Raw genomic sequence first — 121,896 nt, 5'->3', positions numbered from 1 at the left:
TCAACTGATGTGACATTTGTCCGGGTATGATTGGGATGGAAGTTCTATGATTTTAAAATAACACATTCTCTCTATTAACAGGTATCAGGTCAACAGATAACCAGTTGATACGTTTTCAACAAAGAGTGACATACATTTAACTGCCAGTAGACTATAAGTGGTGTTTCTACCCTAACCCTATATAAAAGTACCTGTTGATTATAATAATTCAAAGTAGTATTTTTGCACTGTTATTTACCATCATTTAACTAGTTCTCGGCAGATTGTGTCAGCATATTATTAGTTGACTATCTACTTCTGATTTGTCATTAAATGATCATAAGTATGAGCAATTCTTGATCATCTGTTGACAGATGTTTATTGTCAAGTAAACGTCAAGTCATAGATCAGTTGGCAAACAGTTGCTTATCTGTAGAAAGTCAACAATCCTATTCTGACTGATTGTCTATTGACATGATACTGAATAGCTGTTGATTACTTTTAGAGAGTCAAAGAGGGATTATCAAAATACCACAATAGGGAACAGCTGATTATATTTATCTTGGATATGGTATTTTTCACTGCCTTGTACCAGTTTGTATTATCTGCCTTGCCTGGGAGCACAGGTTAAATCAAAACTTTCAAATATGTAAATGCCAAAAAATACCACCATCCACCCCCAAATGCATCATCAGCCATTTTTAAAGCACCTTTTCCTTTTATTCACTTTCAAAAATTATATATCTGACGCTTCTCTTGACAACCTGGTGCTCATAGAGCTATAAACCTTCACTGATGCTTCAGTTCAACAACACACATCTATTATTTTTTTCGTTATTGTTGTTGTTCTATCTGTCCCTTTGTTATTATTATATTATTATTATCATGTGTCACCCAATTACTTTTTCTAGCACACTGATCTCTAAGAAAACTCTCCACCTGCTTGATAAAAAAAAATTATACCAACAGCAGCCATAGCCAAAGAAAGCTGACCACTGATGGATATACATACATTACATTTTCATGTAGGCACAAAGTCAGAAAAATATACCTTCACATAACACCAGTATGACCATCCACTCTGAAACAAGAGTTTAAGTCATTAAGGTGTACCTAATGGTGTTTAAGTCCTTATTAACTATCTAAGAGCTACAGATTAAATAGCTCAGTAGAAGAAGAATAATAACCATTGTCACATTAAGCAAAAGCTGCAGGTAGTATTTTTGCCTTGTCATATCATGGTTGTTGGTTTCCTAAACATTACAACTAAACTTTTTGACCACGCAAACTTTTCTTTCTGCCCTATTTCACATTTTTTAAACAGTTGCATTATTAATAAGTTACATTTTAATACATACACACATACAGAGGGCACCATGGAAGTTGCTTGGCACATTCTCATGCTTGACCAACCGCCTACAATCTAATTTACGATACAAGCCACAGTAAAACAGGTCTCCTCATACCAACATCTCCTAGTTCAGTCAAGAGGCTTCAGCATTTACAGATGAGAGGAAACAGGAGCCTGCATTGGCCACCATTAACACTTCTTTTCTGCATAATTATCCTGCAAAAGGAGGACACACACACAACCTGGTGCACAAACATGAAACAGTTCAGTTTTACCTACAGTATCTTCATATACTGAGTTTAGATTCATAATTTAATTTGTATATACTGTATCTTAATATGCTGGTACCAGGTATTCACAGTGACTCTAAAATAAAATTACAAGAGTTATTTTGTACAAGAAATAAGAAAGTCTGAGCGAGTGGAAAAAGTTTGGAATCCTTTTTATCTAAGCTCAGAGTCTGTAGTTGGAGTTGAGTTTGTGATTGAGTCAGTTCTGTTCCATATCAGTGGGATTCAGGAGAGCTGCCTGAGTTTTTTGTTGGCACTGAGGAGACGCAGTCCAACTCCTCTGAATGCATGTTTGATCACGGCACGGTCAACAGTGGACACAAAAAGGTGAGGTTTGAGAGGGGTCTTACCCACCTTCTTATGTTGAACAGGATATGACTGAACCAAATACAGGATGTGCCCTGTGCTGATTTCACAAAAATAAAAGTGCAAGAAAGACGGACAAACAAAAGATTTCACCGACTGCATTGACTGTTGCCACGCATGGGCCATACTGAACAATTACCCCAAAATAGTCCCACAAATCATATTTAAATACAATATTCTGCTTTCCACTATTAGTTCAATGTGTTTTATCCAGACATGTAAAGCTATTTTGTGAGTTAAAAGAAAAGCTGCCGTTTGGCCTTTTGTGGTTGAAACTAGCAGGAGATCCTCTACAGTATGGCTGCTACAATAGTGAGGTTAGAGGAAAACAGCTATTTCCTGCCATGAGCTGTGTTTTTCAGGAGAGAGGTATAAACCTTGTCAGTATTACTTTAATACTGTTCACATACACACTTTCAGAGGGAACAAGCATGCTCAGTTCATTGTTTTAGACATTTCCATTCCTATTTATGTATACATATACATATATATGTATATATATATATATATATATATACATACATATATATCTGTATATACTTTTTTATTGTCTCTCCTTTCCTTTCTTAAATACAGTACTACTGAGAAGAGGATGAGAATAATGACCTCACATAACTGATCCTATGTCAGTTAACATTGTTACTTCTGGCTGTCCGCAGGATTGACTGTCACGTTCCCTCACACAGAACCACACAACTACACATCTGGCAGAGAGGATAGCAATACTACGGTTCACATACATTATTGGTGGTATATTAATATATACATAAATATATACACTTTTGGTATATTCAGGTAAGACACTAACAAACATGCTATTCAGTGTCCCTCAGTCTTAATTGCCACTTTTTTTATGCAAGTGCTCTTCAGCTCAGCTTGTCAAGTATTTGTAAGTACCGGAAGAGATGCACACATACAGACACACACACACACACACACACACACGTGTGGCACACATCCACACACTATTATACACACTCCAGCAACAAAGCAGCCTGAGAGCTGCACACCTGTCAGTCTGTGAAGGTCATCGGATCTTAAAATGTAATTTATTTATTTATTTATTTTTTATCAGTTGATTTGCATACTCCATCACCAACAGGCAGGATTCAGGACAGAGGCTGTGGTAATACACAGACTGAAGAATACAGGTGTGTGTATGAACACATCGAGTGTACCGAGCATACACAGACACTGTTCGGTTTGCATCTTTCTTCTGATTTGCCTGCTTGTGCAGTGATGAAGCTAACAGGGCTTGTTGACATTGCACAGCAGCTCGGTAACTTTGATGAGGCGGGCTACTGTGCTCTGCGACTCCTCCTGCAGCCGTTGATTGTTCTGTCTGAGGCTCTGCACCTCGGCCTGCAGCACCGCCTTGTCCTCCTTCTCCTGAAAGACATCATCACACAACAAAACAAAAGCCGTCGCTCAGATCGCTGTGGCAGGAACGGGGGGGAGCAGCGGTGGCGTTAAGGAAACTAGTGGACACACATAAACACAGAGCTTGGAATAAAACAAGTATAGAGAAGCACATCACATGGCAGTGAGGCAGAACACGCTCACAATCCAAAACTGTACAGAAACAATAAGCTGCTGAACTGATTACGCGTATGACATTATATTTTTCTTTCTTGTTTTAGTTTCTACCTGGTAAAAAAAACAATTTGTTGGCTTTTCACACTTTATATAATGTAGTAAAAAAAACATGTCCTTTAAGGGCTGATAGAAAAAGGAACTTATCCCAACAGTTATAATTTTCACGTCTCAATTATCAGAAGATTATTTTTCAGGTAACTCAAGAGCGCAGGGTGATTTCTTAGCTCAATTCTGTCCATTCTGCTTCGTAGTTCAATGTTAAAATAATTAAACAGAGACATATTTATTGGGAAAATAAACATATAGGCAGTAGTTAACTGAACTAATCATTAATTATAGGACTGACAAATGCCCTTTGTCAATATTTTCTGTGGGCTCTAAGTGAATAATATAGATATAAATAAATGTATACATTTCAAAAATCTAAAGTAAAAATAGGTTTAGATTCAGTCATAATCAATGAATTAAACATATAGGAAAAAAAACCATTATTCTTTGCAAATAAAGACATATAAAATCTGTAGTTGACTGAGTTGCTTTTGTGGATTTTATGTTGAGAATTAGTGAAATTAGAAAATTGAATAATTTTTTTTGCATTTCCAAAATTACTGGTTGAGTGGACAAGATAAATGGACACATTTTGTCCAAGTAAACAAAAAAGTGCTCAGAAAATATACTGTACATCTTCTCACTCTGGTAACAGAAACGGATCAGTTTAAATACTTGTTTTCTTACCTGCTGACTTTCCTTTGTGGCTCACTGAAAACAGATTTAGAGAGAAAAACAATGATACAAGTCAAAGCACCTTTTGCAAGTCATCCTGCAGCCTCTTCAGCATGGCCTCCAGCTGTGATACCTTCTCCTCTAGATGGCCTGGAGAGTCACTGCAAAAAAGAGGAGCAGTGACACATTGTCAAAAAACAATGACACGATGTTAAAGTGAGGGGCAACAGTAGCTGTTGTCTTTCAACTTGAAGGTTGTAGGTTTGATTCCCAGCTCCCCTAGTCTACATATCGTTATGTCCTTGGGCACTTCACCCACGTTGCTCCTGATGGGTGTGCCTGGAGTGTATGAATGGCTATGAGTGTGAATGGCAAAACTGTAGTGTAAAGCAGTTTTGAGTGGTCATGAAGACTACAAAAGCACTATATAAATACAGACCATTTACCATAAAGTCTGCAATTAGACATCAATCAAATAGAAATGTGTCAAAATTAGTGCTGTCAGTTTAACGCATTATTAATGGCGTCATTTTTTTTATCGCAAGATTAACATTCTTTATGGCTTAGCAAACCTTGTAGTTTTTTTCACATGCTGTTGCAACATCTAGTCATGTTAGAAAAACTACAACACCACACCAGATCTAGCTAGACTGGAAACAAAACAGGCACATTGCACACACTTGTTTGAGAATGTAACGGCCTGTGGGAAGGCGGGACATCCAGTCCCGCCTTGAAGGTCCAGCCCCGCCCACAATACAATTTTAGGATCCTTGTGTCCGCCTGTGGCGGTTGCGGTTGAGAAGAAGGAAGATTGAAAGTCCATCATGAGTGTAAAATGTCAAAACCTCATTCACATGTAATGAGGAGTAAAATAAGATTTATTGCAGAGAATTGTTGTTGTTATGAAGCTAAACTGTAGGTTAACGTTAGTGGTTAAAACTTTAACATGTACTACCTACTCAACATTTGCGAACTAGATAACCATGTTACATTTCAAGAAACGATGGGTTATCTTTAATTAATGTTACTGTTAACCGAGCTGTAACGTCAAAGCTGTGTTCACACCAAACGCAAGTTAAAATATGTCTGTTACTTGATTATAGCTATCTGATGTGCTTGACTATGAACCAAGGGAGCACAATCACAGCCAAATTGCCCCGCATACTGGTTTAGTTGACTTGCTTTGGTGCGAACGCACAGTAACGGTCACGAAGCAAACTCTGTTAAGAAAGATTAACGCTAATTGTGTTGATTTTATAAGCTGAATCTGCCACCGTGGATTCACATCCATTTTATGTCAGGAGAAAAGTTCATTTCATGTGGCTTGACGGTAAGATTACAAAATGTTTTTAGCTATATAGTTATGGTTATATAATGCATGTTTTACATTATAAATATATTTGAGAAATTGTCTTATTCTCACAATTGTCTCCAACAGGTGTTGCAAACTGGACCAAGTTCTCAGCAGCATACAGGGCAGATTTTTACCAAATGTACACTCGGGATACGTGTAGAGAGTGCAGGGTGACTTTGGTTTTTTGATACTCGTCTGTGGATTATTTGCATGTCTGTGCTTCAGTGAACCCATTAACTTTGCTTTCCGCTTCCAGTCTGTTTCCTCTCCACCGTGGAGCTCGCGCCGGCAACTTTTTGACGCTCATTTGAGGATCCTCGGTTTGTGTACACCTGTTCGTTTTTGTGCTTTATTTCAATAAAGCTTACCACCAACTTTATGGACCCAGTGGACGGTGGTAAGATGGAAGCCGTTGTTTTACGGCAGGAGGAGTGCATGGACCAGAACACCTGTCATCTGGAGGGCCTGGGGCGTAGTTTGGAGCAGATGGCTATCCACCATGTCGCCATGTTTCACTCGCCATGTTTCGCTCACCATGTTACGCTCACCGTGTTTCGCTGTTCACCATCGGCATGCAGCGTGCCGCCATGAGCTCTCCACCCTGCGCTCCACCACCTGTTCTTGCTCCACCGCCTCCTGTCGTCGCCACTCCTTTCACGTCCATGCTTCAGTTTGCGCACCCGGGACACTTTTCAGACGATTGTCGCCCATTTTTGACTAAGTGTTGCCTTCAATTTGAGATGAACTCTGTGGCGTTTCCCACTGAACGGGCTAAGGTGGCGTACTCCCTCTCTCACCTCAAGTTGCCAAGAGTCTCTCCCTTCCAGAGTTCAAGGTATCCATCTCGACTCCCCAGGTTCAGCGAGAGGTCCTCGTCCTCATCGATTCAGTTGCCGATGCCACCTTTGTCTCCAAGTCACTAGCCCAGGATCAACTACAACCGCTGTCGTCACACCCTAGACGACAGCACCATCAGAATGGTCAGCCATCAAACTGCTCCGGTCCTCCTGTAGTTCCCAGATGGTCACCTGGAGGAGATACAGTTTCACGTCCTCACTAACTCCATCCATCACCTGGATCACCTGAGGCATCCCTGGCTCCAACACCATAACCCCATCATGAACTGGTCTACACACAATGTCATTAACTGGGGGAAGGGCTGCAACCAGGGGTATTTCTCATCGGTTTCTCTGCCTTCTCTCCCCAGATGTCCTGTGGTTGCTCGCTCCGATTCCCTCCTGTTACCACTACCTTGGTGAAGTCTTCAGTAAAACCAAAGCCGCTGCTTTCTCAACCTGAAACCGCCGCAATGAAACAATATATCCAAGAATCTGTCAAATCCGGTATTATTCGTCCTTTTTCCTCACCGGCCGGTGACGGGTTCTTTTTTGTGGGGAAGAAGGACAGCTCCTTACGTCCATTCATTGACTACTGCACCCTCAATAACCTCACCATCAAGAACCGTTACCCCTTTCAGTTAATGTCATCTGCATTTGAACTCCTTAAAGGAGCCACCATATTCACCAAGTTCGACCTCCTACCATTTGGTATGAATCAGGGCGGGGGATGAATGGAAGACAGTCTTTAACACTCCGTCGGGGCATTACGAATATCTGGTGATGCCGTTCGGGCACACCAATGCCCCAGCTGACTTCCAGTCATTTGTCAACGATGTCCTCCGCAATTTTCTGAATGTCTTCGTCTTTGTATACCTTGACGATATTCTCATTTACTCCAACGATCAGACCACCCACATGGGATTCATCATTTCACCCGGAGAGATCCAGATGGATCCTGAGAAGGTCTGGGCGGTGCATGAATGACTCCAGGAAAGCACTTCAGCATTTCCTGGGGTTCGCGAACCTCTACCGTAAATTCATACGCAATTTCAGTTCTGTCTCTGCTCCTCTACATTTACTCACCTCTAACACAGAGGTGAGTAAATGCAGCCCTTTTGATGGAACCCAGACGCGGACCGTGCCTTCATGGAGCCTGTTTTAGAGAGTGGGTCTGGACCAGAAGCTCCACCCCTGTGCCTTCTTTTCCAGGAAGCTGTCTCAGGCTGAGAAGAACTACAGTGTGGGGGACAGAGCTGGCAGCTGCTGGCCATAAAGTCTGCGCTTGAGGAATTGAGGCACTGGCTGGAGGGGGCAGAGCAACGGTTTCTGGTCTGGATGGATCACCGTAATCTCGAGTACCTCCGAGCGGTGAAGCGCCTCAACCCCAGGCAGTCCAGGTGGTCACTTTTCTTTACCCGTTTTCACTTTGTTGTGTCATATTATCCCAGTTCACGTAATGTCAAAGCCGATACGCCAGAGTGTTTCATACTTTATTGAGCTCTCCCCATGGTTTTTTGATTCTTGTCTGTGGATTATTTGCACGTCCATGCTTCAGCGAACCCACTAACTTTGCTTGTTTCCTCTCCACTGTGGATCTCGCACCGGTGGATTTTTGTCACTCATTTGAGGATCCTCGGTTTGTGTACACCTGTTAGTTTTTGTGCTTTATTTCAATAAAGCTTTTTACTTACCACCCTACTGCCACAACACGGCACGGTTAGGCTGCATCTCCACTACAATAAAAAGTACCCACTCAACGTGGGCAGAGTTATCGCTGCATGGCTGCGTGAAACTGCGGTGACTTATATACGACGCACACACACAAATGTGTGACCAGTGACCAGTGACTTTACACCAGACTCCTGGAGATCAACCCACGTTTTTAAGATTGTTAAGAAGTTTTCACTGAGCTAAAATTCGACACTGTTCGGCGTGATTTCTGTCCACATGTCTCTGGAGTACAGCCTCCTACTCCACAGACTGCAGTGGTAATCGACGGTGCTGTCCATAAATACACCAGACTCCTCTGTTAAATATAGAGATTTCGCTGGCAGTTGTTGGAGATTAACCTACGTTTTAGGATTGTTAAATTTTAGGATTGTTTCCCCCATTAAAATAGTTCCCTGGTGTCCTAATGAACATGTCAGTGACATGTGACATGTGTCACTAATGAACATGTCAGTGACATGCCTTGGTAAAAATACCATAAGGATGAAGCATCATAGCAGTTCAATAACCCTGCTAAACCCGCCCCTTTCAGAACGCTCGGTTTTCGTGCATGGTCCCTTTATATGCAAATGAGACACAGGCAAACACACACCCACTTCTTCCAGGGGGTTTCTGATTTGTCCTCTTTACAGCGCTTTACAGCTCTATTCATCTCCCCCTCCATCCACTAGTTCTCTGACAATATCAACATGGCAGCGTGCGCAGAAAACAGCCAGAGTGCCGTCACAGGAACAGACGTCCTACATAAGGATCGAGCCGAACACTGCCGAACTGTAAATCAGTTAAAAACACTTAGGGACAGCTCCGCTGATCGCCAGCGTCGCGCGGCGAGCTGAATAAACTGCCGCTGTATGTTACTGTATCAGACCGGTGACTGTGCTCCGCCGCTCGCCGTTGGCGATCAGCGGTGGCGAGGTCTCCGGAGCACAGTCACCGGTCAGTCACCGGTCTGATACAGTAACATAGAGTGCAGCACCGCTGATCGCCACCGCTGATCGCCAGCTGCTGCACGTGACTGTATCAGACTGAGTCTGTGCTCCGGTCATGGAGGACGTACTGAACAAATATTTTTAATTAGGACGTGTCAGAATGGTTTTCTTAACAATGTGTGTGTTTGTACGTCGGTGAAATACGGTCGCTGACTAAATACGGCGACCGCTGGCCGCAGTCTGATGTGAAGTGGTACGAACACACGTTTGCTGACTTTATCCGGCACATTAGCTTCATATATAAAATCCTCTGAGGCTGGAAGTTTGTGTAAAACACTGTGCACCACTGTGCAGCCACCAACAGCACACTTGTCCCTCGGCGTTGACATAATACCGCTCTTCCTCCCTCGCCTGCACTCTCGCAGGGACAAGTTGGAGCTAAGGTGGAGCTCTCGAAGTAAACTTACTGGTGAAATGCGCATGCTGCCGTCATAAGCGCAGGGAATTCAACATCGAGTGTTTTATCGCCTATACTTACACTAAGGGGGACCACGAAAACATGACTGAGTATTCTTTTTCCACACTTTGGCGACTGGTAGGGCCTCCAGAGTCCCAAATATAAGTATTGAAATGGTTAAAAAGTTGATTTTGCATAATATGTCCCCTTTAAGTGATCTACAGTTCGGCTTGATTTGAATCATCACATAGTATCTACTCAGCACGCTTTTGGAACCTCGCTGGAGCAGGTACTAAAAATAGTACCTGCTACCAGGTACTATGCTAGTGGAAACGCTACTTAAACCATGCTGTGGCGTGGCGAGGTGAGGAGAGTAGAGCCGGTGGAAATACACCATTATAGCTCAAGGCACCAGCTCTACTGCCTTCATCAATATTAGACCTGTAAAACTCAAAGATCAATTCCAACTGAGAGGCAGACCTATTTTGAGCAAATCTCAAGATGCAAACTCCACACAGAAAACCAGAAAGATAAAGCCAGTGCAACAGTGCAAGCCACTACACCACTGTGTGGTCCACTAGTCCTTCACTAAATGCAATAAAAAAAATTCTCTTTAACATAAAGGGATAGTTCAAGTCTTTTGACATGTGGTTGTATTAAGTATTAACACATAGCACTGTATTTACCCAAATAATAAATGTCTTACTTAATTGTCTACTATAAGAATATATTCAGTCCTTCATCTCACCGGGACACTTTTTTGACTGGTAACTGTTACAGAGTGAATACTGTGTCACTAATTATTAAGAGGTTTTCCCTCCCTGAAACCTTAGTTGTATAGGTCCTGTTTTCTTGGGCTAACTAGTGTGTGACACAGCGTGTTGTTCGGGCTCCATTGTGGCTGCTAGTCATGTATAACTGCTGTTATTCAGTAAAGAGAATCAACTGTCCGCAACATCTGCGTGCCTTACAAACTACACCACTCACCCGAGTGGTGAGGGGTGTTTCAATTCCCTTGTAAGTCGCTTTGGATAAAAGCGTCTGCTAAATGACATGTAATGTATGCTTTATTCGTATCTGTGTGTTTGCCCTGTGATGGACTGAAAACCAGGTCAAACAAGTCAACCTATGTCAGCTGGGATTGGCTCCAGCCCCACAACCCTCATGTAGAGGTTAAAATATTAGACAATAAATGGACTGACTGTTTGTACGTGTAGCAACCCACCTTTCTTTTGAGTCTTTAATCTTGCCATCAGCCTGGTCAGCTCCTGCTTGAGATGGATCTCCTACTTTGCGGTCTGTGATGTTATTAGGAACATTATGGACATTAGTGTCATTTAAAACAAGTGTATAAAACACTCAAAGTAAATGTGAGAGAGGAAAAGAGGTACAGTAAGCAGGGTTTTATTGATTGATCAATAATTGCATAATGACCCGATTTGATTTCAAAAACGCCCCGACAGCACCATTAATAAAGTAAAGTAATAGGCCTTCTGTGTAAGAAAGATTTTGCTTACCACTGAAGCAGTTCAAGTTAATGTAAAAGCACCCAGTCGCTAGTGCAGCCACAGCTAACATTAGCAGTGAAGACGTTAGCAATTTAGCGAGCCATAGCAAAGCTCTTCGCCAAACTAAACTGGAGGAGACTGACAAGCTACTTTAGATGGACCTGATGTTTTATTGTGTTTGTATTTTCTAATTATTTGGAGTTTGACAAAATAACACAGCAGAATGTAAATGGCTGCATCCATTGCATCTTAAAGATAGATTGAGTAGGGCAGTGGATAGCGCAGATTTAGCATGTCATATTGATTTGATGAGGTTCAATATTGAGTGTCAATAATCCCCATGTAATATTTAATTCTTTGTTTTAACATTTTTAGGCACTTTGTTGTTCTGGTCCTGAGAGGAAAGTTCAGCCAGGTAGTGTCCAAGAAAACGGGGAAACTGATCCAGAAAAAGAATGTCGTTTTAAGGTAATACGTCTTGTCATTGTGTTCTCTATATCTGTGTATAGTCAGTATTAAGTTGCTGTGAGTGTGATTGGTAGTTTGTCTGTATGTGGGCCTGTGATGGACTGACAAAGTGTACAGGGTGTACCCTGCCTTTTTGAGAATGAATGCATGTAGCCACTGAGTGCAGGATATCCCTTGCCAATGTTAAGAAAAATATGCTGAATTTGGCGTACATAGGACAGGAACATGTTTTATGTTTTACAAAACTTTGCATTTGTCAGTTGCTGAAAGTGTAATACATTGACTTTAATAAAAACATTATTTTGTAAAGCCATCTTTTGCCAAGCCTCTTCATTGCTAGCAATTTTAATTTTGGAATATATATAATTTTTTTTTTTAAATACTTAGCAGTGTGATACTGAAGACCATATTCTACCGTACCGTAATAACTTTTACAGCAATAAATTGTTTATGGAGATTACAGTAGGAACATTTAAATAACAGTATAATGGCAGCTAATTGCTCACAGTATTATACTGTAAAGTTTATATACTGTACAGCACAGTACCGTTATATTATTTACAGTAATAACCTGTTTGTGATCACAGTAGAAAAACAGTAAAATGCTGGCAACTGTAGCTGCCAGTATGTTACTGTTATTAAACAGGGACAATTTATAGGGTGTAGAAAAGTGCTATAGAAATACAGACCATTTACCTTTGCACCTCCTCTAAGCTCTGTTTAACCCTTGCAAATAAATATGTAGTGTCACTGGAGAATTTGATCAATCACTGGGCAGTATCATAGAAAGAGGGTGCTCTAATTGGCTGTTTCACAACACCTATTCTGCTTACAGGTCCTTCCCACTGACAACAACTTCTTATATTGCAAAGAAAACCTAAAAAAGGAGAGAGATTGTGTAAAGGTCACAAGTCACAGTGCTGATCTAATGAGAAGGGGCTCAGGACAGAGAGCTATGATCCCAAAACAACTATAATAACTATAGGTGGTGTAGCAGGTGCAGCCACACCAGGGCCCGCAGGGAGAAGAGGGCCTGGGATTTATAATTTATGCTGTGCTATGGAGATGGTGTTGCACCACTCTATAGTAATGCATGGATGAAGGGAATGAGAGATTGGGGCACATGTTGGAGCCTGTGCGGTGTATGAACAATGGAAATTCCGCAGCTGGAGAACGACATGCATAAAGCTGTGCTCTTTTGGAGACAAATGCTGGAGCACATTTGTGAGAGAATTTGACACTGACACTGGCAATTTGCAACCTATCCTTTCAGGGACACAGTGGAAAATTTCTTGCAATAATCGAGCAACTGGCAAGTTGTGACCCTGTGCTGTAAGAGCTGATTAAACGGCCCAAGGGGTCAGTTAAATACCTCAGCCCCGCTGTCCAGAATGAGCTCATGGATGGCAAAAATAAGGCTGTTCTCTGTAGTATCATCATTTGATGTGGTTTAGGCAGATTGTATCAGTTTATGTATGGTGCTGTTTTTTGTAATTATCACAGCTCACTTCAGTCTCATTGGCCACAATGGCCAGTCATAAAAGCTTGCACTAGGGCTCGTTGTTACTGCACAATGGTCAACTGTTTAGCCTGCAATCCTACCTACTGCAGCTTGAAACACATATTCAACAATTACTCATATAGAGTGTAAAATAAATCATCAAAAAAATCATTATTATTATTATTATTAGAATTATTAGTCAATCTGTCTATGCATTTAGGATTACAGATCAAAATTCAAGATGAGTAAAAAACACTCCTTACCCTCTCGTGACAAAGCTTCCAGGATGTTGCGGCATGCTGTGGCCAGGTCAGCGATTGATTGCCACTCCTCCTCTGTTGAATCTGTTGTTTCTGAGAGAACTAAGAAAAATAATTCAAACTTATCACACTTTCATTTAAAAACACACCTCAGTGTAGCAAATATAGTTTGGTAATTACAGCAGAACATCCGGCAGATTTACTTTGGTTATGGACAGAAGCAAACCACTGGGGGGTGCTGCTACACTAATGCTGGTAAGATCCAGGGTTTGGTAAAACCCTTTGGTAAATTCATGGATGCAAATTTAATACTGATCTGCTAAAAGATTTGAAACAAATCAGGCTTCCTTCAAGTGAACATAAAGAGCCCCGCCCCCATATAAATCAGAAGAATGTGATGAGAGGCTGAGCACATCTGCTCTTATGGCTGTTCAATTATGAGTTTCATAGTCTCAGCAGTGGCAAAGCAGATGGTGTAAGAGGGGTTCCTTGATTCAGGGCTGCCCAAAACTCCACCCCTCCCTCCCTTCCACTATCCATCTGTCCCCCTTTTATTCCAGGCCTAGCAGGGGGTGGCAGCGGTGCAGGGTTGATATTGGATTAGTGTACTGAATAGGGGGCAGTGTGGATGAAAGAAGAGGGACAAAGGGTAATGCAGTGGGGGGACAAGGGAGGAAAATGACAAGAGAGGTAGAGAAGAGAGACAAAAGCAATAATATAAGGCTCAAGTCAGACAGAGATCATCTGCAAAATGTGTAATTGTTCAATTTTGGCATAATTGAAGTAGTTGTGCTCTGCAAAAACAGATTTTCAAGAAAGCAAAAGTCTTTTTTCTGTTCTTATTTTTTGCATAAAAAGAAAAATAATCCTGACAAGAAAAATTTGAAGTAGCAAAATAATACAATTTTAAGAAAACAATATCTAACTTTGTCTTATTAAGATTCAATTCAATTTATTTAAATAGCACCAATTACAGCAAATTTTAAGCTTTGGTTACTGATAAGCTAAAACAGCAGTTTTCATGACAGGGTTGGTGCATGTGCAATTATAAGAAATTTGTTGTTAAGGAACACAATACACTGAAGAGATGCATCAATATGACTATTTGAGGTGCAATGCTGATACCAGTATCACAAACTTCAGTATTAACCAATAGCAATATCTGTATGATACAATCATCTAATATCTTTATTAACCTCTAAGCAACATGTTTGTGCTGATGCATTTCCATCTAGCTATAACCAGCCAAATCCAAAACATATACTGCCAGTTGGGTAAGCAAATTTTTCTTGGCTAGAATTTGTAAAACTGGTTTGTAAATCTAGCCACTTTCAGACTATGATGTTCCTTAAAGCTTGGAAAACATTTGAAAATGTAAATGTTTCATAAACAAACTAGGGTTGAGTGGTATGCTGAGATTTGAAATTACAACATCTTTCAAACACAGAATATAATTCCAAAATACTGATCTTCCACACATTCCCAAATTTGTCCCAAATTTCTTCAGAGAGGAGAGCAGACTCCAAAAGAATATGTGCAGTTATTCTCACTCTCAAAATTCTCAATTTGGATTTCCTGCACTATTGTTTTAGAACTGGTAATTAAAACTTAAAGGAAACTGGAATATTTTATAAAGACAAATTTAGGTGGAGTGCAAAACTCATTTTTTTCTTTTCAAACAAAACACTTTTACTGAAGAACACACTTACTACACTTAGACTTATTTTACTTTCTTGAAAATATATTTTTGCAGTATAATGCTACAACTATGCAACCATGATTGTGCGAGACGTCAGCCACCCTGCACACAATCTCTTCTGCCTCCTGCCTTCTGGGAGGGGATACAGAAGCACTCGTGCCCGCTCCACCAGACTTGCAAACAGCTTCATCCTCCAGGCCATCAGGAAGCTGAACTTTCTCCCCTCTCTCCCATCCACCCCTCCCTGCCCCTACAGAAACTCTGGTCTCTGAAGTTGCTGCTACTGTGTCCTACAGTTTTTCTTTCTTGCACTACTACATCACATCTCTTGCACACTTCTTTTTGCACTCCTACTGACATATATTCTTGAAAACTATAGCCTCTAAAGTTGCTGCTATTTTATTTTATTATATAACACATCCCCCAATGACAAATCCTGTGATTTTGAACAGTACTGATACTGAGTATCATATCAGCTAATCTCTTGTGTTCACTGTAATATATTGTATGTTGTGTTCAAGTTGAAAATCAGGAATAAGGCAACTTACTCTTAGTGATGGTGTTATGAAGACTTAGAGCTCGTGAATTTCGCTCAGCGCGGTCTACACATGACAACCGGGACAAGGAAAAAGCAGAGTCACTCACTGAAGCTCTGTCATCGGCAAACTCAGCTCCCATGAACTGAAGACAAAAGACAGACACAGAGATACAGAGGAAGCAACACTGTCAGTTGGGAGGGGAAGGGGAGTGTTGGGGAGAAAGCAATCAGATGTCCTCTCCTTTCATCTCAGTCTGTCACCTGTTCGTCTTCCAGGGAAACCTTGGGTTTTACAGCAAGGATCAGATCAGGTGTGGTTCCTCTCAGCTCCCGGACATTTTCATAGATGTGGTGTTCAACCTTCAGCCCCACATTGTCATACAGATGTCTAAAGAGATATGATGGGGGTAAAAAAAAACAAATATGCTGTTGATCCTTCAAAGCCTGAAACTTTGAAGGATCTTGACTAAGATTTTAACCTAGTTGACATTTGCTATCAAGCGCTCAAGGTGTCTTTCAAAAATATCATATATGATGCAATTCAGTCCAGTCATTAAGTTTTACTTTACTTCTAATATATAATATTAATGTTGGTGAACAGCTGCCCTCCAACATTAATAAACTCTAAACTCTCTCCCACATGACATCCACAACATTGACTCCCTTTACATCTTTAAATCCAGACTCAAGACACACCTTTATTTTTTTTTAGCTTTGAATATTGTATTTTTATTGCCTGTATTTTATTTATTTTTATTGTATTTCTCTGCTCTTTTAATCATGTACTATAAGGTGACCTTGAGTGCTTTAAAAGGCACACTTAGATTAAATGCATTGTTATTATTATTATTATTATTATTATTGTTATTATTATTGTTATTATCCGCACTAGACACCTCAAAAGCTGCTATACATCTTCTTAAGGACTCAGCACCAAACTCAGTCTAAAGAGAAGAGCAGTGTCAACTATCTACGATGACAGAGATAAGTATTTCAAACGTTAATTAATTAGACACATGTGTGCATGTTTGTTCTCCTGTAGCATGAGCTAACGCCAACTAACAGCTAACTGCTACAGGACTAAAAGGGAAGTATGTGTGTGTGTGTGTGTGTGTGTGTGTGCTCCCTGTCAGCACAATGTTAGCAGGCTAACAGCTTCAGTACGAGGGAAGTATGTTCATTATCAAAAGTGAGTCTAGTATAGTTTCTTAAGTAATTATCATTGCCTTTATGCTTTTTCATGTAAACATTGTCATAAGCAAAACAATGGAGTTATTGAAAATACAGTAAACTATTAATTATTAAAATTATCATATTCTTCATGTGTGTTGCTGGGATACATTTATCATAACTTTTCATGTCTTTGAAATTACTGTAGAATTTTTTTTGAAGTTTACATGGTCCATAATAATGTTGTTTTTCTTACTTTAGGATAAACCTCACCTGGTTAATAACAAACTAACGTCTAGAGCTGAAACAATCAATCGATTATTAATTTATTCGACATTTTTGTTAATCGATTAATCGGTTTGAAGCTCTTTTCATGTTTAAAACAAGATTGTTTAAGCTTCTTAAATGTGAGTATTTTCTTTATTTCTTTGCTCTGGATAACAAAGAATTCATTAAAAGTTAATCATTTTGGTTTGTGGACAAAACAAGACGTTTGAGAACATCATCATTTCCAGGTTTGACGAACACCGCTCAACATTTTTTTTAGGTTTTCTCATATTTTATGGACCAAATGATTAATTAATTATAAATACAGCAGCAGTTATATTACATGATCACACATTTTATTGTGCAAAACAATACCATTATAAGTATACATATACAATACAAGAGCTAATATATAGCAAGAAAAAGATACATGTATATGTGTGTGTGTGTACTAATACAATACAATATATAAAGTGCACATTGAATGCACAAATAGACAGTAATCACTGTAACAGTCTTCTTCTTTTCCTTTCGGCTGCTCACTTCAGGGGTCGCCACAGCGAATCAACCTCCTCCATCTAACCCTGTTCTCTGTATCCCCCTCTCTCACACAAACTAACTTCATGTCCTCTTTCACTACATCCATAAACCTCCTCTTTGGTCTTCCTCTGGACCTCCTGCCTGGCAGTTCCAACCCCAGCATCCTTCTACCAATATACTCACTATCCCTCCTCTGTACATGACCAAACCATCTCATTCTGGGCTCTCTGACCTTATCTCCAAAACATCTAACATGTGCTGTTCTTCTGATTGACTCATTCCTGATCCTATCCATTTTCGTTACTCCCAAAGAGAACCTCAACATCTTCATCTCTGCTACCTCCAGCTCTGCTTCCTGTCTTTTCCTCAGTGCCACTGTCTGTAGACCATACATCATCGCTGGTCTCACCACTGTCTTGTATATCTTTCCATTTCTTCTGGCTGATACTCTTTTATCACACATTACCCCTGACACTTTTCTCCACCCATTCCAACCAGCTTGAACACGTTTCTTCACCTCTTTTCCACAATCTCCACTGCTCTGGACTGTTGACCCTAAATACTTAAAATCCTCCACCTTCTTTATCTCCACTCCCTGTAGCCTCATGGTTCCACTTGGGTTCCTCTCATTCACACACATATATTCTGTCTTGCTGTGACTAACCTTCATTCCTCTCCTTTCTAGAGCATATCTGCACCTCTTGAGCTTTTCCTCCACCTGGTCTCTGCTCTCACCACAGATCACAATGTCATCTGCAAACATCATAGTCCATGGAGATTCCTGTATAACCTCATCTGTCAGTCTGTCCATCACCACCGCAAACAAGAAGGGAATCAGAGCCGAACCCTGATGTAGTCCCACCTCCACCTTGAACTTCTCTGTCACACCTACAGCACACCTCACCGCTGCCTCACAGTTGGCATACATGTCCTGCACCAGTCTAACATACTTCTCTGTATTTCTCTACCAGCATTCTTAAAGCAAATACTGCATCTGTAGTACTCTTTCTAGACATGAAACCATACTGTTGCTCACAAATGCTGACTTCTGCTCTCAGTCTAGTTTCCACAACTCTTTCCCATAACTTCATTGTATGGCTCATCCACTTTATTCCTCTATAGTTACTGCAATTCTGAACATCTCCCTTATTCTTAAAAATGGGCACCATCACACTTCTTCTCCATTCCTCAGGCATCCACTCACTCTCTAAGATCCTGTTGAATAGTCTAACCAGAAACTCTACTGCCTCCTCTCCTAGACACTTCCATACCTCCACAGGTATATCATCAGGACCAACTGCCTTTCCATTCTTCATCCTCTTCAATGCCCCCCTCACTTTATCTTTACTAATCTCTGCTACTTCATGGTTCATAGTAGTTACCTCTTCTACCCTTTGCTCTCTTTCATTTTCTTTATTCATTAGCTCTTCAAAGTACTCTTTCCATCTTCCTATTACTTCTGTGGCACCTGTCAACACATGTCCCTCTCTATCCTTAATCACCCGAACCTGCTGGACGTCTTTCCCATCTCGATCTCTCTGTTTTCCCAACCTGTATAAATCATTCTCTCCCTCCTTACTTTCCAACCTAGTATACAAGTCATCATATGCCCTTTGTTTGACCTTTGCCACCTCTACCTTTACCTTGTGCTGCATCTCCCTGTACTCCTGTCTGCTCTCTTCAGTGTCCTACTTTTTCTTTGCTAACCTCTTTCTCTTTATATACTCCTGCACTTCCCCATTCCACCACCAAGTCTCCTTATCTACTTTCCTTCCAGACGACACACCAAGTACTCTCCTACCTATCTCCCTGATTACATTAGCTGTAGTTGTCCAGTCATCTGGGAGCTCTCCCTGACCACCCAGATTCCTTCTCAACTCCTCCCTGAAAACCATAGAACAGTCTTCTCTTTTCAGCTTCCACCACTTTGTCCTTTGTTCTGCCTTTGTCCTCTTCGTCTTCCTTGTCACCAGATTCATCCTACAAACCACCATCCTATGCTGACTTACTACACTCTCACCCACCACTTCTTGGCAGTCACTGATCTCCTTCAGATTACATCGTCTATACAAGATGTAGTCTACCTATGTGCTCCTACCTCCACTCTTATAAGTTACCCTATGCTCATGCCTCTTCTGGAAAAAAGTAATCACTACAGCCATTTCCATCCTTTTTGCAAAGTCTACCACCATCTGTCCCTCTGTGTTCCTGTCCTTGATACCAAACCTGCCCATCACTTCTTCATCACCTCTATTTCCTGCACCAACATGTCCATTGTAGTCTGCACCAATTACCACTCTCTCACCTCTGGGGATATTCTGCATCACTTCATCTAACTCACTCCAGAATGTTTCCTTCTCCTCTAATTCACATCCCACCTGTGGGGCATAGCCACTAATAACATTTAACATCACACCTTCAATTTCAAGCTTCAGACTCATCTGGTTTGTTACAGTATTGTTACAGTACTGTACAGTATTGTTACAGTACTGTTACAGTAATCACTGTAACAGTATTTGACATAATAACTTATGTGGCATCATAACCTTTAGAACCAAAAGAAGAACTGGCTCATTGATCTGCATCTTCATGTTTACAGAGGTTGTAACTTGTGACCATGTGTCAAAATTACAAGCTAATACAAGCTGCAAGCAGACAGCTGCAGTCCAACCAGTTTCATATCAAATAAAAGTAATTGTTTTAACACAAAATAATGAAATGTGTACAAATGATGAGAAATATTTATTGACAAAGAATGTGATTTTGAAATCTTTGTAAAAAAAAAGATAATAAAGTGACTGAATTTTTTGTGACTGAATATTTGTTTTAAATGTAATATTTTATAGGACAACGTGGCTGATATGATGAGGCTGGTGTTTGAGGTTTGAGGTCATAAAGGAGCCAGAACATTTTGCAGAAGAGCCCCATCCCAGAGAGCCTATCATCCCAGGAGGAAGTGGTCGCCGTGTCAATATATTAAACAGTTGGATCAGGAAACCTCCTGGAGTATCCGGAAAACACAGGACGTGATGACGACTTGTATACTTCCACCCAAATCCTCCAGCAGCAGCAGACAAAGCTGTGATAACACCTGAGAGGAGAATCAGACAGTGTTGTAAAACAGTTAAATGCTGTTGTTGCTGTGTATGTTTTTGTAAATATTTTGAAATGAAAATATTCTGGTGAAAATGTTTGTCTTTCTTTCATTCATTATTTGGTCCATATGGTATGATTTTAATAGGCCTCTCATTTTTACATTACACTTCTGTACTTCATTAGATGTGATTAAGAATGTACTCATGTAATGTTCTGCCTCTCAAAGGCCCATCATCTGCACAGTTGTAAATATTTTTATGGTCTTATTACTGTAAAATTCTAGTTACAGCTAGGAGTTGACAAAATGGAGCTATATTTGAGTAGACTGATTTACTATCATTCAATACTATTTTGTATGAAATAATCAATCTTTCCAAACAGAACTGTTGAAATTTAGGGATTATTTTTTTTCTCTGCATACTTTACTTACTACTAAACATCTCATAGATTCAAAATTTGTATTTGTTATTCCTCATAAAGGCAAATTAAATGACTTTTCAGTTTTACTTTACAGTCTCACCAAGTCCAAAGCTCACTCTCACACACACACACTCTCCCTCTCTCTCTCACACACACACAGACACACACACACACACACACACTCTCTCTCTCTCTCTCTCACATACACACACACACACACACACACACACACACACACACACACACACACTCTCTCTCTCTCTCTCTCTCCTCTCTCTCACACACACAGTCTCTCACAGTTTAAACAGATGTAGGTCCCCACAACATTAGTAATGCATGTACACACAGACACACACGGAGCAGCTACTCACAGCATTGATGTATTTAAGAACTGGATAGAGCACCGCTCCTTTGGCTCCGTTCATTCCTATACTCCATAGGAATGAACGGAGCCAAAGGAGCGCATATGCCAAAAAAAGTTTCTGACAACACGTTTATTTCCGGGTTAGGGTCAGTCTTTAAACCATGGATTGTCAAAACCAACAATAGTGAATACAGTAAACTGAAAAGTATAATGACGTCATTACAGGTTAAAATGATAAATTTAATGGTTAATTTAATTGACCAAATTCCTGTGTTGTTACAGGAATTATGTTGTTTTCTTGGACGCTTTTTGCTTGATTTTCCATTCACTGATATACTGTATGCTAATCATCAAAAATGTTGTAAAATACAAAATGTTGTCGTCAAAGAACTCAGGGATTTTATATATTATTGTCCAAGAAAATAATGACAACATGAAATACTTTTATGATGATTAAAAAAAATAGATATATTAAAAAATTATTAACCATGAATTTGATTTTGGTCTCATTGCTATGCTTTGTATCTTGGTTTAAATTTCAGAGTTCAAATTTCTAACTGTTTTTGTATAGGTGGCTTACAAATTATGCTAACTTATCGTTATAATTAGTAATATGGTAATATAGTAATCATACAATATTAAAATAAAGTCAGGCCAGAAAAACTCTAACGTGATTCAATTATTAGGAACAATTACAACGTATTAAATTCATTGTGTTCATCACATTTATCAGTAACTTCATGAACCGATAGTGAGGATAAGACAAGCAGCCTCCCCGGGAAGGCTGCTTGTCTTAAAGTGACCGCAGGTTTCAGTGCACCACACGGTCACAGCTCCACAGTCCACACCGTCATCTGTGTCATGATGTCCGGGGCTGAACAAAGCGATAAAGTGCAGCATGTCTGTCTCCTCTCCTAAATCAATCGTTAATACATTGATAATAAGTTTGAAAATAAATGCTAATAAGTGACGAATGAATAAGTAAAACCTGCTTTGTCGTTATATTTTTAAAAATGTAAAAGAAAACTCCTAATTGCCTTAATTTCTTTACATTTCTTGTAAAGTTTTCACATCGTACGCTTCCCTGACAGTAGCGCCGTTCCCGAGACACCACATGACCACGCTTTGCTGTGCTCGTACACAGCTGTGACATCACTCTGAGAAATAAGATTTTTCTGGGCTTTTTATGGCCTTTATGAAGGTTTTTCAAATATGAAACTCCATCAATTAAAAATATAGAATATAAAGATCTATACATGCCTATGTCCATGTCTCGAGGTGTCCTGTGAACAGTTTTATAGGCATCTATTTTGTGGTCAATGGGAAAATTGCTTTTTGGGCCCATGAGTATTTTTTGTTGCAGTACCACCATGACACAATTGTCTTCAAGGCAGAGGGAGCGGTGCTCTATCCAGTTCTTATAATACATCCATGACTCACAGAGTTCAGGACTCTAACCGCATAGAGACAGAAAAAAATTAATTCTTACCTTTGTGAAATGTCCTGCTGCAGCCAAGGCAGTGGACGATGTTATCAGTTGTCTCTGTTTCTTGTGATTCTGGATCAAAATGTAAGGAGCAACGACAAGGGACGAAGCTACTGCTACATGCAGCTAATTGCTATGGCTGTTTCTGACATGCTTGCGGTTTTGCCAATCACAAGACCGTGGGAAAGCCGTCGTTGGCTGGCCAATCACAATACAGTCCGTGTTCTGGGGATGTGGTTTTGGTCTGAAACAGCACAGCTGATAAGAGCGTCAGTGAGGAGACATTTAGATTGACTCGTTGCAGCGACTAGGAGGTTTTTGACCATACAAATAACTTCATGTTTGTAAGTAGACCTCCATAACTCACATATAAGTGAGATAGGACCATGCTATGGCCTCTTTAAAAATTGTTTCTTCAAACTGATGTGATTTTAAGATTAAGATGTTTTTCTCTTGAGTTTAATGATTGTCGGATGCTTTCTTGACCCTCAGACTAGTGCATTGACGGTAAGGAAACAGTGCTCTCTGGTCAACACAATGAGCAAATTATGGAAACAGAGGAAAACAAGTGCACATTTTTTATAGAAATAATAGTTTTTATCAGTGACTATTATATCCACTCCTTATCAAAGTGAGTTTCACATATAAATCATAATTCAAACACTTGTGCATTAAAGGGATAGATAAGTTTATTTTAAGTATGAGGTAATACCTCATAAAGGTATTTCCACATAGGCTATATTCAGAGAGCAAGAGATAGGTGGGATTATGACATCATTGTTTTCCCAAAGTAGTGTATTGATATGAAAACGCAATGGTGGTGTTTTGAGACTTATTTTCCAAAAAAATTGTCTTTTAGGGCTCCGAAAATTACATTTTTGTGTGGATAAAATGTGCAAATGATATTTAAAAATTAAAAATTAAATAAAATAGTGGATTCTCTTGAACTTGTTTTTGTGTGTACAGCCCACACAGTCCACCTCCTCTGTTGAGTTGAGTGGACTTCTTTCACTTCTCTTTCAAACCATCTATCTGTTTAAAGTTGACTTCTGTCCAGATGAGCTGACTCTTTCATGTGTTTATGCAGTGGTTTTTTGGCTTCACCAATGTAAAGTTCAGTCCAATCCTCGTTACACTACAGACACCACATTTCTCGGTTTTGTCCTCTGTCATGAAGTGTTGCAGGGATGTAGTGTTTGTTAAATAAATCCTTCCAGGTTTTTCAGAGACTCAAGTAACATACAGAATAACAATGTTGTTGCGTTTATTACTGTTTTTATTCTTGTCTCATGTCCTTGGAGATTTTGATGAAGGCCCAGTTTAGGTATATATATATACACACATGTTTTAAGTACTTCCCTGATGTTTATCTGTTACCTTTCCCTCCTTTCTTGTGTGTATGTTGGTGGACCAGTGGTGCACTGAGTTTGTGCTCCCGTGAGTGGTCAAACAACAGATACTGGTCGATGAGTGTTGGTTTCCTGAATACTTCAATGTTGAGGCTCCCGTCTGCTCCACTGTCCACTGTACACCTTACAATGTACACTCAATACAGGAAGGCCAGACTGTTTACCTTTAACTGAGGCGTAATGGCACCTACCTGATTGACACCTCCTTTGCATCTGTTGTATGATTACGATAGGCTTTCTCTTCCTTTCAAAGCTTATTTCTGGAGAAGCACATTCTTGTATGCTCAGGGGATGTAAGAGACCAGTGTGTGTCTTCATAAAAGCATCATCCTCCTCCACTATACTGTTATCTTCAGATCAGTCTTCAGATGAGTTGGAGTTGGACTATAGCTGGTCTGTTTCTACTTCTGAGGCCTCATCTGAGTCAGCCTCCAAGTCCTAATTTCCAAAGACCCCTGTGTAGTGTAAAGTCTTTCCATCTCCAAAATGACTACTCACTACACTACTGCTCATCCTTATAACTATGGGTGCAACGGATCAAAAAACTCACGGATCGGATTGTTCCGCGGATCAGAGTCACGGATCGGATCATTTTCCGATCGGCAAAAAAAGTCTGGCACAAGCACTTTCAGCATGTGTTTAAAGCCCTCGTTTTGCACAAGCGAATATGGCCTCATGTCTGCACCTATAAACACACTGATAGCGTTTGTGATGGCTTTAGCTCAGTCTGATTGTGCAACAAAGGGGCTGCTTAAATGCCGCGGTGATAAGCGGTTGTTGAGCAGCCTTCGTTTTCACTCCTGTCAGTGAAACACCGGGGTGATGTCGCTTCAAATGCGTGGCCATGCTTGATGTGTTTCCACTGTCATATGGCTTTCTTGTGCCACAGTGCCTACACACCGTCACGGTTTTATCCACTAACCTCTTTCCTTCGACATTATATTTGAAAGGGAAGCCAAAATGCTCCCATACAGGGGATTTAAATGACGCGGGGCGTTCAAGCTCCTCCGTTCCTCCGCTCGCCATGACCACGCTGTGCGTGCGCACAACTTTTTTTTTTTTTAATAAATCAATCCGCGGATCACGTGTGTGCCGAACCGAAGATATTGATCCGAACGGATCACGGATCAATGATGATCTGTTGCACCACTACTTATAACCATGGCTGCAGTGCAACTGTATAGTAGAACTAACTAGGCAAGACTCAAAACAAAGTGAAATTCTGTTTTGGTTCCTGCTGCTGAGGCATCTTTGAGGTGCTGAAAGGCTACTTATTGTTTTTATTCTTGAACGAGTTTATAACGCAGTGTAGCCTTCTAAGAAAAAAGTCTAATGGAGTTGGACATAAAAGACACAAACACACACACACACACACACACACACCATTATCCAACATCAATAGTGGCAAACACTACTATCATTTCAGTAGCAAGAAATGTGTGCAAAAAACAGTGAAACTTTGCTGCATGCTTTGAATGGGAAAAAGTAGCGCCACATGGTGGACAGATATAAACATTTCAAATTGAATGCTAGTTGTCCAATATTAAATCTTAACATAAAGAAATGCATTACTACTTTATGAACTTTTTTTGTGAATGAAATAACATCAATTAGAGAAAAAAAATTGATCATCTCCTCCCTCATAGTGGGACTGATTCATCTTTTAGCACAAGAGCTTTAAAATTACCAAGTGCACAGTTAGACAGTTTCTCCCCAATAGATCTCCCTGAGTTAACATCATTAGTATCATCATCCAAACTATCAACCAGTCAATTAGATCCCATCCCCACCAAACTGTTTAAAGATGTGTTTCCTTTAATTAACAGCTCTATATTAACTCAAATTAATCCATCCTTATTAACTGGATATGTGCCCCAAACGTTTAAAGTAGCAGTTATTAAACCCCTTCTCAAAAAAGCAACCCAGATATTTTAGCTAATTACCGACCTATATCTAATCTTCCCTTTGTTTCTAAAATCTTAGAAAAGGCAGTTGCTAATCAATTTTGTGAATATGTGCACATTAATGGTGCATTAAGATTTTCAGTCAGGTTTTAGATTAAACCATAGCACAGGAACAGCACTAGTTAAAGTTAGTAACGACTTTCTCTTGGCCTCAGATAATGGTCTAGTCTCTTTACTTGTCCTGTTAGATCTTAGTGCTGCATTTGACACCACTGATCATAATATTCTACTGCAGAGATTGGAGCAGACTCTTGGGATCACAGGTACTGCCCTCTGCTGGTTTAAATCATACTTATCTGATATATTCCAGTTTGTTCATGTTAATGATAAAGCCTCACTACAAACAAAAGTTAATTGTGGAGTTCCACAAGGCTCAGTGCTCGGGCCTATACTTTTTACCTTATATATGCTTCCTCTAGGGAACATTATTAGAAAGCACAACATACACTTTCATTGTCATGCAGATAACACACAACTATATTTATCAATGAGGCCGGATGAAATAAATCAGGTTGTTCAACTCCAGGAATGTCTCAGAGACATTAAGTCCTGGATGACCTGTAACTTTCTACTTTTAAACTGAGCTCATTATACTCGGCCCTAAACACCTCAGAGAAAAACTTTCTGATCACATTGTCACTTAAGATGACATCACCATGGCTTCCAGTTCTACTGTGAGGAACCGTGGAGTTATATTTGACCAGGAAATGTCATTTGATTCACAAATAAAACCATTTTCCAGAACAGCCTTCTTCCACCTGCGGAACATTATGAAAATTAGAAACATTCTGTCCTTACAGGACACTGAAAAACTAGTTCATGCTTTTGTTACATCTAGATTAGATTACTGTAACTCCTTATTATCAGGATGTTCCAACAAGTCTGTTAGAACCCTTCAGTTAATTCAAAATGCTGCAGTACGAGTTCTGACAGGAACTAGAAAGAGAGACCATATAACTCCAGTGTTAGCTTCTCTACACTGGCTCCCTGTACAGTTTAGAATTAAATTTAAAATCCTCCTCCTCACGTACAAAGCACTTAATGGTCAGGACCCTTCATACCTGAAAGACCTAGTCTTACCTTATCACCCTAACAGACCACTTAGGTCACAAAATACAGGTTTACTTGTGGTTCCCAGAGTCTGTAAGAGCAGAATGGGAGGCAGAGCCTTCGGTTACCAGGCTCCTCTCCTGTGGAACCAGCTCCCAATGACAGTTTGGGAGGCGGAGCCTCTCTCTGTATTTAAAGTTAGACTTAAAACTTTCCTTTTTGATAAAGCTTATGGTTAAAGCTGGTTCAGGGAAACCTGGACCATCTCTTAGTTATGCTGCTATAGAACTAGACTGCTGGGGGAATTTCCTGTGGTGCACTCACACTCACCCTCTAACACACAGGGTATGAATATTATTTTTTATATGTTATTAGGGACCGAGCATTCACACAGTGTGCGAGGACCTATTGTAATTCAAGGAATTATAATTAGGGACGTCGGCCATCTTGGATTTGGCGTCTATCTTGGTGTTTTACAAGTTTCGTAACTGAACGAACTTGTCTGAGGGCGTTCATCATAGGAACACAAAAAACGCGTCAAATTGTTCTAGACCCATCCAAGATCAAAAGTTATCAGAAACCTTCGCAGATTCAAAAGGGCGTGGCCACGGCAGCCATCGGAATTTTGGCAAATTTCGATGACTTGCCGCGAAGCAGGAAGTGCACTATAACTTCGCCATACTATGGCCTATCCGCACGAAACTTCTACGTGACACAAAAGCCCGCCCCTGAACACATCTACGAATGCAAACTTGACCCCAACACGATGTCAGCCATTTTGAATTACGCGTCTCGCCGCTCAACAGGAAGTGCCCTGTAACTTGCCCACATATTTACCGATTGGCTCAAAACTTGATATGTGAGACCATGGGCCCGCCCTGAACACATCTGCAAGACATCACCTGCACACAGGAAGTAGATCTTCAGGGCCCGCCCTGAACACATCTGCAAGACATGACCTGCACACAGGAAGTAGGTCGGCCGAAATAGGAAGTGCCCTTTAACTCCGCCAAACATTGACCAATCGGCCCGAAACTTGATATGTGAGACCAAGAGCCCGCCCTGAACACAGCTGCAAAGTATGACTTGCACACAGGAACACAGACTTCCCAGACAGGAAGTGACCTGTAACATTGCCATACGTTGACCAATCTGCACTAAATTTCAAATGTGTTCAAAAGTGACCAGGCCAGAGCACAGGGTCCAGGGCTTACCCAGCCTGCTGGCGGGGGCGGCGGCTGCCAGGTCCCGTACAACGCTGCTTGCAGCTTTAATTAACCTTGTTCTTTCTATCCCCAGTTTGTGTCTTTCCTTCCTTTCGGGCAGCCCATGGCCAAGTGGAAAGGGAACTTGGCTTGTAACCAGAGAGTCGGCGGCTCAAGTCCCCACCAGGCCAAAAGGGCTGGGGTACCCTGGAGCAAGGTACCCAACCCCCATTGCTCCCCAGGGGGTTCCCAGTTTGGCAGCCCACTGCTCCTAATTCTAGAATGGGTCAAAGGCAGAGAAATAATTTCCCTAAGGGGATTAAAAAAATATTACAAATTGAATTTAACTTTATTTAAAGATAAATGTGGGATCAAACATAATATTTTCAATGTTTTTCATTTGGACATTTGTTGTCCCTAGCAACAAATTAGATCAGTTTTTTGTTTTTTTTATCTGACACTAAAAAACTAGCAATGCATCAAAATCAATGTTGCTGCCAATCAATGGCCAATTTTAGGGCCTGATAATGATAATAACCAAATACTCCTTAAACTGTATTTTATGAAAATTATAGTATTTTTTTAATTTGTTTGTTTTTTAGATTTAGAAAAACAATGGAGTTGTCAAAACAAACTGGCCTTTAAAGGGATAAAAAATTAAAAAATATTATTAATATTTGATAAGTATATTTCAGGATGAAGTAGCTTTAAAATATTGAGTCGTTTAAAAATATAAATATGTAATGTTTTTACATCTGTTTTTCGGGAAGGTGGTGTTTTCTGCCACTAGGAACAAATTTGTAAGTTCTTGCATAACTTAGCCTAATTTAAGAAACTGAGATGACAGTTTACCAAAAATGGATATCCTCTTGTAAATTTGAGCTATACTTCAACACAGCCAAAATGGCTTAACAATAAAAAAAATGTGAGATAATGTCACCAGGAGCTTGTTAGGGTTAATGTGTTTTGTAAAAGATTCCAGCTCATATGTTCTGATCGTGATCCAGGTGTTGTCCACATATCTGAACCAGTGGCTAGGTGCAGTTCTTTTGAAAGGAGCCAAGGCTCTGCTTTACACCATTTCCATGAAAAGGTTGGCCCCCCTGTTTCTGCCTGTAGGATCCATCATTATCTTGAAAGTAGATGGTGGTCAGGCAGAGGTCAAGCAGGGAGCACAGTATTTACTGCTTCTGTGGCTGGGAATGCTTGACTTTGTTTACAATAGCTTTGGTGTTGTGTGTTCTTATCTTATTTTATTCTATTCTCTATTTTTAACAGTGCTGTGTGTGGATGCTGGAGCTGTTAATTTCCCAGAGGGAACCTCCCAAAGGGATTAATAAAGTCGTCTGTCTGTCTGTCTGTCTGTCTGTCTGTTGCCAAAGGTGGTGTTAAAATTATGGCTAAATGTTTTACAAAGACACATGTGACTGAGCTTGTACTGCTGATGTGGGGCTGCACATTGCATACTTTGGGAAGTCCATAGATGCAAGGAATAGAATCCCCAGTGTACAGTCAATAGTAAAACTGGTGATCATTGCAGCCTTGTAAACTTCTAACTCTGCAACATTCCAAATGACAAAACTCAAGGCAAAAACAGAAAATTGGTTTATGCAGAGCAATATAATGAGGAATGTACTGAACTTCACATTAAAGAAACTAAAAATAACCACTGCATAAATGCAGCACAGCACAGAAGAATCAGCACATCTGGACAGGACTCAGCTGTCCACTTACATCTGAAGGACAAAGAACACTCTTTTGATGATGAGAACGTTTGCATTCTGGCCAGGGGAGAAAGATGGTTTGAATGAGGAGTGATATAAGCCACCTAGGTGAACCTGAAGAAACATAATTCAGCAAAGAAGGGGGCTGAACACCAACTATCAGAATCCTACAATGATGTCCTGAGCTCTCTTCACTCACACAGCAGCAGACTGTGTGTCTCAGGTGACCCTAATAACCCTCATTCACATTTCGATTCAAGTGAAACTAACAAGCTGAAACTGGGTCAGGGGGTGTATTGTATTGTTTCACTTAGCAACTCTCTAGACAGGTTTCCAGGCTTCAGAGGCTAAAGTTAGTCAGAAAATAAGAAACCTCTAGAGAGTCTCTAAGATTGTGATTTGAGTACATTTTCAGTCGTAAAGATTATTTGGTGTTGTTTTTATGACACAAGGTCTTTCCCTGCTTCTGTAACACTCAAATGAATGCAGCAACACTCACCCATCACACATATCCTTGTAGAATGGCTGTCTCTCCAAGGAGAAGCTGCGTGTGAGCAGCGAGGCACTGGCCTCCTTGCTATGATTGGCTGGTGGGTCCTGGAGAGAAGTGGCTCGTAACAGAGGTAAACTTCGTGGTGCCACGAGCAAGTCGTGACCTCTGTCACTTTTTCCTTTATCACACCACAGCTCCTCCCCCTCCTCAGCCTCAACCTTCACCTCCATTATATCTGCTTCACTGACTCTTTCCACGTTCCATTCGTCCTTCTTCACCTCGTCTTGCTCTTCATCCTCGCCTTCCTCTCTCTCATCCAGCACCCAAGCCTCTCCTGACTGATCTTCACCTGGCTTACACTCTGCATCCTTGATGGCTTTCTGGTACAGCTCAGAGAAACTTCTGCTCAACATAAACATAAACATAAACATCACACAGTGAGAAAGAAAAGCATCACATTTGTTTCTTCCATCCAGCTTCTTAATTCACTGATTGAGTCATCAAGAAGTTAAAAACAAAGACCAAATGGAGAAGAAAAGGGCTATATTTGTCTAACTTTATATTATATTCCTTTGTAAACACAGAGACTTTTTTTTTTTTTCTTTTTTTTCACCTTTCACTGGGACTACTCACTGTCTGCCCATTGGCCACTTCTCTTGTCTCACTTTGTGTCCAGTGACCCAAGCATGTTCACACTCTCTCTCTCTCTCTCTCTCTTTCTCTGCAGCCTCACTCACCTGCGAGGCTTGCCGTTCTCGTCCGGTGGTATGACAGTGATGTGGATCTTGTGCGCTGTGCGCAGCAGCCTGGTCCTCTCCTCGGGGCTCAGGTGAACCAGTGAGTGACCACACAGCCGCACCACACGAGCCCACAGCTGCAAGCCTCCACTTTCAGCATAGCAGAACCGCTGCAGCTCTGTCACAAATCCCTCCTCGTTCATCAGGAACCCGGGCTGACCAACCCCATCACGCAGGGGGGTGACCTCCAGCGCTTCACAGCCTCGCGTAACCAGCTGCAGATTTGTGGGAAATGTTGAATGATTCAGAAATACAAAAAACACTCAATTTCCAATCAGGCCACAATTACCCACCTCTAGCCTCTGCACCACCTCACGTATATCCTCCACCTGGCTCTCCATCACACTGATAGACACAGACTCCCCACGCTCATAGTAGACATCCAAACAAGGCCCCCCCTCCTTAGTCTCTGTCACTGCTTTCCAGCCAATAACATCTCTGCAGGAGCAGTTAAACACCACCCTGCGTGTGCACCTCTCTATCAGTACTACTGACTCTGCTGAAACGCCAAGCAGACAGGGGAGCTTGAGTTCTCCTGCTTCCCCTTCATCTCTGCTGGAGACCATCACAGCCCACACCAATGCCCCAGCACTGTGCAACTCTGCACCTTTGGCCCCCTTCAGCTTGTCTTTGCGCTTCCCTCCCAAAGAGAGCAGAGGGAACTTGGTGGAGGAGTCGATGGGTGTGGTGGTCACATAGTTCTCAGCCAGGTCCTTCAGGTATTCCTGTCGCGTGCGGGTGGCCATAGAGCGGAACTTCTCTGACTTTTCTGCTGCATTTTCAGCGTTCACTGCCTTTGCCAGGAGGAAATCTCTGAAGGCAGGTGAGCGAGGGAATCGCGCGCCCTTGGGGAATAAGGGGCCAAATAATGGCATGTCTTTAGAGCGTGTCACAGCCACCCTGTGAAAGAGAGACACAAAAGAATAATGATAATAACCTTATAGAAGAATAATGATAATAATTCCTTGAATTACAAGTCCAATTACAGGTCCTCACACACTGTGTGAGTGCTCGGTCCCTAATGAACAGTAAGAGACAGGTAAAGAGGAAACATTCATTTCATGTGCCTTCAAGTTACGCTTTTCTGTCCCATTAAACCCATGAATACAAAAATGTTAAATGATACAAGTGAAGTTATTTATGTGCCTTTGTGGGCTTCATTCATAAAAAAATGCTTTGGATCCACATTCAAGTGTTAAAGCAATCCTTCATGTCTCACAGCACTTGAACTTGAAATTTGAACATGAACAATTCCGCTTCCAGAGAAGGCAGTACATGCACCCATTTTTAACACAAAGTACATAATTCAAATACTTTACACAAAACTACCAAGAGTTAGACCTGGATCACTAAATATTACTAAATAACCATATACACTAGTTTTAACATGAAAAATTGGCTTAGGGCAGTGCTGAGCCATTGATCATCATTGATCCGTGATCCTTTCCGATCAATATCTTCGGTTCGGCACACACGTGATCCGCGGATTGATTTATTAAAAAAAAAAAAAGTTGTGCGCACGCACAGCGTGGTCATGGCGAGCGGAGGAACGGAGGAGCTTGAACGCCCCGCGTCATTTAAATCCCCTGTATGGGAGCATTTTGGCTTCCCTGTCAAATATAATGACGAAGGAAAGAGGTTAGTGGATAAAACCGTGACGGTGTGTAGGCACTGTGGCACAAGAAAGCCATATGACAGTGGAAACACATCAAGCATGGCCACGCATTTGAAGCGACATCACCCCGGTGTTTCACTGACAGGAGTGAAAACGAAGGCTGCTCAACAATCGCTTATCACCGCGGCATTTAAGCAGCCCCTTGTTGCACAATCAGACTGAGCTAAAGCCATCACAAACGCTATCAGTGTGTTTATAGGTGAGGCCATATTCGCTTGTGCAAAACGAGGGCTTTAAACACATGCTGAAAGTGCTTGAGTCACGTTACGGCGGTTCGCCGTCGCGCACCCACTTCAGCGAAAAGATTGTGCCAGACTTTTTTTGCCGATCCGAAAAATGATCCGATCCGTGAGTTTTTTGATCCGTTGCACCCCTAATATAAAGGTAAGACATGCACGATTTTCAATTTCAATAATAATAAAAATCGAGAGATCAGCAAAAAAAATCGAATTTGACCTTATATTAATAAATATTATTTTGTTTTTCTTGCTATCATATGGTTGAATAGTATGGAATTGATTAAAGCATAATTAAAAGCTTTTGAAAAAACTAAATGTTTCAATTAAGGTCAACATTGAAATATAAGCTTCTATTTTGGGTTCATATAGTTGTACATCCGAGGAGTGCTTCCCCAGTCATGAACCTCACCGCACGTCACTGTATAGACGCGATTTGTTGCATACTTTTGTTTAGAACCATAACTTGTACAAGCCAAGTTGATTCTGTTCAGTTTTCTTTCACAGTCTGTCTCCATGTCTATTTATATTTTGAAGTCATGTTAAATTACACAAGTTTCTGTGAGATCCCAAATCCCTGGGATCTCCTCCCTGAAATTGATTGATTAAATGCCGACTGTGTGGTCTTACATCTTGAATAGATCGTCTAGTCTGTGCTTTCTCAGGATTGTGTCTTCCACTGTGCCCTCCCACGTTTTTAAAATCAAGTCAGATTTGAAAATACTCTAGTGTGGGGCAGGCATTAGTCTATGTGCTTCACAGTGTCTACATCAGCTCAATATTGTTTGAGTTGTCTTTTTTCAGTTTCCTGATGTTCCGGTTTCCCTGTGGCTCCTGTTTTTCTGTTTACAGTGTCTGGGGTATTTCTCGGTTAGATTTTTTTTCCTTATGCCTTCCCCTCCTCGTTTGGGTTATTTTTGCTTTTTTGTAGTTTTTTTTATTAATTAAAGACTCTCTTTGTTTTTCTTTCTTCAATCTGAATTTGGGTCACCTTTGTTAAAACATGACACAAAGCCTACACTGTGACTCAATCATAGTCTCCTTTACATATTTTTGGCTTTCATCTCCTCCCAAGTATGTGCACTGTCACTTAGGGTATTAAGACTGCAGTCGGTCTCATTTTGTCCAGCAGCACTGTATGTATGTGTATATGTATGTACCTTACTTATTGGCCAATCATCCTGTTGCTGTCTTTTCAAAATATCCTACTTTTCTCGTTCTGCTGTCATGTGCACTCTCCTCATCCCCATCACTGCCAGGTCTTCACGGTCTCATCTGATCCATCATTCTCTGTCCTGATCAGTCTCATCAGGTCACCAACCACCATCCTCAGACTTTCAACTACTTATTCTATTCAATCAGGAGAGTGTTTTGTTCAATTTTTAATACACTTATTTTCATCCACTTGTCTCCCTGATTGACCTACATCTGTAGCAGGTACTCCTGTTAGCTGTTCCACTACTGTTTTGTGTAGATGCCTTCAGTGGGATTGTTACTTCAGCACCAGAATAAATTGACAATGAATGCAATAAAGCACATGCCAACATCAACACAGACTCCGAGAGAGGGAGATTGTCTCTGGTCATCTGGGGAAATCTGATGCTTGGGTATTTCTAGTGATTCTGTCCACTAAAGCTTCAATTCATTAATCTAAAAAAGTTACATTGAAAGCCTGGGAATTAATAATGGCATTTTGCACAGTGTAACAGATGGGATCAACTCACCTGTAATAGGTGTTGTCTGTGCAGGGCTCATGAACCTGAACAATGATGAAGACATGTTGGAAATGGGAGCGGATAGACTTTGGCGTGAAAGGCAAAGCACCAGGCTCCTGGAAAACGATGGTCACTATGTCGTTTCCAATGTGTCGTTTCCTCAGCAACTGACCAGACAAAAAATAGTTTTTATTAAACAAGCATGTTTAAGTCCTGGCAAAACAAAACGAGTAGAATAAGCCATATCTCTCTGGAACAGTTTGCAATTTGATGTAAATATTAAGAATCCACAAAAAAGTTACTATCATTATACATTTTTTACCTCCTCTTTCTACCGCCTTATCCTTTTTGTCGCAGGGGGTGCTGTGCCAATCTCAGCTGACATAGGGCTATAGGCAGGGTACACCCTGGACAGTTCGCCAGTCCATCGCAGGGCACATTTTTTACCTTTCATTAATTTTTTATTGAAAAAATAATCAGTTGTTATTAATTTATTTGTTCACTGTCTACTTTATCCTCCACCAGCTGAAGGTGGGGTACGTACACCATGGACAGATCATCAGTCTATCCCAGTCTTATTAACCTGTGCATGTTTTGGGAGGAACCAGAAGTACCCTGGAGAAAACCCACAAACACATGGGAAAAATAACCTTCCACAGCCATAACCATGTTGTTGCTTTTGTTCAATCAATATCCTAAACATACTTAAATGTATCATTTTGCACTGGGAAATGCCACCTCCATTAAAATCAGTAAAAACAATCATGAAGTAAATACAGAATAAACTAATACTTCATTCAACTACAATCCAATTCAATCCAGCTTTATGTACATATCACTTAAAAACTGCAGTTTAACAAAGTGCTGTACACATAATTAAATTAAGAAAAACTCAAAATGTAAAATAAACAATAAGACAACATTAAGACACAATTAACTAAGAACACACCACTCTTATTCTGAAGAGTTGGGGCTGTCCTAAAATGGAGAGCTTGTGCCATAGTTTGGGAGCAACTGCTGAGAAAACTTGGTCACCCCTGGCTTTCATGTGTACTGGGGACAAGAGCTGCTGGTCTTTGGACCTTAGCAACCTTGAGGGTTTTAAAAGCTCAGGAATGAACAGTAGTGCTCATTCAAAATTTGCATATAATTTGCAATTGCACTACAAAAGACAATAAACAGACTGAAAACACTGACTGCTCATAAATAAGTGATCAGAGTAATTGGAAGGTCATCTGAGAAGGTACAGTGAAAACCGTCATGGTGAGAATGAACACTGGGGGGCAGGATTTCTATGTCATGCTTGTTTCAGAACACAGTTGCTCTAAAACCATGACAGTGTGAGCAGCAGTGAAGGTTTTTGTACTGACATTGATGCTGTGTTAAAGAACAGAGGTGAAATACACTGCCTGGCCAAAGAAAAAGTCGCCACCTGGATTTAACTAAGCAAATAGGTAAGGGGTTGCTGCAGTTAGTCAGGTCTAGGTTCAGCAACATTATGTGCCCAAATAATGAGGTCAGCTGACTACCTGAATGTAATGAATGACCAGATTATTCCATCAATGCATTTTTTTCTTCCCTGATGACATGGGCATATTCCAAGATGACAATGCCAGGATTCATCAGGCTCAAATTGTGAAAGAGTGGTTCAGGGAGCATGAGACATAATTTTCACAAATGGATTGGCCACCACAGAGTCCAGACCTTAACCCCATTGAGAATCTTTGGGATGTGCTGGAGAAGGCTTTGCTTCATCAATACAAGATCTTGGTGAAAAATGAATGCAACACTGGACGGAAATACATTTTGTGACATTGCAGTAGCTTATGGAAACAACGCCACAGTGAATGAGTGCCGTAATCAAAGCTAAAGGCGGTCCAATGATGTGACCCTTTTTTTTTGGCCAGACAGTGTATCTGACCTTGAAGAGAAAAATACAAGGGCAAAACAGAAACATGTCTCTGTTAGGGTTTATTTTACCTGTTGTGTGTTATTAGCTGTGTAGGGCAGCATAGTGGACACATGAAACATAATCTCATAGTCCTGGTAGCGCGTGTAGAGGGAGTGTGTCCCAGTTGAGTCCGCTGCACAAGCACAAGACACACAAAACACAAAAAGAGAGAGGTAGAGATTTAGAAAAAAATCAGAAGGGCTTCACATCTGTGAATGAAAACAGTGTCACCATTTTCTCCTCTCTGCTGCTGCTGCTGCTGCTGGAAAACAGCTCAGTGATAATCAGCAGTCACTCTGCCTATTTGCAGGCATTACTCAGATTACATGTTGCCAGGCTCTCACTGGCACACAGATGCCCTTCTGATAATGGTCCTGCGACAAGGTGAGATATGGCCAATAGATCGTGGGTGTGGTGCGTGTTTTCAGCTCACTCTTGTTGTCCAGCTGAGCTCTGTATTTCTCCCAGCCCTTCAGCCGCACCCGCTCCCCAAGTAGATCCAGGAACTCCTCAAATGCTGGCCCAGAGCTCTCATTGTTGTACATGTCTTCCTCTGAGCTCTGACCAGCCCGGCAGTACATAACCCCGACTTTTCTCTGGAAATTCAGCTGCATCAGAAGAGAGAGAAGAAAAGCATTTGTTTTAAATATGCATAGATATCCTATCCTATACTAATTATATTACTATATAAGAGACTATTTATATTAACAGGGTTGGCTCATAATCAGATTTTTTAAGTTGCAGCTCAAAAAGCACATTGGTAAAATGTCACACACCCACACAACAGACCTACTGACTCCTCCATTTGCCCCCATGCACTAGTTAATTTTGCTTTTCTGAACTAGTTCACTTCAGCTAAACTGGCTGTGGGTGGCTCAAAGTGTTCAGTAGCCTCTACACTGCAGAATAAAGTTTCAATTTAATGAAGCTTCTGACAATTTGTTTGCATTTTTTATAGGTCAGTGGTCAGGTCCAGCCCTCAGAGTGGTTTAGCTACTTATTTTTCACTACTGTTTCCTGTTAGTGTATACTGTACCTTTACCTTTCTGTGATTTACATGTTTCTACTCTTTTAAAAATGTTTATGTTTTTGTGACAGCTACTGCACGTCTGTCCAAGGAGAGGGATTTTCTTTCTTATTTGAATGTGAGGGTCTCAGGATAGAGGTTGTCACAGGGTGTACTGAGTGTAAAGCCCTTCAAGGCAAACTGTGTTTGTGATGTTGGGATATATAAATAAAATTTACTTGACTTGACGTTGGGCCATCAAGGTGGATTGATGAAGTAAGTGGAAATATTAATAATAATAGTCAAGTAGGATTTTTGGAAGCAAGTATCCTAAACCAAAGGAGAAAATTGCTAAATAAGAGTCACCATCAACAACAGCAAATTGTCGTCAAAAATCATAATGAAATACTATTGCAAATATTAATGTAATTTCCCATATGCTTATGAGATTTCCTTTGAGCCCACATGGAATATATGAAAATGTTTAGTCTCTTGTACTCTGTAGGCAACTTCACTTCTTGCATAAGTACATGTTCATATGAACTGTATACCTGTTGTCTTTCAAATGAACATGAAAAATATATAGTATAGTATATATACTATATAGTGTATATATTAAAGTCTACATTTAATTTTTGAGTATATCTCGGACAACATTTGACGAAAAGTTTAATTCATTATTTTAAAATAAGCCAAGGACAGACTAATCAATGTACGGAGTCCCATGACATGGTGAAAGTAGATTGTGACCATGAAATATTAATTTGTGGGCCTGAAATACTAATTTGTGTGCACAAAAAACTAATTTGTGATGAAAATTAGGTTCTAGCTTGTTATCTACACAATTATGATTCAAAATATGTCTAGCATATTTTTCAACAATGTTTTTTTAAATGAATTTCAAATCTGTGAATATCTTTCTAACTTTGCTTAACTTGGGTAACGATTTCTTGTAATACGCGGCCTTTGAGAATATCTTTTTGACTCATTCCCAACCTAATATGAAACCCAATCACACTATTTCTGTCCATCATGCAGCTTCAGCCCTCTTGCGCCTGTTTTTGTTTATGTAGCTCTCTGATATTAATATTTTTAATTAGTATTTTGTGTGCACATACCTGTTTCGTGACCACTAATTAAATGGTTTGTATTTATATAGCGCTTTTCTAGTTTTGATGAGCACTAAAAGCTGCTTTACACTACAGTTTTGCTATTCACACAGCACATTTTCTATCTTATGTTTCATACCTATTCACACACTGCTGGCACAAGGTTACAAGGACATGGCATTTAGACTAGCAGAGCCAGGAATTGAACCTTCCAGTTGAAAGACAACTCGCTTTACCACTAAGCTACCATTGCCGAATACATTATATGTGTTTTGTGGGCCACAGTGTAGTATTTTTGTGTAGAGTGTAGAGTGTAGTGTAGAGTTTTTCTCCATATCAAGAAACAATGGGACACTTTCTCACTTGAACACACCTGATCGATCCCTGCAGACAGCTGAGTTTCTTTTTTTTTTTTTTAAATAGACTGCATACAGTACTTGTAGTAACAACATGCTGTAAGTCTGGACATCCCCTCAAAAGAAAAACTCGTAGAAAATCCTTCCGTTTGACACATCAGCCAGAAGTCTCTAGTGTCAAATGCTTTTTTACTCACCCCCTGTTCGTCCAGCTTCAGCAGAGTGTCCCGGACCTTGGGGGAGTTTGAGGCCAAGCGAAGACAGTGCAGGTTCAGTTCAGGCATGATGAACTCCAGCAGTCTCTTGGGAGACAAGCCTCTGGGGGTGGTGTGACGAGCTGCAGAGGGCACGGACTCCTCCAGGATGGAGCCTCGCAAAGTCTTCATCTGAAGAGTTCACATTCATCACATCCAGTAAAATCAGTGTTATCCAGAGTAAATCTGAGGAGAGCTTTGAGAGCAGTGAAGTGCAGCCTTACCTCCGTGGTGCGAAAGATGATCCTGTAATTGTATTGAGCTCCACTGGATCCTTCTTTCTCCTCTCGACGGAAACTGATGGCCACTGGACCAAGACGATCATCCATACCAAAGAAATTCTGGTGTTCTATAATGAAATTATGGTCACCAAAAAACGACTGTGAAGATAAATAAATAAGTTGCATCCTCCTTGATGTCTATGAGTGTGTCCTCTCCAACTTAAATTTTTTTTATGTTTATTAATTTTGCACAACAAAGAAAATGTTTATCGACATCTGCTGTGACATGAGTATGACAAAGATTGTGTTAATTTCAGAAGAGAGTAAATGACCTCTGAAGTTGGGCCCAGGGAAAAACACATATATATCAGCACTGCCAATATATTGGCACATTGGAAAGTTGAAAAACTCCAATATTGTGCATCCCCAGTAATAAGGTTCTGTGTGAAAATTTGGGGAGTTTTAACAAAACAAAACATTTTGGATAGAGAAAAAGTTGCTCAGTTTAACTGGTAAAAGCCAGACAAAAGATAGAAAAGACATCACTGCCCACACACCTTTTACAAGTCATTCTTGCACACTCTTACTAATTAGATATATATAGATATATGTAGCTTGGTGAAGGTTTGAAGTGATTTTTTAAAAATCCATTTTTGAATAACAACTCGATGTATTTTTCATCAAACGGCACATAAAGTAGTTTTCAAACATTATCATTATTCTCTCTCTGACATAGAATGACAAGACACATACCTTTCATGTAGAAATATTTGCGATAGTAATGAGCTCCCAGATCTGCATGCTCAATAAAGTAGTTGCTCTTGCCCTGTTGTTGAATGTGACTTTCTCTGGGCTCCTCTAGAACTGACACAGCATCATTCGGGGTCCGTAGGCTTGACCAGAGTCCTCGCCGCCCCTGCAATAGACATAAGCCAATCTGCTCTTCTCCCCCAGTCTCATTGCGAAAGTGGGGACAGCTGAGCAGGAGCTCATTGTCATTGCCATCACCTTCGTCCAACAACAGTGACTGCTCAGGGTCATCTGCATTTCCCCCGTTGCCTCCCCCACCCTGTGCAGGTGAGGATGGGGTGGTCTGGGAGGGGCGCAGCTGGGAGGCTGCTGAAGCCCCTGAGGTGATATTCTTTTTCCGCCCAATACTGTCTCTGTTGGTGGCTGCCTCTGTGAGGTCGAACAAAATGCTTTGAACATCATAATGGGCAAAGTTCCTCACCCATGCCCCACCTACAATGTGGTCATATGGGCCTGGTTGAGGAATCTGCAGGGGCCCAGGTTTACTCTTTTTACTTAGACCTTCTGGCTTTGGTGGCTTGACTGGTTTTGGGGAGTCTCCCGTGGAAACAGACAGACCCCGAAAAAATCCATCTGGCTCTGGAGGATTTCCCTGCAGTCCTAAAAGCAGGAACGGGTCTTTAAAGCGGAGGGCATTTGGACTCAAGGGCCCTTGGTCATCTGTGCTTGGCTCCTGGGCTTGAGTTTGTCTCTCCAGTGAGGACAGGCTGCCATATTCCCTGTGTAACAGCACACTTGAGTCGCCCTGAGCCCCCACACCTGTCTTTTCTCCAACCACACGATTTGATTTAACCCCTGCTTTACCAGAGGAGTCCAAGTCTCCCAAGGTTACATCACTGTTACTTCTCTGCATGATGTGGCCCCTGCCCACTGACCTCAGATTCAGTCCCACACGGCTCGGAGTGAGGCTGTCACCATCAACTCCATCACCATCCCTCCTGGGAGGCCATTCCACAACACCTGCTTCCCTTTTGGGATCAAAGCTGACAGTGGCAATTGGAGGCCGCACATTCTGACGACGAAATTTGCGAATGAAGAGGTCATCTGACTGCATGGTGCCTTGCAAACCAAGTCCAGTCCAACAGTATGCTCTTGACTCTGGTCCTGAGATTCCCAGTTAAGTGTCTGTCCTGGTCTCTGTGGTGCTGGTGTGAAACGAAGCACAGTGGACAAAGATGAAAAACTCCTCTGAGTGAAAGCAAGAAATATAATCCTCATTCACACCTTGTAGATTCCTGAACTCTTTCAACCCTTTGGCTCTCACTGATGTCTCAGTAATGTGGCACACTTTGTGTTCACAAAGCAGCAATTTCTTGGGTGAGAATGAAAAAGACTGAACGGAATTTTGAGTTGTTTTCTTTTTTTTCTCCAGTTTTGCAGATGTGTGTTTTGTGGTGGGGCGCTGCTTCCTGTGGCATGAGGATGTGGCGATCATCACTGAGACTCAACTCTTTGTCCTCCGTGTAGAAGAGACTCTGTCTGTCTCAGCCCTTCTAACATGTGTCCATTCGTGTGTACTCTTTAGTGCCAGCAGCTTTCTTTTTGATCTTGTCTCCTGACCACCTGCATAGAAAAAAGAAAGTGATGCAGAGAATAGGTATGGAAACAAATACTGAACTGAAAAGCAGCAAGCATTTGTAAGTCATGCTTTGTTTTTACCTTTGTTTTATTTCACTATTATTCTTTCTGTTACTCACTTTCTGTTCCAAGGTTTCTCTACATAAAACAACCTGCACATCCTCATGATTGACAGCATTAACACAGGGCCTAACTTACTGTCAGTGTACCAACATAGGTATAAGTATAAAGCATGTCTCACCCTAATTAACAATACTTTCACAGTTCACAGCAATTCACAGCACTCATAACAACAGCATTAACACTGTTACCAACTATCAGTCTATTGTTTTGGAGCAGCTTTGTGTTTATTTGCCAGTCAATAAAAAATGTATTGCTAAGGCAAGCACTTAGCAATTTTCTTTTAAAGACACAATTCTTGTTAGTTTTGATTATAACTTACCAGCAAAGTGGATTCTGTTTACGATATAGATCAGCTAGTTCCTGTCATCATTTGTCCCTGATGCCCTGTTTCTGACCACACTGACATCAGTTGACTCAGAAGCATACAAGGCTTCTTCCTGTCTAGCTTTTTTTTCACATGCATCACATGCAACGCCTCTGTCGTGTTTTGCAGCATAAAGAGCAGGTGCAATGGTGCAGAGCTGCTACTAGAGAAGAGAAGCCTCTCTCTCTCTCTCTCTCTCTCTCTCTGTCCCTCTCTCTCTCTCTCTCTCTCTCGCTCTCTCTCTCACACGCACACACACAGACACACAAGAAGGTCACACAAGAAGGTCACAAGAAGTCACGAGAAATATTTGTTTTTCTACCTCTCTGTAACACTCTCTACATTTCATCAAAGCAGAAAGAAATAATACAATAACAAATATTGTCAATGAAAAGCGTTTTAAACTAATTTATTGATTTCGGAATGTGTGCACAATCAAAGATTAACAGCAGATCTGCAAGTAAATGGTCTGTATTTATATAGTGCTTTTCTAGTCTTGATGACTAGAAATCAAAGGAATGCATAATTCTGAAGTGAATTCTGTCATTGTTTCACAATGTTTCATGTTGTATATGACCACCTTCGACGATGTCCTGTCTCTGTGTCAATGAAAGAACAGGCACCCACACAAACCATCTCTAAGTTCACAATTACATGTTTGAGATGTGTAATATTTGACATGCATAACAAAAGGTTAACAAAAATTAAGAAAATGTTAGCAGAGAATACATGTGAGGATAAATATATATTTTATAAATTAAGTTATACTGGCCCTATGCCAGCTGGGATTGGCACAAGCTCCCCCACGACCCTTGTGTGAAGGATAAATGGTAGAAGATGGATAGATGGATGGATGTTGTGAAAAAGGGGTATTGCACCCCCAATTCACACACGGGACGGGACGCAACAAAGTGCAAAAAGCAGGACCCAGCTCCAAGGATTCAGTGGTGCCAGTTTATTTACCCATGTGCAAAAAAAAGAATAAAGAAAATACTTTGAAATAACAGAAACCAAAACGGCCATTCATAGGCAATACAAAACTCACTTGGGTAAACACGGAAAAGGCAACCTCACAGCAAGCTGACATACAACCATATGACAACCCTGAACCTCCCTACCCAGTCTCCCCACTAATTTTAAATAAGCCTACCAATCAGCTACTAATTGGGAGAACTCACTAGGATAGGTAATACATCTCCAAGCACAATCATTATAATAGCCATAGAAAATAGATGTAACATCATAATATCACATCACAATACATATAAATATCCACACATAGTTCCCCCTTCAAACATACTCTTTTAAATACAGAATAGGGATCTGGCTCCAATGTGGCTCGCGTTTCCACACGGACCAATTTGCGGACGGACCTGGGAGAGCGGCAATCGACTCGTGAGTGTTGCGTTTTGTTTGGTAAACTAACCCTTACCCACCACGGCTACAGCTGCTATGTGTTGCATGATGGGAAATGTAGTGTGGCTATCAGGGTACATGTGACGCTATGTGGGCAAACTCAGGGCTAAACGGTAGGAAGTCTCTGGGAAAACGAGACCCTCGCTTTTCACAGATGTACAGATATTATATTTAGTATAAATGGTCAAATTTAAGAAATGAACAACAGTGGTCATATGTGAATACTGGACTAACAACCACTACTACTGAGCCTCAGGCTCAATTATTTCATGTTTCAAGCAATACATGGGTGCTGCAAGTGTGGAGAGTTCACACTATATACAGTATATGTCGATGTTGATCTGCAATGATTATGAATGAATGAATGAATATCTTAATTTTGGTGAAATTCATAAAAATATATCATTTAACACAATTATGCCAGTAACCGAAAAAAGAATAGGCTGAAGTATGTGGCTTATTCACTGGCTTCTTTTACTGATGAGTAAGCCACAGAAGTTGAAATGTCATGAATCAAGAGGAGGAAGAAGTGCAACCTGGCTTTGAAATGGCTCAAGCTGTTGATTGCGGAGAAAACATATACTGGACAATTGCTTGGCTATTCACAAAAACTGAATAATGGACAGAGTACATGACAGTCTTCTTTGTACTTTCAGCCTTGAATTGTCCAGTGTTCTTTTAGGTGATATGGAAATTTAACCAGTTATTGCAAAAATGCATTGATTTTAATTGTGGTCATTTTTGACCCCACTCGTGGAAGAGTGTAGGTATTGGTAGGTTGTGCATCCAAGGGTTAAAGAGGACATAGCCCGGAAGTGGCTTCCGGGGTTATTCTTTCTGCTCTTGGAGGGTGCTACAATCCCACCGCTGCCACCAACTGTGAAAAAGGGGTATTGCCCCCCCAATTCAAACATCGGATGGGACGCAACAAAGTGCAAAATGCAGGGCGCACCTCCGAGGATTCAAGTGAGAAAATGGTGCCGGTTTATTTGTGCGCACGTCCAAAAATAATAACAAAAAAAAGAATAAAGAAATAACTTTGAAATAACAGAAATCAAACCGGCCATTTATAGGCAATACAAAACTCACTTGGGTAAACACGGAAAAGGCAACCTCACAGCAAGCTGACATACAACCATATGACAACCCTGAACCTCCCTACCCAGTCTCCCCACTAATTTTAAATAAGCCTACCAATCAGCTACTAATTGGGAGAACTCACTAGGATAGGTAATACATCTCCAAGCACAATCATTATAATAGCCATAGAAAATAGATGTAACATCATAATATCACATCACAATACATATAAATATCCACACATAGTTCCCCCTTCAAACATACTCTTTTAAATACAGAATAGGGATCTGGCTCCAATGTGGCTCGCGTTTCCACACGGACCAATTTGCGGACGGACCTGGGAGAGCGGCAATCGACTCGTGAGTGTTGCGTTTTGTTTGGTAAACTAACCCTTACCCACCACGGCTACAGCTGCTATGTGTTGCATGATGGGAAATGTAGTGTGGCTATCAGGGTACATGTGACGCTATGTGGGCAAACTCAGGGCTAAACGGTAGGAAGTCTCTGGGAAAACGAGACCCTCGCTTTTCACAGATGTACAGATATTATATTTAGTATAAATGGTCAAATTTAAGAAATGAACAACAGTGGTCATATGTGAATACTGGACTAACAACCACTACTACTGAGCCTCAGGCTCAATTATTTCATGTTTCAAGCAATACATGGGTGCTGCAAGTGTGGAGAGTTCACACTATATACAGTATATGTCGATGTTGATCTGCAATGATTATGAATGAATGAATGAATATCTTAATTTTGGTGAAATTCATAAAAATATATCATTTAACACAATTATGCCAGTAACCGAAAAAAGAATAGGCTGAAGTATGTGGCTTATTCACTGGCTTCTTTTACTGATGAGTAAGCCACAGAAGTTGAAATGTCATGAATCAAGAGGAGGAAGAAGTGCAACCTGGCTTTGAAATGGCTCAAGCTGTTGATTGCGGAGAAAACATATACTGGACAATTGCTTGGCTATTCACAAAAACTGAATAATGGACAGAGTACATGACAGTCTTCTTTGTACTTTCAGCCTTGAATTGTCCAGTGTTCTTTTAGGTGATATGGAAATTTAACCAGTTATTGCAAAAATGCATTGATTTTAATTGTGGTCATTTTTGACCCCACTCGTGGAAGAGTGTAGGTATTGGTAGGTTGTGCATCCAAGGGTTAAAGAGGACATAGCCCGGAAGTGGCTTCCGGGGTTATTCTTTCTGCTCTTGGAGGGTGCTACAATCCCACCGCTGCCACCAACTGTGAAAAAGGGGTATTGCCCCCCCAATTCAAACATCGGATGGGACGCAACAAAGTGCAAAATGCAGGGCGCACCTCCGAGGATTCAAGTGAGAAAATGGTGCCGGTTTATTTGTGCGCACGTCCAAAAATAATAACAAAAAAAAGAATAAAGAAATAACTTTGAAATAACAGAAATCAAACCGGCCATTTATAGGCAATACAAAACTCACTTGGGTAAACACGGAAAAGTACGGAGCCAGTCACTTGTTAACAAAGCAATTGAAGAACTTTTAGAAGAAGACTTTTACATGTTTACATGTTATACTTTTTTTATGCCATTGTCTGTCACTTACTGCCTACCCTGTCTTTTTTTTTTTTTAGCCCTAACCTCACTCTTTTTGTGGGACCTAACCCTAACCTTACTAACCTCACAACACTTGTGAAGGTTAGGAAGGTTAGGAGTTGAAAAATAGGTGTGCTAAAAACTTATCTATGGGTTGTATTCAGGGGTTAGCCAAAACAACCCATATTTATGTATCAGTTTGAGGACAGGTTGCAACATTTTATGAATGTATTCAACTTCAACTTCAACTGAATAACATTCCCATCAGTCACCAAACATCTTAGGGACAATTTAACATATGCTAAAAGTAAGTAAATGTCTGCCTGCAGAGCTTGCACATCACCTTCTTGGGGTCATACTTCGCTCTCTCAAAATGTTCCCAAAGTTTGGACTTCTTACCCGACATAGTATTTAAAAACATTGTAGTGAGCAGCACATTAGCCGTAAACACTGAAGTGACTTCTGTCAAACTACACAGTCATCCATGATTCAGCCATATAGGTTTTGATTTTATTTTGACAAACACCATTCAAATAGAGTTTCTGTTTTTTTCTGTTTGTTTCCACAGTGACTAAACAACCAATGAAATGTTGCAGAGTCTGCAATGCAGACCAATGATTATTCTGCTCGACCAATGTTTGGTCAACCATAAGGGGACAGCCCTACTTCTAGATGCTGCAAATTACATTTACACCTCCTGTTGGATTGTGCACTTGGCGTGACCTGATCCAAATTGCTTGTGTATATGACTCGGATGAGCCACTTAGTAAGAACACCAAGTTCTTCTCTGGTGCTTAAATTGAGATATGTGCTGTATGGATGTGTGAGTGAATGGGTTAATGGCACATACATACAGCTAATCTATGTGCTGAGCATTTTCTACCACACATCTTTCATAACCATTCATAGGCTGCCGGCACAACCATCAGAAGCAACATGGGGTTAACCTTCCCCTAGTCTTCCCCAAGGACACATCAGCATGTAGACTACTGAAGCCAGGAATCGAACCCTCAACCTTCCAAAATATATAAATATAAAGGTGACACATTTTAAAATATACAATAATTGTAAGGTATTGACATCTGTTTACTGCATAAACTGTGTAATGTGTTTAACAGTTTGGTAAATAATTATAAATAAAAAAAAAACAAAAAAAAAAACAAGCATACCTCTGAATGAATCAATTGTTACCCAACTTTCAATGTTATGAATCAGATTTATGAAGCAGCAAAGCTGTTACTTCCTTACTGTGGCCTTTGGTGAGTGAAAACAATGGCAGGTGAGGAACTAAACAAAACCATTCACCACAATTGTGTCCACAAGGGGGCAGAAAAGCAGTAAAACAGTAGTTTTAACAGACTGCATTTGTACAAATCACATGCTACTGAGCTTAAGTCACTTTTTCACAGAAACTGGTCTGATCGACCTTTGATTTATATGAACCCTACTTACCTGTAATGGTAAGGTGAAATAGTTTGTGTTTTTGCAAAAGAAGATGATGACTGATAATGTCTGTCAGTGACCTCTGCCAGATGCAGATATTGTATGTTGTAAGCATAGGTTGAAGGATAAACTCGATGAGCAAGTATAACAGTCCTATTCTACAGCTGTGGTATGTCAAGCTATCGTCTCAGAAAAAAAACAATATTTAACTTCCTATTTACAGTAGTTCTTGTTGCAGAACAGAAAGTGGAACTATCAGAAAAAAGGTGATAAAATCAATTATACTGTATATCATATTTTTTTCTACTCAAAGCTGCTTTACACTACAGTTTTTCCTTTCACCCATTCACTCACACACTCATACAGCGCGTCTATGTGCAGCATGTTCTATTACACAGCTTTAGTACCCATTCACACTTTGCCAGCACAGACATCAGGTGCAACTTGAGGTAAAATCACTTGCCGAGGGACACTTTGACTATAGCAGAGCTGGAAATCAAGGGTTCGACCTTCCAGTTAAAGATATATGAATAAAAAGATAACAAATGCAAAGCAAAACTGTCATTTTACTTACCATGTCTGATGTGTGATCTATTTAATCTAATCTTCACCCGGTCCTCACTTAACGAACATTTAAGATACAGTATGAACAACTTTAAAAGTGAATCCTTTATTGAATAGAAACTGCTCTTTACTCTCAGTTACCACTGTAGAGCAGTGTACAATATAACTTACATAAAAGTACAATGTAAGGAGGAACTGAGGTGTTTTGTCTCTGCCGCCCCCTAAGGTTTTTGATCACATTTTGGGAACCTATTGTTTTTAGTATTACCATGACCATCTAAATGTCACTGCACTGCAATGTATATCCTCTCAAAAAAAAATCCAGTGAAGCTTCAAACAACCTCTTCATTTAAGAAGTTGTTGGGCTTAAACCAAATATGGCTGTAAATTGATCATTTTGTCACATGACTGAGTGGCAATTAAAAAGAAATCAAATATGTTATGGAGGGCTGAGATAATAAACATTAATGGAAGCTCTTATTTCAAAACCTTTCAGTACAGGCTGTCTGTGGGTAACCCTAACCCAAACTTTCACTGGGTTGGTTTGCAGGAAAAACCAAAATTAGAATTAGCACACATACCAATGAACAGTGGTAAATTTGACCTCTGCTGTAAGTCATCGTTTTTTTACACACCGGTAGTGAAAACACGGTAGCTCAGTCAGTGTTAGAGCAAGCTGCCTTTTAATTTGTTCCCGGCTCCGCTAGTCTAAATGCCAATGTGTCCTTGGGTAAGACACTTAACCCCACTTTGCTGTTGATGGCTGTGCCAGCAGCGTATGAATGGGTATGAAAGATGAAAGTGATAGAAAATGCTGTATGCTGTAGGAAAATGTGAGGAAATGGGTGTGAATGGCAAAACTGTAGTGTAAAGCAGCTTTGAGTGATAATCAAGACTAGAAGCGTTATATAAATACAAACCATTTACCATTACACAAAAAGGTGCAGGAGCAGTAGGCAGCATGTCATGTTCCGTCGTCCATGTCATCTTATTTTGAAATTCCCTCTTATTTTGAAGTCTTTTTCATCCCTTGTCTGTGTGCACTTTACTTTTCCCCTCTGTGATTACCCAACCCGCTACACCTGTGTCTTGTTCGTCACAGCTGTTCATCGTCTCCCTAATTCCTCAGTGTATATAACCACTCCCACTTCCTTTGTCTGTGTGAGTTTGTCCTCGTCCGTCACCAGTGTTGTACTTTTCTGAGCCTTCCCCGTTGGTGGATTTCCTGTCGGTGAAGTACCTTTTTTCAGTGGATTATTTGGCATGTTTGTGCTCTTTGTGAATCCTATTTTGTTTGCCTTTTACTCACTGTTCTCTCCGTTACATGGATCCCACGCCAGTGGCTTTTGTCGCCTAATTGAGGATCCCCTTTTGCCTTTTGTGTGCCTGTTCTAAATAAACTTTGTTACTTACCACCAATCTGTATTTGGGTCCAGTCCTGTTCATGATACAGCACTCATCAGCACCCAAGGAAAGTGGTGGTCTGTTACCTCAGGGGCACCCCTGCCCTTGACCAGCCACCCCTACCGGTTTTATTCCCTTCTACTTGACCATGGGCTGCTATAACATGATTGCAGTTATTATTAACAGTATCCGTTACCAGAAACCTTGACTTGTTCTGCACATGGGCAAAGTGTGACTACTTCCTGTTACCTCTTATGTATCGTGACAGTTGGGGAATTTCTACGACATGTATTTTCAGTTTTAGTTTTTAATCCAGCAGCATTTCAGAGTTCAAAAGTCAGCCAGAGGAAAGTGATGTTCTCAGTATTGTGTTTATGTGGTCTACGTAAACTAGACTTTAAATTAGACCTAAAAAATGTCACTGTTTGCTGAGCTGGGGCATATATCAGATTTAAAGACCGCTTTGTGTTCTTCATGTTGGCACCAAGAGTTAATATACCAGCATAGGCACCGATCCCATGGGTGCTCTGAAAAAGTTGAGCACCCACTGGGGGATAGCCATCAAAAAAAATAAATAAATAAAACTGCATCTTTAAAAAGAAATGCTCCTATCTGAATCACATTATCCATTGAAAAGTATTACAGCTCTGTGCTTGAGCATAGTCACGTCCCATCGTTGTATGGGCATGATATGCGCATCAGTGCTTGTATAGCTGGTTTAGTGTCACAGCATCGTGGACACGTTTGTGTGTGTGTGTGTACAGGTGCAGCGCAATCGATAGACAAAGACCGGGTCACTCAGTTTAATCTTGTAAATAAAACTTTCGGCCCAAATTAAATTTTCCTTCTATTGACATAAAGGACGTGAGGAGAGAGAGAGACGGGTGGCGGCTCCTTCCCGACCCAGGACCTTCTCTCTCCCCGCCGGAATAGAACAGCACCCTCTCGGTGTTCCGAGACCATCAAAATAGGCTATATAGCATGAATTAGAAAAAAAAGAAATTCTTTATAAAATCAGATGTTCAGAAGCAGTGAGCACGCCACCCCTATATAGTCAGAATTATGATCTTATGCTCTAGAAAGGAGAGGAATGAAGGTTAGTCACAGCAAGACAGAATATGTGTGTGAATGAGAGGAACCCAAGTGGAACCATGAGGCTACAGGGAGTGGAGATAAAGAAGGTGGAGGATTTTAAGTATTTAAGGTCAACAGTCCAGAGCATTGGAGATTGTGGAAAAGAGGTGAAGAAACATGTTCAAGCTGGTTGGAATGGGTGGAGAAAAGTGTCAGGGGTAATGTGTGATAAAAGAGTATCAGCCAGAATGAAAGGAAAGATATACAAGACAGTGGTGAGACCAGCGATGCTGTATGGTCTATAGAGACAGTGGCACTGAGGAAAAGACAGGAAGCAGTGCTGGAGGTAGCAGAGATGAAGATGTTGAGGTTCTCTTTTGGAGTGACAAAGATGGATAGGATCAGGAATGAGTCAATCAGAGGAACAGCACATGTTAGATGTTTTGGAGATAAGGTCATAGAGGCCAGAATGAGATGGTTTGGTCATGTACAGAGGAGGGATAGTGAGTATATTGGTAGAAGGATGCTGGGGTTGGAACTCCAGGCAGGAGGTCCAGAGGAAGACCAAAGAGGAGGTTTATGGATGTAGTGAAAGAGGACATGAAGTTAGTTGGTGTGAGAGAGATGGATACAGAGAACAGGGTGAGATGGAGGAGGTTGAAATCACTGTGGTGACCCCTGAAGGGAGCAGCCGAAAGGAAAAGAAGAAGAAGAAGATATGATGGTATTTATATAATTTGGGCACCCACGCGCAAAAATATAAATAGGGGCCTATGTGTACCAATGTGTAAGAATGACTGACATCTAATGGTGAGAATGCAGATTAGACTAGGATTTTTCTAATGATGATGCATTCTATTTATCGTCAGACTTGAAATTTCCAAGGTCAATGAATACCCCCTGAATCTGGATTTCCAACCCAAACACTGCTACTTTTACTGTTAAAAGCACTTCTGTTGTATTTCTTTCACAGTAAATCTGTTTCCACACCTAATACTGTTTATTTTTTTACTGTATACATGTTTCTTCGCTGTTTGTGTGCGCAAAATACCAGATCCTTGTTATCAGCTGGTATTGCTAACAATGGTTAACAATGGCAAGCCAAACTTACATTTGCAAGTCCAACTTCTCAACTGAAACATGGTGAACTTGGGGGTGACATCACTCCCAGTTCCGTTTTCTGATGTCAATGGAACGCAGTATCACTCCTCCCTTTCACATATGTGTCAGGAAATTGGTCTTCACAAACCAGGAAGGATGTTGTTCATCCTCATTTGCATCATAAGCTTCTACTTTGAAATGAGAAACACATGACACATAACTCTGGCTAGTTTGTCCATTCGGGCTACAGTAGAAATATGGCTGTGCAATATGGCGGCCTCCGTAAAACAAGACCCTTGCCTAAATTACACTAAGGCTTTTTCAAACTATTTGAATTTGTAAATGATTAATACAAACACACTTATGGGTAGTAAAATACATTTTTGTCAATACCAACTCTGTGAAATATTCTATGCATCATTCTACCATACAATGCTCAGTTTCCATATTACATTCAATATACATAAAGAATGTGTGGATTTTTGTGCAATATTCCTATGCTTGGCACAACATTCCTATTATTTCAATGCAAGATACCGTTTCTGTGAAATATCCTATTTTCAGAGTGAGAAGACTATCATGTATTAATACGTTCAACTTAGTTGGAACTACTACTCCAACCCTGCTTATCTAACACTGACCTTTTGTTTTATTTTGTATTTTATCTAATTCATGCTCTTAATATTATCGTTCTTATTTTTCTAGTTTGTAATTCTATGTAAATATTCTGTTGTTTCTTGTTTTTGCTCAATTTTGTTGTACTTTTGTATTTATGGTAAAGTCTTTCTGAGGTTTCTGAGGTTCAATACATTTTTGACACTGGGGATCAGCATAATTGAATCTGCTTTTTTAAAGTCACAAGTTCCCAGATCACATGTGTGCTTTGAGTTCCACTTCAATGTCAAATAAAGGACAAGGTTAATGGGCCCCTGTTGTACAGTGTCATGACAGAAATGAAAGTCAGAGGTGAGTTACATTAAGTATGAACCATTTTGGGGAAGTCATGGCCACCTGATTTATTTTGCGCTCGCTCGTGCAAGCCTGCATCCTGTGAAACAGGAAGCGATGACAGACTTTTCAACGGTGGAAGGATGGATGTCATCATTATTTCTACTCAACACTTCCACACCTACTGCAGACTGGCTGCCCGTCTGCAACATGAGTGAGCAGTTATTTGCTTTTTGCCAGTAATTGAGATTAACCTACACTCAGCTCATGTGATTAAACACAAATCTATCCTATCCCATCCATAGCATATAATAATAATACATTTTATTTAAAATCGCCTTTCTGTCACACACCAAATGTATGTATGTATGAAATGTAATGCAATGTATGTATGTGTACACATACGTGTGTACTCGAGTGACTGTCTATTACTAAAAACCACATATCTGATTTTTGTCCACAAGGTCTAAATCAACTCCCTAATAATGATTGATTTTTGGGAAATTTAAAGCCATACTCAGTCTCACTTGCATTATCGATCCCTCACAACCCTGTTACATTTAAGATAGGTTGCATCCCCAAGCTGCTAGTCAGTGACTCTGAACTGAGCTGGTTCTAAAGCCTTTAACAGAGAATATGTGTATTAATGTGTCTGCATGTGAGACAGAAAATTAGTTCATCCTCAGTGTTCCCCAGCAGCCCCTCCCTCCCATCCACCACACTGCAGACTGGGTCTGCAGAGGCTGCTAAGTGGATGGGTACTGCAGCTCTCTCTCTCTCTTTCTCTCTCTCTCTATCGCTCTTTGTCATGTGTGTTATCTCTCTTCTACAGTCAAACAGCTGACAAACATCAGTCTGAGCAATTGGTCCACTGACCTGCATGGTGTCTGGTGCTGGAAAAAGAACAGACAGCAGAGAGTTACAGTTTTTTTTGTCTGTAACTCTTGACGGTAAGTTTGACCTGAAATTACAATGTTGATTGTATATTAGGTGCCACACAGTGGTGTAGTGATTAGCAAAAAGGTCACAGGGTTTGACAGAGGGCCTTTCTATGTGGAGTTTGCATGATCTCCCTGTGTGTAGCCTACTACAAAAACATGAAGAAGTTTACTAGACACTGAAAATTGACCATAGGAGTGAATGTGAGAGTGAATGGTTGTTTATCTCTGTATGTTGCCCCTGTGATGGATCCAGCTCCCTGTGACCCTCATGTGGAGGTCAGAGTGGTAGACTGTATATTAGGCATCATTCGAGAATTTTGACTGTTGTTTTTATCGCTACTTCAGTGTGATGTTGGCAGTTATTTCCTTTAGTAAATGATGACTGAAGACATTACAATTCAAATACAAACCAATACCAACACTCCACTGCCCTATTTCGAAAAAGGGGATTGATTAGCTCCAAAACTTCTGAAGGAGAAACTATATAACCTGGTGGAAACGGTAATCCTTTTCCTGCTGTGTGGTACTGCTGCTATGGTTGTAACCTCAGGTCAAATCTCACCAAAAGCATCAGCTCTACAGTCAAATAACCATAACTGTTCTCCTCCACACATGTCCTTTAAAATTAAAAATAAGTCTTCTATCTAATCCATTATTAATGAGGCTGGGCAAGGGGGGCAACAATGATGTTAATTATTCATTGGTTGGTTGCTCCCTTGTCCACTCATGAACCATCGGGGAACCACAAACTACAGTCGATTTGCTATTACTTATCTAAGTCCATGTATTTGTGTACATCTGGCTCATTTCGTCACCAACACAAAGGTCACCAGACATGTTTTTGGCACATTGTCCACTTTCACTTCTTTTTTGTGGCTGATTTAAACAAAGCAAGCTGCTATTGTTTGGAAAAATCAGATGCTGTCTGTAAGAGTCTGAGCAAAAAATTGTATGGACAAACCAGAGCATATAGACTTTGTTTGTATTGTTGTTCACATGCAGTAAACAGTGGCCTTCAATATAAAGGGGAAGTACACTCAGAAAAGCTCCCTTTATAGTCCACATTAAAAACAAATTTCCTCTTGTAATAAATAGCACTAGCTAAACGTTTTGAGCACTATTGTCTCTCACATAACCTAGGTGCTGTTCTGTAGTAGTTAAAGAACTTGCACTATTGTTTGATTTGTTCATTCCCATGACATCAACTCTGTGTGCTGGAAGAGCACAGCCACTTCCTCTGTATCTGAAATAACACCTTCTTCTTCTGTGTTCTTGTATATTTTTTTTTACCTCTTTAGGACCTTATGTGTGTGTATGCACGCTCAATGACTATCTACTGTAATGAGCTCACTGATAACCCAGCCCTCTGCCATCTCTGAGGCAGAGAAATATTACTTTAATAGTGCTCTGAACTGTTACCCTACCTTGTCTACTTTCAGAGGATGACATGCTAACCTCTGCTTCCTCAGCGCCTCTATTGTCCATTGAAAGACAGCAGAGCACTCATGAAACTCCTATTTCCATTTCTCAGCTGAAAATATAAGTGCTGCTTATAATATTACAACTCCACTGTACCTTACTGTCATATTGTGATAAGTAATAAAGCTGTGAGTGGCTGGTGCATGGTGAGTGAGATGCACTGTGATTGTCAGTTTCTGTGCGTAATTTCTTTACCTGCTATCAGCTTAGTGCCTGACATGCATATGTTTTTGGCGGGACTTTATACTTTGGCTCCAGCATGTTGAATAATCCTTTGAATCCTTTGAATCCTTTGTTGTCCACTACAAGAAATGGCCATAGATCATTGTGAACTTTTGAGCTTAATAATGGTTATTTTTTCCCACCTGGTCAGTCACATACAGTATTTGTGTACAGAATGAATTGTGTGGGTGACAGCACATATCACATAAGGTGAGCTGGTTGAGATACATACCTAGTCAGAAAATATGTCATTAAGGCCTTATCCACACAGAAACAGGACTTCCCTAAACAATCTTTTTTCTTTGTCATTTTTAAAAAGTTTTCTGCAAACACGACATCATTTCAAGAAATGACTTCATCCACATTACATGTTTTTGTATTAAGCTCTATTCGACCATGCTTTTCATTTCATCACATCCAGTGACAGAACGTATAATTTATGGAGTGAAAAATAAAACATAACAAAGACAAACCACTCACTCATATTCTACTTCTTTATCCACATAAGGGGTCACAGGGGGACATGCAACCTCCAGACAGAAAGGCCCTTAGTCAAACCAGTATTACACATTATAACACCGCGTGACCTCAGCCAAATCAAAGTTGATTGAAAATGTTGAGGGTGAGAATCAAGATGTGAGAATATATCTATGCGATAACTTCTTAATATCCTCTCATGTCTGGTAGACTTGCATTATTTGCACCTGTGTCTTGCACCTTGTGATCTACAGAGAAATAAGCAGCTCATGAACCAGTGCTGACTGCACTGCAGCTGACTCGCTGTAGCTTTTCCTGTGATGTATGCTGTGTTGTAAAAAGGAGACAGCTTCTGAATGTCTGTCACACTTCAATGAAAGCACAGTGTGTCACCAGGAGACTGGCATGTATCCTTTGAATTACTTGTGTGCATTATTGTTTGCATGCAATGATTCATTGAGCCATTACAGGATGAACCTGCTCAATTTACAGTTCATCACAGTTCGCCTGAGGCCAATGTTATTATTACTGTTTTTTCAACCAGAGGGTTGCCGGTTCGAGTCCCCACCGGGTCAAAAGGGCTGAGGTTCCCCTGCACAACCCCCATTGCTCCCCGGGCGCCGCTCAGTGGGTGCCCACTGCTCCTAAATCTAGGAAGATTCCTAATAATTGATGGGTTAAATGCAGAGAAGAATTTCCTTAAGGGGATTAATAAAAGTAAAGCATGAGAGAAATGCATTAATGTCTCTTATGACTGATGTTTGGCCATGTAACTTAATGCAACATAGAAACCTATCTCTTCAAACTGCTCTCTCCTCTCAACTCTTTACTTACCATTCCTTTTACATAGGTGAAACAGCTACAGTTGCAACTTCCTCCCCACAGCTGTGTCAAAACAAAGAGGCTCTTTAGAAGAGAAGAGATAATCTCTAATATGTATTGCTTTAGAGTAAGATACTTTCCATGATGGTATTTATACACTCCTCTCAGTGTGGGATGGTCTCTCTCTTTTTGATTTCTATCCACCATGATAAAGTGACGTGGTGCAGGCATGAATGGCCATGGTCTCTGAATACCCTTTTATGCACTTTTTCCTGTAATAGTTGTGAGAACAATGACAAGAAGCCACAGCACAGCTTCAGAGTTTAAAGCATGTATGACATAACTGAAAGAGATGTTGTGCAATTAAGGAATTGTCCTTAAGCTTCAATATTTCTCTGAAAGGAGAGATTTTTTTTTAAACTTGAGAGCATTTTGAGGACTTTTATTTATGTGGGTGAACTAAATATAACAGAACATCATACGCATCGACAGCAGATACTTACATAAACATGTGTCATGAAGGCAGCAGCTTTTACGTATTGACTATTACATCAGGGTTACATTTCTGATTCTATCTCTTAATATTCATGAATAATGGTTTTGTTCTTCATACTTAAAGCACCTATTTCTATGAATACTGTTCCCATGTGTGACTGTTTTTGAAGACAGTGGATGTTAGGGCTGGGTGATATGGGGAACATGTATTATCACAATATAGGCTTAAAATTAAATAAGTGTTATCAAGTTACTTTTTGAAATATAATTGAATATTTTTTTAAAATTAATATTATTTACAATTATATTGTTAGTGTATTTCACCAATTTAATCTATATAATAAATATCATGATTATCAATGCAACAGCCTTTAAAACCAGGAAAAGTTATCACAAATACCTTGTCAAAATTTGACAATATTCAGAATCTAAGAATCTAAGACCATATCTTGTCTCATGTCATGATATAGGTAAATATCAATGTATTGACAGGCCTAAGCGGATGCTGCTAAAACTTCCAGAGACATTAGAAAAGATAGAGTCTGTAAATGCAACATTTCAGATTTATAATAGTGATAATAGAGGTCACAAAACTTAATTACTATGTTTACTATTTAGCTCAGTGTTACAGTCCTCCTTTGACTAATACTCTCGATTAATAATTCACTTAAATTTTCTACTCATTTTTAACTTCTCCTATATTATTGTACAAATGACGGCTACAAAAAGAGCAACAGCCTGGATCATAGCCAATGAGACCTGATGTTCCTTTACCTAGTGGCCAACAGGGCCCAGGAGACAAGCTAAGAAGATCAACCCACTGGCCTATATACTGCCACTGTGCCATTCTGCCATCTAACAAGAGAAAAGCTCTGCCTGTCCAACTGCCTTCCCTGCTGTGGCACCACAGGGAGCCTGTGTAGTCATGCAAAATGGCTCCAAATCGAATGATACTATACTGTCTGAGAACAGAACAAAAATATGAAGTGCAGATTGTTGTCTGCTGTTGTTCTGTTTAGCAGTTTTGGTTGTTTTACTGATGTCAGAATAAACATGTTAAAACTTTTTGATCAGTGTTGAAATGACATGATGATGATGTTCTCAAATGTATTGTTTTGTCCACAAACCAAAATTATTCAGTTTTAATGGTTTTTATTGGAAAATATTCACATTTAAGAGGCAGGAAAATCAGTAAGCTTGATTTGACTATTAAAAAACTCTGATTAATCGAGTTGATGAATCTATCAAAATAGTTGGCGATTCATTTAGTAATTGATTATTAATCAATCAATTTATCGATATAGCCCTAGTGGAAATTGACAACAGAGGCTCCAGTTTTTCTCGAGATCTGTGTACATCAAATTATGCTTTTAGCTTTTCAACACAATTCTTACTATTTCGATTGAGAAACTAAAATAATTGCAGTTGATGAAAGCTAAGTTATATTACAGTCATCCTTTTCTATAAAGATGTACTTCAGGTATAGTGACACATGTGGAGACAGTGGTTAAGTAGTAGAGCAAGTATGATTCCCTGTTCCGCTAGTCTACATGCCAATGTGTTCTTGGACACATCACCCCACGTTGCTCCTGACAGCTGTGTATGAATGATGTGTGATAGAAAATGCTGCACATAAATGCATCGTATGAATGTGTGAGTGAATGTGTGAGAATGGCAAAAACGTTAGCAACTTTGAGTGGTCATCAATACTAGAAAAGTGCTACATAAATACAGACCACTGACATTGCCAATTTCAATATGTTTAACCTAAGAACCTTTTAAAAGTTGATCCTGATGTTGCTGTGGTCAGTCTCACCACAAACATACAGCATATTATACGAGTCACAGTCACTTATCACACATTCCCCCTCCCATCACCATCACCAGGCCAAACTGCATTTTATCATTGTAGATAATAATGTAGACCACACTGAATGAGGAACCATGCTGCTCAATGTAAATTAAATGGCTTGTTCTTTGAGTGCACTGTCTTATGTAAGCTGCTGCTTTGCTTGCCCCCCATCCCCCCAAATTTCTGCCTTCTTACCCGTCAGTGTATGCAGGGGGTTGGTGAGGAGGGTGAGGAGCCTGCCTCCCTGCATCCCTCATTTTCTGTGCCACCTTGAATAAAACACCCCAGCTCTGGCTGTGGTCTGTTCCATCTTTGCCTGTGCTCATCAGGCTGTGGTGGTATAACAGACAAAACACCCCTCTGGGTGATGGCTTCTAAAACATGCATCTGGAATAAATCATGCTCATCTTTTTTTGTTCCTGCATATGCTTTTTCCTCTGTCTATCCTCCATTCTCTCAGTGTCCCTCCATCCCTCCCACCATTCCCCTCCTCCCTCCACCTTGCCCTCATCTCTGAGTTTTGCGGTTCCATGGCGAGGAGGCTTCTCACTGGCTTCTTGACAATGTCATAATACTGTTTTAAGACAATCCTGCCTGGTTGCCTGGATGGATGGATCACAATGTAGAGAGCGAGAGCGAGAGAGAGAGAGAGAGAGAGAGAAAGAGGAAAGATCATGGGGGGGTGGGGTAAGTGTTGGAAGATAGAGAGGTGGCAATGATGATGGTGGTGGAAGGGTAACAAGGGATGGTCAGGGATGAAATGCGACAAAGGTTGGGAGAAGGGTTTACATAGACGGCTCAGCTGTTTCTGAAAAGCTGAGAACAAAACAAATAGAGAGAGGGCCAAACTGGATGATGATATGATAATGTCAAGCCATTATTTCACGTCCTCTATTTCATTGTCTCTGGCTAGACTGATTTTGTGCATGCCCTTACAGAGGTATGTGGGACAGAATGCAGAGCCATCCATCTGAATACATTATATCGGAAAGAGAACAAAATCAGGCTAAAATGTGAATTCTCCATAATCCCAGCGAGGAAAGAAAAAGCTTACCTCCACGTTTCAGCTCTGCTCAACCCTGCCATGTTCCATCCTGTTCCTCTCTGCCGACTCCCTCCCCTTTTCTCCCCATGACAGCATTTTTCTGCTATCTTCCTCCACAGTGAGCTTCTTTTCCTCCTCAAGCTTCACTTCCTCCTGTCCATTGTCCCCTTCCTCACTCCAAAAATATAACTGAAACAGCACAACGCACACTTCCCAATCTCTGTGTCTACTGCTCCTCTAATCTGTTGTTTAAGTCAAGAGGCAGGTTGATTTGTGCCGTCCTCCCTCTTTCTCCCTTTCGCGCTGATTCTATTCCGTTCACATCACACTAGAGCCAACCCCCTCTTTCTCCTCCTCCCTTCTCTCTCTCTCTCTCCCTCTCTGTCTGTCTGTCTCACTCTATCTCGCTCTCTCCTGGAGCCAGTGGCAGACTGCAGTGGCCAAGCTCTTTGCCGTAGACTGAAATCCATAAAGCATCCATTTAAAAATTAACCGAAAAACCATGCAACATGCTCAACCAGAAATATGGCAGAACAGATGCTAATGCAATGTTACAACAACACACAATGTACCCTATTTTTTCATGGTACACATTAAATTTGTCTTTCTTTCATTCAAACTATTATCTTTGTTTGATAAACTGTGTGTACTCCCCAAATGTAACCAGTGAGGGTTGTGACCATAACAAACAATTAACTTGCTTCAGGACAGATACACATAGAAAGAGAGAACATCACACGGTACCTCCACTGTTCCTTCACCATCAGCCACTGTACTTCACTCTTTCAAACACATACCTGTTCTGTGAGTTTGAAAAATGATTCTCTGGATAGGAGAAGATGAATCATGCTGCAACAGCCAAGTGTCCAGCACATCCCCCCGATCACCGACCATACCATATGGCTGTGTGTTACCAGGTCAGAGGCTCTGGTGTGGGGTTAGAGGACGAGACGGGGTGGGGGAGGAGAAGCCAGCGTTGTTGGTGAAGGGTGTCTTGAAGAGATAAGGAAAATAAAAATGCAGGCACTAGTTGATAGTAGTTCAGGAGTTTTGTTTGAAAACAAACATACCTCAATATGTGCTCATTCTGGTCAGGGCTGTTTTAAGAGTGTGTCCATCCATGTAAAGCATATATTTAATTTAATGTAAGAAGAGAACAGAACAGACAAAAGAATACAAATGTCTATAAATGATCTCACTTGAAAGTGAAGAAATATTGACCAAGATAGATATAACCTACTGTATATAAGAAATAAAATTATGATTTTTTTTTTAGATTGGCACATATGCTACTTTTACTATTACTGTATATAGTGCATGTATGTAATAAGTGTCACTTTCAATGTGATCTCTGATGAGACCAAGTTTGGAAAAAAATCCTACAACAACCAGTGCTGCAGTGACACCTTGTGGACACAGTTGAGATGTTTACAGCTCTGCAGAAAACACAATTGCCTTTTTGAAGGTTAGTCCTGATTACTGTTTGCTCATATTTTAGTGATCACTCACTCACTCATTGTCTAATGTATCCTCGAAATGATGGTCACAGGGAGCTGACACACAGCAAAAGGTGGGGGGCCCCACCATGGACAGGTTGCCAGTCCATCACAGAGTCAACATACAGAGAGAAACAACCATTCACTCCTACTGTCCAATTAACCTCCATTTAACCTGTTTTTGGACTGTGGAATGAAACCGGAGTACCTATAGAAAACCAACGCAAGAAGACACGGGATCAAACTAGTGACCCTCTTGCTGTGAGGCTGCAATGCCACCCATTACACACCATGTGACCCAAGTGATCAATCATTCAGTGAATCATGTGTAAATATTGTTATTGTTTTTCCTAATTGTAAATAAACAATCAGTTTATTTTATCCAATCAGGAGTCATTTACAAAATGATGCTCATGATACTCATTATGAGAAAGAACAAGACACCAGAGAGGGTTCATGGATGTTGTGAAGGAGGGTATGAGGACAGTTGGGGTAGCAGAACAGGACACAAGGGATTGGACAAAATGGAGGCAGATGTTCTGCTTCGCACAACCCCAAAATGGAGAAGTGAAAGGAAGAGAAGGCAAAGAAAAGCAGTTAATCATGTTGACACTGAAACCAGACAATATTTCACATTTTTGCTTGAAAACTGTCACTTTATTGTTTTAGATAAAATATTTATTAAAAAAATAATAATGATGCATCAGCATAAGAAACCAGGATGAGGAAATGCAGTAGAAGTCAGGGGGATGGCCAATCTGAGAGGGTAGCCCTTAGACAGCAGCTGAAAAACAACAATTTTAGTTCCTTCATTTATCTATGAATTTATTGAATTAATATGAATTAATTCCTTTTAATTCGATTGATTAAAACTCTGTGGTCTGTAGGCTACATGCGCATCCATTTAGAGTGCTGAGTTGTTACGATGTTAACAGATGACTTATTTCCTTGTTCCAACTTCCAAGTGGCCTATGTAAATGTATACATTACTCATTCTTGACAAAATGCGAAAGAGCTGTGTGTGCGCACATTTGAATAATAAAATAATAATCAGGTTGTAAACGGGTTCAGGCTTTTAAAAAGCTGTCAATTAAAATATACTTGTCGGGCTCGGGCCGAATTCTGTCAACTAAAATCGGGGCACCACTCCTCTCAAACAGAGAACAATCAGTTCTAAATTAACCATTAATTCATAACTTCCAAAAACAGTCTCATGAATTAAGTCGATTTCCAATTTCGATTATGATTAATATTATATTATGTGGCGAGTGTAAGGAGGAAACCAAACTAAGTGATGGAATATTGTTAAAGTTAAAGAACTAATAGTACATACAAGGTCCCACTCGTAGCCTACTGGTTACTAACAACTCCACCTTGGGACTTTCACCCAAAGATTTATTTTACCCCAATCAAGGACACGCAAGTAAATTCCACTCAAGAGGCAGGAGATGTGGTTCAAAATATTAGCACAATTTGTTCATCCATACTAAAAATAAATCTGTTCAGGCTGAGGATTGTGGTGAAAATGTAGCTAGTAAGGGGAGGAGTCTAAATTAAAGATACTCAGTCACCACACACACACCGTGAATACCCAAATCCCAGGGGACACAGCACGCAGTAAAGACGGACACCACCACCCAGGTCACCAGCACCACCACCAGCCTTGGCACTAAAACAAGATACAGAAATTAATCACACAAAACAAACTCAAAAGATTATAATAAAGACTGGGCAAATTATATTCAAACTAGATATAATGTATAGCCCAGAATAGGTAAGAACAAAGAAAATATAACAAATTAATTGATAACCACAAATTAATCAAACACAAAACGAACCAAAGAATAACGACTGGGCAAATTATACTCCCAAAACTAAACTACATATAATTCCCCAGAATAATTAAAGAAAATAAACATATAACACTAAATAAAGCACTTACATAATATGCCCTAAAAATGCATATAATACAGCAGTTAATTAAATCAAAATAACCAAAATAAATCTCAGAAATCAAAACAAACAAAAGGGGCAGGTGGTATAAAATAATCAAATTAATAAACAAAATCTAAATAAACCTAACCTAAAGTTATCAAAATAAAATGGCAAGCTAACACAAGGCTGTCACGCAGCACAAGCCACCATTGCAGGAAACAGGGATCCACTACAGGCCCACAAGAGCCAAGGCAGCATCGACATCGTGACGTCATCCAGGTCACAGTTTTAAAGATTTAAAAATGTATACTTTATTAATCCCCTTATGGAAATTGTTTCTCTGCATTTGACCCATCCTAGAATTAGGAGCAGTGGGCTGCAACACTGAGTAGCGCCCGGGGAGCAATGTGGGTTGGGTACCTAGGGGGGCTCAGGGGTACCCCAGCCCTTTTGACCTGGTGGGGACTTGAACCAGCGACCTTCTGGTTACAAGCCAAGTTCCCTTTCCACTTGGCCACGGGCTGCCAGGTGGCCAACATTTATCTAAAAAGATACAAAATTAGCACTCTTATTATGGAGCTAAAACAATATTTTTAAACGCAGCAATCAAAACAATAACAAACCTTGTTGCCGAGTATGATGCCCGCAAAACACATAGAGCGAGAGACTCGTGCTGCTACCTATGGCAAGCCATTTTAACATTTAACAGCTAGACTGGATATGTGTTGCAGATATCTCCAATTCAGTTTTGCCTAGTCAAAAGAACATTTCAGATATCCGCATCTACATTTCTGACTAGTCATAACTCCAGTTCAAGACATCTTTAACTCACCTCAATTCAAGATATCTACATGTTCCTGTACAGATATCTTAAATTAAGTTTTGATTAGGCGAAATTACGTTGTAGATATCTCAAACCGGAGTTAGGGAAAGTCATAATTTAATTGTAGATATCTATTAGGAAGTTATAGATATCTTTAAATTAATTTGACGAGTTGAATGTCGTTTTCAATGACTTCATTGCTGATATTTCTAATTCAGTTTTGCCTAGTCAAAACTGAATTACAGATATCTCTATCTGTAGTTTTGACTAATCACAATTAAGTGACAGATATCTTGAATGACAATTTCGACTATCCAAAATGTAATTGTGACTAGTCAGAAAGACGTCATTGATATTATTACATTACATTACATTACTTGTCATTTAGCAGACGCTTTTATCCAAAGCGACTTACAATAAGTGCATTTAAACATTTGGGTACAAATAAGAGCTAGAAGTAAGAAAGAGCTTCAAGTAAGCCAAACTATGAAGTGCTAGTCATAAGTGCGATGTATAAGTTTTTTTTTTTTTTTTTGTCGTCGTCGTCTTAGTCAAGGTAGAGTCGGAAGAAATGTGTTTTTAGTCGGCGGCGGAAGATGTGGAGGCTTTCCGCTGTCCGGATGTTGATGGGGAGCTCGTTCCACCATTTGGGAGCTAGGACAGTGAACAGTCTCGAGTTCTGCTAATGCCTCTGCGATCCTCTCAGTGAGGGGGCAGCGAGCCGGTTTGCCGATGCAGAGCGGAGTAGGCGGGCTGGGGTGTAGGTTTTGATCATGTCCCGGATGTAGGCTGGACCGAAACCGTTTGTAGCATGGATGATATCTACAATGTTAATTCCGGATAGTCAAACTTAGCGTTTACATTTTAAAAGGGCTTGCCATAGTCACCCGCATTCACCTGCAACCACACTGGTGTAAACCGTGAGGCACCAAGCAGTATGATGCAGAGAGGGAGAGGACACTTACCGCCGCAAACCGAGGAGATATCGCACCTTGAGCGTGGCATAAAAGCCAAGCCGCTCTGCAGTACAACAAAAAACGCCATAAGCACACAGGTGGATGAGCATCAGAGACGTGAAGCAGCGCACAGTCCTACTCACCGAACCAAAACACTCCGACCGGAAGTGACGTGTTGGACAGGAGTTCAAAGAACGAGACACAGGAAAATCCCAAGTAGGTCCAGCTGCAGACCCGCAGACCACTCAACGAAACGCCCCTTTACTCAACGAAACGCCCCTTCACTCAACGAAACGCCCCTTCAAACTACACGACACTCTGATTGGCTCTCAAGAGACTGCGTCTGAAACGTGATGACGTTTACGTTGACCGAGTATGAAGAGAGAACCCGAAAAAGTAACACGGGATAAACACGGGAAAATGACGGAGGAAAAGGTAAGAATGGATAAAAAACACATTTTGATATTGAATACTGGATGAATAGTCATTATTTGTATCCATTAAATCAATTAAGTGCGGTTTATTAACCAGTAATGTCTGCATGCTGTAACGATAGCGATTGTAACAGCAAGCAAGACGCAGCGATTTTCTCCCTTTTTTTCTTTTTTTCTTTTATTTATATGTACAGGTTATAACATTGACAATATAACATTGTCTCATTTTCAACCAAGAAACATATAAGATAAACTATATGATCTCTATATATTAGTATTTATCGGTTTTTTAATCTTTAAATGACTCTGAGAAGTTGCACACAGCTTTGCTAATTTGAAAACGTGTGACCTCAGTTCTACAATTGTTAAGATAAAAGATTTGATGATGAATAATATTTTTCATGTTTAGAAATTAGAAGTTCTGTTGAATCACGGTCAACAGTGTCATTTGATTTGATTTATTTTAGTTAGCCTGCATATATTTTAGGACAGGGAAAGTCTCAAAGGCAAATGCAGTCTAGTTCATTACTACTTGATTCTGGATTAAAAATGTTTCCATGTTAAAAATACAAAATACAATTTTAATTTACATTTTCTCTTATAGAGCAACACTACGTTCAGTGAAGGAGCAGGCCCTGAGCTGAGAAGATGCGACTCGGACTAAGTGTCCGATCTGCACAAAAAAGGGGAGCTATGCAAAGCTTGTGTCCCATCTGCAGGGACACCAAAGGTCAATGGTGGAGTACGGTGGTAAGTCCTAAATTATCAAATATTTTTTAATTTCAACGCTGAAAGGCTTTAATTTCCCCATGAGCCTTATGTATTATTAAATCTGATGTTATTTCTGTTTGTCCTGACCATGGATAACTGTGACCATCAAACTATTCAACTCATCCATTTGAGTATCAGAAACTCAAAATAAGTAAAGTAAAGTAAACTAATGCTGGAGCCATTTCATCTATGTGTACTGTACTTCATGTGTGTAGAATCTTAAGTCAATGTGTATTTTATTTTCACTCTTGTTGAGAATTTAGATATTGAGAAAAAGTTTCAAGATTCCTGCATTTTTATAGATGCCCCTGATAATAATGATTGTTCTCAGAAGTAATGTAACAATTTGCCTCTCAGACAGGCTTATCTGTATATCCATTTAGGGCAGTGATGTTACTGTGGCCAAACAAGTTGCCAGCCAGGATGACACCTCATATCAGAGGAAGTGCAAATAATCAGGGAAAGAAAATATCTTATTCAAAGTTCTTAATCACATGTATTCAGTGTTGCATATTATGTGTAATTTAATTTTAGGAAAGGGCCCAACAAGCCCAACAGAAGCGACGCGAGGCATGTTGTCTGTTAACCAGTGTAATCACAGAGGATCAGGGCATGCTGCAACACCTTAAAGTGAGTGACAATGGCATTTAGTGTGGTGTTTGTGTATTTGTATATGAATACCCAAACTAAAATCCTATACAATTTTTATAGAACATCATCACAGGCAACACGGTGTCTCCTTGGGCCAAGAAACAGGACAGGGTCATCCTTCTTTTTGAAGATGATGAACAAGTGGACAAAGTCATGCACTTCTTGTCTGAAGTACTCGAACGTACTGAGACAGACAAGAAGTCTGCAGATCCAGTGGCATTCGTAATGGATGTACTTTTGCCAGAGGTGAGATCTCAGACACTGACACTGATTTGTAGACTACATGTTTTATATGACTGCATATGTCTGTCTCCTTTTAACACATGGTCACTGTCTAACACAATCTTAAATCTTAATCTTCATGCCACAGGCAACAGTATACGCCCTCGGAGCTGTTCACTCCATCTCCCTGGACAAAGCCAAGGAGATGTACATGCGTGGCACAGAGTTTGACTCAAGGTAAGCCGGATAGTTTAGGAAACTGTTAATCCAATTTTCAGTTTATATCTTATTATGTATTTGAGTGTCTTTAACGACTTAATTATTTTGCTATATCATTTTGTCTTGTCAGCGAGATAACCCAGCTTAGGGGAACAGCTTCAGAGCCACATTTCCTCAAAAGCGAGGCAGAAACTGGATAGCTTCCTGAGCAATTACAAGAAAGCCTTGGAGTGTGAGGAATTCCTCAGGCGCCTGTAATCCCTGGGTAGTGAATGTGTCTGCTGGATAGTCTGTTGTGTATAAAATAAAGAAAATATATCATTCATCACTTGTATTCATTACATGGATTTGAAAGTCATACAACTTTCTGTGCAGAATCAAGGGTTTCAGTGCATTTGTTTTACTTTCATCAAAAGACCTACTGATGTCCAACTGGCTGGGTTTGATTCAGATACCAATGTTTCACATATCTTCCTGGAAATAGGTAACATCTCCTTAATGACATACTCAGCAGATCTTATCTACTTAACTTCTGTCTACCACCACCTGGACCACACCAGCACAGAATTTTAGGAGGGTTTCTTTCAGGTTAAAAACCTGATCAAGTAGACTTTTATTAGTTCTAATCGTTGTTCTGTCCAGTTGAACAACATGTCAAACTACAGACTAATAAGACATTCAATAAATGTAGGCCTATATTAAACACACCTTTTTGTAACATACAGGTTGCCATGATGTTGGAAGTTTGCAAAAACAAATGAAATTATTCAAAGTGTGTGTTCAAAGTGGAATTTGTGATATTATATTGTATAAACGTGATATTATATTGTATAAACATTGTATAAACGTGATATTATATTGTATAAACGTGATAATTATATTGTATAAACGTGATATTATATTGTCTAAACGTGATAATTATATTGTATAAACGTGATAATTTTATCACATAAACGTGATATTATATTGTATAAACGTGATAACTATATCACATAAACGTGATATTATATTGTATAAACGTGATAATTATATCACAAAAACATGATACTATATTGTGTAAACATGATGTGTGGAATCGAACTTGCGACCATGATGTCTTTCGTACACAAGGTAGGGTCTTAACCACTGAGCCACTCCACCCCCTATGATATAATTATTACGTTGATACAATATAGTATTATGTTTATATAATTATCACTTTGATACAATATAGTATCACGTTTATATAATTATCACTGTTATGCCCCAGTCTAGGGGGCCTAGGACATAACATGATAAGGCCCCATCTTCCCCAAGTCCCAAGTGACCACAAACGATTTTTAGCGTTATGTTAAAAAAAAAAGAATTATTTATTTACAAAAGTAGGGTCAATGACAACAAAATGGATGAACTGAGGTCTAGGCTTCAGGGTGGACTAAGGCCAAAATAACAAACGAAAAAAGGTCCCTGTCTCAAAAACAATAAACCTGACCTAAGCAACCTTAACCAAACCAAATGACAGGAACTTACCTCCCTAACTAATTAAACAGGAGAAAACGCTGTAACAGAAATGGCAGTCCACCCCTACTATTTACACAACAACTAAACTATACAAAAACACTAAACTACTGTCTAAGTGTGGCCGGTTGGGAGAAGAGGAGGATGAGGAAGTGTTTGTCCCCATCTGCCATGCTGCTCTTTTGCCTCTCTGTCGTCCACCATATTGGCTCCTTTTGTATCAGGTGGTGATCAAGTGCAGCCAATCGAGCGGCAGGGCCCAGAACCAGTCCACCAATCCTGGCACGGCTAGGACACACAGCAATTTTCCTAGGAGATTGAGGACAGAAAAACAGAGGGCACACACACAAAGCACACACAGCACTTCGACTGCAACATAACGACGACAGTCGTAACATCACTTTGATACAATATAGTATCACGTTTATATAATTATCACGTTGATACAATATAGTATCACAAATTCCACTGTGAACACACTTCTGTACAATGTAACGTTTTGAATAATTTCATTTGTTTTTGCAAACTTCCAACATCATGGCAACCTGTATGTTACAAAAAGGTGTGTTTAATATAGGCCTACATCTATTGAAAGTCTTATTAGTCTGTAGTTTGACATGTTGTTCAACTGGACAGAACAACGATTAGAACTAATAAAAGTCTAATTGATCATGTTTTTAACCTGAAAGAAACCCTCCTAAAATTCTGTGCTGGTGTGTTCCAGGTGGTGGTGACAGACAGATGTTAAGTAGACGAGATCTGCTGAGTGCGTCATTAAGGAGATAGGAGAAACAAATGCACTGAAACCCTTGATTCTGCACAGGAAGTTGTATAACTTTCAAATCCATGTAATGAATACAAGTAATGAATGATATATCGTTTTTATTTGTATGCATAGCAGACAATTAACTATTTACATTTTTCAAAAAGTTGTCAGGGATTACAGGCGCCTAACAACAAAGTCCTCACTCTCTAAGGCTTTCCAGTTGGAGCCTTGCTTCCTTGGACATGTGGCTCTGAAGCTGAGTTATCTCGCTGATGAGACAAAATGATATAACAAAATAATGAAGTCATTAATGACACTCGCATACATTATAGGATATAAACTGTTGTGAAAATTGGATTAACAGTTTCCTAAATGATCAGTTTACCTGGAGTCAAACTCAGTTCCACATGTGTCCATGTCTTAGATAGATAGATAGATACTTTATTGATCCCAAAGGAAATTCAAGAAATGTAGTCTTTGTCTTTGTCCAGGGAGATGGAGAGTACAGCTGCAGGGACATCAATCAATGATTAAGATTGTGTTGGACAGTGAGCGTGTGTTAAAAGGAGACATATGCAGTCATATAAAACATGTAGTGTACAAATCAGTGTCAGTGTCTGATATCTCACCTCTGTATGATTAAAGCCACAGAATATGCAGACTTCTTATCTGTCTGTGGACTTTCAACCACTCCAGACAAGAAGTGCATCACCTGGTCCACTTGGTCATCATCTCCAAAAACAATGAAGACCCTGTCCTCCTTCTTGGCCCAGGGAGACACAATGTTGCCTGTGATGATTTTCTATAAATATATTATAGGTGGTATACAATTTTACATAATGTCTCAAATGCAAATATCTACAACTTCCAAAAGAGATCCATGTTGAATTCAAAATGACACAGTACCAAAGTAAACATACATGTTTCTTTCTGATGGTCTGCTGTGGACGCTGGAGTCACCGTGGACACCAAAGTTGCAGTAATATTTGTGGTTGCTGTCTTGCAGCAGGGTTTAAACTGACGGACAAAACATTTTTCACAAAGCCACAGTGATCATGGCTGCTTTGCACACAGTCAAGGTGGTATTTGTATACACTGTATCCTAAAAGACAGAAAGAAAAAGTGATTCATAAGTTTCAAGAAACACACAAAACAATAATTTTTTAAAACCCTGTCTGAGAGGCAAATTGTTCCATTTCTTCTTAATGAAGAGGTTCAAAGAACAATCACTATTATCAGGGACATCTATAAAAATGCAGGAATCTTTCTCAAAATCTAAATTCTCAACAAGAAAATAAAATACACATGGACTAAAGATTCTACACACATGAAGTACAGTACACATAGATGACATGGCTCCAGCATTAGTTAAGTTTACTTATTGTGAGTGTCTGATATTCAAAGGGATGAGGGTCTGATGGTCACAGTTATCCATGGTCAGGACAAACAGACATAACATCATAATTCATAACATGTAAGGCTCATGGGGAAATGAAGGCCTTTCAGCATTGAAATTAAAAGTATTTGATAATATAGACGGACTTACCACCGTACTCTACACTTGACAGTTGCTGTCCCTGCAGATGAGCCACAAGCTCCCCTTTGTTTGGCACAATCGCATCTCCTCAGCTCAGGGTCTGTTCCATTACTGAATGTAGTGTTGCTCTATAAGAGAAAATGTAAAATAAAATTATATTTTGCATTTTTAACATGGGAACATTTTTAATCCAGAATCAAGTAGTAATGAACTGGACTGCATTTGCCTGTAAGACTTTCCCTGTCCTAAAATATAAGCAGGCTAACTGAAATCAAATCAAATCAAATGACACTGTTGACCGTGATTCAACAGAATTTTTAGATGTGAGGTGACCTTTTACAGACATGTTCAGGACGGGTCTGGAGTCTCACATACCAAGTTTTAGTTGGATACAACAATCCCTGTTAGAGCAGAATCAAAAACTATGAATGTAATTCAGGGCCGGACTATCATCAATCCTAGCAAATTTTGTTCAGATGGGACTAGGATTAGCAAAGTTGTAGCAGTTTGTTTTTTTGTCGCAAAACTCATATTTCATGTGTATGAAGTACACATGAAACATTTGATGGAGTATAAAATCCTTCTTTTTCATTAGTAGTTGGTTTCACTTCCACTGGACTCAGTACCACTTGTTTATCATAGGCAAGACATTTACATACTTTTGGAGTAATCCAGGGTCAAAGCTCACTTTTTTCACAACAAAACATGGTAATCATCCATTTGTGATGATGTATACATCCTTTTATTAGTTTATGAATTGACTTTCACTGAGCTCAGTACCTCTTGTACTTCATACACAAGAAATATGAAGTACTTGTACTGTGTACTTTTTGAGTAATCCAGGGTCAAAGTTCACTTTTTGCAACAAAAATTAGGGTAATCATCCATTTTGATGCAGGACTGATGCAGAAAAAAAAATATTAATCTGTAGTGTTTTTATTACAATAATTCTTGGAAGTGAACATTTCTGCCATGCAATGATACAAGTGTATGGTGAAAAAAGGGGCGGTTTATTTCAGCTACTACTGTAGCTTTAACATAATTATCAACCATCATCACACTTCAGCCAAGTAATGTAGTTCCCCACCACGGCAGCAGCCTGCTTTAACTGCCTGCTCGACCACATGGATTAACACATTTTGAGTCACTAAATTTCAATGAGAGGCGTGCCTGACTTAACTCAACCTTATTGAGCCATCTCTACCACTTGGTTGAGGTATGTTATACTAAGAAAATTCAATAGTTGTCACTGTGTCTGGAAATCGTATGCTTATTCATCACCTATACAACCAGAAATTCAGAAACAAGAAAATCATTCAAGACATTTTCACCGTTTTTGTTGAAAATAGGAAAGGTAAGAATACTTTTTTTTTTTACATATGATAATGTTGGAGACCTTACTGAACAGAATTATAACACTTGATAACACAAAAACACTTAAATTAACTGTCTTATAATTTTTTGAATACATGCTCAACCAAATGGTTTCTTTGTCACTTTACGGTAAGTGTAGCGATTTTTGTTCACCTATTGCTGTAAATATGAAACATTAAGTGTTAGTACATGATGAATATGTTGAAAGAATTTCCTTAGTAAGTAATTTTTGACAGTTTCTGTCTGTTCTGAGTAAGTGTGGTAAAAATTTCTTTATGGAAAATATGTGGAAATCATGATTACGACAACTAATTCCATTTTGACTAAAGACAAAGGCTGGTATACTAAAAGCAATACATTTGATTGCAGTTGTTGATTATAAATTTACAAGTTTTTAACTTGTTTTAAACTACTAGATGGATGTTGTACTCTGCAAGACCACACACACATCTGGCCCTCTTACCAGAAAACCCTCACGACTCTGATGCTGATCTGAGTGATGACGACCCAGTAGAGCAGGGTTTCTCACTCCTGGTCCTGCAGCCACTGTCATCAGACTTTTCAGCCTCACCCATTCCCACACCCCTTTTTCTTTCTTTTTTTTGTCGCTTTAGTTTTTATTGACAGTTTTTCTTTTGTACAGGTGAAAAGACAACATTATAAAAAAATACAAAAACAAACAAGTGGGGGTTACAGTCAAAGCAATCTGTCCATGTTCCTGTTTTCTTCTACTCTTTGTCGCTATTCTGGTCTTGAATATTGTCCATTTAATCCATTTTTCATTTTGTAAGCGGTGTGTCATCTTTTCCATTATGTAGATTTCTTCTACGATCTGTGTCCATTGATCCTGTGTAGGGGGGTCCTCTTTCTCCCATTTCTTTGTAATTTTACCAGTCATATTCAATACTTTAGCCAAATAACTATATTTTATTTGGCTAAAATTATATTTCCTCAATAAAGTAACATAGGAATAACATAGGAATCTTATACAAAAGTATATTAGGTAATGAGTTATCATTTTACAAAACTCTATTATTTTATCACTTTCCCAAAAAAACATGTGAGACTTTTATTAAATTCTCAACAGGCTATCCAGCAAGGTACATTTTTATTGAATTGAATTTTTCCAGAACTCACTCTATAACCGAGAATTAGTGGATATGTGATGTATTCATGTTAAGCCAATATTCAGCACTAATTTTTATGTCAAATCCAACACTAGTGGTATAGAAGTAAATATTAATATATGTTATATCTTATATCATAGCATATCTTATAAGATGTTAAGTTTGTTTGTGAAGTTTATATTATGGGACAGTAGAAAAAAGAAAACAGCTCCTCAGCGTAATGCGCATACAAAAGACACCAATTGAAAAACACATCCAAACAGTGAAATCATTGCAAAATCAAACACTGAGTGTACAGAAGATTTCTTATAAGATGTTAACTTAATTTGTGAGGTTTATATTATGGGACAGTAGAAAAAAGAAAAAAATCCGAAAATAGCCTTATCTCAGCGTATTCCGCACACAAAAAGACACCAATGGAAAGACACACCCAAACAGTGAAATCATTGCAAAATCAAAAACTGAGGGTATATCTTATAAGATGTTAAGGTCATTTGTGAGGTTTATATTACGGGACAGTAGAAAAAAGAAAAAAAAATCAGGAAATAGCCTTATCTCAGCTGAATGTGCACACAAAAAGACACAAATAGAAAAACACATCCTAACAGTGAAATCATTGCAAAATCAAACACTGAGGCTACAGAAGTATTTATGTTATAAGATGTTAAGTTCATTTGTGAGGTTTATATTATGGGACAGTAGAAAAAAGAAAGAAATCCGAAAATAGCCTTATCCCAGCGTAATGAGCTCACAAAAAAACACCAATAGAAAAACACATCCAAACACTGAAATCATTGCAAAATCAAACACTGAGGGTACAGAAGTATATCTTATAAGATGTTAAGTTCATTTGTGAGGTTTATATTATGGGACAGTAGAAATAGAAAAAAATCAGGAAATAGCCTTTCTCAGCATATTCTGCACACAAAAAGACACCAATAGAAAAACACATCCAAACAGTGAAATCACTGAAAAATCAAACACTGAGGGTACAGAAGTATATATTATAAAATGTTAACGTCATTTGTGAGGTTTATATTATGGGACAGTATAAAAAATAAAAAATGAGGAAATAGCCTTATCGCAGCGCATACAAAAGACACCAATAGAAAAACACATCCAAACACTGAAATCATTGCAAAATCAAACACTGAGGGTACAGAAGTATATCTTATAAGATGTTAAGTTCATTTGTGAGGTTTATATTATGGGACAGTAGAAATAGAAAAAAATCAGGAAATAGCCTTTCTCAGCATATTCTGCACACAAAAAGACACCAATAGAAAAACACATCCAAACAGTGAAATCACTGAAAAATCAAACACTGAGGGTACAGAAGTATATATTATAAAATGTTAACGTCATTTGTGAGGTTTATATTATGGGACAGTATAAAAAATAAAAAATGAGGAAATAGCCTTATCGCAGCGCATACAAAAGACACCAATAGAAAAACACATCCATACAGTGAAATCATTGCAAAATCAAACACTGAGCGTACAAAAGTATATCTTATAAGATGTTAAGGTCATTTGTGAGGTTAATATTATGGGACAGAAGAAATAGAAAAAAATCAGTACATATCCTTTCTCAGCGCATTCTGCACACAAAAAAACACCAATAGAAAGACACATCCAAATAGAGAAATCATTCAAAAACCAAACACTAAGGGTACAGAAGTATATCTTTTTAAATGTTAAGTTCATTTGTGAGGTTTATATTATGGGACAGTAGAAATAGAACAAAATCAGGAAATAGCCTTATCTCAGCTGAATGTGCACACAAAAAGACACCAATAGAAAAACACATCCAAACAGTGAAATCATTGCAAAATCAAACACTGAGGGTTCATAAGTATATCTTATAAGATGTTAACTTCATTTGTGAGTTTTATATTATAGGACAGTAGAAAAAAGATCAAAATACGAAAAATAGCCTTATCTCAGCATAATGCACACACAGAAAGACACCAATAGGAAAACATAACCAAACAGTGAAAAAATTACAAATTCAAACACTGAGGGTACATAAGTATATCTTATAAGATGTTAACTTTATTTGTGGGTTTTATATTATAGGACAGTAGACAAAAGATAAAAAATACCCTCGATCAGCCTTAGTCCCTACTACACATGCTGAAAAATCAGACTCCTGGCTTAATGCCTTTACAAATAATTACAAAAAACACACCCGAACTGCTGACCTTTGACCTTTCTGAAGGGTGCACAGGTCTGAAACTCGGCACCCTGGATCAGCCTTAGTCCCTGATACACATACGGAAAAATCAGACTCCTGGCTTAATGCCTTTACAAATAATTACAAAAAACACACCCGAACTGCTGACCTTTGACCTTTCTGAAGGGTGCACAGGTCTGAAACTCGGCACCCTGGATCAGCCTTAGTCCCTGATACACATACGGAAAAATCAGACTCCTGGCTTAATGCCTTTACAAATAATTACAAAAAACACACCCGAACTGCTGACCTTTGACCTTTCTGAAGGGTGCACAGGTCTGAAACTCGGCACCCTGGATCAGCCTTAGTCCCTGATACACATACGGAAAAATCAGACTCCTGGCTCAATGCCTTTAGGAATTATTACAAAAAACACAACCGAATGGCTGACCTTTGACCTTTAAAAAGGTTGCACAAGTCTGAAACTCGGCACCCTAGATCAGCCTTAGTCCCTGATACACATACGGAAAAATCAGACTCCTGGCTTAATGCCTTTAGGAATTATTACAAAAAACAAACCCAAAAGGCTGACCTTTGACTTTTCCAAAGGTTGCACAGGTCCGAAACTCGGCACCCTGGATCAGTCTTAGTCCCTGATACACATACGGAAAAATCAGACTCCTGGCTTAATGCCTTTACAAATTATTACAAAAAACACACCCGAACGGCTGACCTTTGACCTTTCCGAAGGTTGCACAGGTCTGAAACTCGGCACCCTGGATCAGCCTTAGTCCCTGATACACATACGGAAAAATCAGACTCCTGGCTTAATGCCTTTAGGAATTATTACAAAAAACACACCCAAACGGCTGACCTTTGACTTTTCCAAAGGTTGCACAGGTCCGAAACTCGGCACCCTGGATCAGTCTTAGTCCCTGATACACATACGGAAAAATCAGACTCCTGGCTTAATGCCTTTACAAATAATTACAAAAAACACACCCGAACGGCTGACCTTTGACCTTTCTAAAGGTTGCACAGGTCTGAAACTTGGCACCCTGGATCAACCTTAGTCCCTGATACACATACGGAAAAATCAGACTCCTGGCTCAATGCCTTTAGGAATTATTACAAAAAACACACCCGAACGGCTGACCTTTGACCTTTCCGAAGGTTGCACAGGTCTGAAACTCGGCACCCTAGATCAGCCTTTGTCCCTGATACGCATACGGAGAAATCAGCATCCTGGCTCATTGCCTTTAGGAATTATTGAAGAAAAGACAGTTTCCCACCATTTTTACGTTCAATACACGCTGTTTATTCTACAGGTAGGTCATGGTGGAATGTTGCTCCTTAAACTTAATTGTTCTTTTGTGTGGAATGCTGCTTAAAACTCTGCGAGGGAGATTTTACGTTCTCTGTGTTGTAGTAGTGTGATAGGTTTTGTCTGTGATATATTTTAATTACGTTATCCTGAGCAAGCTCTGTGTGTTTTGTTTTGATTTGGGGTTGCTAATTATGCTCCCGGGCGCTAGCGGATGTTGACGTGCCCGGTGTACTGTACTGTTGCGTTCAATACACGCTGTTTATTCTACAGGCTGTCGTGGTTACTGTGGTGGTGCTACGAATAATAAACGGTCTCGTCACCATTAATGATCGACTCTGCCTCCCGTGATTCTTTCGGGAGACACACTTCCCCTCGCCGGCAACATCAAAAACCTAAACACAACGCAGAGTATCGGCGGGCGGAGTGGCTGCGGCAGAGTGTGGGTTACACAGTCTTAGACCCTTTGGCCAGAGTGGAGGTTTTGGAGGAACTACATTTCTACAGGTCGCAGGAGTGTGAATTTTTCATATGTCGTTTGGGGTCCCAAGACGAGTGGAACGACGCCAGTCCCGCGCCGCATCCCGGAAATAGCCTTATCTCAGCGTAATGTGCACACAGAAAGACACCAATAGGAAAACATAACCAAACAGGGAAAAAACTACAAATTCAAACACTGAGGGTACATAAGCATATCTTATAAGATGTTAACTTCATTTGTGAGTTTTATGTTATAGGACAGTAGAAAAAAGATAAAAATACGAAAAATAGCCTTATCTCAGCATAATGCGCACACAAAAAGACACCAAAAGGAAAAAACACATCCACACAGTGAAATCATTACAAAATCAAACACTGAGGGTACAGAAGTATATCTTATAAGATGTTAACTCAATTTGTGAGGTTCATATTATGGGACAGTAGAAAAATTTAAAAAATCAAGAAACAGCCTTATCTCAGCGTAATGAACTCACAAAAAAACACCAATAGGAAAACACATCCAAACTGTGAAATCATTGAAAAACCTTTTCTGATTTATTTTTAATTTTTCTACTGTCCCATAACATAAACCTCACAAATGAAGTTAAAATCTTATAAGATATAGTTATATACCTTCAGTGTTTGATTTTGCAATGATTTCACTGTTTGGATGTGTTTTTCTATTTGTGTCTGTTTTTGTGCGCATTCAGCAGGGATACGGCTGTCTTCTGATTTTTTTCATTTTTCTACTGTCCCATAACATAAACCTCACCAATAAAGTGAAAATCTTATAAGATATAGTTATATACTTTCAGTGTTTGATTTTGCAATGATTCCACTTTTGGATGTGTTTTTCTATTTGTGTCTGTTTTTGTGCGCATTCAGCAGGGATACGGCTGTTTTCTGATTTTGTTCATTTTTCTACTGTCCCATAACATAAACCTCACAAATGAAGTTAAAATCTTATAATTTATAGTTATATACCTTCAGTGTTTGATTTTGCAATGATTTCACTGTTTGAATGTGTTTTTCCTTTTGTGTCTGTTTTTGTGTGAATTCAGCAGGGATATGGCTGTTTTCTGATTTTTTTTCATTTTTCTACTGTCCCATAACATAAACCTCACAAGTAAAGGTAAAATCTTATAAGATATACTTCTGTACCCTCGGTGTTTGATTTTGCAATGATTTCACTGTTTGGATGTGTTTTTCTATTTGTGTCTGTTTTTGTGCGCATTCAGCAGGGATACGGCTGTTTTCTGACTTTTTGAATTTTTCTACTGTCCCATAACATAAACCTCACAAAAAAGTTAAATCTTATAAGATGTAGTTATATACCTTCCACGTTTGATTTTACAATAATTTCACTGTTTGGATGTGTTTTTCTATTTGTGTCTGTTTTTGTGCGCATTCAGCAGGGATACAGCTGTTTTCTGATTTTTTTAATTTTTCTACTGTCCAATAACATAAACCTCACAAAAAAAGTTAACATCTCATAAGATATAGTTATATACATTCATTGTGTAATTTTGCAATGATTTCACTGTTTGGATGTGTTTTTCTATTTGTGTCTGTTTTTGGGCGCATTCAGCAGGAATACGGCTGTTTTCGGATTTTTTTAATTTTTCTACTGTCCCATAACATAAACCTCACAAAAAAGTTAAAATCTTATAAGATATAGTTATATACCTTCAGTGTTTGATTTTGCAATGATTTCACTGTTTGGATGTGTTTTTCTATTTGTGTCTGTTTTTTGTGCGCATTCAGCAGGGATACAGCTGTTTTCTGATTTTTTTCATTTTTCGACTGTCCAATAACATAAACCTCACAGATAAAGTTAACATCTCATAAGATATAGTTATATACATTCATTGTGTAATTTTGCAATGATTTCACAGTTTGGATGGGTTTTTCTATTTGTGTCTGTTTTGTGCGCATTCAGCAGGGATAAGGCTGTTTTCTGATTTTTTCTTCATTTTTCTACTGTCCCATAACATGAACCTCACAAATAAAGTTAACATCTCATAAGATATACTTCTGTACCTTTAGCGTTTGATTTTGCAATAATTTCACTGTTTGGATGTGTTTTTCTATTTGTGTCTGTTTTTGTGCACATTCAGCAAGGATACGGCTGTTTTGTGATTTTTTTCATTTTTCTACTGTCCCATAACATAAACCTCACAAATAAAGTTAAAATCTTATAAGAAATAGTTATATACCTTTAGCGTTTGATTTTACAATAATTTCACTGTTTGGATGTGTTTTTCTATTTGTGTCTGTTTTTGTGCGCATTCAGCAAGAATACGGCTGTTTTCTGATTTTTTTCATTTTTCTACTGTCCCATAACATAAACCTTACAAATAAAGTTAACATCTCATAAGATATACTTCTGTACCCTCAGTGTTTGATTTGCAATGATTTCACTGTTTGGATGTGTTTTTCTATTTGTGTCTGTTTTTGTGCGCATTCAGCAAGAATACGGCTGTAAATGACCTTTAATATGCCACAGTGTATTTTCATAATGTTTCATTTCCATAGTTATTTATTTTATAAGTAATCTCCTTGAAAGTTTGACTTGTTTCTTTATTTTACCGTCATTTCCTGTTTTTAGGTTGGTGCTTTTATTTTGATACAGTGTGTAACCGGAAATCAAAAAAAAGACGGATCTGCAGATCTGCAGCGTTTGCACGGCACAAACGAGTCAATTAAAAGTTCAAATACGCTAAGAAAATGTCTACTAATAATTTCGTTTAGCACCTGGCTGATAAGGGCACAAGGTTTGTCATAATTTTGTTTTAATGTTGTGCTTAATGCTTAATAGTAATGTGATGTCCTTTTATAGTTTTGCATTGTTTTATACCAGGTTATTTTAAGCTAGCAATAACGTTGTTTTGGTGCGATGTAGGATATGTCTGTCGGTCTGAAAGGGACAATTATTTCAGTTTCTTGATTTGTTATGAACATTATAAAGTTGGTAATAATATTTTTGTTTATTCCATAGCTCATACGGTGTGTTCAAGGTGTGTTCAAGGTGTGTTCAAGGTGTGTTTTATTGGAGCAACGTTAACGTTAATAAACCTATGAACCATCAGTTAAGGAGTTCGACCATCATTCAGCCGGGGACGCTACAGTAAGAGCTTCACCTCATCAGTCCCACCACACTCATGTCCAAGGATGACTGCGGAGAGACTCGATGTGATGGTCTAAGGTTGTGGCACCCACTCATAAAATGAAAGCATCTCTAGACAGTAGCGACTCAGACCAGCAAATGGATATCTGCAAAGACAGCGAAGAGGAGGAGCTTCGCCGCTCTGGTCGCCAGAAGAACCCCACGGAGAAGATGCTTGCATTTCAGAGAGAGGAGGCTCACAAAAAGGAGAAAAGGCTTACTCACTTTTATGAACTATGGAAGACCCAAGCACGTAAGACTAGAGAGCAATTAAAGTCAAACATTCCTGAAAATGAGATTGCAGCTCTTATAGACACACTAGAAGAAGGAATGTCGGATGTTATTCGCATCTATATGGAAATCAGAGATCACCTCACTCCATCCAGTGAGACAAGACGTCGGATTGATGCCTGTGAAGCAGTGACGAGGGACATTGTTAGAATTGCATATGAAAGGATAACAGGCATAGATGGAGAATTTGACAGTGAAGCAGTAAAACAACAACTGTGTGAGCTGCTTAACAGAGACTATGCTCGCTCTATCTATGGATCCACAGCCTCACCTTCAAGTCGACACTCCAGCCAAAACTCTGTGAGCTCCATTGTAACTGCTAAAAGGGCAGATGCGGCAGCAGACTTAGCAGCAAAGGAAGCAGAGTATGAAGGTTTATTGGAGGAGGAAAGACAAAAGGAAAAAATTCAACTCCTAGAGGAAAAGCAGAGAAAAGAACTTGAAACTCAGAAACGTGAGTTGGAAAGACTAAAGGCAGAGAAGGATATAAGAGCTGCCCGAGCTAGGTTGATAACCTATAACAAAGAAGTAATGCAGGAAGCTAGTGTCCTTTCCACTGATCACAGCATTGGTGAACAACGGTACATGTCCCTACAGCAACCTGTGTCTTCAGCTCCCATCCAGCAGCCTGCATATGTCACAACGACATCATCACCTCCACAGACAGATGTGACCTACCTGGCTCAAGCAGTCCATGATAGCATAACTCTGAACAGGCTCCCGATGCCAGAACCATCTTTATTCACTGGTGACCCAATCCAGTTTATCGAGTGGAAAGCCTCATTCATATCGCTCATAGACAAAAGGAATATTTCCTCAGCTGACAAACTGCATTATCTGAGAAAGTATGTGGGAGGTCCAGCTCGAAAGACACTCGATGGTATCTTTTATAGAAGTGATGACAATGCTTATAAAGATGCATGGAACCGTCTCAACGAAAGGTATGGTCAGCCCTTCATTATTCAGAGAGCTTTTAGAGAAAAACTGGCAAAGTGGCCAAGGATTCAGCCAAAGGATGCAGAAGGACTGAGAACATTTGCTGATTTCCTACACTCATGTCAAGAAGCCATTCCTCATGTTAAAGGGCTTGATATTTTGAATGACTGTGAAGAAAATCAAAAACTGATTCAAAAACTTCCAGATTGGGCAGCATCGCAGTGGAACCGAAAAGTCACACAATCCTTGAAAGACAGGCAGGAGTTTCCTAACTTCCAGGACTTTGTCGGCTTCATGTTAATGGAGGCAGAGATCGCCTGTAATCCTATCACCTCATTCCAAGCCCTCCACTCATCACAGCCCAGTGTAGATAAACATTATCTGAAGGAAAGGAAGTCTAAATCCAGTGTTTTCCATACACAGACAGTTACAGAGGCTGAAACTCCAGAGCAGTTAAAAACAGATTTAAAGCCACCATGCATGTTCTGTCAAGACTGTAAACATCGCCTGCACTGCTGTCCTGGGTTCAAAAGAAAATCTCTGGATGAAAGAAGAAAATATGTAAAAGAAAAGAGACTATGCTTTGGTTGTCTGAAGCCAGGACATAACGCAAAAGACTGTCGTCACCGACACTCATGTGACAGCTGCAAAGGAAGACATCCTACACTCCTACATGACGACGGCTACACTAAAACCAAAACCATACCAGTTCCAAATCAGATCAGCGGAGACGAAGCAGCAACCACATTGTCTCTCAGCGTGGAAACAGAGGAACCATCGGCTAACACTTCAATGATCGTGCCAGTGTGGGTTTCCTCCATCAGTAATCCAGGTATGGAAAGGCTTGTTTATGCTCTTCTGGACACTCAGAGTGATACAGTTTTCATTGAACAGGAAGTTAACAACAGCTTACAAACTGAGACACATCCTGTGAGACTGAAGCTAACTACAATGATTGGTAAAGATGCACTAATACACAGTCAAAGGGTCTCAGGTCTCAGAGTGAGAGGTTACTACTCCAACATCCTCATTGATCTCCCTCCTACATACACAAAGGACTGCATACCAGTGAACAGAACACACATTCCTACCTGTGAAACGGCAAGGCACTGGAATCATCTCACCACAATAGCAGATGAAATCCCACCACAGCTAGAATGTGAAGTTGGTCTTTTGATAGGCTACAATTGCTCAAGGGCACTGGCACCACGGCAGGTAATACATGGAGGAGATGGTGAACCCTACGCAGTTCGCACAGACTTAGGATGGAGTATTGTAGGTTGTTCATCACCACACCATGACTCACCAAGCATCACCAACATGTGCCACAGAGTAGTTATAAAAGAGTTTCCTCCAGTGACTCCAGCTGATGCAATCAGAGTTCTGGAGTCTGACTTTAAGGATACCAGTAAGGATGGAAAGGCTGTGTCTCAGGATGACATCCTCTTTCTGAATGTGCTAAAGGAAGGAATTCAGATGAACACCCAAGGTCACTATGAGATGCCACTCCCCTTTAAAGAAAGACCCTACCTCCCTGACAATAAACAACTAGCCGTTGTCCGGCTCAGTCATGTTAAAAGAAAGCTGCTGAGAGATGAAAAGTACAAGGAACATTATGTGAAGTTCATGAACGAGGTGATTGAAAAGGGTGAGGCAGCGGAAGTATGTGAGCAAGGAAAGAAAGGAGAGAAGTGGTATATTCCCCATCATGGAGTCTATCACTCCAAAAAACCTGACAAACTTCGTGTGGTTTTTGATTGCTCCGCTAAATACAAGGGAACAAGCCTGAATGACCATCTTCTGTCAGGCCCAGACTTACTGAATAGCCTAATCGGTGTACTCATCAGATTCAGACAGCACCATGTAGCACTGATGTGCGATATTGAAAAAATGTTTCATCAGTTCCATGTGTGTGAAGCTGACAGAGACTATCTACGTTTCCTCTGGTGGAAAAATGGCGACCTGCATGCGGACCCACAGGAGTTCCACATGAAGGTTCATCTGTTTGGTGCTGCATCCTCACCAGGATGCGCCAACTATGGACTGAAACAACTTGCTAAAGATCATGAGACCCAATTTCCCCTTGGCTCTGAGTTCATCATGAAAGACTTTTACGTTGATGACGGTGTCACCAGCACAGCAAGCGTAGATGAAGCTATTCAGCTTGCAAAGGAAGCTCAGGAGCTCTGTTCTATGGGTGGGTTGAGGCTGCATAAGTTTGTGTGCAACAACAGATCAGTACTGGATAGTATTCCGTCAACGGAGCATGCTACTGAAGTGAAGGCTCCAAACCTGGCCTTCAACGATTCAACGCTTGAGAGGGCCTTAGGTATCCACTGGCACATTGAATCGGATACTTTCAGATTTCGTGTCTGCCTTAAAGACCAGCCAGCAACACGACGTGGCATACTATCAACAGTAGCCTCCCTCTATGATCCACTGGGCTTTGTTGCCCCTTTTCTGCTCACCGGGAAAAAGGTGCTTCAGGAAATGTGCAGGCATGGCACAAGCTGGGATGACCCCCTCCCCAGTGAACTGCAACCAGTATGGGAGCGCTGGAAGAATGATCTTGCAAATTTGGAGGAAATCACCATACCGCGCTGCTATGTGCCCGTCGGCTTTGGAAAAGTCATGAAAAAAGAGCTACATCACTTTTCCGATGCAAGCACATATGGCTATGGCCAGTGTTCTTACTTGAGATATGTAAATGAAGATGAAAGTGTTCACTGTGCTCTGGTTATGGGAAAGTCCAGAGTAGCTCCTATTAAAGTCACGACTATCCCCAGGCTGGAGCTGACAGCTGCTGTTGTGTCGGTCGCAGCAAGCAACACCCTAAAGGAGGAGTTTGGTTTGGCAGATATTGATGAATACTTCTGGACGGACTCCAAAGTGGTCTTGGGGTACATCAATAACGAGGCACGTCGTTTCCATACATTCGTATCAAACCGAGTACAGAAAATACACCTCAGCACAGCACCCCAGCAGTGGAGATATGTCTCTACCAACAATAACCCAGCAGATCTTGCCTCTAGAGGTTCAAATGCAAGTGAGATTCTCACATCAAGGTGGCTCTCAGGACCTCACTTCCTATGGGAGAAGGAGATTCCCCCAGCTGTAGATGTCGTCACTGAAGTACAGATTGGAGATCCTGAAGTCAAAAGGATTCAGACACTACACACATGGACATCTGAACAAGTGAGTCTTTCTGATCGCTTGTCAAGGTTTTCTACGTGGTCAAGAGCAACTCAAGCCATTGCTCGTCTCATCCGTCGTGCTAGGGGTGATAAATCAACAGATCACAGCACTGTACAGGAACGAGAGGACGCATGGTGCATCATCATAAAGGACCTTCAGACACAAGTATACCCAGAAGAGATAAAGTTGCTCAGTAAGACTACTCAAGTTTCTTCTCAGAGCAAACTGCATCAGTTAGATGCCTTTCTGGATCAAGATGGACTCCTCAAGGTGGGAGGAAGGTTAAAAAATGCATCCCTCCCTTCTTCAGTAAAGCATCCAGTGATCATACCAAAGGATCATCCCATCACCAAGATGATAATTGCACATTGTCACGAAAATGTTCGACATCAAGGAAAATGTATGACCATCAATGAGGTCAGATCAAATGGATACTGGATCCCAGGAATCAATAGAGCAGTGGCAGCTCACCTGCATCAATGTGTTACATGTCGGAAACTCAGGAGAGTCACAGAAGAACAACGGATGGCGGATCTGCCTTCAGAGCGTGTAGACCCATCACCACCCTTCACATACTGTGGAATGGATTGCTTCGGTCCGTTCCTCACAAAACACGGACGCAAAGTGCAAAAGCGATACGGCCTCCTTTTCACCTGCCTGTGCTGTCGAGCTATCCACATTGAAATGTTAGACGACATGTCAACAGATGCCTTCATTAACGGACTCCGTTGTTTCATTGCCATAAGAGGAGCAGTTCGCCAGTTAAAATCTGATCAAGGATCTAATTTCATTGGGGCTAAAAACGAGCTAAATGAGGCTCTTAAGCAAGTGGATACAAATCGTCTGACCACATTTTTGGCTGACAGGCAGTGTGATTTCAGCATGAACGCCCCTCATTCAAGCCATGTGGGAGGTGTATGGGAGAGGCAAATTAGAACAGTGAAGAATGTTCTTCGTTCCACTCTCTCGCTCTCACCAGGCAGGCTGGATGATTCCTCGCTGCGGACATTTTTCTATGAGGCCATGGCTATAGTGAACAGTCGTCCTCTGACAGTCGACAATCTAAGTGATCCAAAGAGTCCAGAGCCACTAACACCCAATCACCTGCTCACTATGAAATCTATCACAGCCTTACCACCTCCTGGCAGATTCATAAGAGAGGACATGTATGCTCGTAAGAGGTGGCGTCACGTTCAATATCTCTCAGAGCAATTCTGGAGTCGCTGGAGAAAGGAGTACCTCTTTAATATTGCTACTAGACAGCGCTGGCATACTCCTAGAAGAAACCTCAAGGTCGGCGATATTGTCATGGAGAAGGCAGATGATCTGCCACGGAATGAGTGGAAGTTGGCCAAAGTTATAGAAACAGTGACTGATACAGATGGACTTGTGAGAAAGGTAAAGATTCGTGTTGGAGATCAAAAGATGGGAAAGGAGGGACATCGTTCTGGCAAGCCATCCATCGTCGAACGTCCTGTGCAGAAGCTGATCCTGCTTTTAGAGACTGTTTAACCACCCTCTTCACTCCACAGATATATCCTTTGCAGTATGAAGAGTTTTTCATGGGCATTATCATTGACTAAAGTTTTAAGGGTCAAAGGTCAGATTGAGTCATAAAATTATTCATGCTTTGTACCCCATATTGTTTTGAAAAGCACTCATAATTTGGTGGGAGTGTAAATGACCTTTAATATGCCACAGTGTATTTTCATAATGTTTCATTTCCATAGTTATTTATTTTATAAGTAATCTCCTTGAAAGTTTGACTTGTTTCTTTATTTTACCGTCATTTCCTGTTTTTAGGTTGGTGCTTTTATTTTGATACAGTGTGTAACCGGAAATCAAAAAAAAGACGGATCTGCAGATCTGCAGCGTTTGCACGGCACAAACGAGTCAATTAAAAGTTCAAATACGCTAAGAAAATGTCTACTAATAATTTCGTTTAGCACCTGGCTGATAAGGGCACAAGGTTTGTCATAATTTTGTTTTAATGTTGTGCTTAATGCTTAATAGTAATGTGATGTCCTTTTATAGTTTTGCATTGTTTTATACCAGGTTATTTTAAGCTAGCAATAACGTTGTTTTGGTGCGATGTAGGATATGTCTGTCGGTCTGAAAGGGACAATTATTTCAGTTTCTTGATTTGTTATGAACATTATAAAGTTGGTAATAATATTTTTGTTTATTCCATAGCTCATACGGTGTGTTCAAGGTGTGTTCAAGGTGTGTTCAAGGTGTGTTTTATTGGAGCAACGTTAACGTTAATAAACCTATGAACCATCAGTTAAGGAGTTCGACCATCATTCAGCCGGGGACGCTACAACGGCTGTTTTGTGATTTTTTTCATTTTTCTACTGTCCCATAACATAAACCTCACAAATAAAGTTAATATCTCATAAGATATAGTTATATACGTTTAGCGTTTGATTTTGCAATGATTTCACTGTTTAGATGTGTTTATATTTGTGTCTGTTTTTGAGCACATTCAGCAAGGATACGGCTGTTTTCTTTTTTTTCTTAATTTTTCTACTGTCCCATAACATGAACCTCACAAATAAAGTTAACATCTTATAAGATATACTTGTGTCCCCTCAGTGTTTGATTTTGCAATGATTTCACTGTTTGGATGTGTTTTTCTATTTGTGTCTGTTTTTGTGCGCATTAAGCAAGAATACGGCTGTTTTCTGATTTTTTTCATTTTTCTACTGTCCCATAACATGAACCTCACAAATAAAGTTAACATCTTATAAGATATACTTCTGTACCCTCAGTGTTTGATTTTGCAATGATTTCACTGTTTGGATGTGTTTTTCTATTTGTGTCAGTTTTTGTGCAAATTCAGCAAGAATACGGCTGTTTTCTGATTTTTTTCATTTTTCTACTGTCCCATAACATGAACCTCACAAATAAAGTTAACATCTTATAAGATATACTTCTGTACCCTCAGTGTTTGATTTTGCAATGATTTCACTGTTTGGATGTGTTTTTCTATTTGTGTCTGTTTTTGTGCAAATTCAGCAAGGATACGGCTGTTTTCTTTTTTTTCTTCATTTTTCTACTGTCCCATAACATGAACCTCACAAATAAAGTTAACATCTTATAAGATATACTTCTGTCCCCTCAGTGTTTGATTTTGCAATGATTTCACTGTTTGGATGTGTTTTTCTATTTGTGTCTGTTTTTGTGCAAATTCAGCAAGAATACGGCTGTTTTCTGATTTTTTTCATTTTTCTACTGTCCCATAACATAAACCTCACAAATAAAGTTAACATCTTATAAGATATACTTCTGTACCCTCAGTGTTTGATTTTGCAATGATTTCACTGTTTAGATGTGTTTTTCTATTTGTGTCTGTTTTTGAGCACATTCAGCAAGGATACGGCTGTTTTCTTTTTTTTCTTAATTTTTCTACTGTCCCATAACATGAACCTCACAAATAAAGTTAACATCTTATAAGATATACTTCTGTCCCCTCAGTGTTTGATTTTGCAATGATTTCACTGTTTGGATGTGTTTTTCTATTTGTGTCTGTTTTTGTGCACATTCAGCAAGGATACGGCTGTTTTCTTTTTTTTCTTCATTTTTCTACTGTCCCATAACATAAACCTCACAAATAAAGTTAAAATCTTATAAGGAATAGTTATATTTCTTTAGCGTTTGATTTTGCAATAATTTCACTGTTTGGATGTGTTTTTCTATTTGTGTCTGTTTTTTTGCGCATTCAGCAAGAATACGGCTGTTTTCTTTTTTTTCTTCATTTTTCTACTGTCCCATAACATGAACCTCACAAATAAAGTTAACATCTTATAAGATATACTTCTGTACCCTCAGTGTTTGATTTTGCAATGATTTCACTGTTTGGATGTGTTTTTCTATCTGTGTCTGTTTTGTGCACATTCAGCAAGAATACGGCTGTTTTCTGATTTTTTTCATTTTTCTACTGTCCCATAACATAAACCTCACAAATAAAGTTAAAATCTTATAAGAAATAGTTATATTTCTTTAGCGTTTGATTTTGCAATAATTTCACTGTTTGGATGTGTTTTTCTATTTGTGTCTGTTTTTGTGCACATTCAGCAAGGATACGGCTGTTTTCTTTTTTTTCTTCATTTTTCTACTGTCCAATAACATAAACCTCACAAATAAAGTTAACATCTCATAAGATATAGTTATATACATTCATTGTGTAATTTTGCAATGATTTCACTGTTTGGATGTGTTTTTCTATTTGTGTCTGTTTTTGTGCGCATTCAGCAAGAATACGGCTGTTTTCTGATTTTTTTCATTTTTCTACTGTCCCATAACATGAACCTCACAAATAAAGTTAACATCTTATAAGATATACTTCTGTACCCTCAGTGTTTGATTTTGCAATGATTTCACTGTTTGGATGTGTTTTTCTATTTGTGTCTGTTTTTGTGCACATTCAGCAAGGATACGGCTGTTTTCTTTTTTTTCTTCATTTTTCTACTGTCCCATAACATAAACCTCACAAATAAAGTTAAAATCTTATAAGGAATAGTTATATTTCTTTAGCGTTTGATTTTGCAATAATTTCACTGTTTGGATGTGTTTTTCTATTTGTGTCTGTTTTTGTGCGCATTCAGCAAGAATACGGCTGTTTTCTTTTTTTTCTTCATTTTTCTACTGTCCCATAACATGAACCTCACAAATAAAGTTAACATCTTATAAGATATACTTCTGTACCCTCAGTGTTTGATTTTGCAATGATTTCACTGTTTGGATGTGTTTTTCTATCTGTGTCTGTTTTTGTGCACATTCAGCAAGAATACGGCTGTTTTCTGATTTTTTTCATTTTTCTACTGTCCCATAACATAAACCTCACAAATAAAGTTAAAATCTTATAAGAAATAGTTATATTTCTTTAGCGTTTGATTTTGCAATAATTTCACTGTTTGGATGTGTTTTTCTATTTGTGTCTGTTTTTGTGCACATTCAGCAAGGATACGGCTGTTTTCTTTTTTTTCTTCATTTTTCTACTGTCCAATAACATAAACCTCACAAATAAAGTTAACATCTCATAAGATATAGTTATATACATTCATTGTGTAATTTTGCAATGATTTCACTGTTTGGATGTGTTTTTCTATTTGTGTCTGTTTTTGGGCGCATTCAGCAGGAATACGGCTGTTTTCGGATTTTTTTAATTTTTCTACTGTCCCATAACATAAACCTCACAAATAAAATTAACATCTTATAAGATAAACTTCTGTACCCTCAGTGTTTGATTTTGCAATGATTTCACTGTTTGGATGTGTTTTTCTATTTGTGTCTGTTTTTGTTAGCATTCAGCAAGGATACGGCTGTTTTCTGATTTTTTTCATTTTTCTACTGTCCCTTAACATAAACCTCAGAAATAAAGTTAACATCTTATAAGATATACTTCTGTACCCTCAGTGTTTGATTTTGCTATGATTTCACTGTTTGGATGTGTTTTTCTATTTGTGTCTGTTTTTGTGCGCATTCAGCAAGGATACGGCTGTTTTCTGATTTTTTTCATTTTTCTACTGTCCCATAACATAAACCTCAGAAATAAAGTTAACATCTTATAAGATATACTTCTGTACCCTCAGTGTTTGATTTTGCGATGATTTCACTGTTTGGATGTGTTGTTCTATTTGTGTCTGTATTGTGCGCATTCAGCAGGAATACGGCTGTTTTCTGACTTTTTAAATTTTTCTACTGTCCCATAACATAAACCTCACAAAAAAGTTAAAATCTTATAAGATATAGTTATATACCTTCAGTGTTTGATTTTGCAATGATTTCACTGTTTGGATGTGTTTTTCTATTTGTGTCTGTTTTTGTGCGCATTCAGCAGGGATACAGCTGTTTTCTGATTTTTTTCATTTTTCGACTGTCCAATAACATAAACCTCACAGATAAAGTTAACATCTCATAAGATATAGTTATATACATTCATTGTGTAATTTTGCAATGATTTCACTGTTTGGATGGGTTTTTCTATTTGTGTCTGTTTTGTGCGCATTCAGCAGGGATAAGGCTGTTTTCTGATTTTTTTCATTTTTTTTCTGTCCCATAACATAAACCTCACAAGTAAAGTTAAAATCTTATAAGATATAGTTATATACCTTCAGTGTTTGATTTTGCAATGATTTCACTGTTTGGATGTGTTTTTCTATTTGTGTCTGTTTTTGTGCGCACTCAGCAAGGAAACGGCTGTTTTCTGAATTTTTTAATTTTTCTACTGTCCCATAACATAAACCTCACAAAAAAGTTAAAATCTTATAAGATGTAGTTATATACCTTCCACGTTTGATTTTGCAATAATTTCACTGTTTGGATGTGTTTTTCTATTTGTGTCTGTTTTTGTGCGCATTCAGCAGGGATACAGCTGTTTTCTGATATTTTTAATTTTTCTACTGTCCAATAACATAAACCTCACAAATAAAGTTAACATCTCATAAGATATAGTTATATACATTCATTGTGTAATTTTGCAATGATTTCACTGTTTGGATGTGTTTTTCTATTTGTGTCTGTTTTTGTGGGCATTCAGCTGAGATAATGCTGTTTCCCGTTTTTTTTACTTTTTTCCACTGTCCCATAATATAAACCTCACAAATAAAGTTAAAATCTTATAAGATAAAGTTATATACCTTCAGTGTTTGATTTTGCAATGATTTCACTGTTTGGATGTGTTTTTCTATTTGTGTCTGTTTTTGTGCGCATTCGGCTTGAATACGGCTGTTTTCTGATTTATTTAATTTTTCTACTGTCCCATAACATAAACCTCACAAATAAAGTTAACATCTTATAAGATATACTTCTGTACCCTCGGTGTTTGATTTTGCAATGATTTCACTGTTTGGATGTGTTTTTCTATTTGTGTCTGTTTTTGTGCGCATTCAGCAGGGGTACGGCTGTTTTCTGATTTTTTTAATTTTTCTACTGTCCCATAACATAAACCTCACAAATAAAATTAAAATCTTATAAGATATAGTTATATACCTTCAGAGTTTTATTTTGCAATGATTTCACTGTTTGGATGTGTTTTACTAATTGTGTCTGTTTTTGTGCGCATTCAGTAAGAATACGGCTGTTTTCTGATTTTTTACATTTTTCTACTGTCCCATAACATAAACCTCACAAATAAAGTTAACATCTTATAAGATATACTTCTGTACCCTCAGTGTTTGATTTTGCAATGATTTCACTGTTTGAATGTTTTTTTCTATTTGTGTCTGTTTTTGTGCGCATTCAGCAAGGATACCGCTGTTTTCCTATTTTTTTTTAATTTTTCTACTGTCCTATAACATAAACCTCACAAATAAAGTTAACATCTTATAAGATATACTTCTGTACCCTCAGTGTTTGATTTTGCAATGATTTCACTGTTTGGATGTGTTTTTCTGTTTCTGTCTGTTTTTGTGCGCATTCAGCAGGGATACGGCTGTTTTCTGATTTTTTTCATTTTTCTACTGTCCCATAACATAAACCTCACAAATAAAGTTAACATCTTATAAGATATACTTCTGTACCCTCAGTGTTTGATTTTGCTATGATTTCACTGTTTGGATGTGTTTTTCTATTTGTGTCTGTTTTTGTGTGCATTCAGCAAGGATAAGGCTGTTTTCTGATTTTTTTCATTTTTCTACTGTCCCATAACTTAAACCTCACAAATAAAGTTAACATCTTATAAGATATACTTCTGTACCCTCGGTGTTTGATTTTGCGATGATTTCACTGTTTGGATGTGTTGTTCTATTTGTGTCTGTTTTTGTGCGCATTCAGCAGGGATACGGCTGTTTTCTGACTTTTTAAATTTTTCTACTGTCCCATAACATAAACCTCACAAAAAAGTTAAAATCTTATAAGATATAGTTATATACCTTCAGTGTTTGATTTTGCAATGATTTCACTGTTTGGATGTGTTTTTCTATTTGTGTCTGTTTTTGTGCGCATTCAGCAGGGATACAGCTGTTTTCTGATTTTTTTCATTTTTCGACTGTCCAATAACATAAACCTCACAGATAAAGTTAACATCTCATAAGATATAGTTATATACATTCATTGTGTAATTTTGCAATGATTTCACTGTTTGGATGGGTTTTTCTATTTGTGTCTGTTTTGTGCGCATTCAGCAGGGATAAGGCTGTTTTCTGATTTTTTTAATTTTTCTACTGTCCCATAACATAAACCTCAGAAATAAAGTTAACATCTTATAAGATATAGTTATATACGTTTAGCGTTTGATTTTGCAATAATTTCACTGTTTGGATGTGTTTTTTTATTTGTGTCTGTTTTTGTGCACATTCAGCAAGGATACGGCTGTTTTCTTTTTTTTCTTAATTTTTCTACTGTCCCATAACATAAACCTCACAAATAAAGTTAAAATCTTATAAAAAATAGTTATATTTCTTTAGCTTTTGATTTTGCAATAATTTCACTGTTTGGATGTGTTTTTCTATTGGTGTCTGTTTGTGTGCGCATTCACCTGAGATAAGACTGTTTTCAGACTTTTTTCATTTTTTACTGTCCCTTAACATAAACCTCACAAATAAAGTTAAAATCTTATAAGATATAGTTATATACCTTCAATGTTTGATTTTGCAATGATTTCACTATTGCGATGTGTTTTTCTATTGGTGTCTGTTTGTGTGCGCATTCAGCTGAGATAAGGCTGTTTTCGGATTTTTTTCATTTTGCTACTGTCCCATAACATAAACCTCACAAATGAAGTTAACATGTTAAAAGATATAGTTCTGTACCCTGTGCAACCTTCGGAAAGGTCAACGGTCAGCCGTTCGGGTTTGTTTTTTGTAATAATTCCTATAATATAAAACCCACAAAAGAAGTTAACATCTTATAAGATATACTTATGTACCCTCGTCGTTCCACTTGTCTTGGGACCCCAAACGACATATGAAAAATTCACACTCCAGCCACCTGTAGAAATGTACTTCCTCCAAAACTTCCACTCTGGCCAAAGGGTCTAGGACTGTATAGAGTCTGACATGACCTGATTTTCAGTTTTTGGACACAGGACAAACAGGACTTTGGGCTTTTTTCCCCGGGCCAAAAAAGGCAGTCTGTGAAATTCAAACGTAAAAAAAGTGGGAAACTGTCTTTTCTTCAATAATTCCTAAAGGCAATGAGCCAGGATGCTGATTTCTCCGTATGTGTATCAAGGCCCAGAGCAGATCCAGGGTGCAGAGTTTCAGACATGTACAACCTTCGTAAAGGTCAAAGGTCAGCCGTTTGGGTGTGTTTTTTGTAATAATTCCTAAAGGCATTGAGCCAGGAGTCTGATTTTTCTGTATCTGTATCAGGGACTAAGACTGATCTAGGGTGCCGAGTTTCAGACCTGTGCAACCTTGGAAAAGGTCAAAGGTCAGCCGTTCGGGTGTGTTTTTTGTAATAATTCCTAAAGGCATTGAGCCAGGAGTCTGATTTTTCCGTATGTGTATCAGGGACTAAAGCTAATCCAGGGTGCCGAGTTTCAGACCTGTGCAACCTTCGGATAGGTCAAAGGTCAGCCGTTTGGGTGTGTTTTTTGTAATAATATCAAAAGTCATTGAGCCAGGAGTCTGATTTTTCCGTATGTGTATCAGGGACTAAGGCTTATCCCGGGTGCCGAGTTTCAGACCTGTGCAACCTTGGGAAAGGTCAAAGGTCAGCCCTACTGGTGTGTTTTTTGTAATAATTCTTAAAGGCATTGAGCCAGGAGTCTAATTTTTCCGTATGTGTATCAGGGACTAAGAATAATCCAGAGTGCCGAGTTTCAGACCTGTGCAACCTTCGGAAAGGTCAAAGGTCAGCCGTTTGGGTGTGTTTTTTGTAATAATTCTAAAGTCATTGAGCCAGGAGTCTGATTTTTCCATATGTGTATCAGGGACTAAGGCTTATCCCGGGTGCCGAGTTTCAGACTTGTGCAACCTTGGGAAAGGTCAAAGGTCAGCCGTACTGGTGTGTTTTTTGTAATAATTTGTAAAGGCATTAAGCCAGGAGTCTGATTTTTCCGTATCTGTATCAGGGACTGAGACTGATCTAGGGTGCCGAGTTTCAGACCTGTGCAACAGTGGGAAAGGTCAAAGGTCAGCCGTTCGGGTGTGTTTTTTGTAAAAATTCCTAAAGGCATTGAGCCAGGAGTCCGATTTTTCCGTATGTGTATCAGGGACTGAGGCTGATCCAGGTTGCCGAGTTTCAGACCTGTTTAACCTTCGTAAAGGTCAAAGGTCAGCCGTTCGGGTGTGTTTTTTGTAATAATTCCTAAAGGCATTGAGCCAGGAGTCCGATTTTTCCGTATGTGTATCAGGGAATGAGGCTGATCCAGGGTGCCGAGTTTCAGACCTGTGCAACCTTCAGAAAGGTCAAAGGTCAGCCGTTTGGGTGTGTTTTTTGTAATAATTCCTAAAGGCATTTAGCCAGGAGTCTAATTTTTCCATATGTGTATCAGGGACTAAGACTAATCCCGGATGCAGAGTTTCAGACCTGTGCAACCTTCGGAAGGGTCAATGGTCAGTCGTTCGGGTGTGTTTTTTGTAATAATTCTTAAAGGCATTAAGACAGGAGTCTGATTTTTCCGTATTTGTATCAGAGACTAAGGCTGATCCAGGGTGCCGAGTTTCAGACAGTTTGATTTTGCAATGATTTCACTGTTTGGATGTGTTTTTCTATTTGTGTCTGTTTTTGTGCGCATTCAGCAAGAATACGGCTGTTTTCTTTTTTTTCTTCATTTTTCTACTGTCCCATAACATAAACCTCACAAATAAAGTTAAAATCTTATAAGGAATAGTTATATACCTTTAGCGTTTGATTTTGCAATAATTTCACTGTTTGGATGTGTTTTTCTATTTGTCTCTGTTTTTGTGCGCATTCAGCAAGAATACGGCTGTTTTCTGATTTTTTTCATTTTTCTACTGTCCCATAACATAAACCTCACAAATAAAGTTAAAATCTTATAAGAAATAGTTATATTTCTTTAGCGTTTGATTTTGCAATGATTTCACTGTTTGGATGTGTTTTTCTATTTGTTTCTGTTTTTGTGCGCATTCAGCAAGAATACAGCTGTTTTCTGATTTTTTTCATATTTCTAATGTCCCATAACATAAACCTCACAAATAAAGTTAACATCGTATAAGATATACTTCTGTACCCTCAGTGTTTGATTTTGCAATGATTTCACTGTTTGGATGTGTTTTTCTATTTGTGTCTGTTTTTGTGCGCATTCAGCAAGAATACGGCTGTTTTGTGATTTTTTTCATTTTTCTACTGTCCCATAACATAAACCTCACAAATGAAGTAAAAATCTTATAAGAAATAGTTATATACCTTTAGCGTTTGATTTTGCAATAATTGCACTGTTTGGATGTGTTTTTCTATGTGTGTCTGTTTTTGTGCGCATTCCAGCAAGAATACGGCTGTTTTCTGATTTTTTTCATTTTTCTACTGTCCCATAACATAAACCTCACAAATAAAGTTAAAATCTTATAAGGAATAGTTATATACCTTTAGCGTTTGATTTTGCAATAATTTCACTGTTTGGATGTGTTTTTCTATTTGTGTCTGTTTTTGTGCGCATTCAGCAAGAATACGGCTGTTTTCTGATTTTTTTCATTTTTCTACTGTCCCATAACATAAACCTCACAAATAAAGTTAAAATCTTATAAGAAATAGTTATATTTCTTTAGCGTTTGATTTTGCAATGATTTCACTGTTTGGATGTGTTTTTCTATTTGTTTCTGTTTTTGTGCGCATTCAGCAAGAATACAGCTGTTTTCTGATTTTTTTCATATTTCTAATGTCCCATAACATAAACCTCACAAATAAAGTTAACATCGTATAAGATATACTTCTGTACCCTCAGTGTTTGATTTTGCAATGATTTCACTGTTTGGATGTGTTTTTCTATTTGTGTCTGTTTTTGTGCGCATTCAGCAAGAATACGGCTGTTTTGTGATTTTTTTCATTTTTCTACCGTCCCATAACATAAACCTCACAAATGAAGTAAAAATCTTATAAGAAATAGTTATATACCTTTAGTGTTTGATTTTGCAATAATTGCACTGTTTGGATGTGTTTTTCTATGTGTGTCTGTTTTTGTGCGCATTCCAGCAAGAATACGGCTGTTTTCTGATTTTTTTCATTTTTCTACTGTCCCATAACATAAACCTCACAAATAAAGTTAAAATCTTATAAGAAATAGTTATATTTCTTTAGCGTTTGATTTTGCAATAATTTCACTGTTTGGATGTGTTTTTCTATTTGTGTCTGTTTTTGTGCACATTCAGCAAGGATACGGCTGTTTTCTTTTTTTTCTTCATTTTTCTACTGTCCAATAACATAAACCTCACAAATAAAGTTAACATCTCATAAGATATAGTTATATACATTCATTGTGTAATTTTGCAATGATTTCACTGTTTGGATGTGTTTTTCTATTTGTGTCTGTTTTTGGGCGCATTCAGCAGGAATACGGCTGTTTTCGGATTTTTTTAATTTTTCTACTGTCCCATAACATAAACCTCACAAATAAAATTAACATCTTATAAGATAAACTTCTGTACCCTCAGTGTTTGATTTTGCAATGATTTCACTGTTTGGATGTGTTTTTCTATTTGTGTCTGTTTTTGTGCGCATTCAGCATGGATACGGCTGTTTTCTGATTTTTTTCATTTTTCTACTGTCCCATAACATGAACCTCAGAAATAAAGTTAACATCTTATAAGATATACTTCTGTACCCTCAGTGTTTGATTTTGCTATGATTTCACTGTTTGGATGTGTTTTTCTATTTGTGTCTGTTTTTGGGCGCATTCAGCAAGGATACGGCTGTTTTCTGATTTTTTTCATTTTTCTACTGTCCCATAACATAAACCTCAGAAATAAAGTTAACATCTTATAAGATATACTTCTGTACCCTCAGTGTTTGATTTTGCGATGATTTCACTGTTTGGATGTGTTGTTCTATTTGTGTCTGTTTTTGTGCGCATTCAGCAGGGATACAGCTGTTTTCTGATTTTTTTCATTTTTCGACTGTCCAATAACATAAACCTCACAGATAAAGTTAACATCTCATAAGATATAGTTATATACATTCATTGTGTAATTTTGCAATGATTTCACTGTTTGGATGGGTTTTTCTATTTGTGTCTGTTTTGTGCGCATTCAGCAGGGATAAGGCTGTTTTCTGATTTTTTTCATTTTTTTTCTGTCCCATAACATAAACCTCACAAGTAAAGTTAAAATCTTATAAGATATAGTTATATACCTTCAGTGTTTGATTTTGCAATGATTTCACTGTTTGGATGTGTTTTTCTATTTGTGTCTGTTTTTGTGCGCATTCAGCAGGGATACGGCTGTTTTCTGATTTTTTTCATTTTTCTACTGTCCCATAACATCAACCTCACAAATAAAGTTAACATCTTATAAGATATACTTCTGTACCCTCAGTCTTTGATTTTGCTATGATTTCACTGTTTGGATGTGTTTTTCTATTTGTGTCTGTTTTTGTGTGCATTCAGCAAGGATAAGGCTGTTTTCTGATTTTTTTCATTTTTCTACTGTCCCATAACTTAAACCTCACAAATAAAGTTAACATCTTATAAGATATACTTCTGTACCCTCGGTGTTTGATTTTGCGATGATTTCACTGTTTGGATGTGTTGTTCTATTTGTGTCTGTTTTTGTGCGCATTCAGCAGGGATACGGCTGTTTTCTGACTTTTTAAATTTTTCTACTGTCCCATAACATAAACCTCACAAAAAAGTTAAAATCTTATAAGATATAGTTATATACCTTCAGTGTTTGATTTTGCAATGATTTCACTGTTTGGATGTGTTTTTCTATTTGTGTCTGTTTTTGTGCGCATTCAGCAGGGATACAGCTGTTTTCTGATTTTTTTCATTTTTCGACTGTCCAATAACATAAACCTCACAGATAAAGTTAACATCTCATAAGATATAGTTATATACATTCATTGTGTAATTTTGCAATGATTTCACTTTTTTGATGGGTTTTTCTATTTGTGTCTGTTTTGTGCGCATTCAGCAGGGATAAGGCTGTTTTCTGATTTTTTAAATTTTTCTACTGTCCCATAACATAAACCTCAGAAATAAAGTTAACATCTTATAAGATATAGTTATATACGTTTAGCGTTTGATTTTGCAATAATTTCACTGTTTGGATGTGTTTTTTTATTTGTGTCTGTTTTTGTGCACATTCAGCAAGGATACGGCTGTTTTCTTTTTTTTCTTAATTTTTCTACTGTCCCATAACATAAACCTCACAAATAAAGTTAAAATCTTATAAAAAATAGTTATATTTCTTTAGCTTTTGATTTTGCAATAATTTCACTGTTTGGATGTGTTTTTCTATTGGTGTCTGTTTGTGTGCGCATTCACCTGAGATAAGACTGTTTTCAGACTTTTTTCATTTTTTACTGTCCCTTAACATAAACCTCACAAATAAAGTTAAAATCTTATAAGATATAGTTATATACCTTCAATGTTTGATTTTGCAATGATTTCACTATTGCGATGTGTTTTTCTATTGGTGTCTGTTTGTGTGCGCATTCAGCTGAGATAAGGCTGTTTTCGGATTTTTTTCATTTTGCTACTGTCCCATAACATAAACCTCACAAATGAAGTTAACATGTTAAAAGATATAGTTCTGTACCCTGTGCAACCTTCGGAAAGGTCAACGGTCAGCCGTTCGGGTTTGTTTTTTGTAATAATTCCTATAATATAAAACCCACAAAAGAAGTTAACATCTTATAAGATATACTTATGTACCCTCGTCGTTCCACTTGTCTTGGGACCCCAAACGACATATGAAAAATTCACACTCCAGCCACCTGTAGAAATGTACTTCCTCCAAAACTTCCACTCTGGCCAAAGGGTCTAGGACTGTATAGAGTCTGACATGACCTGATTTTCAGTTTTTGGACACAGGACAAACAGGACTTTGGGCTTTTTTCCCCGGGCCAAAAAAGGCAGTCTGTGAAATTCAAACGTAAAAAAAGTGGGAAACTGTCTTTTCTTCAATAATTCCTAAAGGCAATGAGCCAGGATGCTGATTTCTCCGTATGTGTATCAAGGCCCAGAGCAGATCCAGGGTGCAGAGTTTCAGACATGTACAACCTTCGTAAAGGTCAAAGGTCAGCCGTTTGGGTGTGTTTTTTGTAATAATTCCTAAAGGCATTGAGCCAGGAGTCTGATTTTTCTGTATCTGTATCAGGGACTAAGACTGATCTAGGGTGCCGAGTTTCAGACCTGTGCAACCTTGGAAAAGGTCAAAGGTCAGCCGTTCGGGTGTGTTTTTTGTAATAATTCCTAAAGGCATTGAGCCAGGAGTCTGATTTTTCCGTATGTGTATCAGGGACTAAAGCTAATCCAGGGTGCCGAGTTTCAGACCTGTGCAACCTTCGGATAGGTCAAAGGTCAGCCGTTTGGGTGTGTTTTTTGTAATAATATCAAAAGTCATTGAGCCAGGAGTCTGATTTTTCCGTATGTGTATCAGGGACTAAGGCTTATCCCGGGTGCCGAGTTTCAGACCTGTGCAACCTTGGGAAAGGTCAAAGGTCAGCCCTACTGGTGTGTTTTTTGTAATAATTCTTAAAGGCATTGAGCCAGGAGTCTAATTTTTCCGTATGTGTATCAGGGACTAAGAATAATCCAGAGTGCCGAGTTTCAGACCTGTGCAACCTTCGGAAAGGTCAAAGGTCAGCCGTTTGGGTGTGTTTTTTGTAATAATTCTAAAGTCATTGAGCCAGGAGTCTGATTTTTCCATATGTGTATCAGGGACTAAGGCTTATCCCGGGTGCCGAGTTTCAGACTTGTGCAACCTTGGGAAAGGTCAAAGGTCAGCCGTACTGGTGTGTTTTTTGTAATAATTTGTAAAGGCATTAAGCCAGGAGTCTGATTTTTCCGTATCTGTATCAGGGACTGAGACTGATCTAGGGTGCCGAGTTTCAGACCTGTGCAACAGTGGGAAAGGTCAAAGGTCAGCCGTTCGGGTGTGTTTTTTGTAAAAATTCCTAAAGGCATTGAGCCAGGAGTCCGATTTTTCCGTATGTGTATCAGGGACTGAGGCTGATCCAGGGTGCCGAGTTTCAGACCTGTTTAACCTTCGTAAAGGTCAAAGGTCAGCCGTTCGGGTGTGTTTTTTGTAATAATTCCTAAAGGCATTGAGCCAGGAGTCCGATTTTTCCGTATGTGTATCAGGGAATGAGGCTGATCCAGGGTGCCGAGTTTCAGACCTGTGCAACCTTCAGAAAGGTCAAAGGTCAGCCGTTTGGGTGTGTTTTTTGTAATAATTCCTAAAGGCATTTAGCCAGGAGTCTAATTTTTCCATATGTGTATCAGGGACTAAGACTAATCCCGGATGCAGAGTTTCAGACCTGTGCAACCTTCGGAAGGGTCAATGGTCAGTCGTTCGGGTGTGTTTTTTGTAATAATTCTTAAAGGCATTAAGACAGGAGTCTGATTTTTCCGTATTTGTATCAGAGACTAAGGCTGATCCAGGGTGCCGAGTTTCAGACAGTTTGATTTTGCAATGATTTCACTGTTTGGATGTGTTTTTCTATTTGTGTCTGTTTTTGTGCGCATTCAGCAAGAATACGGCTGTTTTCTTTTTTTTCTTCATTTTTCTACTGTCCCATAACATAAACCTCACAAATAAAGTTAAAATCTTATAAGGAATAGTTATATACCTTTAGCGTTTGATTTTGCAATAATTTCACTGTTTGGATGTGTTTTTCTATTTGTCTCTGTTTTTGTGCGCATTCAGCAAGAATACGGCTGTTTTCTGATTTTTTTCATTTTTCTACTGTCCCATAACATAAACCTCACAAATAAAGTTAAAATCTTATAAGAAATAGTTATATTTCTTTAGCGTTTGATTTTGCAATGATTTCACTGTTTGGATGTGTTTTTCTATTTGTTTCTGTTTTTGTGCGCATTCAGCAAGAATACAGCTGTTTTCTGATTTTTTTCATATTTCTAATGTCCCATAACATAAACCTCACAAATAAAGTTAACATCGTATAAGATATACTTCTGTACCCTCAGTGTTTGATTTTGCAATGATTTCACTGTTTGGATGTGTTTTTCTATTTGTGTCTGTTTTTGTGCGCATTCAGCAAGAATACGGCTGTTTTGTGATTTTTTTCATTTTTCTACTGTCCCATAACATAAACCTCACAAATGAAGTAAAAATCTTATAAGAAATAGTTATATACCTTTAGCGTTTGATTTTGCAATAATTGCACTGTTTGGATGTGTTTTTCTATGTGTGTCTGTTTTTGTGCGCATTCCAGCAAGAATACGGCTGTTTTCTGATTTTTTTCATTTTTCTACTGTCCCATAACATAAACCTCACAAATAAAGTTAAAATCTTATAAGGAATAGTTATATACCTTTAGCGTTTGATTTTGCAATAATTTCACTGTTTGGATGTGTTTTTCTATTTGTGTCTGTTTTTGTGCGCATTCAGCAAGAATACGGCTGTTTTCTGATTTTTTTCATTTTTCTACTGTCCCATAACATAAACCTCACAAATAAAGTTAAAATCTTATAAGAAATAGTTATATTTCTTTAGCGTTTGATTTTGCAATGATTTCACTGTTTGGATGTGTTTTTCTATTTGTTTCTGTTTTTGTGCGCATTCAGCAAGAATACAGCTGTTTTCTGATTTTTTTCATATTTCTAATGTCCCATAACATAAACCTCACAAATAAAGTTAACATCGTATAAGATATACTTCTGTACCCTCAGTGTTTGATTTTGCAATGATTTCACTGTTTGGATGTGTTTTTCTATTTGTGTCTGTTTTTGTGCGCATTCAGCAAGAATACGGCTGTTTTGTGATTTTTTTCATTTTTCTACTGTCCCATAACATAAACCTCACAAATGAAGTAAAAATCTTATAAGAAATAGTTATATACCTTTAGTGTTTGATTTTGCAATAATTGCACTGTTTGGATGTGTTTTTCTATGTGTGTCTGTTTTTGTGCGCATTCCAGCAAGAATACGGCTGTTTTCTGATTTTTTTCATTTTTCTACTGTCCCATAACATAAACCTCACAAATAAAGTTAAAATCTTATAAGAAATAGTTATATTTCTTTAGCGTTTGATTTTGCAATAATTTCACTGTTTGGATGTGTTTTTCTATTTGTGTCTGTTTTTGTGCACATTCAGCAAGGATACGGCTGTTTTCTTTTTTTTCTTCATTTTTCTACTGTCCAATAACATAAACCTCACAAATAAAGTTAACATCTCATAAGATATAGTTATATACATTCATTGTGTAATTTTGCAATGATTTCACTGTTTGGATGTGTTTTTCTATTTGTGTCTGTTTTTGGGCGCATTCAGCAGGAATACGGCTGTTTTCGGATTTTTTTAATTTTTCTACTGTCCCATAACATAAACCTCACAAATAAAATTAACATCTTATAAGATAAACTTCTGTACCCTCAGTGTTTGATTTTGCAATGATTTCACTGTTTGGATGTGTTTTTCTATTTGTGTCTGTTTTTGTGCGCATTCAGCATGGATACGGCTGTTTTCTGATTTTTTTCATTTTTCTACTGTCCCATAACATGAACCTCAGAAATAAAGTTAACATCTTATAAGATATACTTCTGTACCCTCAGTGTTTGATTTTGCTATGATTTCACTGTTTGGATGTGTTTTTCTATTTGTGTCTGTTTTTGGGCGCATTCAGCAAGGATACGGCTGTTTTCTGATTTTTTTCATTTTTCTACTGTCCCATAACATAAACCTCAGAAATAAAGTTAACATCTTATAAGATATACTTCTGTACCCTCAGTGTTTGATTTTGCGATGATTTCACTGTTTGGATGTGTTGTTCTATTTGTGTCTGTTTTTGTGCGCATTCAGCAGGGATACAGCTGTTTTCTGATTTTTTTCATTTTTCGACTGTCCAATAACATAAACCTCACAGATAAAGTTAACATCTCATAAGATATAGTTATATACATTCATTGTGTAATTTTGCAATGATTTCACTGTTTGGATGGGTTTTTCTATTTGTGTCTGTTTTGTGCGCATTCAGCAGTGATAAGGCTGTTTTCTGATTTTTTTCATTTTTTTTCTGTCCCATAACATAAACCTCACAAGTAAAGTTAAAATCTTATAAGATATAGTTATATACCTTCAGTGTTTGATTTTGCAATGATTTCACTGTTTGGATGTGTTTTTCTATTTGTGTCTGTTTTTGTGCGCACTCAGCAAGGATACGGCTGTTTTCTGAATTTTTTAATTTTTCTACTGTCCCATAACATAAACCTCACAAAAAAGTTAAAATCTTATAAGATGTAGTTATATACCTTCCACGTTTGATTTTGCAATAATTTCACTGTTTGGATGTGTTTTTCTATTTGTGTCTGTTTTTGTGCGCATTCAGCAGGGATACAGCTGTTTTCAGATATTTTTAATTTTTCTACTGTCCAATAACATAAACCTCACAAATAAAGTTAACATCTCATAAGATATAGTTATATACATTCATTGTGTAATTTTGCAATGATTTCACTGTTTGGATGTGTTTTTCTATTTGTGTCTGTTTTTGTGGGCATTCAGCTGAGATAATGCTGTTTCCCGTTTTTTTTACTTTTTTCCACTGTCCCATAATATAAACCTCACAAATAAAGTTAAAATCTTATAAGATAAAGTTATATACCTTCAGTGTTTGATTTTGCAATGATTTCACTGTTTGGATGTGTTTTTCTATTTGTGTCTGTTTTTGTGCGCATTCGGCTTGAATACGGCTGTTTTCTGATTTATTTAATTTTTCTACTGTCCCATAACATAAACCTCACAAATAAAGTTAACATCTTATAAGATATACTTCTGTACCCTCGGTGTTTGATTTTGCAATGATTTCACTGTTTGGATGTGTTTTTCTATTTGTGTCTGTTTTTGTGCGCATTCAGTAAGAATACGGCTGTTTTCTGATTTTTTACATTTTTCTACTGTCCCATAACATAAACCTCACAAATAAAGTTAACATCTTATAAGATATACTTCTGTACCCTCAGTGTTTGATTTTGCAATGATTTCACTGTTTGAATGTTTTTTTCTATTTGTGTCTGTTTTTGTGCGCATTCAGTAAGAATACGGCTGTTTTCTGATTTTTTACATTTTTCTACTGTCCCATAACATAAACCTCACAAATAAAGTTAACATCTTATAAGATATACTTCTGTACCCTCAGTGTTTGATTTTGCAATGATTTCACTGTTTGGATGTGTTTTTCTATTTGTGTCTGTTTTTGTGCGCATTCAGCAAGGATACGGCTGTTTTCTGATTTTTTTCATTTTTCTACTGTCCCATAACATAAACCTCAGAAATAAAGTTAACATCTTATAAGATATACTTCTGTACCCTCAGTGTTTGATTTTGCGATGATTTCACTGTTTGGATGTGTTGTTCTATTTGTGTCTGTTTTTGTGCGCATTCAGCAGGGATACAGCTGTTTTCTGATTTTTTTCATTTTTCGACTGTCCAATAACATAAACCTCACAGATAAAGTTAACATCTCATAAGATATAGTTATATACATTCATTGTGTAATTTTGCAATGATTTCACTGTTTGGATGGGTTTTACTATTTGTGTCTGTTTTGTGCGCATTCAGCAGGGATACAGCTGTTTTCTGATTTTTTTCATTTTTCTACTGTCCCATAACTTAAACCTCACAAATAAAGTTAACATCTTATAAGATATACTTCTGTACCCTCAGTGTTTGATTTTGCAATGATTTCACTGTTTGAATGTTTTTTTCTATTTGTGTCTGTTTTTGTGCGCATTCAGTAAGAATACGGCTGTTTTCTGATTTTTTACATTTTTCTACTGTCCCATAACATAAACCTCACAAATAAAGTTAACATCTTATAAGATATACTTCTGTACCCTCAGTGTTTGATTTTGCAATGATTTCACTGTTTGAATGTTTTTTTCTATTTGTGTCTGTTTTTGTGCGCATTCAGCAAGGATACCGCTGTTTTCCTATTTTTTTTTAATTTTTCTACTGTCCTATAACATAAACCTCACAAATAAAGTTAACATCTTATAAGATATACTTCTGTACCCTCAGTGTTTGATTTTGCAATGATTTCACTCTTTGGATGTGTTTTTCTGTTTCTGTCTGTTTTTGTGCGCATTCAGCAGGGATACGGCTGTTTTCTGATTTTTTTCATTTTTCTACTGTCCCATAACATAAACCTCACAAATAAAGTTAACATCTTATAAGATATACTTCTGTACACTCAGTGTTTGATTTTGCTATGATTTCACTGTTTGGATGTGTTTTTCTATTTGTGTCTGTTTTTGTGTGCATTCAGCAAGGATACGGCTGTTTTCTGATTTTTTTCATTTTTCTACTGTCCCATAACTTAAACCTCACAAATAAAGTTAACATCTTATAAGATATACTTCTGTACCCTCGGTGTTTGATTTTGCGATGATTTCACTGTTTGGATGTGTTGTTCTATTTGTGTCTGTTTTTGTGCGCATTCAGCAGGGATACGGCTGTTTTCTGACTTTTTAAATTTTTCTACTGTCCCATAACATAAACCTCACAAAAAAGTTAAAATCTTATAAGATATAGTTATATACCTTCAGTGTTTGATTTTGCAATGATTTCACTGTTTGGATGTGTTTTTCTATTTGTGTCTGTTTTTGTGCGCATTCAGCAGGGATACAGCTGTTTTCTGATTTTTTTCATTTTTCGACTGTCCAATAACATAAACCTCACAGATAAAGTTAACATCTCATAAGATATAGTTATATACATTCATTGTGTAATTTTGCAATGATTTCACTGTTTGGATGGGTTTTACTATTTGTGTCTGTTTTGTGCGCATTCAGCAGGGATAAGGCTGTTTTCTGATTTTTTTAATTTTTCTACTGTCCCATAACATAAACCTCAGAAATAAAGTTAACATCTTATAAGATATACTTCTGTACTCTCAGTGTTTGATTTTGCAATGATTTCACTGTTTGGATGTGTTTTTCTATTTGTGTCTGTTTTTGTGCGCATTCAGCAAGGATACGGCTGTTTTCTTTTTTTTCTTCATTTTTCTACCGTCCCATAACATGAACCTCACAAATAAAGTTAACATCTTATAGGATATACTTCTGTACCCTCAGTGTTTGATTTTGCAATGATTTCACTGTTTGGATGTGTTTTTCTATTTGTGTCTGTTTTTGTGCACATTCAGCAAGGATACGGCTGTTTTCTTTTTTTTTCTTCATTTTTCTACTGTCCCATAACATGAACCTCACAAATAAAGTTAACATCTTATAAGATATAGTTATATACGTTTAGCGTTTGATTTTGCAATAATTTCACTGTTTGGATGTGTTTTTTTATTTGTGTCTGTTTTTGTGCACATTCAGCAAGGATACGGCTGTTTTCTTTTTTTTCTTAATTTTTCTACTGTCCCATAACATAAACCTCACAAATAAAGTTAAAATCTTATAAAAAATAGTTATATTTCTTTAGCTTTTGATTTTGCAATAATTTCACTGTTTGGATGTGTTTTTCTATTGGTGTCTGTTTGTGTGCGCATTCAGCTGAGATAAGACTGTTTTCAGACTTTTTTCATTTTTTACTGTCCCTTAACATAAACCTCACAAATGAAGTTAAAATCTTATAAGATATAGTTATATACATTCATTGTGTAATTTTGCAATGATTTCACTGTTTGGATGTGTTTTTCTATTTGTGTCTGTTTTTGGGCGCATTCAGCAGGAATACGGCTGTTTTCGGATTTTTTTAATTTTTCTACTGTCCCATAACATAAACCTCACAAATAAAATTAACATCTTATAAGATAAACTTCTGTACCCTCAGTGTTTGATTTTGCAATGATTTCACTGTTTGGATGTGTTTTTCTATTTGTGTCTGTTTTTGTGCGCATTCAGCATGGATACGGCTGTTTTCTGATTTTTTTCATTTTTCTACTGTCCCATAACATAAACCTCAGAAATAAAGTTAACATCTTATAAGATATACTTCTGTACCCTCAGTGTTTGATTTTGCTATGATTTCACTGTTTGGATGTGTTTTTCTATTTGTGTCTGTTTTTGTGCGCATTCAGCAAGGATACGGCTGTTTTCTGATTTTTTTCATTTTTCTACTGTCCCATAACATAAACCTCAGAAATAAAGTTAACATCTTATAAGATATACTTCTGTACCCTCAGTGTTTGATTTTGCGATGATTTCACTGTTTGGATGTGTTGTTCTATTTGTGTCTGTTTTTGTGCGCATTCAGCAGGGATACGGCTGTTTTCTGACTTTTTAAATTTTTCTACTGTCCCATAACATAAACCTCACAAAAAAGTTAAAATCTTATAAGATATAGTTATATACCTTCAGTGTTTGATTTTGCAATGATTTCACTGTTTGGATGTGTTTTTCTATTTGTGTCTGTTTTTGTGCGCATTCAGCAGGGATACAGCTGTTTTCTGATTTTTTTCATTTTTCGACTGTCCAATAACATAAACCTCACAGATAAAGTTAACATCTCATAAGATATAGTTATATACATTCATTGTGTAATTTTGCAATGATTTCACTGTTTGGATGGGTTTTTCTATTTGTGTCTGTTTTGTGCGCATTCAGCAGGGATAAGGCTGTTTTCTGATTTTTTTCATTTTTTTTCTGTCCCATAACATAAACCTCACAAGTAAAGTTAAAATCTTATAAGATATAGTTATATACCTTCAGTGTTTGATTTTGCAATGATTTCACTGTTTGGATGTGTTTTTCTATTTGTGTCTGTTTTTGTGCGCACTCAGCAAGGATACGGCTGTTTTCTGAATTTTTTAATTTTTCTACTGTCCCATAACATAAACCTCACAAAAAAGTTAAAATCTTATAAGATGTAGTTATATACCTTCCACGTTTGATTTTGCAATAATTTCACTGTTTGGATGTGTTTTTCTATTTGTGTCTGTTTTTGTGCGCATTCAGCAGGGATACAGCTGTTTTCCGATTTTTTTCATTTTTCTACTGTCCCATAACATAAACCTCACAAATAAAGTTAAAATCTTATATAGATTATATAGCAGTCTGTGAAATTCAAACGTAAAAAAAGTGGGAAACTGTCTTTTCTTCAATAATTCCTAAAGGCAATGAGCCAGGATGCTGATTTCTCCGTATGTGTATCAAGGCCCAGAGCAGATCCAGGGTGCAGAGTTTCAGACATGTACAACCTTCGTAAAGGTCAAAGGTCAGCCGTTTGGGTGTGTTTTGTGTAATAATTCCTAAAGGCATTGAGCCAGGAGTCTGATTTTTCTGTATCTGTATCAGGGACTAAGACTGATCTAGGGTGCCGAGTTTCAGACCTGTGCAACCTTGGAAAAGGTCAAAGGTCAGCCGTTCGGGTGTGTTTTTTGTAATAATTCCTAAAGGCATTGAGCCAGGAGTCTGATTTTTCCGTATGTGTATCAGGGACTAAAGCTAATCCAGGGTGCCGAGTTTCAGACCTGTGCAACCTTCGGATAGGTCAAAGGTCAGCCGTTTGGGTGTGTTTTTTGTAATAATATCAAAAGTCATTGAGCCAGGAGTCTGATTTTTCCGTATGTGTATCAGGGACTAAGGCTTATCCCGGGTGCCGAGTTTCAGACCTGTGCAACCTTGGGAAAGGTCAAAGGTCAGCCCTACTGGTGTGTTTTTTGTAATAATTCTTAAAGGCATTGAGCCAGGAGTCTAATTTTTCCGTATGTGTATCAGGGACTAAGAATAATCCAGAGTGCCGAGTTTCAGACCTGTGCAACCTTCGGAAAGGTCAAAGGTCAGCCGTTTGGGTGTGTTTTTTGTAATAATTCCAAAAGTCATTGAGCCAGGAGTCTGATTTTTCCATATGTGTATCAGGGACTAAGGCTTATCCCGGGTGCCGAGTTTCAGACTTGTGCAACCTTGGGAAAGGTCAAAGGTCAGCCGTTCGGTGTGTTTTTTGTAATAATTTGTAAAGGCATTAAGCCAGGAGTCTGATTTTTCCGTATCTGTATCAGGGACTGAGACTGATCTAGGGTGCCGAGTTTCAGACCTGTGCAACAGTGGGAAAGGTCAAAGGTCAGCCGTTCGGGTGTGTTTTTTGTAAAAATTCCTAAAGGCATTGAGCCAGGAGTCCGATTTTTCCGTATGTGTATCAGGGACTGAGGCTGATCCAGGGTGCCGAGTTTCAGACCTGTTTAACCTTCGTAAAGGTCAAAGGTCAGCCGTTCGGGTGTGTTTTTTGTAATAATTCCTAAAGGCATTGAGCCAGGAGTCCGATTTTTCCGTATGTGTATCAGGGAATGAGGCTGATCCAGGGTGCCGAGTTTCAGACCTGTGCAACCTTCAGAAAGGTCAAAGGTCAGCCGTTTGGGTGTGTTTTTTGTAATAATTCCTAAAGGCATTTAGCCAGGAGTCTAATTTTTCCGTATGTGTATCAGGGACTAAGACTAATCCCGGATGCAGAGTTTCAGACCTGTGCAACCTTCGGAAGGGTCAATGGTCAGTCGTTCGGGTGTGTTTTTTGTAATAATTCTTAAAGGCATTAAGAGAGGAGTCTGATTTTTCTGTATTTGTATCAGAGACTAAGGCTGATCCAGGGTGCCGAGTTTCAGACAGTTTGATTTTGCAATGATTTCACTGTTTGGATGTGTTTTTCTATTTGTGTCTGTTTTTGTGCGCATTCAGCAAGAATACGGCTGTTTTCTGATTTTTTTCATTTTTCTACTGTCCCATAACATGAACCTCACAAATAAAGTTAACATCTTATAAGACATAGTTATATTTCTTTAGCGTTTGATTTTGCAATGATTTCACTGTTTGGATGTGTTTTTCTATTTGTGTCTGTTTTTGTGCGCATTCAGCAAGAATACGGCTGTTTTCCGATTTTTTTCATTTTTCTACTGTCCCATAACATAAACCTCACAAATAAAGTTAAAATCTTATAAGAAATAGTTATATTTCTTTAGCGTTTGATTTTGCAATGATTTCACTGTTTGAATGTGTTTATCGATTTGTGTCTGTTTTTGTGCACATTCAGCAAGAATACGGCTGTTTTCTGATTTTTTTCATTTTTCTACTGTCCCATAACATAAACTTCACAAATGAAGTTAACATCTTATAAGATATACTTCTGTCCTCTCAGTGTTTGATTTTGCAATGATTTCACTGTTTGGATGTGTTTTTCTATTTCTGTCTGTTTTTGTGCGCATTCAGCAAGAATACGGCTGTTTTCTGATTTTTTTTCATTTTTCTACTGTCCCATAACATGAACCTCACAAATAAAGTTAACATCTTATAAGACATAGTTATATTTCTTTAGCGTTTGATTTTGCAATGATTTCACTGTTTGGATGTGTTTTTCTATTTGTGTCTGTTTTTATGCGCATTCAGCAAGGATACGGCTGTTTTCTTTTTTTTCTTCATTTTTCTACTGTCCCATAACATAAACCTCACAAATAAAATTAACATCTTATAAGATATACTTCTGTCCTCTCAGTGTTTGATTTTGCAATGATTTCACTGTTTGGATGTGTTTTTCTATTTCTGTCTGTTTTTGAGCGCATTCAGCAAGAATACGGCTGTTTTCTGATTTTTTTCATTTTTCTACTGTCCCATAACATGAACCACACAAATAAAGTTAACATCTTATAAGATACACTTCTGTCCCCTCAGTGTTTGATTTTGCAATGATTTCACTGTTTGGATGTGTTTTTCTATTTGTGTCTGTTTTTGTGCGCATTCAGCAAGAATACGGCTGTTTTCTGATTTTTTTCATTTTTCTACTGTCCCATAACATGAACCTCACAAATAAAGTTAAAATCTTATAAGAAATAGTTATATTTCTTTAGCGTTTGATTTTGCAATGATTTCACTGTTTGGATGTGTTTTTCTATTTGTGTCTGTTTTTATGCGCATTCAGCAAGGATACGGCTGTTTTCTTTTTTTTCTTCATTTTTCTACTGTCCCATAACATGAACCTCACAAATAAGGTTAACATCTTATAAGACATAGTTATATTTCTTTAGCGTTTGATTTTGCAATGATTTCACTGTTTGGATGTGTTTTTCTATTTCTGTCTGTTTTTGTGCGCATTCAGCAAGAATACGGCTGTTTTCTGATTTTTTTTCATTTTTCTACTGTCCCATAACATGAACCTCACAAATAAAGTTAACATCTTATAAGACATAGTTATATTTCTTTAGCGTTTGATTTTGCAATGATTTCACTGTTTGGATGTGTTTTTCTATTTGTGTCTGTTTTTATGCGCATTCAGCAAGGATACGGCTGTTTTCTTTTTTTTCTTCATTTTTCTACTGTCCCATAACATAAACCTCACAAATAAAATTAACATCTTATAAGATATACTTCTGTCCTCTCAGTGTTTGATTTTGCAATGATTTCACTGTTTGGATGTGTTTTTCTATTTCTGTCTGTTTTTGAGCGCATTCAGCAAGAATACGGCTGTTTTCTGATTTTTTTCATTTTTCTACTGTCCCATAACATGAACCACACAAATAAAGTTAACATCTTATAAGATACACTTCTGTCCCCTCAGTGTTTGATTTTGCAATGATTTCACTGTTTGGATGTGTTTTTCTATTTGTGTCTGTTTTTGTGCGCATTCAGCAAGAATACGGCTGTTTTCTGATTTTTTTCATTTTTCTACTGTCCCATAACATGAACCTCACAAATAAAGTTAAAATCTTATAAGAAATAGTTATATTTCTTTAGCGTTTGATTTTGCAATGATTTCACTGTTTGGATGTGTTTTTCTATTTGTGTCTGTTTTTATGCGCATTCAGCAAGGATACGGCTGTTTTCTTTTTTTTCTTCATTTTTCTACTGTCCCATAACATAAACCTCACAAATAAAGTTAACATCTTATAAGATATACTTCTGTCCTCTCAGTGTTTGATTTTGCAATGATTTCACTGTTTGGATGTGTTTTTCTATTTCTGTCTGTTTTTGAGCGCATTCAGCAAGAATACGGCTGTTTTCTGATTTTTTTCATTTTTCTAATGTCCCATAACATAAACCTCACAAATAAAGTTAACATCTTATAAGATATACTTCTGTCCCCTCAGTGTTTGATTTTGCAATGCATTCACTGTGTGGATGTGTTTTTCTATTTGTGTCTGTTTTTGTGCGCATACAGCAAGAATACGGCTGTTTTCTGATTTTTTTCATTTTTCTACTGTCCCATAACATGAACCTCACAAATAAAGATAACATCTTATAAGACATACTTCTGTCCTCTCAGTGTTTGATTTTGCATGATTTCACTGTTTGGATGTGTTTTTCTATTTCTGTCTGTTGTTGTGCGCATTCAGCAAGAATACGGCTGTTTTCTGATTTTTTTCATTTTTCTACTGTCCCATAACATGAACCTCACAAATAAAGTTAACATCTTATAAGACATAGTTATATTTCTTTAGCGTTTGATTTTGCAATGATTTCACTGTTTGGATGTGTTTTTCTATTTGTGTCTGTTTTTGTGCACATTCAGCAAGAATACGGCTGTTTTCTGATTTTTTTAATTTTTCTACTGTCCCATAACATAAACCTCACAAATAAAGTTAAAATCTTATAAGAAATAGTTATATTTCTTTAGCGTTTGATTTTGCAATGATTTCACTGTTTGGATGTGTTTATCGATTTGTGTCTGTTTTTGTGCACATTCAGCAAGAATACGGCTGTTTTCTGATTTTTTTCATTTTTCTACTGTCCCATAACATAAACCTCACAAATGAAGTTAACATCTTATAAGATATACTTCTGTCCTCTCAGTGTTTGATTTTGCAATGATTTCACTGTTTGGATGTGTTTTTCTATTTCTGTCTGTTTTTGTGCGCATTCAGCAAGAATACGGCTGTTTTCTGATTTTTTTCATTTTTCTACTGTCCCATAACATGAACCTCACAAATAAAGTTAACATCTTATAAGACATAGTTATATTTCTTTAGCGTTTGATTTTGCAATGATTTCACTGTTTGGATGTGTTTTTCTATTTGTGTCTGTTTTTATGCGCATTCAGCAAGGATACGGCTGTTTTCTTTTTTTTCTTCATTTTTCTACTGTCCCATAACATAAACCTCACAAATAAAGTTAACATCTTATAAGATATACTTCTGTCCTCTCAGTGTTTGATTTTGCAATGATTTCACTGTTTGGATGTGTTTTTCTATTTCTGTCTGTTTTTGAGCGCATTCAGCAAGAATACGGCTGTTTTCTGATTTTTTTCATTTTTCTACTGTCCCATAACATGAACCACACAAATAAAGTTAACATCTTATAAGATACACTTCTGTCCCCTCAGTGTTTGATTTTGCAATGATTTCACTGTTTGGATGTGTTTTTCTATTTGTGTCTGTTTTTGTGCACATTCAGCAAGAATACGGCTGTTTTCTAAATTTTTTCATTTTTCTACTGTCCCATAACATAAACCTCACAAATAAAGTTAAAATCTTATAAGAAATAGTTATATTTCTTTAGCGTTTGATTTTGCAATGATTTCACTGTTTGGATGTGTTTTTTTATTTGTGTCTGTTTTTGTGCGCATTCAGCAAGAATACGGCTGTTTTCTGATTTTTTTCATTTTTCTACTGTCCCATAACATGAACCTCACAAATAAAGTTAACATCTTATAAGATATACTTCTGTCCTCTCAGTGTTTGATTTTGCAATGATTTCACTGTTTGGATGTGTTTTTCTATTTGTGTCTGTTTTTGTGGGCATTCAGCAAGAATATGGCTGTTTTCTGATTTTTTTCATTTTTCTACTGTCCCATAACATGAACCTCACAAATAAAGTTAACATCTTATAAGATATACTTCTGTCCCCTCAGTGTTTGATTTTGCAATGATTTCACTGTTTGGATGTGTTTTTCTATTTGTGTCTGTTTTTGTGCGCATTCAGCAAGAATACGGCTGTTTTCTGATTTTTTTCATTTTTCTACTGTCCCATAACATGAACCTCACAAATAAAGTTAACATCTTATAAGATATAGTTATATACCTTCAGTGTTTGATTTTGCAATGATTTCACTGTTTGAATGTGTTTTTCTATTTTTGTCTGTTTTTGTGCGCATTCAGCAAGAATACAGCTGTTTTCTTATTTTTATCATTTTTCTACTGTCCCATAACATAAACCTCACAAATAAAGTTAACATCTTATAAGATATAGTTATATACCTTCAGTGTTTGATTTTGCAATGATTTCACTGTTTGAATGTGTTTTTCTATTTTTGTCTGTTTTTGTGCGCATTCAGCAGGGATACGGCTGTTTTTTCGGATTTTTTTCATTTTTCTACTGTCCCATAACATAAACCTCACAAATAAAGTTAAAATCTTATAAGACATAGTTATATTTCTTTAGCGTTTGATTTTGCAATGATTTCACTGTTTGGATGTGTTTTTCTATTTGTGTCTGTTTTTGTGCGCATTCAGCAAGAATATGGCTGTTTTCTGATTTTTTTCATTTTTCTACTGTCCCATAACATGAACCTCACAAATAAAGTTAAAATCTTATAAGAAATAGTTATATTTCTTTAGCATTTGATTTTGCAATGATTTCACTGTTTGGATGTGTTTTTCTATTTGTGTCTGTTTTTATGCGCATTCAGCAAGGATACGGCTGTTTTCTTTTTTTTCTTCATTTTTCTACTGTCCCATAACATAAACCTCACAAATAAAGTTAACATCTTATAAGATATACTTCTGTCCTCTCAGTGTTTGATTTTGCAATGATTTCACTGTTTGGATGTGTTTTTCTATTTGTGTCTGTTTTTGTGCACATTCAGCAAGAATACGGCTGTTTTCTGATTTTTTTTATTTTTCTACTGTCCCATAACATGAACCTCACAAACAAAGTTAACATCTTATAAGATACACTTCTGTACCCTCAGTGTTTGATTTTGCAATGATTTCACTGTTTGGATGTGTTTTTCTATTTGTGTCTGTTTTTGTGAACATTCAGCAAGAATACGGCTGTTTTCAGATTTTTTTCATTTTTCTACTGTCCCATAACATGAACCTCACAAACAAAGTTAACATCTTATAAGATACACTTCTGTACCCTCAGTGTTTGATTTTGCAATGATTTCACTGTTCGGATGTGTTTTTCTATTTGTGTCTGTTTTTGTGCACATTCAGCAAGAATACGGCTGTTTTCTGATTTTTTTCATTTTTCTACTGTCCCATAACATGAACCTCACAAATAAAGTTAAAATCTTATAAGAAATAGTTATATACCTTTAGCGTTTGATTTTGCAATAATTTCACTGTTTGGATGTGTTTTTCTATTTGTGTCTGTTTTTGTGCACATTCAGCAAGAATACGGCTGTTTTCTGATTTTTTTCATTTTTCTACTGTCCCATAACATGAACCTCACAAATAAAGTTAAAATCTTATAAGAAATAGTTATATTTCTTTAGCGTTTGATTTTGCAATGATTTCACTGTTTGGATGTGTTTTTCTATTTGTGTCTGTTTTTATGCGCATTCAGCAACGATACGGCTGTTTTCTTTTTTTTCTTCATTTTTCTACTGTCCCATAACATAAACCTCACAAATAAAATTAACATCTTATAAGATATACTTCTGTCCTCTCAGTGTTTGATTTTGCAATGATTTCACTGTTTGGATGTGTTTTTCTATTTCTGTCTGTTTTTGAGCGCATTCAGCAAGAATACGGCTGTTTTCTGATTTTTTTCATTTTTCTACTGTCCCATAACATGAACCACACAAATAAAGTTAACATCTTATAAGATACACTTCTGTCCCCTCAGTGTTTGATTTTGCAATGATTTCACTGTTTGGATGTGTTTTTCTATTTGTGTCTGTTTTTGTGCGCATTCAGCAAGAATACAGCTGTTTTCTGATTTTTTTCATTTTTCTACTGTCCCATAACATGAACCTCACAAATAAAGATAACATCTTATAAGACATACTTCTGTCCTCTCAGTGTTTGATTTTGCATGATTTCACTGTTTGGATGTGTTTTTCTATTTCTGTCTGTTGTTGTGCGCATTCAGCAAGAATACGGCTGTTTTCTGATTTTTTTCATTTTTCTACTGTCCCATAACATGAACCTCACAAATAAAGTTAACATCTTATAAGACATAGTTATATTTCTTTAGCGTTTGATTTTGCAATGATTTCACTGTTTGGATGTGTTTTTCTATTTGTGTCTGTTTTTGTGCACATTCAGCAAGAATACGGCTGTTTTCTGATTTTTTTAATTTTTCTACTGTCCCATAACATAAACCTCACAAATAAAGTTAAAATCTTATAAGAAATAGTTATATTTCTTTAGCGTTTGATTTTGCAATGATTTCACTGTTTGGATGTGTTTATCGATTTGTGTCTGTTTTTGTGCACATTCAGCAAGAATACGGCTGTTTTCTGATTTTTTTCATTTTTCTACTGTCCCATAACATAAACCTCACAAATGAAGTTAACATCTTATAAGATATACTTCTGTCCTCTCAGTGTTTGATTTTGCAATGATTTCACTGTTTGGATGTGTTTTTCTATTTCTGTCTGTTTTTGTGCGCATTCAGCAAGAATACGGCTGTTTTCTGATTTTTTTCATTTTTCTACTGTCCCATAACATGAACCTCACAAATAAAGTTAACATCTTATAAGACATAGTTATATTTCTTTAGCGTTTGATTTTGCAATGATTTCACTGTTTGGATGTGTTTTTCTATTTGTGTCTGTTTTTATGCGCATTCAGCAAGGATACGGCTGTTTTCTTTTTTTTCTTCATTTTTCTACTGTCCCATAACATAAACCTCACAAATAAAGTTAACATCTTATAAGATATACTTCTGTCCTCTCAGTGTTTGATTTTGCAATGATTTCACTGTTTGGATGTGTTTTTCTATTTCTGTCTGTTTTTGAGCGCATTCAGCAAGAATACGGCTGTTTTCTGATTTTTTTCATTTTTCTACTGTCCCATAACATGAACCACACAAATAAAGTTAACATCTTATAAGATACACTTCTGTCCCCTCAGTGTTTGATTTTGCAATGATTTCACTGTTTGGATGTGTTTTTCTATTTGTGTCTGTTTTTGTGCACATTCAGCAAGAATACGGCTGTTTTCTAAATTTTTTCATTTTTCTACTGTCCCATAACATAAACCTCACAAATAAAGTTAAAATCTTATAAGAAATAGTTATATTTCTTTAGCGTTTGATTTTGCAATGATTTCACTGTTTGGATGTGTTTTTTTATTTGTGTCTGTTTTTGTGCGCATTCAGCAAGAATACGGCTGTTTTCTGATTTTTTTCATTTTTCTACTGTCCCATAACATGAACCTCACAAATAAAGTTAACATCTTATAAGATATACTTCTGTCCTCTCAGTGTTTGATTTTGCAATGATTTCACTGTTTGGATGTGTTTTTCTATTTGTGTCTGTTTTTGTGGGCTTCAGCAAGAATATGGCTGTTTTCTGATTTTTTTCATTTTTCTACTGTCCCATAACATGAACCTCACAAATAAAGTTAACATCTTATAAGATATACTTCTGTCCCCTCAGTGTTTGATTTTGCAATGATTTCACTGTTTGGATGTGTTTTTCTATTTGTGTCTGTTTTTGTGCGCATTCAGCAAGAATACGGCTGTTTTCTGATTTTTTTCATTTTTCTACTGTCCCATAACATGAACCTCACAAATAAAGTTAACATCTTATAAGATATAGTTATATACCTTCAGTGTTTGATTTTGCAATGATTTCACTGTTTGAATGTGTTTTTCTATTTTTGTCTGTTTTTGTGCGCATTCAGCAAGAATACAGCTGTTTTCTTATTTTTATCATTTTTCTACTGTCCCATAACATAAACCTCACAAATAAAGTTAACATCTTATAAGATATAGTTATATACCTTCAGTGTTTGATTTTGCAATGATTTCACTGTTTGAATGTGTTTTTCTATTTTTGTCTGTTTTTGTGCGCATTCAGCAGGGATACGGCTGTTTTTTCGGATTTTTTTCATTTTTCTACTGTCCCATAACATAAACCTCACAAATAAAGTTAAAATCTTATAAGACATAGTTATATTTCTTTAGCGTTTGATTTTGCAATGATTTCACTGTTTGGATGTGTTTTTCTATTTGTGTCTGTTTTTGTGCGCATTCAGCAAGAATACGGCTGTTTTCTGATTTTTTTCATTTTTCTACTGTCCCATAACATGAACCTCACAAATAAAGTTAAAATCTTATAAGAAATAGTTATATTTCTTTAGCGTTTGATTTTGCAATGATTTCACTGTTTGGATGTGTTTTTCTATTTGTGTCTGTTTTTATGCGCATTCAGCAAGGATACGGCTGTTTTCTTTTTTTTCTTCATTTTTCTACTGTCCCATAACATAAACCTCACAAATAAAGTTAACATCTTATAAGATATACTTCTGTCCTCTCAGTGTTTGATTTTGCAATGATTTCACTGTTTGGATGTGTTTTTCTATTTGTGTCTGTTTTTATGCGCATTCAGCAAGGATACGGCTGTTTTCTTTTTTTTCTTCATTTTTCTACTGTCCCATAACATAAACCTCACAAATAAAGTTAACATCTTATAAGATATACTTCTGTCCTCTCAGTGTTTGATTTTGCAATGATTTCACTGTTTGGATGTGTTTTTCTATTTGTGTCTGTTTTTGTGCACATTCAGCAAGAATACGGCTGTTTTCTGATTTTTTTTATTTTTCTACTGTCCCATAACATGAACCTCACAAATAAAGTTAAAATCTTATAAGAAATAGTTATATACCTTTAGCGTTTGATTTTGCAATAATTTCACTGTTTGGATGTGTTTTTCTATTTGTGTCTGTTTTTGTGCACATTCAGCAAGAATACGGCTGTTTTCTGATTTTTTTCATTTTTCTACTGTCCCATAACATGAACCTCACAAATAAAGTTAACATCTTATAAAGTATACTTCTGTCCTCTCAGTGTTTGATTTTGCAATGATTTCACTGTTTGGATGTGTTTTTCTATTTGTGTCTGTTTTTGTGCACATTCAGCAAGAATACGGCTGTTTTCTGATTTTTTTCATTTTTCTACTGTCCCATAACATAAACCTCACAAATAAAGTTAAAATCTTATAAGAAATAGTTATATACCTTTAGCGTTTGATTTTGCAATAATTTCACTGTTTGAATGTGTTTTTCTATTTGTGTCTGTTTTTGTGCACATTCAGCAAGAATACAGCTGTTTTCTGATTTTTTTCATTTTTCTACTGTCCCATAACATAAACCTCACAAATAAAGTTAAAATCTTATAAGAAATAGTTATATTTCTTTAGCGTTTGATTTTGCAATAATTTCACTGTTTGGATGTGTTTTCTATTTGTGTCTGTTTTTGTGCGCATTCAGCAAGAATATGGCTGTTTTCTGATTTTTTTCATTTTTCTAATGTCCCATAACATAAACCTCACAAATAAAGTTAACATCTTATAAGATATACTTCTGTCCCCTCAGTGTTTGATTTTGCAATGATTTCACTGTTTGGATGTGTTTTTCTATTTGTGTCTGTTTTTGTGCGCATTCAGCAGGGATACGGCTGTTTTCTGACTTTTTGAATTTTTC

The 121,896-nt window shown here is 38.2% G+C and overlaps 4 protein-coding genes and 2 long non-coding RNA genes across 12 annotated transcripts; 2 read left to right on the top strand and 4 right to left on the bottom strand.

Annotated features, from left to right (window-relative positions):
* Positions 1-1,756: 1,756 nt before the first annotated feature.
* Positions 1,757-61,872, bottom strand: zmp:0000001168 (signal-induced proliferation-associated protein 1). 6 transcript variants are annotated; one of them, XM_058627150.1, is made up of 16 exons: positions 61,712-61,872; positions 40,848-42,467; positions 40,098-40,222; positions 39,817-40,005; positions 37,582-37,756; positions 37,178-37,281; positions 35,207-35,364; positions 31,865-32,471; positions 31,512-31,786; positions 30,781-31,176; positions 15,848-15,974; positions 15,597-15,729; positions 13,353-13,451; positions 10,838-10,910; positions 4,388-4,466; positions 1,757-3,375 (listed from the first exon to the last, which is right to left on the bottom strand). In XM_058627150.1, the coding sequence occupies exons 2-16, from the start codon at positions 41,956-41,958 to the stop codon at positions 3,232-3,234; spliced, it is 3,795 nt and encodes a 1,264-aa protein (XP_058483133.1). In that variant the 5' UTR covers positions 41,959-42,467; positions 61,712-61,872; the 3' UTR covers positions 1,757-3,231. The 6 variants fall into 6 exon arrangements, with proteins under 6 accessions (XP_058483133.1, XP_058483132.1, XP_058483135.1 ...); XM_058627149.1 differs by lacking the exon at positions 61,712-61,872 and adding an exon at positions 60,924-61,228; XM_058627152.1 differs by lacking the exon at positions 61,712-61,872 and adding an exon at positions 42,925-43,017.
* On the bottom strand, positions 15,984-30,774 carry LOC131458247 (uncharacterized). Its single transcript, XM_058627157.1, has 2 exons — positions 22,933-30,774; positions 15,984-20,654 (listed from the first exon to the last, which is right to left on the bottom strand). Exon 2 carries the CDS (start codon positions 18,489-18,491, stop codon positions 17,568-17,570), a length of 924 nt encoding a protein of 307 aa, XP_058483140.1. The 5' UTR covers positions 18,492-20,654; positions 22,933-30,774; the 3' UTR covers positions 15,984-17,567.
* A 1,173-nt stretch (positions 61,873-63,045) lies between the features above and the next one.
* On the bottom strand, positions 63,046-66,291 carry LOC131459026 (uncharacterized). Its single transcript, XR_009240177.1, has 4 exons — positions 66,134-66,291; positions 64,766-64,888; positions 63,993-64,079; positions 63,046-63,194 (listed from the first exon to the last, which is right to left on the bottom strand). It is a non-coding gene; the product is annotated as an uncharacterized LOC131459026 (long non-coding RNA).
* LOC131459025 (PWWP domain-containing DNA repair factor 3A-like) lies at positions 66,277-68,746 on the top strand. Of its 2 annotated transcripts, XM_058628481.1 has the most exons (6): positions 66,277-66,559; positions 67,163-67,308; positions 67,864-67,959; positions 68,041-68,226; positions 68,351-68,439; positions 68,552-68,746. In XM_058628481.1, exons 2-6 carry the CDS (start codon positions 67,207-67,209, stop codon positions 68,619-68,621), a joined length of 543 nt encoding a protein of 180 aa, XP_058484464.1. In that variant the 5' UTR covers positions 66,277-66,559; positions 67,163-67,206; the 3' UTR covers positions 68,622-68,746. The 2 variants fall into 2 exon arrangements, with proteins under 2 accessions (XP_058484464.1, XP_058484465.1); XM_058628482.1 differs by lacking the exon at positions 67,163-67,308 and having other exon boundaries at positions 66,510-66,559.
* A 2,039-nt stretch (positions 68,747-70,785) lies between these two features.
* Positions 70,786-71,233, bottom strand: LOC131457920 (uncharacterized). Its single transcript, XR_009240035.1, has 2 exons — positions 71,070-71,233; positions 70,786-70,953 (listed from the first exon to the last, which is right to left on the bottom strand). It is a non-coding gene; the product is annotated as an uncharacterized LOC131457920 (long non-coding RNA).
* An 11,637-nt stretch (positions 71,234-82,870) lies between these two features.
* LOC131458004 (uncharacterized) lies at positions 82,871-88,049 on the top strand. Its single transcript, XM_058626585.1, has one exon. The coding sequence runs from the start codon at positions 82,882-82,884 to the stop codon at positions 87,799-87,801; it is 4,920 nt and encodes a 1,639-aa protein (XP_058482568.1). The 5' UTR covers positions 82,871-82,881; the 3' UTR covers positions 87,802-88,049.
* The last annotated feature ends 33,847 nt before the right edge of the window (positions 88,050-121,896 follow it).

This window comes from Solea solea, chromosome 4 (genome assembly GCF_958295425.1).
Source record: "Solea solea chromosome 4, fSolSol10.1, whole genome shotgun sequence".
Taxonomy (NCBI): domain Eukaryota; kingdom Metazoa; phylum Chordata; class Actinopteri; order Pleuronectiformes; family Soleidae; genus Solea; species Solea solea.
The sequence above is the reverse complement of the archived record's forward strand: the minus strand, read 5'-3'. Positions and strand labels throughout refer to the sequence as shown.

Bases quoted from the DNA above. Each gene is read 5' to 3' on its own strand.
- LOC131458247 (XM_058627157.1), bottom strand. From the start codon at position 18,491: ATGTATGCCAACTGTGAGGCAGCGGTGAGGTGTGCTGTAGGTGTGACA.
- zmp:0000001168 (XM_058627150.1), bottom strand. From the start codon at position 41,958: ATGCAGTCAGATGACCTCTTCATTCGCAAATTTCGTCGTCAGAATGTG. The intron at 40,223-40,847 runs GTATGTGTCTTG...ATTTCATTATAG, and splicing joins CAAATATTTCTACATGAAAG to AACACCAGAATTTCTTTGGT. The intron at 15,975-30,780 runs GTGAGTGTTGCT...ATATCTCTTTAG, and splicing joins TACAAGGATATGTGTGATGG to ACATCTGTATGACAATGTGG.
- LOC131459025 (XM_058628481.1), top strand. From the start codon at position 67,207: ATGCGACTCGGACTAAGTGTCCGATCTGCACAAAAAAGGGGAGCTATG. The intron at 67,960-68,040 runs GTGAGTGACAAT...CAATTTTTATAG, and splicing joins GCATGCTGCAACACCTTAAA to AACATCATCACAGGCAACAC. The intron at 68,440-68,551 runs GTAAGCCGGATA...TTGTCTTGTCAG, and splicing joins GGCACAGAGTTTGACTCAAG to CGAGATAACCCAGCTTAGGG.
- LOC131458004 (XM_058626585.1), top strand. From the start codon at position 82,882: ATGCCAGAACCATCTTTATTCACTGGTGACCCAATCCAGTTTATCGAG.